The sequence below is a fragment of the Eubalaena glacialis genome, chromosome 9 (genome assembly GCF_028564815.1).
Source record: "Eubalaena glacialis isolate mEubGla1 chromosome 9, mEubGla1.1.hap2.+ XY, whole genome shotgun sequence".
In the NCBI taxonomy this organism is placed as follows: Eukaryota; Metazoa; Chordata; class Mammalia; order Artiodactyla; family Balaenidae; genus Eubalaena; species Eubalaena glacialis.
In genome coordinates, this window is record NC_083724.1 from 118,814,496 (window position 1) to 118,958,674 (window position 144,179).

Here is a 144,179-nt window from a genome sequence, read left to right on the forward strand (position 1 = left end):
AACCCAAAGGTGTGCTTTGCTTTCATTCTAGACTCCGAGTATGTGCTTGCAGGCTGACAGGAAAAGTCTCTGATAATTGGCTTACATGGCATCTCCTTTCGGTTTTAAGGGGGGAAGCACTGAAGTCTGTCAGACAAAGACAAATATCGTATGATATTACTTATATGCGAAATCTGAAAAATAGTACAAATGAACTTATTTACAAAACAGAGACAGATTCACAGACATAGAAAACAAACTTACGGTTACCAAAGTGGGGGGGGGGGCATAAATTAAGAGTACGGGATTGACAGATACACACTACCATATATAAAATGGATAGGGCTTCCCTGGTGGCACAGTGGTTAAGAGTCTGCCTGCCAATGCAGGAAACAGGGGTTCGAGCCCTGATCCGGGAGGATCCCAGATGCCACGGAGCAACTAAGCCCGTGCGCCACAACTACTGAGCCTGCGCTCTCAACTGGAGGGAGCCCGCGCACAGCACCGAAGACCCAATGCAGCCAAAGATAAATAATTAATTTTAAAATATAAATAAATAAATAAATAAATGGATAGACAACAAGGATTTGTTGTATAGCACAGGGAACTATGTTCTATATCTTATAATAATCTATAATGGAAAAGAATAAAAACATAATATATATGTATATATATATATCTCCAAATCACTTTGCTGTACACCTGAAACTAGCACGATATTGTGGATCAGCTACACTTCAATAAATAAATAAATAAATAAATTTTTAAAAATAAAATAAAGTGGTGGAGCACCAGAAATACATACCTACCCTTGCACGCTTAGAATCATTTCTGATATTGACTACCAAACCCTCCCACCCGTAGTATATAATTGAAGTCCTTATTAAATCCCTCCCTCTCCCCCCAGCCGCTAGACCTATCCTATTGGGTCCCAGACAGGGGAAATCCAACTCCCTTTTCCACCCCTGGAATTTGGGGGGTTTCTATCACCATGGGGCCCATTCGTACTTCAACTGAAAGGCAGGACTGTGAGATTATTCCGTGCCTGCATCTAATTTTACTGAACTCCTAAAATACCTCCTCCCCAAGGGAAGAAGCTGATTTATTTCATCAGAATAATTCAGTAAGTAAGAGGTAACCAAAAGTACTTTGCATTCTGCCTATTGGACATAGGAGGTAAATATCAGTGTTCATATTCCCCCAGAGTCCGGCTCTCTGCCTGCTCCTCAAATCTCCCCCATGATTTACTACAACCTGTATGCTGGGGACCCCCGCATCATCTCCCATCCACATGTCTCTGCCCTGGAATTATCTGGAGCTCCCCAGGTTGCCAAACCCTTGAGGCTGGGCAGATTCTACCCCCATGCTCCCCAATACCACGTGTGGGCCTTTCTTTCCTCAACAGCCCCTATATTAGACAGCAATGAGATGGAAAAGACGGGTATTATTACACCTTTATTTTACCAAGAAGGGAACTAAAATCCAGCACGTTGAAGTGGCTCATTCAAGGCCACATATCTAGCTAACAGAAAAGCCAAGCAATGCCTACCCAATCTTGAAGCTTTGGTCACGAGGTACTATTATACTTTTTTAGGAAAAAGATAATGAAGTACACTCATCAAATGCCACCCAGTAGGTGACAACCAGCCTAACCCACTGCTGCTGCATTGACTGATGGTTGAAACAACCTGCATCCAAAGAGCAAAATATTTTAACCAGGTGTTCTTCCTTCAATTTTAAAAAAATGTTTCTCAGGTCAGATTGTAAGCTTGGGAAATAGAACAATTGACAATTCACTTGCATTTAGGGCTTTGTAATGTACAAAATGCCTTTATATATCTTCATTCATTTATTCGTTTCACCAGTGTGTGCCAGAGTTTTTATTTGATTCTCATAATTCAGGGAGTCAGGGCACAAGTCAGCATTCCTACCTCACATACGAGGAAACTAAGGCTCAGGAAGGTGACTATTTGCTCAGAGTCACATGGTTACTGGCAGCATTGGGACTTGAATCGAATGCTCCTGGCTTCCAGTACCAGGAGTGCTGAGAGTTTTAGCATTCATTACTATGCTTTCCATGCCAGGAAAATTGTCCTGATTTGGTCAATGACAAAGCACAAGCAGCTTTTTTGCCGGGTTATATATTGTTAACTCAGAAGATGAAAAGGTACAGGTGTAAGTTTTCTGCATCAGAGTCACTACACTTTTTACCTTAAAGCTTTATTTCCTATTATGGAAAAGATTATACTGAACTACATTTTTTTCCCCCTCGAGTGAAGCAAAATAAATTTTTTAAATGCCTATAACACTCACCTTTAGCTCTATGCATTCTGTGCATTTCATATGTTCATTTCAGAATAGCTTATGTTAACCTCTAGGTTACATATTTTTTAAGTTACTTGCTATATTTTGTTTAACTTTTGACTCTAATTTTATCCTGAGTGTACGACGTTTAGATCAGAACATTTAAGTGTTTATATTAATAGTATGTCTTTATCTTGCTGACGCTGCCCTCGAATGATCTATGTGTTTTTACAGAAGATGTCTCACAAAAAATTCTCAGCTATTGCAATATAAGTTCTCTCTCTTACTCAGAGTATGCTTTTGCTTAAATTTTTAGCTAGTTATGTTTTGACACTAAGTCTTTTTTAAGTGTAATCAAAGCAATACAAAATTTACCAAAGTCCTAAAATTACATTACTAAATATTTCCATAAATAACCTTAAAGACTTTTGACAAGGCATTTGAAAAAGTTTCCGACTTTAATATCTGGTTGTTGACTTAGAATCCTTAAAAATACATGAAGTTATTTGGTTTGAAAAATTATGCTAAACAAAATCAGAATCTAAATGGGATTTTAAGTCCAGCTCTTAATATCCTTATTTGATTAAAGTACTAACCTCATTCATAAATGTCAGCGAAAATCACTTGATGCTGGTTTATATAATATTCTCATGTTGAACACCACATTAAAACAATCCTTAAAATAATAATAAACACTAAGTTAATGCTGGATTTTTGTATCGCATTTTAAGAGGATAACTCTAAGAGAAAAATAATAAGGCAAATGGACATGGAAATAACTACTTACCAGTCGTTCCCCTAAATAATAAAGATCAAATTAATGATTTCATTCCTACACTATTACTCCTTTGGATAACAAAGCTGTAAGTCTAATAGCATAAGGATGTTGGAAACCTCCACTGCACTTATTTTGGAAGGCATTTGATGGGCCAAGGGTGAGGGGATTCAGGGTAAAACCAGTGAAGAGTAGAGGCATACGCCCATTGTTATAATTCATTTGCCAAAAAAAAAAAAAGGAGTTCTTTACTCATAAAGAATGTCGTACAGGATACTTGATGGCTATTAAGACAAAGTCTGTGGATGGTAGGGCTTGCAGAAGAGGTATGGGCAAGGAAGCCAAGTCAACACACAGAGTAAGAGTCGATTCTAGTGATAATAAATCACAGCTCCTTCATGATGGAGGGGTGCCAAAATTACCTACTTCCCTGGGGTAGCTGGCTAGTCTCTGTGGGGAAAGGGACTTTGCTGGGGGCTCAGCGGACGCCTGCTTGCCTCCCCAGCGTTCCACCACTCGCTGTCTCTCTCTCAGGATCTTCACTAGATCTGAAGAGGACGACTAGGTTGACCACCTAAATTGGCAGTAATCAGATCAGCTTGGGCGAGGGGGAGCCCGTGTTACTGGAATCATTTCATCGCTGTCCCTTTGTTCACGAGCCCAGGGAGCAGCTCTGAGCTGGTGAGGAGAGGCTGGCTGAGACTGAAGCGGTCCCGTCTGCGGATCACGGAGCCCACGGACACATCCTGTCCCAGGTCCTCATTTCACCCGTCTCTCATATTCCTCCTGAACTTCCAGCCAACCTGTTAGCCACTACTCACGAATTCCTCCAAGTTTAGATCTCTGGCCCTTTCTCCTTCCAAGCAAAGCAAATAATCAGACGCGCTGTTTGCGATTTTTTTCCTACTGGGGAGATTTTCCCTCCCCGAGGTCCTGGGCCACCTCGGAGGAAGGCTGCAACGCGGCACTAGTCCAATTCTAGCTGGAACCAGCATGTCATGCAAAACCACCTATGGGCCACACCTGAATTTTTGCCTTTTCAGACAACTGATCAAAGGAAACTCCTCAAGGAACCCGGGGTGGATTGAGGGTAAGAGATTAGAGCAGCCGAAGCAGATGCCAAGATAAGCCAAGGCACAAAGTAGGCGCAATGTGTGTACATGCGCCTTCGGTAACCTCCTGAATCCCATCTCTTAGGTACCACTGTCGCTTGATGATGGACTGCTTCTGAGCAAACCCAGCTTTACGAAGTTTTGGATTAAAAAGGCAGTTCAGGTCAAATGTTCATTTGGTGCATCTTAGCCAGGTTCTGTGTCTACCAGGGGCCAGTAGCAAGTTGGGAGCAGTAGCTATTTCTCAAAGAGGGAAAGGATTTGTTTCCCAAACCCTAAGAGTCTTCTCTTGGGGGTGGCCAGGGGCTGCATACAACATCTCTATTTTTCCACAGACGTTCTGTGTGCCATTGGATCTTCCCAGTCATGAAGCCCAAGTAGCAGAATTTCTTCTGCTTCAGCTTGGACCATCTGCAGAGCCTTTTCTTGCTCTGGGACCCACTCAAACCTGACAGCTTCATGGTAAATGGGCAACTTAGCACATTCAGATGTAGCTTATGTTGCTACCAGAAGCCTCTTTTTTTTAATGAAAAAAAAAACCTGTGCTTCAGACGAGTTAATCAGTTTCACTGGTAAATAATGCATGTGTACATACACATATGTAAATGCTGTTTCCTAATCAAATAAGTATAAAGCAATTTGTATATGGTATTTAATAGCTTCTTCTGACTCAACAAAATGTATTTTAGTCTAGTTAAAGGCAAAATCCCACAATATGCTAAGTTCTATTTTTAAATTTTACTACATCAACATGTTATTGAATACTTTGACCATTTTCATTTATCTTTTCTCTCGTTTTTATCATTAGGCATTTTTTGAAGAATGTAGCATTTCATGGAACTAGCAAATGATTAATAAGACTTCAGTTTGGGGAAATTAAAGAAATTAGTCAACATGCAAACTCTCGCTGCCTCATCTGGTCTCTGTCATGCATGCCTAAATTATCTATGCATCATTTTATCTGGATTTATATCCCTCACTACAGAAAAAATTAAAAGGTGAAAAAATAAAAAAATATTCAGAAAGACTGTGTATGTTAACAAATATCCTGAAAAAGAATTCTCCATTGATTATTGATATCACAGATTGATGCATTTATTCTTTAGGGCTGAAGAATTAGTCTTCTGTTAACGAAAAGGAAATAGGCAGCTGGCTTGTACTCAAACCTGGAAGAGCTGAAAATATACTGATTAAAGATGACTTTGAAAGAGGAAAAGGCCAGAATCCTGTTACAACTAATCATTTTATGTATTGCTCTCTCGATCTTTGCCCATGTGCATGCACATTTTCTACATTATTCATTAATACACTCGACAATCATTTACTGAGTCTCCTATATGCTGGCATTGTTATAAAGAAAGCATATGCACAGTTTTGTATTTACTTTTTCAACTGAACATGATAACATACATTTTTGTCATATTCTTACTGGTCAACGTCAACTTCTCAAGCATCATTTTACTAAAACACGAATGTTATGGAGCTGTAGGTTTTTCAGTTTTCACCTTCATAGACAACTCCTCATTACAAGGCAGTATAACATAGTGACTAAGGTTTGGGTTCTGGGGCTAGATGGATCCAAGTCCAAATTCTGGATCCCCACGTACCATGAGACCCACTAACCACTCTAAGCTTCCTCATTTGGGAATAGTGATCACAGGAGCACCATTCCTGTGGTTGTTTAAGGATTAAATAACACAGTAACATATGAAACGCTTAAGACAGTGCCTAGCACAAAATCAACACTGCTTGTGTTTTTCTACATATCTCTCTTATCAACCAGTGGAAGTTCTTTTTATTCTTCATGGTTCATCTCACATATTCTCTCCTTCATTAAGCTTTTTCTCATCTTTCCAACTGGAGATGCTCTTTCCTTCCACCAACCTTCCACACATTGTGTTTGTATCGTTCTTACAGCATTTGACACTTTACCCTTTGCTCTCAAAATGTGTACACCTTTCTCTTACTCACATTGCCAGATTACAAATTCCTTAACAGTATCTTTCTACCTTTCGCCCCTACTGGGATGCCTAACGATCTTGCACATTAAATAGATGCTCAATAAATATTTACTAAGTTGGAAAAATTGTGGGTTGTGACTATATTCTACAGGTAGAAAAACAATGATACAGACACGTGATGAGTTTTCGATTAAAATTATTTTAACGTTCAATTGATTTTAGTTTCCAATTAAAAATGATCCATTCCTTTGCAAATCAGTAACACCTGAATTAGAGACTGTTGTCCTATACCAAGGCCTACCTTGTTCTTGGATGATTTCAGTACTTTTTTAATTCTATTGACCACTTGCAACTTTTTATTCCACATAAGTTTATGTTTCTCTTAGAAACTAAATACGTCATCTGGCCCAGTTACAACTATTTTGGTTCTCCAAACAAATAAATGTTTCCCAAAATCTTTTCCTAATGTTCTGACTTACCAATTATCACGTACTTCTTTGCTATATTTTGTTATGCTATTTTTTGCATAAAGCATCAGAATTATTTTCTTCTTTTTGCAGATTATTCTCAGTTTACAAGTATTTGCAGTATCTATAATGGTGTTAATTAAACTCACGAAATAATTTTAATGTACCTTTTCTGTATCTATATGAGAGAACAAAAATGAAAAATGACTTACAGCTTTTCAAGTGTTGCTCAAATCCCAAAAGCTTTGCTTCAAATCCACATGTTACCATAAGTAACATCATCATAAAATAATTTAAGAGCATGAAGCAATCTGATTGGCCTCCAGCCATTAGTTTATAAACTTATCAACATAATTCCATTCTTATCTCTTAACTGATGACCATGAATAATGAGTTTAAAATGAAGCTATAATTGCATTAGTCATGGTTATCCTTGATGAATGAACAAATGCAAAAATTGTTGCACTACAGAGATACACATTAATATGATCATCCATGTAATTATAGTACAGTAATTCAGTGCCCTTATGTAGTCAGTGTATAACATATAGACACATCACTAGAAAAAAATTTGATTCAGATTTTTGTAAGGATCCACAAAACTCTGTGTAAGTTATTACAGAAAAGCTAATTACAATGTGTGTCCTTTGGAAAGCTTGCAACTCACCTAACTTCCAAAGTAAAATAAAATCAGCTCAATTAGAGACAAGTAATAACAAATGATTATTTCTGTTTCTAAAGCTGCTAGACATCTTTCACAATTTATCTTGTGATTACCTTGGACTTTATACACTTTGTTTTATTAACACCCATTACAGTTAAGAATGAAATTATCACACCAACAATAACACACTAATCTTGTGTATTTGCTGGGCACTTTCTAATTCTCAACCATTTCACCTGCAATATCTTATTTGAAATCAATTTTTGCCTAATGTGTCAGCCCCTGTTGGTATGCAAACGACCTTGTACTACAGGGTTATTTGGGCCCTCGTAAATTCTTCCCATGCTAAGGAAACTCTTGGTCCCAATTTTCCCAGCAATATCAACTACTAAGGTATTGTCCTCACCCCCAAAACCTCCCTCTGCTTTGTGATGCTGAGTCTAGGACCCTGCAGATTAAATTTCTGCTTTGCCACAGGCTTCTTAAGGCTCTGTCAATAGGGAGAGAGACAAGGACAGAGAGGGAGAGAGAGAACAGAGGAGAGAGATGTTTCTGTTTACATCCTGTCTCCCCAGGACTTCCTTGGTGGCCCAGTGCTTAAGAATCCCCCTTCCAAGGCAGGGGACTCGGATTCAATCCCTGATCAGGGAACTAAGATCCCACATGCTGCGGGGCAACTAACCCCGTGCGCCACAACTACTGAGCCCGTGTGCTCTGGAGCCCGCACGCCACAACTAGAGAGAAGCCCACGAGCCACAACAGAAGATCCCGCATGCCACAACAAAGATCTCGCGTGCCACAACTGAAGACCTGAAGCAGCCAAATAAATAAATAAACACATAAATAAATAAATAAATATTTAAAGAAAAAAGCAAACATCCTGTCTGCCCTCTGTGGCCTCAGGACACCCACCTCCACGCTGGCACCTGGTTCCAGCCTTTCCCCAGCACTCCCAGAACCAGCCTCGTTGCACCCTCAGAGGTACAGCCCAGCCAGGACTGCACGCTCCTCAGAACAGTCTCCACTCTACAGCACCCTTTCTTCAAGACAACAGGTTCTTTTTCCTTCATGAGTTCATTTTGATTTTTCAATTATGTAAAATATTTACATAGCTCCAAAGTTGACTCCACCCTATTCCCTTCCCTCACTCTATGGGTAACCACTTTTATTGGCTTTGAGTTTATTCTTGTATTACTTCTTTTGAAAATATGAGAAAATGGTATGTAGTCTTTTTTAAGTTTGGGTTTTCCTTTATTTCCGAAAATTAGAGGCACAATTATTCCATGTTGTGGCCAAATGCTCAATGACTGAATGTTGAATTTTAGAATCTTATCAAAAATCCTCAGCCATGAAAATTTCCAGATAGGGCATTTTCTTGAAAGATTCCTGGCGTAAGTAGAATTAAAAAAGTAATGAAATATAGCTCTTGAAGATGGTTTTATGTGATGCTAAACTAGTACATCAAATAATACTCCAGATTACAATTATAGTATTACCTAATCTCTTATTCTGCGTTGAATTAAAAACCTTTAAAAAATATTTGTTGGCTTAAAGAATGCAATGTTCATAACACTAATTTGAAAAGATACATGTATATAGTCTTATCACCCCTTCAGCCTTTCTTAAACAAAGGATAGTCACTCTACATGCTGTTCTGCACCTTACTTATTTCCAATTTGGAATCAAATAGCAATAGAGATGGCTTAACCTCTTCGTTTCCAACTCTATGCCTCCAGTTTCTCATATCTCATGACACTGGCTGATATTCCCAAAGTTAAATAGTAGTAGAGATACTCAGTGTCTTTTCTTCGTCTTGACTTTAGTAAGAATTCCTCCAATTATGTTCTTCATTAGGTAAGATGGTCACTTCATTAGTTAAGATGAGTATTATATACATTATCATATTAGAGCAGCTGTCAATTTCTAATTTATTACTTTTTAACCTGAATGGGTGTTGAATTTTTCAAATGTCATTTAAGCATCGCTGTAGATGATCATATGATTTTGATCCTTAGTTCTAATAATATGATGAATTCTATTACTGGATTCCCAAATAGGGAGGCACCCCTAGGGCAGGTCCCTTGTGATCACTAAAGATCTCGTGTGGTTGAAACGTCTCATCATTCAACAGTAGGATAAAAAACTGGAAACTTAGTCATGGGTCCTGTTTTTTAAATGTCATCATATTATTTGTGTAAAAATTTGGACTTCATCCTAAAAGCAATGAGAAACCATTCATTGAGTCCTGAGTTTTAGAACCATCTCTCTGCAAGCAGAGAAAATCCAATTTGAAGCAGAAGAGTTATTGTAATGAACCAGGTGAGAAATGATAAGGCCTGAACTAAATATGGGAGAATTCAGAGATATTGAGGAAATGTCATTGTGATGACTAATTGATTGAAGAGGATGAACAGGAAGGAGGGGCCTAAGATAACTTCCAGGTTCCGGCTGGAGGACGAGACAGATGGTCGGGCGTTAACTGGGACGGAGAATACAGGAAGATGAGGAGATCTGGCAAGAAGGATGATAAGTCTACGGTGAGTTTTAGATATTTGTGGAACTTCCAAATATAGACCTTTTTTTTTCCTAGAGGTTGGGAGAAATGTAAGGGACATAAATAGAAATTTTGAAACCATCAACGTAGAGATGGTAATTGAATCTATAGAGTGGATGAAATTTCGAAAAGAGTGGAGATAGCAGGAGAAGAAGAGGGCAAGGGCTCAAGGCCACCTCACTCACCCCAGGGAGTTGTGGGGAAGATTAAATGATACAGTGAGTATGAAAATACTCTCTCTGTTACCTGTTGTTTTCTTCCTAACATCCTTTTCATGGTTTACACGGTTTAAATCAACATGGCTTACAGCAAACATAGTTTATGACTCGCATTCATATATGTATATATAAATATCAAATAAAGACTACGTAAAATTTCCAATCCTACCTCTGTCTCTTCTGGGAAGAATGCTGCAAAATTCCATAGCAGCCCATTTGCTGCTTCCTGAGTTTGTTTTGACCTGTAAATGCAAATAATAATATTTGTTTTTTACAAGTGCTTTTAAACCCCTTTGGGAAAAAAAGGTCACTTATATTTGATAAATAATATACGATAGTAGTAACTTTCCAAACATACAGATACAAATTGGACCTGATTTACCAAACCTTATTCTACTATCCATAAATATTTTTATAAGCATATAGCCTCTCCATTCAGTTTCTTTTCACCAATTAAAATGAAAGTCTGAAGTACTACAAAATGTATTTTATGTACAGAACCGATTTATAACTTTAGAAACGTCACCACAACCCTTATGCTCCACCCTTACAACCTGCAAAATGTGTAGTATGTTGGATGCCAAACAGAAATACTAGAGGAATAAACAAAGTAGATGCTTGGGAAGTTTCGTACAAGGGCTACAACAGAACAATAGGTGGTGCTGCTGGGATGGATACTGAACGTGTACATTTCATTCAACACAATGTCATGGAAATTCTTCCTGAATGAAAGGACTATGCTTATTGAATTAAAGGTTGGTTTGGGAACAGAATGAAAATCTGATCAGGAGGAGCATTTGAGAGAGACAAAAGCTTCCAGCAACTTCGCGTACTGAAGAGAAAGATACTTCCACCAGCGGGAGCTAGATTTTGTAAGCAGATTTTCATGTAAAGCCATCAGATCCTGTGTTAATTTCTCAAACCCAGAGGCAGCCTGAGTCTTCTGTGCTCCTATCTGTCAAACGAAACCAAGTTATAACTGCCAGGTTCTAAATTTAGATAGGTGCAAAATATACTCATAAATGCTCTTTTTTTCATATTAGTAAAATGACTTTTCAAAAATTTATTTATTTTTTTATTGAAGTATAGTTGCTTCACAATGTCATGTTAGTTTCAGGTGTACAGCAAAGTGATTCAGTTATACATATATGTGTATCTATTCTTTTTCAAATTCTTTTCCCGTATAGGTTATTACAAGATATTGAGTAGAGTTCCCTGTGCTATATAGTAGGTCCTGGTTGGTTATCTATTTTATATATAGTAGTGTGTATATGTTATTCCCAAATTCCTAATGTATCCCTCCCCCCTCATAAATGCCCTTTAACATAACTATGCTATTATGATTTCTCTCTTTCTTATACTGTAATTAAAGTGGAAGAAGGTTTAAAATCTGAATTTCCCCCCCCCTGCCTCAGCAGGTGTGGTAGCTCAAGAGCCTTGACCTTGAGCAATGTCGTCAGATAAGATACAGGCCTTTGGCATTTGGGCTGTAGGATTTGGAGAGGTTCTACACACCTGCTCTCTGTTGTGGCCAGATGATTTGAAGTATCATGATAGATTGGAGTTCGATGAAGAAAACTTTTAAAGGAAGAGAACAGACCTGCATGTCCCATTTTTCTAAAGCCATTTCTAACCTTGCAATCAAAATGATGTTTTTCCTCTTCTTATATGTCTTTTTAAAGTATGTGACGTTTGTGGCAGAAATGTAACCTCCACGCCTCTCCTTGTGGTAGAGTCCCAGCTGCAGGGTAGGTGTCCCCACCGTGTACTCCCTGGCACACTATACTTCCTTTGCTTGGCACTCCGTCTCCAGAGTGACAGATGTAAATAACTACTTAATTCTCTAGCTTCAGGCTTGTCCCCAGTCCCGATCACAGTGTCTACCACGTAGCAGGTACTCAGTAAATATTTGTTAACTGAAAGCATGAACTCCCAGTACTTATGTGTGGGTATTCTCCAAAGAACCTACACATTAACCCTTGATTCCAACCACTATTTCTTTTTGAGAGCTGGTCGATTCAATGTAATAGCAAGTTTGCATTCCCTCTTTTTTGTTCAAAATTGAGTTAGATGTTCTCCCAGTGGATTATTAGAGACAGCAAACTCTGAACTCATGACTAGTGCTTTTGTACTCTTCGTGGGAAAAAAAGAGAAGCTGAAAAGAAGAAATCCAGAACCTGCCAGCTTTGGGAACTACAGGCGTAATGGGAATTATCTGTCCAGCCTACTATGGAATTACACCCATCTTAATTATAGCACAGAGATACTCCCTCAGATGGATTATTTTAAGGTAGTAAGTAATTAACCAATAAATTTTATTCCATGCTTATTTCATATAAATGTAGCATCTTGAGATGGGAATAAGGTAAAGGCACATCTGGTTTTCTCTATTCACCCCATAGTGTAACGTTTGGACACTTTTCTCTATGAGTTTCATGAGACGGCATACGTGGCATAGATGTATTTTATGGCTATGAGTTAGGTTATGAAGTCTCTGGTAAAGGCAATCTCTCTCTCTATGGGTCTCTTTTTTAGCAAATCCGTTTATGTGAAATAATTGGGGTAGATTAGTCAAAAATGCTTTCATCTTTGTTTCTTGACTACATTGCATTTTAAAATAATTAAACTCCAGATTGTTTCTGTTTTTCACCTAAGTTTACTGGCACCCAGCAAAGAAGCCTCCACTTTGATTTTAATCATGGCCAGACGATGGAAGCCCTCTGTCTCAGAAGCAGCAAGAGCAGCCAGTAGAAACCCTGCTGGGTAATTTCAAAGCAATGCACTTCCTGCTGGTAGCCCTACGGTATGATTTCTGTTCTGCCAAAAGCACCAATAGATGGCAACTGCCAATTTGCACCTCACACATAAATTCACATTATGCCAAGAGGCTTCGAAGGAAACCACAAGCTACCCCGCTCAGCCGTCAGAGGTCTGTTAACAGACCTTTAACTATGATCTATTGTGCAGCAGGGCCTGAAAGACGCAAGCGGAGTCCACTTTATAGAGACTGCATTGGCCTGACACCGTTTTTCTTGAGATAATTATAAGTGTTTATTTTGGCTTTTAACAACTTTAACCACATTATTTATCATGTTGCTGTTTTGCCTTCAAGTTAAAGAAATACAGAGTTCTCCCAGGAATGTTCCAAAAGCTCACACGTAGGGTGGTTTCAGTAAGGACAGAAGCCAGCGTATGCGATGGAGGTGGTTAATTACACCGGAGCTTCAGGCTTCTTCAGGATTGGAAGATGTTTCCCTCCACAAACTAGTAGGCAAGCAAGTTATACCAAGAGACAGAGAATTCCTAAAAGAATAAGGTGTGATCTTCCTAATGAAAATACCATGGATCTCCCTTTGCTTTGAGGTTCTGTTCTCAGTGGTTTTTAAATGGGGAAAGGGGTTTACAAGGAATCCTGCATAATGGCCTGCAACGTCTTCGAAGACAAATTTTGCTGCCATTGCCATGTGGAATACAGAATGGCACTTCTCTGAGTTATCTAGAATTAGGTCTAAAAATAACCTTAGCTGATCACAAAGGAGTCACTGTTAACTTTGAACAACTATCGAAACATCATATTGTGCCTAATTGCACTTGATCACCCAGTAATAGCAGAACTATAATATACTTCAGTGAATTCTGAAAATATCTGCCTCCATTGGAAAAAGGTTTTTCCCAAACTAAAAATGATGATTCACCTTATTCCTAAATCACCTCATTCAGTGTGTATGTGAGTCAACCGGTGTATAGCTCTAGATTACTCGATAAATAGATTTAGTGCATAACAAAACTTATATGCCATTTTTCTGGGTTAATATTTTTATCTGATGCTGTACACCCTGTTATTCATTACACTAAAGTTTCAAGGTCAGATCTTTTCTTCTATATTATGTATTTCAATCCTTTAAAGTAGTCACTTTAACTTCCTTACAGAACTAATGATGAGCACTCTCTATTTTACTTGGAATTGTTTTTTTCTTCCCAAGACTCTCACATGGACATGCAAGAGTATTTAACATGATAACAGCTGAAACAGGATGGCCAATGAGAGATATGGTTTCAAAATGACCAATTTCATCAAACAGGTATTATCTCTTTAAACTGTCATGTTTCTTTTTCATGAAAACCTGCAGGGCAACTTGTAATAAGACCATCAGATTCATGTTCTGTTTCACAAATCCAGGAGCCAATTATTCATAAATAAAAATTCTGTGGGCGTAATCTGTATCTCAAGTTTAGTAGATTCATGTCCAACAGATAACTCCCAGATTGATAAAATGAATACAGGCAACAAATACGGGAAAACTGAGTTTCTAGTGTAAATCAGTACTTTAAATATCCCCAGGAAATAATAGAGATTCCAGAGTCTTATGTATACAAATACTGTTTAAACATATGTAGACAATGATTAAAAAGGGGGTAAATATTTTTAAAGGTTGAAAGTTCCAAATCTAACCAAGCCATAGTCAGAACCAGCAAAGGTCAAAGTACCTGTGCATTTCAGGTTGGCTTTTCCTCTAGTGATTAGCGGTTGCCAGGGCCCTTTTATCATTTGAGTAAAAGTTCCAATTTTTCTTTGCTCCAGCAAACTTCCTAACAGGAATCTCATACATCTCATAATTAAGAGACCTGGATTCTGGCCTCACTTCTGCATTGACAAAGTGGTACAATCTTTAATCTGCTTCCTATTCACTAGTAAGAATTTCTTATTCTTTCCGAGTTTAGTGCTCTTTCATTAGTTTATGCTAACTGAATGAAACGATGAAACATTAATGTTCTCACTTCATCCTACCTAGCAGGGATGTATTACAGTGAAAACTATATAGGGTATAAAAGTAAGGCACAACAAAATAGTTCATATAAAATCTAAAAGCTTCCACACTAATCCATTTTTGCTGTGATTCACATCAAATTGTGAGTTTTTTCTAATCTGAGAGGATTAGACTGGCCTCTAATTCCTTTTCTACAATACTGAATACCAGAATATACTGGACCAATGTCTTCAAAGTTATTTTGAGCCTAGAATTCTATATCAAACTAAATTATTATTCACATCTATGGTAATTTTAATGAATTTTATGAACACTGTCTTAGCATTTCCAACTACTTCTAAAACCCCAGTTTTTCCCCTTTGAGTATATTACACTAATTTTCTAAGAAGTTCATGAACGTTTTGCTTACTAACAAGAAATGAAGTATTAGTTGATTAAATTAAGGCAACTAGTAAACTTAAAAGAACTTTACTGATAATAAATAAATAAATAAATATTCACATCTATTAATCTAGGCAAATTAATCTTCAGTCCTACAATGACTTGGAAAGTTTATCCATACACACATTTTCTGAAAAATTCATGAGTAAAATATTAATAATTCAAATCTACCAGTAAATTACAAGAAGAATGTTCAATAAACACACAGGCTTATTCTTAGAATTTAAAGATGGTTTAAATTTATAAACCTATTCATTCAATTCACCATATTAACATATAAAATGACAAAACCCATAGGTTTATTTTGAAAATTTCTGGTAAAGCATGTCCTGTAATTACTTTTGTTGATAAAGGGAGAGAATAAGATGCCTACAAAAGTTATAACTTAAACATTATATAAAAACCTGTGATAAATATAATAATTAAGGATTGTCAAATGAAATCAGGAGCTAGACAAGGACACTCACTATCATCACTATTATTCAAGCTTATTTTGAAACATTTCAGCCAATGTAATAAAACAAGAAAAGTGAACTGTACACATTGGAAATCAAGAATCAAAACAAAGCTGCCGTTATTTGCATAGTATACGTTTGTCTGCCTTAAGACACAAGGACAATTGAAAAATTACTAAAACTAATAAAAGAGTCCAGAAAGGTAGCCAGGTAAAATATAAATATATAACAATTAATAATCAATTAGAAATATAATGGAAGAAATATCCAATTTTCTAGAGTAACAGAAACCAGTAAAATGAATAGGGACAAGACTAACAAAAAAGTTCATGTAGTCTTGAAGAAAACATGTATATCTAACTGAAGAATCTTTAAAAGGACTGAATAAATTAAAAGTCATAACACCACACTAGATGAGAAGACAATAAATTATGACATGATTATGTGAGTGAACAAAGTACTGCAGACTGGGCAGCTAAACAACAGAAATTTATTTTCTCACAGTTATGAGGCTAGAAATCCAAAATCAAGGTGTCAGCAAGGTTAGTTTCTTCTGAGGCCTCTCTCCTTGGTCTTCATGTGTTCTTCCCTCTGAATCTGCTTGTTTCAAATTTCCTCACCAGTTATGTTAGATCAGTGCCCCCATAATGATCTCATTTAACTTAATCACCTCTTTAAAGGCTCTGTCTCCAAATACAGTCACATTCTGAGGTACTAAGGGTTGGACTTCAGGATATGATTTGGTGGGGAGTGGGGGGCACAACTCAGCCCATAACAATGACATTTCTTTCTCAAGGTAATCTAAACTTTCAAAAAAATTATTATTGAAAACTCAAAAGAACTTTTTATGGAAACTGACAAGATGATTATAAAATTTACCCATTAGAGTAAACTCATAAGAAAATTGTAAAATACAACAGCATTGAGGGACAACTTGCTATACCAATTGTCAATGCATTCTATTTACCTACGGAAGTGCTCATGGTATAGTGTTTAAAAACACTGACCGGGACTTCCCTGGTGGCGCAGTGGTTAAGAATCCACCTGCCAATGCAGGGGACACGGGTTCGAGCCCTGGTCCAGGAAGATCCCACATGCCGCGGAGCAACTAAGCCCATGCTCCACAACTAGTGAGCCTGCGCTCTAGAGCCCGCGAGCCACAACTACTGAAGCCCGCATGCCCAGAGCCCATGCTCTGCAACAAGAGAAACCACCGCAATGAGAAACCCGTACACTGCAATGAAGAGTAGCCCCTGTTCACTGCAACTAGAGAAAGCCCGCACACAGCAATGAAGACCCAACGCAGACAAAAAAAAAAATTGACCATGGATAGGCAATACTCAGCTGTTTACTAGTTCGTAACCCTGGGCAAGTTACTTAACCTACTTGGACCTCAGCTTCGTCTGGGGGATGTGAGCTATAGACTAGAATAGTGTCTCTGCTTATATGTGAATCGCTGGGGAAGAGTAATGCCATTAACAGAGAAAGGACATGCGGAAAGACAGCCTTAGTAGCATTAGGAGAAGGTAAATAAGGGAAGCTTACTTTCCCCTGATTTCATGTTCCCATGTAGAAGGACATTCATTCAAGCAACACTTTGGGCTGCTCTGCCCCTTCACTAATTCTTTCCCAAGGGAGAGAGGTTGACTTAACTGATTGATGGCTTTGGAACAAAAAGTAGGCAGGTCTGCATCAGCTCTCCGCCTCTTCCTCTTTGAGATCTGACCATATGCATGTGTTCTGTTCTACTGTTGGTCATGCTCTAAAGTTGGTGGTCAATACAAAGGTGGTCAGTGGTTGTCCAGAGCTGCCTTGACTGAGAAAGTATTGTGTCTAATCTTGAGTTCTACTAGGAAAACCAGTATTACCACATACCTAAACCATGGAACCCAGCCTTTGTCAGCAACAAAGCCATCACTTTGATCTTCAAGTGCCTGATTCTCGGCTCCATTTTTCAATCCATCTCTCAACTGATTCCAACCCTTAGAAGAGTGGAGTGGTTTAATTTATTATGAGTCCCTAACTTCAGATGCTTCCAGAGTGACACTGCATAATCCATACCAAGGTTTCATCCTTTTATTTATTTGTTCAATCAGCAACACTGAGCTAGGCTCTAGAGACACAAAGGTATACAGAATAGGGAATCTATACTTCAGGAGCCCACAGTATTTGGGAGACAGACGTAAGACAAATATGGCCTTCTTTCAGGCAGTAGGAAGGTCAGGAATAGATACAAGGAGGAAGTGATATAAGCTGAGCTTTGAAAGGTGAAAAGAAGTTCATGTGGTTGGTGATGGACGGAGGGGAGGGTATGGCAGAGGGAACAACATATATGAAGACAGGAAAGCTTGGGAGAGCTTGGTGCTTTCAGGGAGCTCTATGAAGTTTGGTATAAGTGAAGTACAGGGTACATCATGGGATGATGGTAACCAAAGCTGAAAAAGGATAATCAAAACTGCATCATGTAATACTATGTTTGTCTTTAATATGATGGAGAAATCATAAAGATTTCTCCATCATATTAAGGTTCAAGATTCAAGAATTTTTAACGCCGACGTAAAATGATAAACTTTGCATTTTAGACAGAACACTCTGATGGCATGTGAAGGATGTTTCTTCATCCTTTTGAAGTTTATTCTTCTAACCCATTTCAATATAAATTCCTACCAAGATGTGACAAGTCCAGGAGTATCACTGAAAATTAGCTACTGCTTTCTGAAGAATTTGGGCTGCAACTAGATACAATGTTGGTATCACATTGTTCTGTCAGCCTCTCAAAACAAATATTAACCAAGATTGATTTTTCTACTTTTTATTTTATTACTTTTCACAAAAGCTCCAAAAGACAAGTTGAAATTATTGCTTTTTCCATTTTATACATGAAGATAGTCATAAAAGAATTAAAGAGTTTGAACCAAGTACAAGTCAAGAACAGAGTCTAAATTTGGGTATCTCTGTTAAATCAAAATAAGACTATTACAATACCATGTGATTTTCTTCCATATCAGAAATTCTTCCCATTACAATAATTCTCCTGTAGCCATAAAAAGTGATTATGCTTTAAAGTATAAAATCTGACTATTTGTCCCCAAGTCTGAATTCAAATTCAAAGTTAGATGAAATAATTAGGGTAAAAAACAGCTTTTTGCAGAGAAATTAATGTTTACTGCATATTTTAATCCTTTTCTAAAATTTTCCTAAGCTTCTCTCTCTTGATGTAAATAGTTCCTTTTGGGTATCCTCTAAGGGATTCATACTGTTTTGTAAATGCCCTGGAAGACTGGATACCAGGCTAAATAAAACAGTATAAACGTTTTGGTAAACTTCCTGGGTCATGTCATGACTTCTGCATATTGAAAGAGTCACTCCAGGCCAAACTGTTTGAAAGTCTAGAGATTCATGGAGAACAGCTTTGAAAGAATGGTAGTCTCATTATTTAACCCTATCTAGCACTTGACCCCTCTGCATTAATCGTGTGCATGTAAAAGCTGGACCAAAAGGAAACAATGCTAGGACACATTTCTGATCTTTTTCCTCTGACCTCATGTTTGTACAACTTTACTGGTTGCCGTTGGCTGTCATGCTTCATACTTGGAAATATGTAATAGCATTATATATACATTTTAGTGGTAAAAAAACTTCATTTGCTAATTCCATTCTCATATAATGAAGGGGAGGGCGAGGATTCCCTTTTATCCCTACTTGTAAAATATTTCAAGGACATGTTCATATCTCCTTCCAGAAGTCAGACCTGTTGGTGCATTGTGGATAGTTCTGCAACCATCATCGTATCTATAATAGCCTATTAATTTGAATTGTAGTATAATTTTGGAACCTGACCACACATTTCAGTTCATAAATTCAACCAAAATTTTTATGATACATGCAATAAATATCTAACTGTGTAAGTAGTAACCTTACCGAAAATAGCTGATAAAATTAAATATAAACAGACTGTTGCAGATTTCTCCAGAGGAAATATTCATCATAGTGTTCATGTAACTATAAATGTGCACCTCACATGTCTATGCAAGGCTATGGAATATTTAATTTCCCTAGACAGAGGTTAAGCAGTTATCTTTCAGTAAAATGTAAGCAAAATTCACACAGTATCCTGATAGTTTTGCTTTCCCTTTTATCCACTCCTGATGCCAAGGAACTGTAAAAGGACAGGGGCTTAACCGCGCACCATCTGTGCTCCCTGCGTGTGGGAAGTGACGACTGGGTGGCAAAAGCTTTGATTCTACAAACGTCAGAGCTGCAGGAACCATCCAGGGAGGAGACGATCTGTGAGATAAAACAAAAACTGGTATGAGCTACTTCCCCCAGATTCCTAATAACCCTTTATGAGATTCTACTGTGTTCAGTTAACTTGACTTTTCCTTTGTGTTGTTTTGCCATCTTTAAGCCACTCCACACTTACTAACTTTGGCTAGATCACTGGTAGTGAAATACAGTCATAAAGCCAGTTCTAGAAGCCATGCCAACCCAAAGTCTAGACCTAGAAGTTCCAGATAAGGGTAATACAAGCCCTCATTCAAAAGTTTACTAGACTGTAAGCTGCTTGAAAATTAACACCATATTTTTGCTATAAAATTATACGTAAAAAGTGTTAAGTACCTCCTACAAATGCCATGGACTTCACTTCAAACAGATGGCAACTAATAATTTGACTATCATTAAATGAGTAAAGGGAACATACCTTTTTATTAATGTTACTGTCACTTTCTTGGCAATCGTCTCCTCATTTATCATCAAAGTACTACCTGGTATGGCAAATTCAAAACTTGTTACAAGCAGTTTTCTTTGCTAAATTAATTGTTGGATTCATATATGACCATATGGCTGCCAGCCATGTTCTATTGAAGTGGTTTGCCTGTAAAATGGAAGAAAACATATTTCTATTCCCAGAAGGAAAAGCAAAAAACCTTTAAGTCACAAAACAAAACAAAATTTTAAAAGCCCAGAGAAATCTAACTATCCTGTTGGCATGTGGGTCGGACCAAATTAGAGGCAATGTCCCAATATGAGCCCTTGTCGATTGTGGGGAGAGGCTCTGAATCTTCAGCCCTATTTTATGTTTTTTCCTCTCCTCATTTTTTACAGATGGTAGCAATCATAATGACAGTATTGCTTGCCATTGCATAGCAACAAATGTAATGCATCAGTGAAGCTTCTTTCTAAAATAAGTAAAAGATCAGTAGAAACCTAAGGGTAATTAGAATATTTATTTGAGGAAAAATGATAACCCAGAGCCAGACATGAAATCCTCTGAATACTTTAAAGGGAAAGCATCCAAATCAGAGAAGCCAGAGTTGCCTTGGGCATTCCCCTACCATGTCCGCAGGGCTCCAGAGAGAGACACCAGGTCAAAGGGACTCCTCAGATGGAGGCCAGGGAGCATCTCAGAGAGAAGGGAACCCCGCAGACACACACAGATGCAAAGAGCACCCACACCTCAACCTATAGCTCTACCCCCTTGACTTCATACATTGTGTGTTATTCATCTCTGGAGCCTCAACTGCACTTTCCCTGACGTATATTAAATAAATAAAAGTTCAAGGATTAAATGAATGAGTGAATAACATCAATGACCTGATCATTGACCAAAATGAGCAAAAAAACTACCAAAAAAAAAAAAAAGCCACATCAGACTAAAATGTTCAGATCTATTAAAAAATAAAAGCTTTAATCTGTTGGTAATAGTCTCTTATTAGAATACTATATGTATGGGAAATTAAATACCTGTAAAACATCATTGTGCTTGGATGCCACGTGTCTTCCATATGACTGACACCTCTTTTCCTCCTTAGAGCTGGAGGGTTATGGACGAACAGAATACTTCTAAGTGTCTTATATTTGTGGTTAAGGCTGATACAATAATACAGCTCATCAACGCTGACCACCTTGATTTTACTGTTGATTTCCTTCCTACCATATTATAAAGAAAACTAAAATTATGAACACATGACTATTGGTTATTTTAGATCATCCCATAATTCTTTGCCACTTTAATCAGTGTAACTTGGCAAACAAATCCAGCCAACCAAGACTAGTTAAATGAGCCAAATGTTTATAACATGGTTTAATGACTAATTGTGTATAACTTTATTTTAATGATTTTGTTTTTCCACTACATAGAGTACAGTGTACAAGAGCCACGCCAGAAGGGCACACTGACCCCTTCTAATCTCTAACGGATCTGTTATTAGCCTAATAAGGATCTGGTACTGGACATTTGGTGATGGCATGGTGTAATTTTAGTACTGACCATTTGAATGTTCATGGTAAAGAGGCCGGAGAGAATGGGCAATTACAATTTAATAATACAAAAAAATGAAAGGCGGGCAAAATGACTTAGCACAGATGAAACCCATCAATTTTCCATTTAGTTGGGATGCTGAGGTCTTTGCATCATAGATTCTCAAGCAAATATCCATAACTCTATGCTTGGAATCCTCTCAGTGAAAGAAAAATATAATAAAATATACAGAAAATTGAGAGAAAACTCAATGGACATTTAATTGTTCTTCTTAATCTACCCAACACAGCACCAACACTTATTAACAAAAAAGTTATATTTTCCTTGTTAATAAAATAGAGAAAAAAATCTGTAAGAGCATAGGTTTTGATAGTGGCATATGACAATATGTAATCACAGATAAAGGATATTAATTATACAAGTATTCATTGAATGTCTACCAGTCTTACTTTATACTACACTATTTTTGTCATATATTTTCCCAGGTACTTAAGAATTCCAGAATCCTTCCTGCCTGACCATAGATTGTCAAAAAGAAGGCACCGCAATCGTATCTACAAGGACAAACATTATATCACAGTCTAGTAGGGAAGATACACAAGTAAGAAATTACAGTTCAGATGATAAAATGTAATGAGAGTCTCAGCAGGGACACTGATCCATTGGAGGCGAAGACAGAAAGGCAGCAAAAGGAAGATCAGGGAAGTCCTGACAGAGAAATAACCATGAGACTACAGGTCTAAAGAATGAATAGGGATGATCTAATAAAATGTGGAGAGCATTGGACATAAGGGTGCCAAGGGAAAAAGTTAGGAAAAATATCCCAGACAGAAGGAACAGCATCTTTGAAGGCCTGGAAGAAAGAGCAAGCATGAAACTGAGGGGACAGGGAGAAGTCCATCATGGGTAGAACAGGAAGTTAACAGCAGAACAGGAGGAGAGAGAAAGGTCCTTGGGATAAGTAGGGTCCCAATCATGAAGGATCTTATAATCCATGTGGAAGACACTGGAATTAAACCCAAGAACAGAGCGGAGCTAGTGAAAGGTTATAAACAGGGTGTGACATTAGCCTTTTGGAAATATCCCCCTGACTGCCTAGTGAAAGTGGATGTGTAGGACAGACTTCGGGGGAGCCAGCAGAGGTAAGTTAGGAAGAAGCTATTATATAATCTACCCAGGAAATGTTGGTGACCCGCTCTGGGACAGTAGCAGCAGAAAGGGAGAAAAATGTGTGCATTTGAGGGAGTTTCAGGTGGATTTAGTATTAGGTGATTGATAATAATAAGCAATAAGCAGGATTTCATGATTGATTAGATGTGTGAGTGAGGGAGAGGGAAGATACCCAAGATTTTGGTATATGGGCAGCTGAGTGGGTAGGGGCACCATTCATTGGTTTAGGTTCAGAAGAGGAAAAAGGAAGAGTGGGCGGGGGGGGAGGAAGAAAGGGGGAGGGAGAAGGAGTTAATTTGCTACCTTTCATAACTTTTGATTTTTAGGGGTCTGTGAAATACTGAACTGTAGATGTCCTGGAAGCACTTAAACATGAAATTCTGGGGCTCAAGAAAGAGGTCTAGGATGGGATACAAATCTAAGATATATCATTAAGGATCAGGGAATTTTAATCCAAAGTTCATGATGGGACTCAAAAAAACCACCTGAAATTGTATGCAAAATTTGTGGGTTTAATTTTCTCTTCTCTGGCCTAGTTTCTCAAAGTAAAACTTATATTATTGATTTACAGCTGTATCCTTTTCTAGCACAAGCATTTAATGCTATAAATTTCCCTCTAAACACCATTTTAGCTGCATCCCACTAATTTGATATAGGATGTTTTCATTGTCATTCAATTCAAAAATTTTTCGGATTCCCTTTGAGATCACCTCTTTGACCCATGGATTATTTAAAGTATGTTGTTGAATTTCCATGTATTTTTGTATTTTCCAGATATCTTTCTGTAACTTATTTCTAGTTTAGTTCTATTATGATCATAAACTCTATGAAATTTCAGTCTTTCAAAGTTTATTGAGATTTGTTTTTTGACCCAGTATATGCCTAACTTCATGAATATTCTATACTTATCTGAAAGGAATGTGTGTTCTGTCATTGTTAGGTGTAATCTTTTATAAATGTGAACTAGGTCAAGTGGGTTAATTGGTTGTGTTTCTCTGGAGAATCTTGACTAATACACTGAGTGTCTGAATTCTGTTGTTTTCCTTTAAAAAGTATTGGGAATTCCCTGGCAGTCCAGTGATTAGGACTCCACGATTCCACTGCAGGGGGCATGGGTTCGATCCCTGGTTGGGGAACTAAGATCCCGCAAGCCATGAGGAGTGGCCAAAAAATTTTTTATTTAAAAAATTTAAAAAGTATTGTATGCTTCCTTTGTGGTCCAGTGGTTAAGACTCCACGCTTCCAATGCAGGGGGCACGGGTTCAATCCCTGGTGGGAAACTTCCACATGCCTTACAGCCAAAAAAAAAGTATTGTACTTTGTTTGGGCAGGTAGTTAAATTCCTTGAGGATCAATTTGATCTTGTTAAACGTTCTTTTTAAGATTTGTTAGGATGGGTCTAGAGTAGCTTTTTTGCTTTAGATTTAATACAGCCTTTCTTAGGTCCCAAGTGAATGCCTCGGGGAGCAAGCATCTCTCTATTAATTCTAAATTAATTATTAAGCATGCATTTCTCAGCTAATTCTTGTAGCTTCTTGCCCCTCAATTATATTCCAAATACAAAAGATAATGTGTTTTTAAAGTTAAGGGGGGAAAAAGAAGATAATCAGTATACAAGTTGTCTTTTTATTTCTTTTTTTTTTGTATTATAGTCTTCACTTAAATTCAGCAGCCGTTAATACCCTCCCAGACATCTCGCATACAACTACCTTTGCTCAGATACATAAGCCAGCAAGCTGGGAATAGAAGTGTCAACACAACGAGTATTTTGCCAACCATAGGAAAAAATACACCAGAATTAATTGTTACTGCAGTTATGTCTTGAGTGCAAGGGTGCCACTGATTCTCTTGAAATAATGACTAATGAAAAGTTCAGACAGCAGTAAGTTTTTGACATGAATCTGCAGATGTTAATTAACCATATTACCCAACATAACACACGTAACTCATACGAAAGGTAACATATGTATCAACTAGGTGAAAGGCTCTTTCAAGTATTAGCTTCATTTTGAAATGTCTATCAAAAGTCTTGGCATTAATCCAAATACTAAAAGAAGTGTTTTGATGATGGTATACAGACAAATGTATCTCCCCTCCAAATTGTTATAATAAAGATGATAAAGTCAGAAAGTGAGACATGATCTGCTGGTAGACAAAGCCAAAAGAAAATAAGCTTCCAAGTAAAACAAAGCATGCAATGGCTATGAAGCAACATAAATAAAAAACACTGGCTACAGAGCCATTTTCTGGAAAAGACAGAAACCAACCACTGTGGCCAGACAAATTAAGGCACTAAGGCATCAGCCAAAGCAACTTTCATTAAGCACTAGAATAGTTCCAGCCAAACAAAAGATGTATGGGGCTCAACTCAGTTTGATTTATTGCAAGTTTTAGTGCAGAATTATAATTTGTGATTAAAAAAAGTGCCAAATGTGCAGTTTTGTGATGGAAATGATACATTAGGGAAATGAGGAGATACATGGCGGAAATAAGGAATACTTGAAGCTGTTGGAATTTAAGCATTTAAAGGTTGAATCAAGGCAGGTAAGCTTTCATGAACCTCACAAATTGTACTTTTCTCTAAGTTGGAGCCACCTGAAAAATTCCAATTAACCAGTGCGATTAAGAAGTAAAGTTCTATCTGTAGTTTGCTTTGTCTCTTTGTTTCTGGAGATGGGGTGGCGTCGCAAATCACTGCTCCCCAGTGTATCCTCAAGGAAGCCGCAAATAAATAAGGGTCACTGGTGATTACGAGAAGTTTATTTTTAGCAGTGGTTATACTTTTCTTTAGCTGAATTATCATAGAGTTCATTCTTTAGTCTAGATTGTTCTATAATTTAAACAAAGTGTAATATCTACATTTAAGAGGCCTCTGTGTCAGTTGCACTTTAGGCTCCGAAGCCCAAGGGCTCCCAAGACTTTGAAGGGAGATTTATGTGTCTTAAGTACAACTGGAGTGTGCTGCACCCTCAAGAGAAGATTGTAAACAATCAGAGACCAGATAGGGGTAATTCAAGTATTCAGTTGTGACGACAGCCAAAAAAGGCCCATGTGTTTCCTGGAAGACCCGACATGAGTAATAACCCTTGTTAGGTACACAGCACCAAGCCCACCTCCAAGGTCTGAAGCTGCAGCGTCCACGTTCTCTTTAAAGAGTTTATAACTCTTCCTTAGCCTCAGTCACTAAAACATTCTGAAATCACACCAATGGTGTGATTCAAATTCTTTTTTTACACTTGAGAAGTAATTTCTGAAATATCAAAGTGACCTGGCAATGCAACTTCTAAAAACAGGTAAGTGTTAAAACTAATTTATAATCTTGTAAAGATATTTTGCTTTTTGTTTAATTAACAATAATGCTTCCCTCAGATGACTCTCACCAAATGGATGGAAATAGTGTGGCAGTAAATAGAGAAAAAGTAAAACCTGCCTTCAATGTAGTTAAGTCTTCTTTCAGAGGCCCGACAGAAATTGAGGTCTTTGCTTTACGCTACAACTTTTGGATGAGTTACTTCCTTTGCAATTTCATTGGGAAATTCCATAAAGGGAGGTGCATATGCTTTTTTCCCCCCTCTGTGTTCTACATAGAAGACAAAATGTAAAAATCAGGTCTCCGTAGTCCAAATGAAATGTAATATGATGGCAATTATCTGGGTCATTCAAGGGAAACCAGTACATTAGTGGTGATTTGGGAAAAGTTGCTTTCTTTTTGCTTGAATTATACATAGAGTAGCTTCTATTACTTTACCACTTTGACATTTTTTTTCTGAGTCTCTGTACAGTTATTCTAAGGCCAGAAATATCCTGTCTTAAAAAGGATACTTAATGTCCTTTTACATACATGCCATTTATAAACCTAAAATAAAATCGTCTTAGCCAGTTAACTACTTTAAACAAACACGCACACACAGATACGTATTTTTGTCATAGAAGTTTGAGCTTTTCTATATAGATCATCACCCTCATCACTATCCATAATGAATTTTACAATATTTTTCACATTACTTCCTCAAATGGTTTCTATTCATTAATTCAAGGAAAGGAACTTTACTCCATCGAAATTCCTAGCTTAGGAATTAGTGTCCTCCCTACCACAACAATTTCCAGATTGAAGTTGAGAGTTTGCAGAATTGAAATTTCGGGCCTAAGAAATCCTCTGGCATTATAATGCACTGTCAGATTAGAACCTACATAGAAAGAAGAAAATAAATGATTCAAGATAGTTATTCAGTCCCATACTGTTTAGCGTGTATACAATGGCAAGAATCTAGAATCACCTAATTCAGCTCTGCTAACTGAACTTATTTCCATTTTTCACTTTCTTCTTATGGTCTAAAGTGTGACTACGATGTAATGTAGTAATGATAGATTGCTATCATCAAGTAGCGGGCAGGGTCAATGTCACGACATCCAGTTGAAAGAAGAAAAGAGAACCCTGTGTAAATGACTCACAGAAGTCTCTCACTTATGAAAATTATTTGGTTGAAACTACAAATGCCCAATAACAGTAAATAGGAGAACTAATTTTATGGTAATATGTTACTAAAAGGAAAACAAAAGTGTCTGAGCATCTTTCCCTCCTAAATATTCATAAATTTTAAAGTTCTAAATATAAGAGTAATATATGAATATTGTAGAAATTTTATAAAATGTAAAAGTTATTTGGAGAATTTAAAAATCACCTCTATTTCATCACTCAGAGAAAATCACTATAAATGCCTTGGTAGAAGTTTTTTCAGGTTTTTCCTGTGTATATGCATGTGCATACACATATAATTAATATCATAATGTGTGCAATATTCCATAACCTGCTATTTTCTTGTAGCAGACGATTTACATTTATCCATGTCATGAAGTAGTCTTCCAAAACATGTAGAGAAATCACATCATATGAACATACTATAATTTATTTAACCATTCCCTTACCACTGTAATCTTAGGCTATTTCTAATTTTTCATCTTTACAAATATTGCTGCAATAAATATTTTTAGTACCTAGCTCAAAATACTTTCTTAAGATAAATTCCTGGAAGCGGAATTACTCTCAAAAAGAATACAAGTATTTTAAGGCTTTTAATAGACTGCTGAATTTCAATCTAGAAAAGTTGTTCTAAGTTACATTCCCACCAATAATGTATGTGAGTGCACATACACTTATCTTTTTAAACCATTGTCACTCCAAAATATTAAAATTGGTTTCTCATTTTAATTGGTCTTTACTTGATTACTACTGAAGTTTATTACTCCTTTTGTGCTCCCTTGTGATTGGTCTGGATATATCCTTTGCTATGTTTCTACTGGGGTAAAGAATATTTTTCTAAGTAAATTTCTTTTTAATGTCTCCTAAAATATGGGAACAAAACACAATTCAAGAGGGACTTCCCTGGTGGTGTAGTGGTTAAGAATCTGCCTGCCAATGCAGGGGACACGGGTTCGATCCCTGGCCCAGGAGGATCCCACATGCCGCGGAGCAACTAAGCCCGTGTGCCACAACTACTGAGCCTGCGCTCTAGAGCCCGCGAGCCACAACTACTGAGGCCCGTGCGCCACAACTACTGAGCCTGTGCTCTAGAGTCTGTGAGTCACAACTACTGAGCCCACATGCCGCAACTACTGAAGCCTGCAAGCCTACAGCCCGTGCTCCACAACAAGAGAAGCCACTGCAATGAGAAGTCCGTGCACCGCAACGAAGAGTAGCCCCCGCTCACCACAACTAGAGAAAGCCCACGCACAGCAACAAAGACCCAACGCAGCCAAAAATAAATTAATTAATTAATTTTAAAAATACATGCTTAAAAATAAAAATAATTTTAAAAAACACAATTCAAGAGATCTTAACTCACCTGGCTAAGGAGGGAAATTGTGGATCCCAACTTTATTACTTGCATGTATACATTAATCTTTTAATATTCACATAAAAAGTGCTTTTAGTGTCATCTTGATGTTATCCTGCAACTCTGCAGACTACTGCTAAGTTCTTTCCAACTCTGAGATAGCTCTATGTCATATCATGCTAGGTCAGTGGACCACTTGGGATTTGTTTTTAATGAGGTTATCATTTGATTGATATATTTGAAAAGGAATCCCTGTAAAGGGCTTCTGAGGTTTTGAATTCACTACCGCTAATGAAATCCTCACGATTAAATCCCAGCTATTTCCCCTGGATTATACAGACCTACTACCTGAAAGCAGGCCATTCACCTGCGTCTTCTCTGCACACATTTGTCTCTCTGCCTCCAGATGTGGGTGCCCCTGGGGACCCAGTCTTGGACTCTCCACTGTTTTCTTTCTGCCTTACTCCCAACAAATCATCTAATCCTGTGGCTTGAAGTATGATCTCCACATTAGTGATGCCCTAATTTTTTTTTTTTTTTTAAACATCTTTATTGAAGTATAATTGCTTTACAATGGTGTGCTAGCTTCTGCTTTACAACAAAGTGAATCAGTTACACATATACATATGTTGCCATATCTCTTCCCTTGTGATGCCCTAATTTTTATCTCCAGCTTCAGCCTTTCCCCCAAATACCAGACTCAGATTTCCAGCTGCCTATTCAACACCTTCCCTTGGATGCCTAAGGGGCCTCTCAAACGTCAGATGTTAACAGCAGAACTCCTGATTCCCCGATCCTGCCCTGCCCTGCTCCTCTTCCAGCCTCTCACGGATCAGTAAATGGTTCCGCTCCCCCAGCCCAGCAGGGTTTCTCAGGGGTTTTGTACTTTTCAGTTCTCCAGCCTGGAACATCCTTCTCCTAGAACTTGACGGTCTCCCCCTCCCCTTCATCTAAGTCTCTGCTCAAATGTCACCTCCTGAGAGAGACCCACACACACACACTGTATCTGAAATATCACTCCTGCCATCACTCTCCATTCCTTTATTTCGATTTATTTATCTCTGGAGCATTTAATGCGTGTGTGCGTGTGTGCATGTGTGTGTGTGATGTACACTCCGTAAAAGCGAGGTTTCTGTGTTTTGTTCACCGTATCTCCAACCCCTAGAACACAAGAAAAAATGTGTTCTCCCCTCCACCTGCACTGACCCTGCAACCTACATTAGCTTCATACCCTTAAGTATTAAGAAGAATGTACTACTTTCTAGGACCTTTCTTGTTTAAGTTTCTTCCCAAAGAGTTAATCACAGCATTTGAAAAAAATAGATGCCGACCTTTGGTACCAAAAGGGGTCATGGGTGATTGTACAGTCCGGTCACCTGGCTTCAGTTAGATAATATGTTATTAAATCCCTTTTACAAAGTAATCGTTAGGATCCCCAAAGCTTGTGGCTAATGTTCAACTGAGGTTGAGCTCACAGGTTACCATGATTCAGTGATAAAGACAAGAGTTGGGAAAACCTATCTGTTGTCGCTTTTAACTAGTGTGTCGTGTCACACTATTTCACTGCAAAACAATATCATGATGAGGAAAGATGCAGGCGATCCCAAGCTGTGGGGGGAAAACACTGACTTGTCTGCTCTATTAGCTACGGTTAATTCAAAGGGATAATATGCCAGCTCCTCAGAGTTGGGTTTTTTTTTTTTCCTTTTACTCCTTTCTTCACTCTTTTCCCCATTTATGATTGATATCTACCTAGAACTCTTGGTGGAGCCCTGAACCCTGAGAGTTGTTTGAATTCGGCACAGTTTCGTTTAGAAAAGATTTGACTGGTAAAGGCAGCCCTCCATCTCCCACACTCTGTAGAAGCATCTGCCAACAGCACACCCAGAGAGAGTCAGGACGGAGACGTAAACCTAAGTCCATTCACTGCTGGCAAACAAGCAAACAAAATCCCCTGAGCACCAGTATCGCTGGAGCTGGTCCTTAACCAAAATACAGTTTAAGAAGCCGTTAGGAGAACTTCGGGCTGGCTGTGACATGAACGTCTGTCTCAACTCAGAGAAGAAAACTTTAGCCTTTTTGGAGACTCAACATTTTATTTTGAAACAGAGAGGCTTAACTCCATGCTTTGGTTCTTTCATATTCGTCTTCTTCATGGAAATGTGGCTGAGAAGGTTTTGTCCCACGGAGCTGTCAGTGAACCTGGGTCTTCGCCCATCACAGTCTTCTCAATGCTTGACTGGCTCCAGGCCTCCACCTTCCCTCTACAAGTACTCACCCTGGGAAGGCATTTTCCTCTTCTATCTTAGCACGAAAAGACTTATGAAATAGACTTGGTTGGTTTTTTTTCAGAAAGCCATCTACTTGCTCCAGAACGATGGGACACAAGTAATCAATATTTCTGGTGGTTCGGAGCCTTCTGAAGGCAATGGGTCTCATTGTTTTCTCTGTGCCTTTGAAACCAGACGTTCCAGGCTTACTAATGAGCTGCTTCTCTCTCTCATCCACACGTAAGTGCTGGCTGGTTTCTATTTATTACATAAACCCCGCTTTCTTAGGTTTACCTCTGCCTACAAGTCTCAGAAGCCATAGAACTTCCTCACTGTCTTAGGCAAACTCTCTGGAATGTGGACTCTCCACATTATTTTTAGCAGCAAGTCTGATTATCCTTTGCTAGAAAATAACGTGGTTTTAAGATAAAGGCAATCAAGTCAGAGTAAGGCCTTAATTATTTTTAAAGTGTCCCGTTCTCCTCGTTTATATTTCCCTTTCACTGTGATTTTCAAGGCAAGTGAATATTATATCTGGGTGTTCTGAAATCAGGAATACTTTGAATTTCTTCATTGATATCATCTCATTTCAATTCTGTACGAAAAATCAGGAGGTATAATTTTCTTCTAAAAGCTTGCTTTTTTATATTACTGCAAGAGTAAATAAAGTAACTTTCATTATAATAGAAGGTTCGCCGACAGCTTGCAGCAAAGATGTTTCATGGAGAGGAGAGAAAATAAAAGGTTACATGAAAAGAGTACCTCTCTTTTATCTTTGGAAGCTAAGAATGATCTTGGTTTTGATATCGTTCCTAAAATTAGTCTCATGGTTGATTAATTCTCTTCCTGGCGAACATGGCCTTTCTTTCATGTGTTTGGTGTCATATTTCACCACTTTCCTCCCAACACTATTGCCACATGTAACCTGGATTAGACTGGGGTTTTCTTGGGATTACTCCCATATCTCTGTCTGAAATGCGGGAGGGCACCAGGGGATGCATAACGCAACACGTAGCATCTTTCTAGATGCATCCTTTTTGCATCAAGATTGTAGGCATGTGTCATTTTTTATTGAAAGTATCTTGAAGCATTTTTACATTGAGTATGTATGTTTTATGAATGTTTTATGACTATAGAATTCATTTGAATATTTAAGGTAAAACCCTGGCCTCTAAGACCATCACAATGTTTGCGAGCTGTTTAGCTCAAGGCTTGCGGTCCAATTAGTTTTTTTCTCTGGGTGGATGTTTCTTGTTCTCTATCCCCACCCACACCTCATCCATCCTTTACTCAGGAATCCAGGACATTGTGTGCTGGTCACTAGGGTGGGAGGCCTCACAGGGCTGAAAGCAGAAGCAGAGGAGTCTTCATGGCTTTGGTGTGTGAGCTGAAGTGCTGGTGGGACAGAAAGACAAGTACTGGGGGAGTTTCCACGGCAAAAATTTCAGTTTAAAGGAACAGTGCTTCTCCCTTAAACAAGATTTTAATGATTTTTTGTTTGTTCTTTTGGTTTCTTTTTCTTTTTTTTTTTTTTTTGCCATACCACGCAGCTTTGGGGATCTTAGTTCCCGGACCAGGGATCAAACCCGCGGCCCCTGCAGCGGAACCACGAGTCTTAACCACTGGACCGCCAGGAAGTCCACCTAAAACCTGAATTTAAAAGCCTGGCCTGAGGGGAGAAGAGACATGATCTCTGGGGGGTAGGGGGAGGGTACAGAGGTGAATACGACCAGAGAAAGAGGAGCCCATGTGACAGGATCACGTGGGTGGGAACTGGGGTTGTCTCTGCAACAACCTGAAACCTGTACAGGGGCTACAGCGCTCACACTTCCCCACGGTCAGCACTAAGTAAACTCGAGGAACTCAGATGCAACCCTGGGTGGGGAGGAACCCCAGAATGACTAAGGCTAAATTTCTCTCACCGTGGCAGAAGCGGGGACTCTAAGTAGAAATGTATACGCATTAGAGGAAAATAAAATTGTCTCTTGCCTACCTGGATGTGTAGGCTAATAATAATACCAATCTGTTCATTGATTAAACTATAAAAATAGATCTTAATGCAGCAACGAGTATGTTTCTATTGTGTGCTTTAGGACCTTTGGGGTCGTGTAAACGGAATTCCTGCTCTCAAAGAACTAAGTGTATTTAAGACACGAGGCATGTTTACCAAACGTTCAAAATGAATAGAGATTGGCTGGTCAACCAAAGGGGAGGCGAGCATTCCTGGAGGGGATGTGGCATTAAAACAGGGCCCGGGAAGATGGGAGCCCGGCAGTTCCGTGAGGAGTGAAGAGGACTTCTTGAATTGTTCTAACATGGTTATTGACAATTGTGGTTTTCAAACTGTATGCAGCATAAACTTTAATTCAGATAGAAGCAGAGTTCCTCCCGCTGAAGCGGCAGAGGTGATGCCCCCCCTTCCCCGGCTCCTCCGAGGCAGCTGGTAGAAACCCTGCGGCTCCCCAGAGCACAGTGGGAAAATCACTGATTTTGCCCATCCAACCCATTCATTTTCTAGGCCCAGAGATGCGAGGTGATTTATCAAGGAGGCCACTGGCTGGCTCTTCCATGCACTGACCCTTGACTTAGCTTTCACTGATGGCTGGTGTTTATCCTTTTCCTATAAAAGATTGACATTTTTTCCTCTCAAGGCAAAACACCAAAAATCCTGGGTGTTTTGGAAAGAGAAGAAACGCAAATCCTAGTTAGCCCCAGCTACTTCAGTGAAAGCAGGATTGGCAGGAAAATGTACAAATGAAAAATGCCAAAACCCTAACTTCCAATTAAGGCTTCGATTCCAAGAGCCTCTCAACCTAACTCTTAAAAGAATTGCTAGTAAAACCACATCCTACCGTTCCATCGGCCGGGCTTACGACTGGCAGGGACACGAACAATAAAACAGTCAAAGGGTAAGCAAAGGAGAGGAGAATTAATATGAAAACCCAGCAGCCTGGTCCTAGATAACTGGGAGTGGATCATAAACACCTTAGCTGTCATACGGTAACTTTGGTCCTCGGATAAAAACATTTGAATGGCAAATTGTTTCACTTTAGGAAAATTATCTCTGCTTTCAACAACCGGAGGTTTGTTTCCCAAAACGATTTTCAGGCTAGTAAAAGAATGTGAATAATGATAAGGCACAGCACAGAGAATACAGTCTCTGTTTGGCACCAGAACACATACTCGTGGCATGGAATTCATCCTTTCTCAAGTCCGTTTGAGTTTTCCTGTGAGAAGCGTCCTGTCCCAAGAATGAAAGTCCGTAGTACCTTTCTTTTCCTTCATTACAATAAAATTGCTGTAAAGGGCAGACACAGATTTAAACTAAACTCTTTTAAAATGTTGAACTGTGAGCCCTTGACATTCATAAAAGCTAGGTTTCCAAACTCTTCAGTGTTGCTCAAATGGTGGGGTATTTTTGGATGGTAAAAGTAAATTTAGAATTGGCTTACAAATGTGTTTTACTGGGCCTTCTAGAGGTTGACATGAAAAGGCAGGGAAAGATTTCATGTAAAGATCCAGATTTCAAAGCAGCCCCAACTTCCTACCTGGCATCCGTCAGCTAGAGCTCTGGAAGGTTCTGTCCTTGGATGGACACGAGCCCATCAGGTCACCACATTGCCCACCCGGCTCTCTCCACTTATGTGCAACTGCTTCCCTGAATCCTTCAGGCATTTGAGTTTGCGACCCCAGCATGAGAATATGTAATTATTCACTTAAAGGGTACAATAGCCTTGAGTAGCACACAAGGATGGTTTGAGTTTTGACACTGACCTTTGAGGAATCGCTCACCAGCTCCTGACTGCCAGCTCATACACACAGTGGTTATTTAACATGAAACATAATTTTGTGTTTTGGCAAAATTAAGAATTCTTTTATTTGGGCTGCTCTCAGATTTTCAAAACCGCACATCTTAAAGTCTGTGAATGGCCAGAAACTTTTGGACACTATAAATATTCTTAAAGACAGAGGGATAGATGTTTTAAAAGATGGATTCTAGAAATGTATTGAAGAAAAGTGGGGAATTACATAAAATCCTGTTAGAAATCCCATACTCTAGAGCAGTAGTTCACAAAGTATGGTTCCCCACCAGCAGTGTCAACATCACCTGGACGCATCTTAGAAATGCAGATTCTTGGGACTTCCCTGGCAGTCCAATGGTTAGGACTTTGCGCTTTCACTGCGGAGGGCGCAAGTTCAATCCCCGGTCAGGGAACGAAGATCCCGCAAGCCGCATGGTGTGGCCAAAAAAAAAAAAAAAGAGAAAAGAAATGTAGATTCTCAAGCTACACCCCAAACCTACTGGACCAGACACTGGGGATGGGACCCAGCAGGTGTGCTCCCACAAGACTTTCAGGTGACTCTGACGCACACCAAAGTTTGAAAAAATCCCAGTCCAGAGCTTTCCTGCTAGTGTGACCTGAATGGAGACACTGGTCCCCTCAGCCCTGGGGGAGCAGAACCCCCTGGAGTGTTTAAAGTCCCCAAGCCACAGTTTCCAGCATCAAGGGCCTCATCCAGGGTTGGCAGCTTACGTGGTCCCAACTTGTCCCCAGAGGCAGCCAGAGAATGACTATCATCTCAGCACCTCCTGTCCCTCCTCGGGTGTTCTGCCACCTGCATGTCCACTTCAGCCATCTGAACAAGGGCCATGCAGCTGCCGGAGAAACTCATATCCCTTTGCCCAAGTGGAAGGGCTCAGGGCAACAGCACGGGGCTCAGGAGCCAGTCGGCATGGGCACTGGAGATGTCAGACCAGGAAGGCAGGACAGGGCTCCTGCAGGCTCCAGGACAGGTGGGGGTCCTGATGCTGAGCTTCACACAGATTGAATTCCTGTGCCCGTTGCTGGCTGATGCACATTTAGGGCTGTGCAATCTGGCTGCACGATGACGACTCTGACGATGCACACACTTTTCCAAAGTTAGAGCTTCATTAGTTTGAAATACTTGGTATGAAAATGTTCCATTGGGGGAATTCCCTGGCGGTCCAGTGGTTAGAGCTCCGTGCTTCCACTGCAGTGGGCTCGGGTTCGATCCCTGGTCAGGGAACTAAGATCGCACATGCTGCCTGGCGCGGCCAAAATAAAATAAAATAAAATAAAAGCAAAACAAGGGCTTCCCTGGTGGCGCAGTGGTTGAGAATCTGCCTGCCAAGGCAGGGCACACGGGTTCGAGCCCTGGTCTGGGAAGATCCCACATGCCGTGGAGCAACTGGGCCCGTGAGCCACAATTACTGAGCCTGCGCGTCTGGAGCCTGTGCTCTGCAACAAGAGAGGCCGCGATAGTGAGAGGCCCGCGCACCCAGATGAAGAGTGGCCCCCACTCGCCGCAACTAGAGAAAGCCCTCGCACAGAAACGAAGACTCAACACAGCCATAAATAAAATAAATTAATTAATTAAAAAAAAAATTCAACAAGATAAAAATCATCATATTAAAAAAAAATAAATAAGCAAAACAAAAACGTCCCATTAGATTTAGAATCCATGCACATTAGCCTTAGATATTTTCAATGGGAAAAAAAAGAGCAAAATCTATTAGACACTTTAAAATATAATTTCAACTCGTAAATTTTTGATTGGTTGATAAATCATTTCAAAAGTTATTTTGAAATAAGCTTCTCATCCATGAGAAATACTAAAAATTGAAGAGATCGTCATCTACAAGTCTTGATCAATTTCACATAGTCATTTCAAGCATTAAGCCTAATGAATAAAAGCAAGTTTAATTTTCTCATTAAAATTTTTTGAAAATATTTTATTTGGAAGTGTTTTAAAATTTAATATTTAATATCTGCTCTTTTAATTCTTTATATTTTGTTTCCCCTATCATAATTATGCAAAGAAAATGGAATTAATTTTTCACCAAGATCCATGTAGACACACCCAAATTCCATGCAAATATTACTGTTGTGACACTTTATGCCATGACATGCAATTAATGCATTATCTGAAATTGCAAGTCAAATCTAAAGTGAATCAGTTAACTTAAGGTATGCAGCCCTGATGGATGAGATTCTGGTGAAGGATGAGTGTTCTAAACAGAGCTACATCCCATTGGTACTTAGTCTGTGCTCCATCAACTCTAATTGATGAAATTTCCGTAAAGAAACTGTTTCTTCTACTCTCAGATCATTTGGAAACGTATACAGAAAATACCTTCTCCCAGACTGTGGTTCTTAACACTTTGGGGTGGGGGAGGATTGAAAATCTGGATAAGCATTTGGATCCACTGCACGGAAAAAGGCAGGTCCCCATTGCAATGAAGTGACTTTCCAACACAGCCCACACTTTGTGCACTTAATCACGCTGTCTTCTGACACGTGAACATTGGTGATGAGGACATGAAACCTCTGTCTCCCCACCCGCCTTTTCTGAGCAAACTTGCCATGATGACATCTCACCCGTGATAGCTTAGAAGGCCCGGCACACACAACCTCCTTTGATTCTCGCAATAACCCCGACACGTGTACAAAAGGTACCATTAGCCTACATTTTTCACAGAAGAGGAAACTCAAGGTCTCGGCTATCAGTCCCGTGATTTCTCACCACCTCTTGAAAAACCCAAAAGGCCAATACAAAAATACAGACTTTTTTGCATTATTCATAAATACTCAGGGCCTTATATTTTTACGATACATTATTTTTATCCAGGCCATGATTCTCTTATAATTATTTTCTTTGCACATCTTAATCAATTATCCCAGAATATGAGCTCCTAACGCGTTGGGTGTGATTTGTTTATACTTATTTGTGCTGTCGGATCTTAACTGTGATTTTTTTTCTTAATTGTAACTTGACAATCAGAGTAATAGAAAATAATGAATTCGGTGATCCATCAGATGTTGCTGAAAATGCAGCACCGATCAGACGTCAACAGTCTTCACGGTGGACCTACAAACACAACCGTCACATCTAAAGGGATGTTTGATTGTTTCAAAGACAGACGCTTTATTTTATGGTGTTTTACTGTGTCCTCCATGGTAATCTAATGTGCTGTCTGATAAGTGTTAAAATAAGCTCTCTTTTCACCATTATCTGGGACACAGGACAGTTTCAGAAAAGTATGAAGATACTAGCAATTGTGAACAATGTTTTTAAATAATTAACTTTTCTTGAAATAGCCAGTCACCATCCTAAACAATGAATCATTTGGAATAAAAGAACCCACCCAGTAAAACTTACTTACATTACTGATCACAATTCTATGAGAATGTGTCATCAGGCTACCGCATATAAATTCAGGGACTTGAAGAAGCAATTTTTCACTGACACCCTCTTAGGGAAACACTTTTCTGTATTTCTCTTCCCTTTCCTGCTTTCCTTAACCTTCCACACTGTGGAAACACTCTTCAGGATATAGTGACATGTATTTGCCATCCCTTCAAGGGATTTAAATGTATCCTTCAAAAGGGACGTGTATACTTTAAGAGAGCATCCTGTAAAATAAAAACTCTTCAACATTCAAAGGAATGAGTATCTAATATTGGAATTTCAGGCACTGTCAGGTAGGGGTAGAAACCTCTGGAGGCAAGAGAACCTTCACATCAGACCTTGCACATGATTCCCACTGACAAAGTCAGCCCTAAATCCAAAACTACTTGGAATGCATTCTGAGATCCACACAGCCCAAATTACATGATAAAAGGAAAACCATGGGCTTTCACAGAGAAAGCCCCTTCTCCATTCCGTTGTTTCCTTGAAACAATAAAATTCTTAGCCTTATGCCATAGATGTATTCCCAATGGCCAGACATGACTGTCCAATCAAAATGTGATCTTCAGTCATTTCTCTTACGCTCAGCCCTTTAGCCAACCATACAAAGGATGATGTCCCCAGAGTGACTTTTTGCATAAAGCCACTGAGCGCTTAGGTGTTCAAATCCCAGCTCTGCTGTATATTTTCTTTGCGACTTTGAATGAGTTTAACATCTTTTTGCCTCAGTTTCCATATCTGGGATATGATGATAATAACAGTACTATTATTCTGAGGCTTGGTGCAAGGATTGAGTTAATGCCTGTTGAAGCCGGCTTGCGAAAGCTCTCAGCAGACTTTGTCTGTTTGCTGTTTTTGTTACCAATCCCCTCCTCTGTCCTGCCAGCAGAAGCTCCTGGCAAGCTCCTTGAGAGAAAGGCCTGGAGGTCACGACGGGCGAGATAACACAGCCTCTCCTTGCTGGGCTACAGTCACCAGCAGCTGTCCCCAAGGAGCCTTGCCAGCCTTTTCTGTCACAGTGTCTCCAATGGCACTGCCCTAAGTGATACGCCCACTGTGGACACCAGAGCACTGCCATCGCGGCTACCACCTCCGGGGCTTTTGACCAGAGTGGCAATGACCTCTCTCCTTTTCTGCTCTTAAAAGAAAGAGGAGACAGCTCGCCCAAGTTCATGTTCCCTTCCCAGGGGGTCTGCATCTGATGCCAGGATGTGAGGGTCCAGCATCATGGGACAACCTCAGTGGGGTGTTACAGCTCCAGGGTTCCCCGTGGGGTCGGCTGAGGCCTTTTATTTGAACTTCACTGCAGCCCAGCTTTGTCCTCTCTCATCTCTGCTTCCTTCCCCTCCTCCTACAGGCGCTGCTCTGAAGGACACACTTTAATAAATACCCTGCAGGAGTACTCTCTGCTTTAGAGTCAGCTTCCCTGGAAATCCATCCTGCAAGGAACCCCAAACTGCAGTTTATCAAGTTGCTGATGTCGTATCCATTTTGAGTCATTTAACTTAAAAGGAAAAATATAAGCTGTAAAATTTCATTTCTGATTCCTGCCATCCTACTGTTCATTTTTAAATTTTTTTTCCAGTTTCATTGAGATATAATTGACATATAACATTATCTTAGTTTCAGGTGTACAACATAATGATTTGCTATATGTCTATCTTGCAAAATGATGGCCACAATGTCTAGTTAACAACCATCACCTGACATAGTTACAAATGTTTTTTCTTGTGATGAGAGATTTTAAGACCTACACTTCAGCAACTTCCCAATCTACAATACAGTATTATTAACCATAGTCGCCAAGCTGTACGTGACATCCCTGGGACTAATTTATCTTATAACTGGAAGCTTGTACTTTTTGACCCCCTTCACCCATTTCCCCCGCTCCCTGGCCCCCAACCCCGCCTCTGGCAACCACCAATCTACTCTCTGTCTGCCGGATGCACGCCCCACAAGTGAGGGAATAAGTCCTTCAGTCCTGAAGGGGACATCTGGGCCCATCACAGTACCCACCACAGAACTACCTGGGCATAGAAAGGAACAAGTTCTAGAAGTATATACACAAAAAAATTGTTAATGGTGGTACCTATAGGAAGAAAGACGGGGAACATTTAGAAGAACATGGTTTTTTGTTTTCTGTTTATAGTTTTTGGAAAGCATTTGCTTTTATCACTGTTATTTTTTATTGAAGTATAATTGACATACAACATTATATTAGTTTCAGGTGTACAACAAAACGATTCAATATTTGTACACATTGTGAAATGGTCACCACAATAAGTCCAGTTAACAACCATCACAATTCAGAGTTACAAATATTTTTTTCTTGTGATGAGAACCTTAAAAAGAAATTAATGTCAACAGGGGACATCTGGTAAAAATGATCACAGGTCATTTTTTAAATTTAATTTCTATTTTATATTGGGGTATAGTTGATTTACAATGTTGTGTTAGTTTCAGGTGTACAACAAAGTGATTCAGTTATACGTATACATATATCAATTCTTTTTCAGATTCTTTCCCATATAGGTTATTACAGAATACTGAATAGAGTTCCCTGTGCTATACAGTAGGTCCTTGTTGATTACCTGTTTTATATATAGTCGTGTGTATCTATTAATCCCTACCTCTTAATTTATCCCTTCTCCCCTCCTTTCCCCTTTGGTAACCATAAGTTTGTTTTCGAACTCTGTGAGTCTGTTTCTGCTTTGTAAATAAGTTCATTTGTATCATCTTTTTAGATCACAGGTCATTTTTGAAAGAAAAAAGCTTCATAATAAAAATAGCTAACTTTGAAAAAAATAATGAATAATTACAAAAAGGGGAAAAAATAAAACCTGCACACAGGGACGCACATGGATTCTGTTCTCTGTCTCACTGCTTCCTGGGGATGAAGGAAGCCCCGAATCTCTGGGTGGCCCCCTTCCCCTCCTCACTAAGGAAGCCGCGGGTAGGAGCCCTCTCACCTGGCAGGAGGGACTGAGGCCGGCAGGGAGCACAGGGCAGCGCTTGCACACCCAGCCTGGAGGCGAACACAAGCATTCTGCAGCAGGCTTGGAGCTATTATCCTGAAGGCGCATTTTCCGCTTCCAAATGTGTGTCCAGGCCAGCATAGCCCCAAGAAGACTCAATAGTACAACCTTTAGCAGGAGTAAACTCCTATTGGCACCCAGATTATCAATTAGAAACAGTGGAAAAATCTCTTCTTGCCCTGAGCAAGTCTAAATTTCAGGCCTGGCAAGGTTGCCTACGCAATCATTTGTATGTGCGAGATGCAGTTAAATTCGAAATCTATAATTGGCTTATCAGATGTACCTTTTTACGGTGGTTTACTTTAGCTCCCCGTAAAGGTCGTTTGCTCTGCCTGAAACATGCTGAGAAGAGACAGACAACCTGGCATCGTGTTTGCCCCTTTCCCCCTCACACCTGGCCTCAAACGGTTGGTTCCTTGAAAATTCTCTCTGGCCTCTGAGCCTTTGCAAGTGCCGTTCCCTCTGTCTGAGAATCTTCCCAACCTTCAATCCGCCCCGTTCCTTAGCTTGTCCCTACCATCCTTCAGGTGTCAGATTCAACGCCACCCACCATACCCATCCGCCCATAAAGGAGGTCAGATCACCCTGCTATCTGTCCCCACAGCAACCTGTCCTTCTGCTGATGTCAACCCTCTTCAGGTTCTGTTGCAAGCCCCTGTTAACTGTCCAAATACTCAGGCAAATGAGATCCGTGTCACTCTTCTGCCTTGGGTCTAGCATAGCACATAGTAGGCACTCAAAACATGTTTTCAAATAAATGAGTACTTTGGGGTTAACATCAGCTTAAAACAAACCACAAAATACTAGAGCAGTAGAGGACAAGTTACCTCTGCACAAATTTCGCTGTATATATGTACATATACTATAGTGTATGTATATAATGTTACTAGAAACTTCAAAGGGCTCTCATGATGTAGAAAAACATTTTCGTCATCTAATGGACTCATTTGCTAGGCTGAAAAATAACAGATATTGATAAATCATACCATAGCAACCCAAATCAGTTATCATTCTGTAAATGGAGGCTTTGCCCGTATAATGCAATATGGAAACACACGTAGGGGTAAAGTTGCTCTCCAGAAGGGAGGGGGGCCACTTTTTTTTTACGAACAAGATTTTCTGGTGATCAGGTCATTTCCAAACATGCCATGAGTTGCAGAGAACAGCATAGGCAACACATTTCCCTGGAAAAAAATGGAAGATGCGACAAGCTTTATCAGAAGCAAAGAATGTGCTCAAGAACCTCCAACCAAGGAATGTCAACTTTCTCCTGCTGCTTCCTATTAATAGAATTAAAGGCAAACCGTGGGGCTTTCTTCCCCATTATATATTGACTGAATCTGTGAAGAGCTATAAAATGCTAACCAAAAGGACAACCCAAAATAAATTTAACAACAAGCACAGACTCTACAGGAAAAGCCCTTTGTAATGTTTTCCAGGGCATGGCCCTTTTTGAACATTACATACAGGAAAATATTATATAGAGGAAACGTCACTTTACGAGGCTTTAGATGAGGCCTTTTCTATTTTAATGAATGTCATATAGAAGGAAATGTTCAATATATAACACAGTTTCACCAAACTGTATTGTTGGAATAAACTGCAGTTACTCTGGATTTTCAGCTTGAATCTTGAGAGAAATACACTTCTAAATATCTTTGGCAAGGCAGTCAAGGTTTATTCCCTTCCCAATGCGGATTTCAACTCCCACGGTCCAGCCAAGCTCACATTTGTGGTATTCTTCAGGCTAATTAAAGGCAAACAAATGGACAAAATATCAAATGAGCCATAAGGACGTTTCCATTCAATAATTCTTAAGCCCTGAGAAACAGGGGTGTGTGACTTTGCTCAGTTTTAAATTACCCTCAGCATTTAAAAACCACCTGGATGGGGCTTCCCTGGTGGCGCAGTGGTTGAGAATCCGCCTGCCAATGCAGGGGACACGGGTTCGAGCCCTGGTCTGGGAAGATCCCACATGCCGCGGAGCAACTAGGCCCGTGAGCCACAACTACTGAGCCTGCGCGTCTGGAGCCTGTGCTCCGCAACAAGAGAGGCCGCGATAGTGAGAGGCCCGCGCACCGCGATGAAGAGTGGCCCCCGCTTGCTGCAACTAGAGAAATCCCTCGCACAGAAACGAAGACCCAACACAGCCAAAAATAAATTAATTAATTAATTAATTAAAAAAAAAAAACCACCTGGATGGGTTCAAGAAGTAATGTGAGGCTGAGAAAAATATGAATTAATGAAGAACACATTTTGGTGATAGGCCTATAAATAAATCATTGCTATAGTGGCACCACAGATTGAATAATGCTAATGCAAGCAGACACAGATTGCTAAAGTCTTTTTATGTAAAATGTGGTTAGTTTCTGCTTCCTTTGCTATGCTAATGAATGCCCGGGAGAGTGTAAGCTGTATTTTAACTTTTTGTTTACGTCGTTGGACACATGCGGAGAAAGTTCCCATGGAATACTGCTTACCACATGGACTTAAAAGGTCCAAGCTCATGGAATTAATCACATTTTAAGACATGATTTGGCTTGTCACATTCAAGATAATAGTCCTTTGTTATTTTTAACAACTTTGGCATATAAGATATGGAATAGCTGCTTAAATATAACAGCATAGCCTTCTTTTCAATAAATTGTTAAATTTAATAGGTCTGGATGGTGACAGGGGGCTGATTCTCCTAGATGGTCAGGCATTTATCCTCCCTGGAAGCATGTAGGAAAAATCCACATGCAAATTTCTTTCTATTTTCTACAGAGGTGGGTTCATTCAAGACCAAAACCCTTACCTTATTGGGGGTAAGCGGGGGAGGGATACATTGGGAGATTGGGATTGACACATACACACTACTATATGTAAAATAGGTAACTACTAAGGACCTACTGTATAGCACAGGGAACTCTACTCAGTACTCTGTAATGGCCTATATGAGAATCTAAAAAAGAGTGGATAGACGTGTATGTATAACTGAATCACTTTGCTGTACAGCAGAAACTAACGCAACATTGTAATCAACTATACTCCAATAAAAATCAGAAAAAAGAAACACGCTTTTTCAGTCAAGAAGGCAGACGGCATTAAAGTAGAAAGGAAATAGTGAGACGCTCGAGTGTGGAAAAGTAACCCCACTTCCTAGGGACAGCAGGAGAAGGCACATCACTTCCTCCGTCATCAACAAGCTGCCACGTTTCCTCTCATCCAAGTTCCTCATAATAAGCCTTGAAGATGAGGCCGGCATGCCAACCCAACCCTGAGAGCTGAGGGGACCCTTGGGGGTCCACACATCACATATCTAAATATTTAAGTTTGACAGCAAGCTAACAAGCTGTTAAATAAAATATTTAATATGTTCTATTCTCCTACTTTAACAAGTATATCTTCTCTTTTTTTAAATTTTTATTGGAGTATAGTTGCTTTACAATGTTGTGTTAGTTTCATGGGTACAGTATATGTGGAATCTAAAAAATGGTACAAATGAACTTACTTACAAAACAGAAATGAGTCACAAACGTAGAAAAGTATATCTTCTTAACAACAACATTGAAAAATACATGTAAAACCGTGGTTTGTAATAAGACTGGGCAAAATCTCAAAGAAAACTGAATTTAAATTTTATTGTGCAATATGTTTACCTATAGCTGATTCACTTCCCTGTACAGCAGAAACTAACACAACATTGTAAAGCAACTATACTCCAATAAAGATATATATACTAATTTAAAAAAATAAATAAAAATAAATCAATAAATTTTATAGTGCATATCTGGGTGTTCGGTGGGTGGGCCAGCAATGTTTAGGTGGGTCATAAAACACAAAAATATCAGCATTTATTATTTTATTTATTTATTATTTTTTTTAAAGAGGGCTTTTTTTTAAAAAATTTATTTTCTTAATTTATTTTTGGCTGCATTGGGTTTTCATTGCTGTGCGCAGGCTTTCTCTAGTTGTGGTGAGTGGGGGGCTACTCTTCGTTGCGGTGCACAGGCTTCTTATTGCGGTGGCTTCTCTTGTTGTGGAGCATGGGCTCTAGGCGCGCAGGCTTCAGTAGTTGTGGCACATGGGCTCAGTAGTTGTGGCTCGCAGGCTCTAGAGCGCAGGCTCAGTAGTTGTGGCGCACAGGCTTAGTTGCTCCGCGGCATGTGGGATCTTCCCGGACCAGGGCTCGAACCCGTGTCCTCTGCCTTGTCAGGCGGATTCTTAACCACTGTGCCAACAGGGAAGCCCCAGCATTTATTTTTTAAATTACATATTTATCTCATAAATTTTCTACAGATTCACTCATTATGTTGTTCTAGTCATGGTTTCCACATGGTTGGCCTCTATTGACAGCCAAACCACATGACCTTTCTTGAGTCCCTGTAGTTGTTAAATCATTTTTTATTCATTAGCATTTGCTCTGAGACAGTAGCAAATGGAATTTTTCATCAAAATTTAAAGCAATACTTAGATTCAGAAGTGAGTATGGAAATTAATAAATCATGTTCAAACATTAGAATGCTGGTTGATAAACTATTATCACAAAAACATGACAAAAGAGTTTAGTTACAAGATATACATGTCCATCACTCTTACTGGATTTTCAAAGTATTTTAAAGTAGTATCAAGAGTCATAGAATATCTCTTAGACTCTTCTCTTTAAAATCATCAATGCTGGGATATGATCCAGAAAACTGAAAATAGCAGCGTGTGACTCCGTTTGTTCCAATCTCTCTTCAACTGAGACCGTAACTTGCTTTCTAATGGCCAGAAAATATTTTTTATAAAAATTAGTTTTGGAAGTATTTGTACATGAATCTTTTTCTGCATGTCATGAAATATTTTCATTTCTTGTTGTAATTTCCTTCTATTTTAATGAAATGTCACATTTGTTGCATCCTTAACATTAGTTGCTTGCAATTTGGAAAAATCATTTTCTCCAAGGTTTTTTTTTTTTTTAGTTTTTCAATTCTTTTTAAAGTGAAGCAGCCAAGCACATCTTGTTTGTGTTGTTGGTCATTATCTTTTACTAACATTATTAACATACAAAATTTTTAACATGAAAATTAAATTCATAATTTATTTTCCACTAAAATCACAATTTGATTTTTACTTGAGGAGCTTCTCAACATAATTTTTGAAATCCTGCTAAACTGAGTAATATTTGCTTTTTTAATGGGCTTTCTTCTTACTTTTTTATCCAATAAGTTTGTGATCTAATTTTATTCTCCATCCAAAAGAGAAATCATATTTTTCATTTTTTATTCACATGACATGCTTAGTCATTCTAGTAACAAATTTGGAAATCATTTCTGCTAAGTTCAAAAATTTTCCATGTTTTCATGTTTTGTAGAAATATTTAGGGAGAAGTTGATAAAAACGGTACAAACTTTCAGCTATAAAATGAAAAAAGTCCAAGGATCCAATGTATAACCTGTGACAATAGTTGATAACACTGTATTGTATAATTAAAATTTGTTAACAGAGTAGAATTGAGATGTTTAAAAATATGTATAGGGACTTCCCTGGTGGCACAGTGGTTAAGAATCCGCCTGCCAATGCAGGGGACACGGGTTCGAGCCCTGGTCTGGGAAGATCCCACATGCCACAGAGCAACTAAGCCTGTGCGCCACAACTACTGAGCCTGCGCTCTAGAGCCCGCGTGCAGCAACTATTGAGCCCGTGGGCCACAACTACTGAAGCCCGCGAGCCTAGAGTCCGTGCTCCGCAACAAAGAGAAGCCACCGCAATGAGAAGCACGTACACCACAAGGAAGAAGCACATACGCCGCAACTAGAGAAAGCCCGCGCGCAGCAACGAAGACCAAGGCAGCCAAAAATAAATAAAATCTTTAAAAATAATAAAAAAGTAAAAATAATTTAGAGCTGCAATAAGCGTCATTGTGCTTATATTGGACACATGATATCATCTTTTAATATTCTTTTAAGACGATTATAACAGTGTTGTGTATTCTGTTCTATATTTACTTCTTTGTTGAAAAATATGAACTATTTGTCATTTATTCTGTCTTTTTTGTTGTTCTCATATTTGCTAATTTTATGTGCACATGACATTTCAAGTTCTTTTAATTAAGAATGCGTGTCCAGTCACAAGTGTCTTCATTGGCCAAAACCAATTATGAGCATTGGTTGACAAGTACGTAACAGTAGTAACAAGATACTTTGAATTTAGAATATAACAGCTTCTTTCCCAGTTTGAAAGAATTTGGGTTCAAAGTGAAATATATGGAGCACAGAGGATTTTTAGAGCAGTGAAGCTACTCTGTACAATAAAATGATAACGGATACATGTCGTTATACATTAGTCCAAACCCACAGAATGTACAGCACCAAGCGTGAACCCTGACGTAAACTCTGGACTCGGGGCCATAATGATGTGTCAGTGTAGGTTCATCTTTTATAACAAAGGTAGCGCTCAGGTGAGGGACGTGAATGATGGGGGAAGCTGTGTATGTGTGAGGGCAAGGGGCTCTATGGGAAATCTCTGTACTTCAATTTTGCTGTGAACCTAGAGCTGCTCTAAAAAAATAAAGTCTATAAAAAAAATGAAATATAAATTTTCTGCCATGTTTATCCAATGGAAAACTGTAATCATTGATTTGAATCAGATTGTGCTTTGCTAGAAACATTCTCATTCGTGTCAGGATATGACAGCCATTTTCCAGAATCGTCATCCAATAAACAGAGTCAAGTTCCAGAGGTTTTGACTCTCTTACCCAATTTGCAGATTTTATGAATGTAGTTTTCTTCAACTTCTAACAAGCATGCCAGAGTTATATTTGCTGTCTCTGAATTATGAATTTGATAGGAATAATTTTTTCTTTCATTTTCATTGTTTTGATCAGTGGTTACAGCTTTGTTTGATGAGAATCTGACACAGCAGCCGTTGTATCTGAACAGTTCCAGTTGTGGATTTGATGAGAAAAATTTCCTTGCTCATTTTCATTAAATCTTCTTTAAGCAAAGAATTTCCTGCTTGCAAATTTTATGTGGGCCATGCTCTACAGAAGTCTGCTCACTTTCCTGGCTTCCAGTTATTCAAATTTGAAGCACTAATTTGAAAATTTTCTCTCTCTTATTGCTTTTTAGTTTTTATCCTATTTTAAGATCTACTTTTGTATTTTACATTTTTATCATGATGCAAATTGTACACACTCTCAGTGATCTAAAGCAGGCATCAGCAAACTTTATTTTTAAAGAGCCAGATAGTAATTCTTTTTTTTGCTTTGTGGCCATCCAGTATCTGTAGCAATTACTCAAGTCTGATGTTGTAGCATGAAAATAGCCATAGACAACACATAAAAATATGGGCATGGATGTAGCCCAGCAAAACTTTATATTAAACAAAGACAGATCAGATTCGACCCATAGGTCATAGTTTGCTGACCCCGGATCTAAAGGATTCAAAAATAAAACACTGTTTTCAAAGTGTAAAAAACTTCCAAATGTAAATAATGTAAAACTATTTTTCATGTTTCTTATTTTTCCTCTAAAATACTTAAAATAATATATTAAAACTAAATAGCAAGATGAAAATTATAATCAATAGCAAAATTTAAATCAGAAGATAGAGATAAAACTGAAATTTTAATTAAATTTTTGAAAATGTAATTAGATCTCATTAAATGTTTTTATAAAAATAAAACCATTCACAATCAAAATGTTCAATGTCCATCAGTTGCCAAGGTAAAGAATTAATGTCATGAGAAAGACAAACACTGTATGTTATCACTTCTGTGTGGAATCAGAAAACAAGAAGTCGAATTCATAGAAATAGAGAATAGAATAGTGGTTGCCAGGGGCTGGGGGTTCAGGGAGATTGGCGGACACAGGTCAAAGGGGACAAAATTTCAGTTATAAGATAAATAAGTTCTGAGGATCTAATGTACGGCATGGTGATTATAGTTAATCGTACCGTATTATATTTTTGAAATTTGCTAAGAGATTAAATGTCAAGCATGCTCCTCAAATAAGTAAATAAATAAGGAAACTACGTGAGGTGATGGATGTGTGAGTTACCTTGGCTGTAGTCATCATTTCCCAATGTAAACATATATCAAATCATCACATTGTACACTATTATTTTTTTAACATCTTTATTGGAGTATAATTGCTTTACAATGGTGTGCTAGTTTCTACTGTATAACAAAGTGAAACAGCTATACATATAAATATATCCCCATATCTCCTCCCTCTTGAGTCTCCCTCCCACCCTCCCTATCCCACCCCTCTAGGTGGTCACAAAGCACCGAGCTGATCTCCCTGTGCTATGTGGCTGCTTCCCACTAGCTAGCTATTTTACACTTGGTAGTGTACACTTTAAACATATACAATTTTATTTATCCATTACACCTCAATAAAATAGGAGGAAAAAAGAAGCGGTGTCCTGCTTCACGTTTCATCTGGACTTATGTAAATGTACATATTTTTAAGCACTATGAATTAGTTAACATTGCAAAATGCTACTCAGCCACTGTGTACAATTGTCGTGCACACCTCACTGATCTATGACCATCTCCAGATCCAGGGATTAGAACACACGTGTTACCAGTCTGCTCAGGTTGCCATAACAAAACACAGGCTGGGAGGCTTAAACCATAGAAATCTACTTCTCACAGTTCTGGATGCTGGAAGTTCCAGATCAATGTGCAGCAGGGTTTGGTTTCTGGAGAGGACTCTTCCCTGCTGCCGACAGATGTCTTATTTTTTTTTTTCACTTTTTTTCCTAGCTTTATTGAGGTATGACTGACAAATATAAATTGTATGTATTGAGGATGTACAATGTGATTTTTTTTTAAAGCATACAACATTATGATTTGCTATACATATATATTGTCAAATGATTACTACCATCAAAATACAATCAAGGTAATTAATACATCCACCGCCTCACATAGTTATTTTTTAATTTTTTGTGGTGAGAACACAAGATCTACTTTCTTAGAAACTTTCAAGTATATGATACTGTATTATTAACTATAATTACCAGGCTCTACAGTAGATCCCCAGAATTTATTTACCTTATAACTGAAAGTTTGTAACCTTTGACCAACATCTTGCAGTTTTCTCAACCCCTGCCAACCCCCAGCCCCTGGCAATCCATCCGGTTCTATGAGTTTGACATTTTTAGATTCCAAATGCAAGTGAGATCATACAAGTATTTGTCTTCTTGCTGCAGTTCTCACATGGTCTTTCTGCTGAGCCCACGCAAGAGGGGTTGGGGGAGAGCTAAAGAGAGGGACCACTGTGGTTATCTCTTCGTATAAGGATGCTAGTCCTATCGGATCAGAGCCCACCCATATGACCTCTTTTAACCTTAGTTACCTCCTTAAATGCCCCATCTCCAAGTACAGTCACATTGCTGGGTAGGGCTTCAACATATGAATTTGGAGGGACACAGTTGAGTCCTTAGAAACAAAGGAAAGGAAGATAGACACTCAGCACTCCTGGGAAACAAATACTTTATAACTCAAGAAAATGTTGTATTAATGTTATCTGATAGAAAGGATTTGCAAATTCGTTTATTTTGCTCCACATAAGTATTCTTTTCCCACGCTTCCAAAGCAGTGTCTGTCTCTGACATTGGCAGTGATAAAATCCACAAGCCTTCATGGCATTAGGACAATGGAGCCTTTTGTTTCATGGATACAGGGCAAGAAAAGTGGAAAAGCATTTCATTGGAACTGAGTGGTGTTTATGATGTACAGGATTCTCTAAAGGGTGAACCCAGGTCAGGGGCCCCTCTGGCTTTGTCTAAGGTAACCTTTTCTACAAGCATTTCCAAGATACAGGGAAAGAGATCAAGCAACTTGCTTTAACCTTGAAAAATGCCTGAGTCAGGACTAGGACTGGGGGACATTTTTAAAACCATATTTACCATTCATGGCTGGAGACCAATTCTTTATATAGATCAATATTAAATACTTTTGGGCAAGGATGGAGGTTTGAATCTCATTGAGTGGTAGTACCTAGCACAGATTAAGAATCAATGAATAAAAGTTAAAAAACGGCTGAATGAATGCTTATATAGCCTTACAACTTTAAAATATGAAAACATTGCAGAGTTGAAAGCCATTTTAGAGTCAAAGAACAGAAAGGTCAATGACGGCCTGATGGGACTTCATAGTTACTGATTCAATACAAATGTCACATAACTACAGTTTTAATATAGTGGTCCTAGGTTATTTTGTCATAAATGTCAAAAATATTAATGCGAGAAATATTCGTCTCTTTACATGAGGGACTGAAAACCTCCTGAGAAAGACTTCATCTTGTCCGTTATTCCCTATCAGATCTACTGAAAAACTTGGCTTTCCAGGGAAAGGGAATATTCTGAACAAAGCGTGAGTGCTGGAACACAGCAAAGCTTTGGTCATTGAGAATTCCATGTATCCAGTGCTACCACTGCCCTGGGGCCCAACGGTGGCAGCCACAGGGACATTGGGAGGAACAGATGTGGACAGCAGTGGTGCCATGGGGAGGCATCTTGACCTGGGAACACCAGAAGCAGTTTTAGATGCCATATATTGAGCCCATATTGTCACTTACCTAGCTTCCTACCACTAACAAGAAAGTTGATGATGCACTGGCCATGAAATTGTCCTAAATCCCTGATGAGCTCCTCATTTCTTTTTTGGAACTAAATGAAATAAAAATTCACTTGAGGATAACTTCTTCTATTCACTTAAAAATTTTAAAGTAAGGCCTCTCAAGATACACCTTTAACAAAAGATACAGCTTTAACAAGATTTTAATGGTTATAAAGGGAATAGTCGGTTAAAAAATCATGATAGAAGGGAGTTGCTTTGTGGTCCTAGTGTGGACAGCAATTTTATGGGAAATTATAACCCTTTGGAGGCTGAGTCATAAACAAACAGCCCTCCAAATCACCAAGCAGTAATCATCATTATCATTTGCAAAAGAAAAATAAAAGAAAGAATCAAAGATGTTGGCAATAATGAGTTGCTGTGAATTTTGGTTTCTCCATAGGAGCTCAGACTGAGACAGGTAACCACAGCAAATAAAATTATCAATGGCTTGAACTGTGATTGCAAGAACAGGGGACTTAATGATATTTGCTATATAATGGTTTGTTGTTTCAGGTTCTGAAAATTTAGGTCAAACTCAAATGGATCCCCTACTTAATATCAATTTAATTGAATTTGCCTTATAAATGAAGGGACTCATGTCACTAATTGAAAGAGTTCGTTTTGCTACATCTGCCCAGCCATAGAAAACACACATGCACACATGCACACACTCAGACAAAATAGGAAAACGTATGTCTGCTTCACTGATTTGATTTTACTGGACTTTTATCTAGACAGACTTAACATATGTGTTAATATTATTTTGACTTGTTCTTTCAATGTTTTTGAATTTTAAGAGCATAATGTATAGCACTTAGATTACCATATCCTGGTGAGAAATCTCGAAAAAGAGTTTTATCTTAAGCAAAAGTTTTATTAGATGATGTCCATTTTTAAGTTAATAGCCACACAACGTGTTAACTTTTAAAGTACCCTCAAATTCTCCATTGGAAATAGGTTTTGAATTGAGTTTGTTAAAACTTATCAATTGTAGAACCTAAATTGAAATATTGTTTCTGCTACTTGAACTATGCCCAGAAGAAAACTTTTAAAGAGGATGATGACTTTTCTGTTTTATTTTGAGGTTACAGTGTAATGTAGTGCAAAACATCTAGACTGGTGTAGAAATACTGAGGTTTTAGCTACTGTTCTCTCACTAAAGGGGTGTGTTTTACACTTTACCATGTACCCATTTCCTCTTCTAGAAAATGAGGCAGTTAAATTGTCAGTGAATTCTCATGCCCTGTGGTGCCTTAAGGACTCAGAGAAGAGGGGTCAAGGATTCTTACACCCTTTAACCAGAGCAGCTTCAATTTTATCTGTTTTACATATTGGGTGCTCATCCGCTTGTAAAATTTCACTTGAAAACATACTTCTATGCAAAACAGATTGCAAACCCCTTGACGGATGAACACTGAGGTCTACCCAAAGAGTATTCTAGCTTATCAACTGCTAACTTGCTTTTTAAAACTGTAGACTTCTGGATGTGTTATCCAGATTCAAACCGGCTGTGAATCAGTTAGGATTCTCAGTTGCAGACAACAGAACTCAAACTCGAGTTTAAACAGAAAAAAAGAATTTGTTTTTAAAAGTAACTGTAAGCTCACAAACTCTGTTACAGGGGAAAGAGTAAAACCTGGAGGCTATGCAGTGAGGTACAACCTCCAAACACAAACAGACTATTCCGTAGAAAAATCCACTGCCCAACACCCCTAAGCAGAGAAGCTGTGTCTCACAGCACTGACATTGGGTTTTGGCTGCTAGAACCTCCACCACTGTTGCTTTTGTCCAACACACACACATGCACACACACACACACACACACAGCACACACACACACGTGTTTCTCCTGGTACATACTCCAAAAGTTGCTGTCTTCTGATTCAGAGCATCGTGTGGGTACATCTGATCGGTGCCCCAGCTCCAAGGGAAGACTGGAAATCCAGTACTGTATCTGACTAGCCTTTTTGAGGAGATAAGATTCCCAAGACAGGAAGTTCCCCCAAATGTAGGAAGCATGTTCAAAAGATGACGACCAGCACAAGCATTTCTTCATTTCTCTATTTATTCAAGAAATTTCTGTTACTGCCTACAATGCACCTGGCACTCCTCTGTGTGCTGGGATAAAACAATGAACAAAACAGACAAAGTCCCTCTTTCATAAAATGTTATGTTCTAAAGGAGCAGACAAGAAGCAAGTGAACAAATAAATGTTCAATATGCCAGAAGTTAAGTGCTAAAAACTGAAATAGGCAGGATAAAGGGACAGAGAATGATGAGTGGGAACCACCCTGACCAGGAGTCAGGGAGGCATCACTAAGGAGTTTGCACTTAAGCAAAACGTAAGACGGTGCTGAGAAGGACACAGGTCCCGCAGACAGATCTGGTAGGAGTGTTCCAAGCAGAGACACTGGCACATGCAAAAAGCCCCCAGGCGAGGCAAATATGTTCCACACACTGGTAATACTCTCACGGACCCTTTAGGAGGAAGTGCAGAGCCCAGAGTCAAATAATACATTCTCTAGTCTTCCTAAGAGCTTGAATGTTTTCCACACTTAAGGTTCCCAAGTGACAACTGTGGGACCGCACAAGGAACTTGTATGTATCCAGGGCAACAGGAGAAGGTTAGCAAGAGCAAAAACCAGAGTTGAGTTGCTGGTTCCAACTCTGTTGTAGCTGCTGCAGGAGCGTCTTATAAAGAGAGAGCTGTTTTTACTGCCAGAGACCTGCTTCAGAGCATGGAAGGAATCATCTGACCATGGGTAGACAACTCTCCCCAAACACTGACACCTGTTCGTTCTGAAGAGTAACAAGATGGGCATTTGTCGAAGGCAAAGAAAGGACCTTCTAAGCAGCACGTAGTAAGTGAATATAAATCCCACCTGTAGCTCACTGTCATTTAATTATAAATGTTCACCTGCTCACTCCACCCATAGATGCTCAGTTAGTGGTTTGAGAAACTCTTCTAGAGTTGGATGAAGTCAGAAGAAGGAAAGGGTATTTGGTAAAGATAATGTGACATGTCACAGAAAGCAAGGACAGGAAAGAGTTGGAAAAGGGACTCCAATCTCTAAGGGATCACTCTCTCCCCCATTCCTCTCTTCTCCTCTCTGTGCATCTTCTTCATTTCTCCTTTTTTCTCTACACGTTGGCTTCTGTTTTTCTAGTGGGAAACATGGTGGTCAACAATCTTTACGTATCAAGGTACTGAAATCTAAAAAAAATGAGTTCTCTTACTCAGTGCTAGAAAAAGAATTTCCAAAGATGGACTCTGTGATAGAATAAAGAATATATCTGGTCTTTGTCTCTGGTTCCTGGCTCAGAGATTCAAAAACCATTGGAATTTTCTGAGTGGTAAGTCCCTTTGTGATGTTAATGAAGTGACTCGTGGCTGGTACCCAGGTAGCTTCAGGATGGAAGCTGGTCATCAGAAAGACCAGGCATGTGGCTAAAGGGTTGGAACCTCCAGGGAGAGGGTAGGGGCTGCCGACTGAGTACAATCACATGGCCAACCAATCGTGTCTACTCAACGATATGCCAACAAAAACTCTGCATACCAAGGCTCTTCCTGGTTGGTGAACACATCACTGTGCCAGGAGAGTGAGGTACCCTGAAGCTCCTCAGGGATAGAGCTCTGTGTCTGAGACCATCCCAGACCCTGCCCTGTGCAACATTTCATTCGGCTGTTCCTGAGTTGTGTCCTTTATAATAGAACTGTAATCGTGAGTATAGCACTTCCTTGAGTTCTGAGAGATTTTCTGTCAAATTATGGAAACTGAGGGGGTCATAGGAACCCCCAAGTTTATAGCAGGTCAGTCAGAAGTGTGGGTGACCTGGGTAGCCCACCTGCAGCTGGTGTCTGAGGTGAGAGCCCTTAACCTGGGGAGTCTGATGTTAACTCCAGGTGGTTAATGCCAGAACCGACTTGCAATCCACCCATCTGGGGTGGAAACAGGACAGACTCTGACTAACCAAACCTAATCCATGAGACCGAATAGTAGGATAATATGATTAGCCCAGCTGGACTCTTCTTCCCACCCTAAACCAATCAATGGTCACATTTATAAACATGGTGGCACCCGTAGCAACCAGGTGACTTGGGGGAAGGGGAAGTTCCTAGAAAAGAGATGCTGGGCAGACAATAGCCTGGTTTTTACTCCCACTGCTAGAGCTTCAATGAATGACCGAGAATGTCATGCATTTCATTCATAAATCTGGTCAGATCTACAGATGGCTCTGCTGATGCTATAAATTCATGTGATCATTCCATGCGACGGGAAAGTACATGTAATGCTGACCTTCTAAATGTTGAAACACTTCTAAATGACAAAACACTTTCCAGCAGCTAAAATGTCTTATATTAAAGCTGAGAGTGTATAAATGGTAATCTGATCTTATAAACAACTGGCTATGGCAAAACTATTCAGTGCTTTTCTCAAGTATATATTTTCTTTGGCACGATAGATAAGTACCCTCCTAAACACAGCCCTGAAAGTAAATGTAAGGTGGATTCTGGCAGTACATTTGCAGAGAGAGCAGTAGTTTCCCAGGTCGTATCACCTCTGTTACTTTCTGCCTACAGAAGTCTCCCTGGCCCCCTAGGAATGTGTTCTGTATCTCACGGGGCACCATTGCAGCACTGCATGCATTAGCTCTTAGCTCTCTACACTGTAGTTGCCTGGGAGTTCTTCTGTTTCCCCCAGGAGACTAGACAGGAATTGAGAACACAGGCTGCCTTTTCTTCTGTTCTGTCCTCAAGACCAGTGCCTAGAACGTAGCAGGAACACAATAAATATCAGTGATATTTGCCTTGCTTGATGGTCTTTGGCAAGTGACCTAAACTCTCTGAGGTTGGCTTGCTTGTGGGTAAAATGAAGGTAATTATAATCCTTACTTCACTGGGTTGTTATGAGGATTAAAGCCCCATAAATGCTACTGTTGTTGCTGTTGCTAACTGTGGCCTGGTCGGCAATCATTATTCACCGATTAGACGCCATCAGACCCAAAGCAAGCTATTTATAGCTGGAGGAATCACAAGAGAATATTTCACAAGAGCTCCAAGTCCCTGCTCTCAAAATAAGCAGCAGATGAGACCTCACTACTCAGCCTCCCCTCTCCTGGCATCTCCGTGGTCACTACACCCTGGACATTATTAGAATTTTTTGACTACGGGTCAACGTATTTATACATTCATATTTACTCCTTACTATTCATTTGTTTGTAACAAGTCATCGACATAGTTTATTAGGAGTCAAATAATGTAGTTTTAGTTTACTCTATGCTACACATTTAGAGACTTTATTACACTTTGCAATATGCACTGAGGAAAAAAGATTCTGGTCCTTTTTCTATTTATTGTATTAAACCACTCTGCTCCAGAGTATAGGCATTTTTCATTTCTCTTTTTAATATGCCAGCTCTACTCCTTACTAATTCGTGTCCTCTATCCTGAGATGTTAGTCAATAAAGTAAACATATTATTAGAAGTAATTTATAATGTATATGTAGATTAAATTGTATCATTAAAAAATCATTCTTATGCTTAGACTCTATGGAAATCAAGAATCGTAACATCCCATTCATACCATAGTTGTAAAGACATAATTTCAAAACACACACACACACTTGGGAAAGAGCAAGTATACATAAAGTTCCAGCAGGCAAATAAAACCTCTTTTTAACCAAAAAGAAAAAAAAATTCTTTGGAAAGAACCCCTGAGGTGCCAGAAGAATTCTGGAAAAATAATACTATTAAGAGGATAGTAGCTATAAGCTGAGAATTATAACTGTAGTTATACATAATACCAAAGCAATTCCTGAAGAAAGAAAATGCTTTTTTTTCTGAAAGTCACACTCTTCAGAGAGATATTATTTAATTAATAAAGGAAATGCCATTCTTTTGATTTTTTTTTTTTGGTAGAGAAGAGAAGAATTCCAGCATCAGCTGGAATTTAAATGTATTGCATTGAATAAAGGTATCTGACACTTGCCAACTACCAAATTAATTTGACATCAAAATTGAAGTTATTTGAACTATTAATTACATAATTAGAACTTACATTGGTTTGAAGCCATTTTTAGAAGCTTATTAATTCAAGGTGATTTTTTAAAAAATCTTCAATCAAAAACATTATTCCAAAATGCCCAGGGTGGATTTAAGTGTGGAGTAAATTCTCTGCTGCCAGGAAGACACTGAAATATGTTGATAATGCCTGTACCCTCTCAAATATACAAAGGTGAGCTTGTTACCTAAGTCGCACATTCCATCCCTAGTTGAGATTATAATCCTAAATCTTTGTTTTCAACAAGTTCTTAGGAAATTATAAACAAGGGTCTACTTAATTTAACACAAAGTAAAATGTCACAATTTACCGTGAGTGATCATAACGTGGGCATCTCAACAGTGGTATGTTAAATGTGTCGCTTCTTGAATTGTTGCCAGCTAACATTCATTTTGTGACATATGAAGATTGCCGGGGGAATTCAGAATCCTTCAGCCACTTACATCTCACATTAATAACTCCCAAGTTTTATTAAAGGCACCAGCGTTGCTCCCCATTAAGAGTTGTCATGCGATGTTTTATTTTGATATTTTACTTCACTGATTTTCATCACAGTTTCCTACCTCGGTTCCAGACACTATGACTGCATTCATAAACTTGCATATAATATGCATGTGAAATCATATTTCCTTCTTGGACACATTAGCAAAATTCCATCTGTCTGCTCCTTTTTAAACTGTTAAGTTTTCCACATTGAAAAGAGAATTGGGTTACAATTACCTACTGAGACTTTTCATCAGAATAACATTCTAAGTTGTATATAGTGCTGTTCCATATCCTCCCTTGCCTGAGGAGTTTAAAATAGTTCACACACCCAGATATGTCTGCAGTAAACCTAAAGGCATATTAAAGCGTTTTAAGGTTGAAAGGAATTCTCAGAGATGTTTCTAGCCTAATCCCTTCATTTTTCAGATAAGAAAGCTCAGCTAAAAACGATGAGAGAAGCAGAATGGGTGAGAACTCTAGGACCAAACTGCCAGCGTTCAAGTCTGCTTCCATCACTGCCGGGGCTGTGAGACGTTTGGCAATTTACTTCACCTCTCTGTGCCTTTGTTTCTGTGTAGTAAAATTATGATAATACCCACTCTGTAGGGTTTCTGTGAGAATTAAACGAGCTAATACATTCATTACCAGGAAGAACAGTTCTTGTCTATTTCTGTAATTTCACTGAAGAGAGGATTTCCTCAAATACCCCTGAGTATCCCTTTGGAAGAGGAGGTAGAACAGATCGTTTCTCTCCCTTTATCCTGGGATCAGCTGCCCACGGAACACTCAACTTCTGCTCTGTTCTAAATACTCATCTTAGGTTACCCTTCCGTGGAAAATCTGGATGCAGAAATCCATCTAATTCCAGGGTTTGCTGCTTGAAGCCTGTTGTTGCCACGTTGTCTGGTAACAGCATCATTTGTCGTAAAGGTGATGTTTGGCTCTCCCTGTGACCAGTTTTGTTTTCTCTCTCATTTGGTTCAGAACTCTGGCAAGAAAACACCCACACAAAGCACGTAGCTCACACAGTTCCCGGACAAAGAGAGCACTCAATAAGCATTGGCTCTTTCCTCTGTTATTCCTTCTTGCTCCAAGTAGCCTATCACATCAGCGTCAAAATTAATATCACAGCCCAGATCCCTTAATTACAGTGCTAAGATCTCATCTGTGGACAGAAAAAAAAAAATAGTTTTGATTGTTTAATACCTTAAGATCATATAATTGTTTCTATTTCACAGCCCCTCAGATCCACTTAACTAATCACTATGCCCTTATTTGAGGCAAACGAGTGCTGCAAATATTTATTAATATTCCTTGGGTCCCACAACTCAAATAATAGAAATTTATATTATTACATAGAGTATTTAAATCATACCTTGATATTTTGAGATGTACAAATATAGAAGTAAAAAAAAATCACCACACCTTTCATTTCTCAAATGAATACATTGCATTTCTTGGACTGGAGTTTTCAGTTTGTAAATGCTACATTCCTCACCTTTATAACTTTGGAGGCTATAATTTTCAACTTAAATTTACTATTTGCTACTTCCCACAATTACCCACTTATATATACACCCTACTTAATACCATATATATAGCTAGAATTTTTTAATTTTTAGTAAATTTCCTTTTTTTATTTCATAGTTTAATAAAAATGGCTATGGATGTTTGCATAGTAGAACTCTGAATAATAGATTTTCAGTTTCTTTAGAACAGTTCCGGGATCTTTCTCATTTGTCTCATTCATCATAAATCAGACTATGTCAGTGGTCTCAAAACCTCCCACCATCTTCCCTTCCTGTGTGGAATTAAATCCTTTAAAGCCCACCGTAAGCTGGCCCTGCCGGCCCCCTGACCTCACCTCCTGGGAGTCCCCCACCCCCCATCCCCCATCACTCAGGGTCTCTTAGCTACAGTGACCTTCTCACTGTGCCAAGACATGCCACGGTCACCCCTATCGCGGGCACTTGAACCTGCCCTCCCCTCTGCCAGGAGCTCTCGCCAGGCAGATGTTTGCCTGTCCCAGCCCCTCACTTCACTTAGTCCTCTGCTCAAATGCCATCTGTTGAGAGAGACCCTTCCTCACCATCTTCCCCCAGACACCCCGACACTCACCCTCCATCCCTCCCTATCAACCCATCGTGTTTCATTTTCTTCACAGCCCTTATCAGTACCTGAGAATATGTACGTATTGGTTATTCTTTATGCTCTGCCCCCACTTCTAAGATGTAAGGTCCACAAAACTAGAAATTTAATTTTCTTTATTCCTGTATCTCAATTACCTGGCAGATGTTAGACACTCAAAAATGTGTTGAATTAATAAATAACAGATAAAGCTTGGTGTATGCCAATACTCAGCACAGCTCCTGGCTTTTAGTGAGCTTGAATAAACGAATAAATTATTTCGTTCAACAAAAAAATACATTGCACCCAGAACAAAACGGCACGACCTATCTACTGTCAGACACCTTAGAAACTTACTGGAGAGCGAAGAATTACATGCACGGAAAAATTTTAAATGCTATGTAACACTGTGCTAAGCTGCATGTGATCAGTTCCACAATAATTGTGTCTAAATCAATGATACAGCTATTAAGTGCATGGCTGCCCAGGAAGTAGACTTTGATGAGAGTGGAAGTTCTCAGGCTGGCTTCACTAAGTAGCAATTTGAGGTGGATCTTAAAAGACTTGTTTTAGATAGGGAAGTTAGGGAGAAGACCATCACAAATAGGAAGAAAAAAGCCAGTCCATAATGGAGTTGTATTTCCTGTTTTTTTTCTTTTTTTTTTTAATTGAAGTATAGTTGTTGTACAATATTATATAAGTTACAAGTTTACAATATAGTGATTCACAGTTTTTTTAAGTTATATTCCATTTATAGTTATTATAAAATATGGGCTATATTCCCCATGTTGTATAATATATCCTTGTAGCTTACTTATTTTATACATAGTAGTTTGTACTTCTTAACCCCCTCCCCCTATATTGCCCCTCCCCCCAGCCAAAAATAAATACATTTTTAAAAAATAGTAAGAGTACTTGTTTCTGATTTCTTTTTTCCCCTCTTGCAGGTGACTATTTTGAAGCTAGAAAACTGAAATAAACTATATTAAATAGAAATTCGATGTGTCTTGCCTTAATTTGACATTATAAAAGAACAAATGGAGAAAATGAAGAAAGAAAAAAAAGAAGGAAGGAAGGAAGGAAGGGAGGGAGAGAGGAAGAAAACCAACTAATACAAATGTGTAACAGGCGTGTCGAGTTCCACATTTCCAGAACTGAACTCTTGACCATCCGTCCACATTGGCTTCTCCTCCCACCTCCCCATCTTCGCTGGAGGCCCCGCCTTCCCTTGAGACCCTCAGGCCAAAACACTTGTCTTGATTCTTGACGCCTGTCTTTTCTCACAATCCACATCTAAACCGTCAGGAAGTCCTGCTGGCTGTGCTTTCAAAATACGAAAATATACTTCTTACCACCCCCTCTGCTACCCTTCGGTCCAAACACCATCCTCTCTCACTGAGATGAGGGCACCAGCCTTCCAGGTGGCCTCTCCTGCCTCCATCTCATCCAACGTCTCTTCTCCATCTAGCAGCCAAAGGAGCCTTTTTAAAACTGTTCAAAACACTGGAATGAGTTCCACTGTACTGAGAGTAAACACTTGTGACAGCAAGAGGGAAAACGGCCTGAGACTGTCCTCAAACAGCTTCCAGGCCAGTTGCTGGTATTCTCAAGAGGGAAACAACCAGGAAGGAGCTATTTGAACAGCCGTTCAAACAGAGTAGAATTTTCCTTCCAACCACAGTTCTCTTTTCATTGGACACATTTATAAACAAAAGAAAAGCTCCTGACTATCCCAACACTCTCGAATTTTCCAAGAACAGTAAGAGTCCTAGATGTTCTCTGCTTTGAAATCTTCCACTGGAAACTGCTGTGATTTTTTTTTTTTAATTGGAATTAGTTTCCAGCACCTCTGCCGCTTCTCAGCTGCATGACGCTGACGGGTCAGCCGGCCTCTGAGACGCAATTTCTCATCCGAGACGGGACTTAGCAGGACCCACCCAGCCTGACCCGCAGGACCACGGCAAGAATTAACTGAGATTCTCATGTTTGGGGAAAATTTTATAACGAAAGTGTATCCTGTACACACGTATATCATTATTTAACACAACTGCTTAGCATCCTTCCTGGTGAAGGAGTAAACTGTCAACGTCCCATCACTCCACCTGCCGCCAGTGGTGACCCTCCCTATAAAATTACAAAGATTTCCAGACCCACCGGTGACCCCGTAGGCTTGGGTGCTCTCTGCTTCCCGTGTGACCATGTAATGATGAGCAAGTGATGGCTTGTCAATTTTCAGAGCTGTCTTTTTCCTGCAGTGTTTGAAACCAAAGTGGCAAAGGGAATTGGGGCTGCTTGGAAAATGCAGCCTTTCCTTCCTCTTCCAGGAATCTCCGTGTACAAAGTCAGCTGCTATTATCAGCACGTTTCAGTTCCTGCCTCCTTGCTCTGCCGCATCCCTAGTCTTGCTGAGAAAAAAAAAAACTGCAAAACCTCCCCAAGAAAGAGCAGAAAAGGTGACCTTGTAAAAATGCGCTGTAGGACTTCCCTGGTGGTCCAGTAGTTAAGACTCCGAGCTTCCAATGCAGGGTTCGATTCCTGGTCGGGGAACTAAGATCCCACATGGCGCGGCCAAAACAGAAAAATAAATAATAATAATTAAAAAAAAGAAAGAATGTGCTATAAGTGCCTGCGTGACCCCGGTTACAAGGGGACTGGGTTGTGAGACTCCCCGGGACATTGTGTCACATGCAGCATAACTTTCCAACGTGGTTCGGATAATATTATGATAGACACTATGGAGGAAACGCAGCCCTTAGGAGAGAAGTCTGAATTTCCACACAGGAGAAATCGTACAAGAAAGGTCTACTGTAATGGTATCTAGACAGCAGTGTTTTTGATTCTGATAAATCACACCACACCCCCCCCACAAATGAATTCACAACAGAGCAAATCTTCATAAATCTTTTCACGGGGCTTCTATTTCTTCTGCATCCCCACCTCTGAGCTTTGCCCACAGGAGGTTCTTTGTGTAGACTTGCCGTGTGAGCTATCTTCTGTCTGACCCCCCACCACCACCACCACCATACCAGATCCGGGCTCCACCTTCTGGACCTCGATCTCTATACTGGGAGGCCGACCTGTGCGGAAGTCATGGTCCTCTGACTTCTAGTTGAGGCCAGCGGAAGGGGACCTACCAGCAGAGCAGAAGGAAAAGGATTGGGCACTGGGGGTGGGGGGGTCACCTCAGGCTGCTGTGTCCCTCGACCGAGGTCACTGCCCCTCTCCCTACTGCTTTCTCCCTGAAGATCTTAGTAACCATGCCACCCACCTGTCCCTTTGGGTCTAGGGATTGTGATGGCTCTGCTATGAATGGTCCTGGGAGTACTGCATTATCCCTCCCCACAGCTTTGTACAATGTATCAAACCCTCTTGAAGTTCTCCGTGTTACACATAGCATCTGTTTCTTGCTGGGCCCCTGACTGATACACTTGTTGAATTAAATGAGCATGCCTTAAATATGTCTTTATTTCATCTATCACACACATGATTATATAAGAACAATTCAGTAGAGAATTCTATCTAATTCTAGCAAATCTCATGGAAGAAGTGTGTCTTTATATCTTAATAAATAGATCCTCCAAATCTCAGCCTAAGTGCCTCTTCTTCAGACCTTCATTCGCCAACCCACAATCTTTCTCACAGCATCTTGCTTTTCTTAACTATTGTTCACCACGGTTTGCTGTTAGATGCATTTGTTTGTTTCCACATGTCTGCCTGCGGCCGCCGGACCCTAAACTTTCTGGAGGTAACAACCACACCTGCTGTCCTCAGCTCTATGCTCCCTTCCAAGGCACTGGCCCACTGTCCAGGCCCAACACACATTTTGAATGAGCAACTGAGTTAAACAAATAGATAAGAGGGAGAAGGCCTTCCGGTTCCTCATGCCAGATACATCTCAACCTCAACATTTAGTCAGCTTGCCCCACCATCCCATGTAGGCCTGGATTATCACCCTCCCTGTTCATTGCTATCCAAGTGCAGTCACTCTGTAGCACCTCAACCCTCACTGGTCTTCTCCCTCTTTCTACTCTTACGAGTGAGTGCTGCTTTCCCAAAATAGTCTGTAAGTTTCCAGAATATAATCTACAATTTAGATTTCTTGTGTATCCCTCATAATGCATTTTACTTTTTCTAAAGATTTTTTTTGATGTGGACCATTTCTTTTATTATTATTTTTTTAAGTTATTTATTTATTTATTTATTTATTTATTTATTTATTTATTTTGGCTGTGTTGGGTGTTCGCTGCTGTGAGCAGGCTTTCTCTAGTGGCGAGCGGGGTCTACTCTTCGTTGCGGTGCACAGGCTTCTCATTGCGGTGGCTTCTCTTGTTGCAGAGCATGGTCTCTAGGCACACGGACTTCAGTAGTTGCGGCGTGTGGGCTCAGTCGTTGTGGCTCATGGGCTCTAGAGCACAGGCTCAGTAGTTATGGCGCACGGGCTTATTTGCTCCACGGCATGTGGGATCTTTCTGGACCAGGGATCGAACCTGTGTCCCCTGCATTGGCAGGCAGATTCTTAACCACTGCGCCACCAGGGAAGCCCCTGATGTGGACCATTTTTATAGTCTTTATTGAATTCCTTACTATATTGCTTCTGCTTTATATTTTGGTTTTTTGGCCGCGAGGCACGTGGGATCTTAGCTCCCGACCAGGGATCAAATCCGCACCCCCTGCATTGGAAGGCAAAGTCTTAACCACTGGACCACCAGGGAAGTCCCTCATAATGCATTTTAAATAAGGTAATCTAAGACTGAGTCTGCCCTCAGCCAAGGGCTCTCTAAAATAGCATGAGAGGTATAGGGCTGACAAAAGGGTTCAAAATAACTTAGAAATAATTCACATAACTTTTGAATACATAGTGTCTGTGACTCATACCTCATTTCAATTATTAGCCCTCAATCGTGCATAACCAAATATCTTTCAGGTCCTAAATCGCACTCCCAGTAATTCAGCCTCATAATTCTTTGCTGAAACAGAAATTCCCCTCACCCAAAAAAATATTCCAACACAGCAAAAAGATAAAACGCTTTAGTAGTATTCTAGATCTACTTCAGTATTCGAGAATGTTTGCTGTAGATGCAACTGCCACTTGGGACTTCTACTGCCCAGGTGACCATTTCTCCTTCTTTAATTCACGTCTGATATTCTCCTTCTGTCCTCCAGTTAGGAAAATATAGATGCGGTTTTCAGGTGAACCCAGTCTTCAGTAAAACAGGAAAAACAGCACAAAAGTCTGACAGCATTGTATTCCTAGCCAAAACTTTGGATTCAGCATAATTTAAATTATGTGTTTAATTATCTAATTCTTCCAATGTAACTGTATTTTGTGTTGACTTTTTGGAAACCCTTCGTTATTTGCATATCTTCCGACCCCCACTGAATAAAATATGAGCAATTCATAATATTTTAGCAGTCAAGCTAAGTTTGGAGTTGATGACAATGCGTGAACTAAAATACCTACCTAAATACAAAGAAACTCTTCTAAAATAGAAATTTGGAGCTTTGAGAATTTATTGAGAACTTTATTACATTCCTCTGTGGTTTATCGCCTTTCAGTTTCCCACAAATGTATACACCTTTGGAGGTAGAGATGATACTGCTTAATCTTCCCTGACTCACGTGGCTTCTTTGAGAAGCTTTTAGAAAGGAATGAAGAGGCTTAAGCACACTTCGGGTTGATGCGGCTTGATCTGTGACATCCACAAAAAGCATTTAACTTCTGGCATCCTTATCTAAGTTAGATGCTGTTGAAATACTCAAAGACCAAAAAGTAAAGTTGCTCAACCTAAGAAGAAATAAGCTCTAGAAGTCTTTTTGTTTTCCAAAAAGGTTAAAATCTCAAGTTCAACATGTGATCATACATGGAAGAATGGAATACAAGTGTGTGTAAACATGGCGACAAAGAATCCCCAAGGTTGTTCCGTCGTGAGACTGATTAAAATTTGACATGTTTGAACTCTCCACACGCTTGCTGAACTTCCAGAAAGCTCTACCCTTCATAATTAACCACTAATGAAATTTTACTAGGAAAAAAAATTACAAGCTCTAGTCAGAATCTGTTTAAGTCTGAGGGAGCAAATTCCATGAGAATGATCGCCTTCCTATATGAGAGCCTGCCACAGAAAGGCTCTGAAACAAATCTGTCCCCAACAGCTAATAATTCACCTATTATCAAACCCTCTAGAATCATAATACCTCAGTCCCAACTGTATGCCTGCAAATTTGTGACAAAACAATTGATGAATTGCAGTGACCGGCCAAATTGGTGATGTGCCTTGGGGTTTGGGAACTCCACCCACCCTACGTGTGAGAAGAATTTATGAAGATAACATGACACGCTAATATATTTTTACAGCTTAAACAAGATATTCCATGCCATTTTTGAGCACCACACGTAGTTTATCAATATAAATCCTAAGACCTTTATCCCCTTTTGTTTCTTTGCTGCTACACATAATATAATTATCAAAAAGGTTAAGACTGACGAGTGGAAGAATTTCAATCCTGGACAGAAGCTCTCTTTTCCCTTTCTTTTTCTATTTTCGTTCATTGGTTCATTTCGATTTTTGTTGTTTTTGTTACAGTTGTCTTAATACAATCTTCAGCCATAGCAAAAACACGTAAAACACTTTGAATGGCTTCAATGTGACCTTTGAAAAACCTTATTCCTCTATCTGCACTTAGATGGGTCAGGTGGTGTGTCAGATCCTAAAGCAGCATTGGCTGGCATTCAGGTATCTTTCAGAGAGAAATCAGGGTCACCACCTCTGTCGGATAAAACTCTTAGTTCGTAGGTAGAAGGACATCAGCACTGTCCTCTGGCCCAGCTGTTGGTGAATGTCAGGTCTGCGTCAGAGGGCTGTTCTCATTCTCTAAGATGGTTTGAGCAGTTAATTATGGAAAAGTACTCCAGGCGTCTCTGCTTAATCAAATTTTGTATATAAATATATAATGTATATGAGTAGTGGAGAAAATTCCCGTAAATTGAAAGAGTTAACATGTACCAGGCCTGTCACTGCTTATGATAAAAAAAAGAACAAGCAGCTAACATTTGGTGAGTCATTAGCCCATGCCTGGCACGGTGTACTTTCCCTGCATTAGCTCACTCAGCCCTAATACAACCCTACAAGATAGGAGCTATTACAATGCCCATTTTCTAAAAGAGGAAACAGGCTTCTGGGGTTTAAATAAGGTTTAAAAAATAAAAAAATTCTAAGTGGAAGAGCAGGAACTTGAACTTGAGTCCAGCCTACTTCAAAATCTGTGCCCTTGAGAGCTAGACTTAATGGTTTCTGTAAAATTCATATACATGTCACGTTACTTTGAAATTTCTCAAATAGAAAACACGCACTGGAATAAGATTTAAACATCTCACGAATCTTTTAAAATCAAATATGGATGAGCGACATCACCAGTTGTGAACAAAGTGATCTTGGAAAATTTACTTAAAACCTCCAAGCTTCAGCTGACTCATTTGTATAAAGCTCCCAAGATTATGAAGGGATATATGAGATCGTGTATGAGAGAACAGAGGAAAAAACCACAAATGTAAGCATTTTCCCCTTTAATCCATTTACAGAGTTTCAATATTTAAGATAACTCAATTTGAAAACTAACGAGTTTTCTCTCTTACACATATTTTCTCTCTTAATACCTCGCTTGTAGTGGGCAATTTCATAAATATTTATTGAAGAGAATGGAATGTTTCCAGTAACCCCGCCTAGGAAAACGTAGCCTGATTGGAACTTTGGTGATGGTTTCCTCCTATTGCATTTTGTCCGTAGGAACCTGTACACCGAACTCCAAGTGTACGCTCTCGTGTAAGAGCACATCGCATTCTGAAATTGAAACTGAAAAAAACCCAACATACAACAGGTAACCTCAGCATCTGCAGAAGCACTGCCTTAAAAAGATGTGCAAATATCATACACTGCTTTCGGAGAAAGGTGTCCCTGAAATTCTCAACAGTAGGTCTAGAGCTGCCCCATCCACTAGCCACACTGACTACTGAGCATTTGAAATGTGGTCCAAAATGAGATCTGCTCTTGACCCTGAGCCCAAGTTCACTCTGCTCATCAAATGCAGGCCAATAAATCGGGAGAGGAGGCGTTGGGTCAAGGAAGAACGACTTTAATCGGAAAGCCCGCAGCCTGAGAAGATGGCAGACTAGTGTGTCAAAGAACCATCTTCCCTCACTCTGAATTCGGGCTCCTTTTATACAGAGGAAGGGGAGGGGGAGGGGCCCAGTGCGATGCCAGGCCAATGGCTGAGCAAGACCACTAAAGGGTGCTTGCTGACAGCCTACCCTATTACACTCTAAGAGTAAAATCTGAAGAGTTTTTTTTTTTTTCTTTTTTTGTCCGTGTGTGGGAATTCTGGGTGAGGGAGGAGGTGAGGGAGCTCCCTGAGTGTGAAGACTTAGGATGGAAAAAAAACGTATGTAAAAGGTCTCATTAATAATTTTATTAATGGTGGTGGTGGTGTGATGAATTGGGAGATTGGGATTGACATATATACACTAATATGTATAAAATGGACAACTAATAATAAAATAAAATAAGCACACATTTCTAAAGTTTAAAAAAAAAAAAAATTGACCTTAGATGTAACAGGCAGAAAACAGAAATATTGTGTAGAGATTTGGTGAACATATTTTTGTGATGCTTTGAAAAAGTTCTGAATAAATTTGAATATTGTATTACTGTTTAAAAAAATAATAATAATTTTATGCTGACTGCATGTTGAATGGATTCTATTTGGACTATATCATATATAATATTAATATATATATGACATAACATATATGACTATACAGTCATATAAAAATTAACTTCACCTGCCTCTTTTTACTTTTTAATGTGGCTACTAGAAACTTTAATACTGTGAGCGTTAATGGTTCACATTATATTTTAACTGTTCAGTGCTGGCCTAGAGTGTTTACCAAATCTAATCACTATAATTAAGCAATAATATAATTTATTACCGGCGAAAATGTAAAAGACAAGCAATTACAGAATCTAGGAAGTAGATTAAAAGTCATTCAGGGGACTTCCCTGGTGGTGCAGTGGATACGAATCCACCTGCCTGTGAAGGGGACATGGGTTCGAGCCCTGGTCCGGGAAGATCCCACATGCCACTGAGCAATTAAGCCCGTGCGCCACAACTACTGAGCCTGTGCTCTAGAGCCCGCAAGCCACAACTACTGAGCCCACGTGCCGTAACTACTGAAGCCTGTGATCTGCAACGAGAAGCCACTGCAACGAGAAGCCCGCGCACCGCAACAAAGAGCGGCCCCCACTAGCCACAACTAGAGAAAGCCTGTGCGCAGCAACGAAGACCCAATGCAGCCAAAAATAAATAAATTAATAAATTAAAATCTTAAAAGAAAAAGTAATCCTTATTCCTCGCTCCCATCCCTGGTATCATTGCTGTCATTCATCTCACTTGTATATATAAGCTAGCTATACCTATGATATACACACAAGCATAAATAATTGAATAAATTAAGCTTTAAAAAAAAAAGTCATTTTGGACATCCTCAGGGCTGTTGAGAGACGGTAAACTCTAACTTTGCAACATTGTTTAGTAAAATGGAAATCATTCTACAATAAAAAATTTAATCATATTAGCTGTCATAACAAAACACCACAGACTGAGTGGCTTAAACAACAGAAATTTATTTCTCAAAAATCTGGAGGCTGGAAGTGCCAGATCAAGTTATGTGCAATTTGACTCTCTCTCCTTGGCTTAACACGTGGCCACCTTCTCCCTGTGTCCTCACATCATCTTTTCCACGTGTGTCTGTGTCCTAATCTCTTCTTCTTATAAGGAGGCCAGTCCTATTGGATTAGTGCCTACCATATGACCTCATTCACCTTCATTACCTTTTTAAAGGGCCTATCTCCAAATACAGTCACATTCTGAGGTACTGGGGGATTAGGCTTCTACACAGGAATCTGGGGGCGGGGGGACACAAGTCAGCCCATAACAGTCATTCAGCTACAGTATTTAAAGAAAAATCCATTATGAACATTGTTTCTTTTTTCTGATTATAGAAGCTTTGTAATATATAAATGGATTTCCTGAGTGAATCCTTGCTAAAGAAAAAACTCTCTCCAAATGATGAATATTTGTAATCCTATAGACATATATTTCTCTTTACAGAAGTAACTTGAACTTCCACTTTATAAATCAATGTCTTGCAAGTCTTTTTATTGGTTTCCCAGAGTTTAACTCCAGGGAGGTCATACTTTTCTCTCCGGACACAATGGAGGCGTTCGGGGCATCGTTGAACAGTATTATATAAGGCAGGAGGATTCACCCAACATGCACATAAGCTGAGCTTTGACTTTTCCCATTACACAAGTTCTTTTTATGATCTGTTGAAAATGTTTCTCAATGCTGGTTGGGTTGATGCACGTGGTAGTTAAGAGTACAGACAGTCCTCAAAATGGCAACGACCGAAGGTCAAACCCCCGATCTGCTAGTTCCTCACTGTGTGATCCGAGGAACATCGCTTAACCTCTTACACCTCAGTTTCCTCATCTACAATGTAAGAAAAATAAGGGTGCCCTTAATCACAGGGCTGTGAGGAGGATGAAATAATTAAATTCCTGCTCCAACAGATGAACAGCTAGTTTCTTTCATTGTTCTCTATGTCACCACGTAACACCTAGGGAGACAACAGGTGATGGGTCTCTTAACACAGCAGCTCACTTTAGGAACTTTGTCTCCAGACACTGTGTTTGGTTTGTGACTCAGCCACCTATAGCCATTAAGAAATATTATTTTGAGCTATGATTGGGAGAACAGTAGCAAAAAAGATTATTTTTTGGAAAGACGTCTTTGAAAATGGCACAAAAATACATTATAATAGAAGTCGAGGGGACAGAAAAAAATGTTTGGGAATATCATCAACAGGTGTAGGAAAAAGGGAAGACTTGTTGAAGAGGTAGATTATTAGAAATTTGCAGTCAGCAACACCAAAAGTGAAGTCAAAGCTTGGTTTTGATTCAAATAAGAATCCAGGAGCAGACATGAGAAAAATTGACCCTAAAAATCACTCACTTAAGGGTGAAACCAGAGCCATGAGGTGAGTCCAGCTTTCCTGACACATCAGGAAAATGTATACGAACTAAATCTGAAAAAGCAAAAGCAAATTGTCTAACTTAATAGCAGGAAGTAACAGATTTTATGCCCCCCTCAATCCCTTTTTTGTTTCTTAGGATCCAAGAAGAATTCGGAAAAGTCTTGTCAACAAGACAAGCAATCAGGAATGAAAAAAATTGTTACTGACTATTCTTTCAGAGGGATTACAGTAACATCTGGTTGGGATTGCATACTTATTTAAATCTTTCTTGAAAAGTCTTTAACTTGGAAAAAGGAAACATTCAGTTGTTTCAGAAATCGAGACTATTAATTGACACATAATTATTTTACTTTGTGACATTTTATAAAAAACATATCCCACTATGTAAATGTTGATTTTTTAAATTTTTATTGGAGTAGAGTTGATTTACAATGTTGTGTTAGTTTCAGGTGTACAGCAAAGTGAATCTGTTATACATATGCATAGATCCACTCTTTTTTAGATTCTTTTCCCATATAGGTCATTACAGAGTACTGAGAAGAGTTCCCTGTGCTATACAGTAGGCCCTTATTAGTTATCTATTTTATACATAGCAGTGTGTATATGTCAATCCCAATCTTCCAGTTTATCCCTCCCACCGCCCTTTCCCCCATGGTAACCATATGTTTGTTTTCTACATCTGTGATTTTATTTCTGTTTTGTAAATAAGTTCATTTGTACCTGTACATGTTGATTCTTAAGCCAATGGTGAAAACAGCTAATTAAATTGCTACAGGCTTATATTTCTTTTCCATGAGACTATTCCTTCTGGGTACTGTTTATAAGTTTAAAGTGATCTAAACTGCATTTGATGAAATTTTCAAATAACCAACACTGATGTTTTGAGCCAGATTTCAAAGAAACAATTTATCTTGGTTTGTCACACAGGGCATTGTCTCATCACTAAGTCTGTGCCAGAAATCTTGAAATTGCTGTAGAACAGTAATACATCAGGCCTCTTACCTTACTAGGGTTTTAAAATCTGTGGGCAAAAAGAGATCGAAGATGCTATTATTAGCATGTGGCTATTTGTGATGGCCATTGAATATAGAAATACTTTCAGTTGGGATCACAATTAAATCAGCTGATGCTCTTCCACATCCTCATGGTCCCTTTCTGTGTTAAGTGGAGTTTTATAAATATTTATGAGACATCTAGGGACCGGATGCCTCAAACTTCTCTAGATGATAGATAAATAGATGACAGATAATGAGCTCTCAGCAAACAGTAAAAATAAAGAAGGTCACTTTGGTCCAAGACAAGACGAGCAGCACCCCCTAAAATTTAGAACAGAGCAGAGAATCTCAAAGACTATGGCACAGGATCCAGCCAAACTTTCTAACAAGTTCTGACATTTGCTTGTGCCCCTGAAAGGAACTAACCATTCCAGTTGCCAGTACACAAGTATTCCTGTAATTAAAATGGCTTTTCCACCTTTTTTTAAATTGCAAAAATTTTTCCATCCTATGTCAGTCAAATGATCTCCCAGGCATGTTGATTTACCCAAACCACACTTGAGCTTTCTGAGTAATTATTCAATGATTTTGACTGGTATGGAGCTTGTCAAGGAAAAAAAAAAAAAGATAAAAATAAACCGGGGGTTCAACCTTCCACTTTTGTGAGGTAGACAAGCTTCGCATCGATGGGTATAACATTTTCAGAAGAGTTCTCAGTAAACTTCTAAATGTCTGCAAGCATCCTAGATCTCTCATAGGATCCATACACTGTACAGAGATATTCCACTCCTACTGAAATCATTCCATCAGAGTCAGAATCGTGTGATAAATACTTTCAACAAGGTGCAGAAGCCATATTTCAAAGGCATATTTTCAGGAAATAAAACATATTTTTTGGTCAGAACTAAGAAAACTAAATGGAATCTGTGTAAACATATAATAGTTCCACAGATGCAGGTTTACAGAAATAACAACAAAGCAATGTCCAAAATTCTACAATCAAGGCAGGATGCTCTTTTATAATCAACTGATTGCAAATATTTACTATGCACCTACTGTGTGCTATATTGATCCTTTGGGAGAAAGTCAAATATGGAAAACAGTGATAAAAAAGAACAGCCAGTTGCCCAAAACCTACTCAGTTCATGAAGTCTTCCTGATTATCTCTGTCTACGTGAGAAAATAAACATTACTGAGTCCTTATGATGTGTCGGACACTGATAAGCACTGGGAGTTCAGAAATAAATAAGATGCAGTCACTGCCACGGATGAAATCATAGTCTAATGGGACAGACGCTACAGTGCTCACTGTATATGTGCTGAGCTCTGTCACAGCATGGTCATGAGTGACAAGAGGCCAAAGCAACCATTTCACATAATCGCGTTAGTTTGGTGGGGTTTTTTTAATTAATTTTTTTTATTGAAGTATAGTTGGTTTACAATGTTGTGATAGTTTCAGGTGTACAGCAAAGTGATTCAGTTATACACATATATATCTATTCTCTTCAAGATTCTTTTCCCTTATAGATTATTACAAGATACTGAGTAGCGTTCCCTGTGCTATACAGTAAGTCCTTGTTGGTTATCTATTTTATATACAGTAGTGTGTATATTTTAACCCCAAACTCCTAATTTATCCCTCTCCCACCCTTTCCCCTTTGGTACCATAAGTTTGTTTTCTATATCTGTGAGTCTATTTCTGTTTCGTAAATAAGTTCATTGGCGTCATTTTTTCAGATTCCACGTATAAGCCATGTCTTATGATATTTGTCTTTCTTTGCCTGGCTTACTTCACTTAGTATGATAATCGGTAAAGTTGCAGGATGCAAAAAACTAATTCACTCTAGTTTGAAAGTAAAGACAAGTTGATTTTCAGATTAGCTGCAGTAGATTTGGAATGACAGGGTTTCATTCCATCTCCGTCACCCCAAATGGAGCTCCAGCTCTCTAACTCCAGAAGGACTGTTCTCTGTAGACTTGATAGCTGGGGAGAAAGAGGTTGTCTTCACTATACAGACATGTGGTTCTACCACAGCTGCTGTGTTTGCAATTTCGAGCCCACAACAATGGAATTCCCAGTTACCCTGTTCCCCTCATGAAAAAATATGCAAATTGCTTCCGGCTGTTTTAAATTTCTCATTTCCACTGGAAGTATTCCATCTCTTACATCTAGCGCACCACATCCCAGTCACAACTTTTTCTCTTTACAGATTCCCCGCTCTCCTACTTTTATCAATACCTGTCATCAATCTCAGAGAACCTGCCTTTTCTTCCTCCCCTTCTCTCCGCATGTAGCCCGAGTCTCACAGTCTATTCAAATATTCAAACATTCTTTGGTTAGCATCTACTGGCTCTTGAATTTGTCAATCTCTCTTCCGATGCATAAGGACTGGAAACCCTTGGGTCAATCTAACCATTGATCTACTCCGCTTCTCCATCTAAGTTCCGTGAAGACAATCACACAGCCATGAAATCTGGCATCAGGAAGAAACATGGCTTCCAACTCTGATCAAGCCTTTGGGGACAAGCAACAGTCCCTTCTATATCCCTGGTCTGCTCCCTTTCCCGTTAGCACATACAATTTTTTACCATCTACATTTACTCCTTCTCAAACTTTTTCAAACCCCATCTTTCTCATTTACAGTAGATTATCTTATCCTTCTCTTAACATAGAAAACAGAAGCTATTTAGGAAAAACTTTCTTAAAGTGCTATTTTCCTATATGGTATATCTTCCAGCCTACACCCTTTCTGTCACAGAGAATGAGATGTCCCACCTCCTGCCCAAAGCTAGTGGGGCAATCCACATCTTCCACCATGAATCAGCTCTGCTTTCCCCTATACTTGAACCTCTTCCTCTGTTTTGGATTTTACCCTCCCCATAGGATTCAAGCCTCTCCCATGTGAAAAAACAAGCCCTCTCTCCACACCGTGTATCTCTTGAGCAGTCTCTCTAGCGTCCCCTGTCTTTTGCAACCAACTCTCTTAACAGTGGTCTTTGCGGCCCACTTAGTTCTTCACTCACTGTAATGTGGTTTCTTTCTCCACCACTTTACAGAAACCGTTCTCGATGAGACCAAATTGCCGTTCATGCTGTTCCCAAATTGCTGTTCATGCTGTTCCCAAATTGCTATAGCCCTGGATAATTATCCACTCTATCCTACTCAATTGTTCTGTGACATTTGATGCTATGGACAACTTTTTCAAACTCTTTTCTCAACTGGCTTTTATAATGTCATATCTCTTTGTTTTTCTTCTACATAAAGAATGGATGGAGATGGAGAGTCATCTCCTATATCTCCCACTCCTTAAATATTTGAGTCCCTCAAAGGCTGTATCCTCAACCCTCATCAATTCTACCTGCTAACCCAGTATTACCTCTTCAGGGTTTCAACTTCCCCCTATATGATAACATCCAAGCCCTGATCTCACTGTGGATCCAAGACCACAAATGCATCTGACTGAAGGACAATTCCGTATGGACGTCCCAAAAACACCTCAAATTTAGCACATTAAAAACAACTTGAATCTTTAGGATACTGTTTAGATATATAATGTGTAGTCACCAAACCAGAATCACTCTTGACATGTATCAGAATCTTTTGTCTTAACTTTAGAGGGAGATTTTAGGAACCAATATCCCTTATAGGAAAGAATCATCCATCTAATGTTGAGTAAATCCTGTAATTTGTCTATCTAGTAATGACTATTTCTGAGTTCTAAGATTTGGCATAACATCTAACTTTCATTTTTTTGCCTTCTTGTACTACTCTAATTTTTATAATAAGCTTGTATGATTTTTCAATACAGTTTTTTAAACTAATCTCACCCCCTCTTCTCTTTGTATTTCTTATCCCCAAAATGGCACCAAATGGCACCATCTCCTAACTGGCTTCTCAAGTTAGACCTCTGGATGTCATCCTTGCCTTATCCTTGCACCCACGCCCTCTGGAATATGCCTTGAATCCATCCACTTCTTTTCCATTCTCACTGCCACGTCTTAAGTTAGGACTTCATCCTCTCCCTCTTTAACTTCTGCAATGGCTTTTTACCTCCAGTCTCATCCCCATTCTCCATCTTTGTCAGAAGTTTCTCTCTAAAGCCCAAACCCTGGCATGCCATAGGCTGTTTAAAATCAGCAGTGTTCAGTAGCCTTCAGAATAAAATATAAATTACTTGGAATGTCCTAAATGACTTACATGATCTGACCCATGTATTTTCAAAACGGTGACCTTAGACCTTGGGATCTGAACAAGGTTCCATTCCAAATTCTCTATTCGCTCTCTGTGACTCAGACAAGTTAATTAACCACTTCGGGGCTGTTTCTTTGTTGACAAGTTGGAGCAAGTGATGCTTTGCAGAATCAGAGTGTTACGGATAACTGCGTTTAAGTAGTGAGCATATTTTAGGTGTCCAATAAATGATGGTTATTATTTTGACTACTACTACTATTATTATTTCCATATAGCCCCATTCTAGAGGGGAGTATCTTATTTATCTTTCTATCTCCATCACCTGTGAATGATGGTGATGGGACTCAAGAAATGCTTGCTGAACAAAGAGTAAGTATAGGTGACATTTTGGTCTTCTTGGTAGGCAGTGGGCTATCGTAGACTGGCTATGGACCTTCTAAAAGTCATCAGTCAAGTCATCTTGCCTTTTCCATCTGAATCCAATCATAAAGTTTTATGTCTCCTGGCAGTCAGAGATTACACGAAATTCTTCTAGATGCACCCTCCATTGCTTACTTATAAATATCAGTGCCACAGTGCCTGTCTCAATTTTTACAGTTCACACAGTTCTCATTCTGGGTCACACCTGATAAATCTAAGTATGTTTCTGTGTATACTTGACTAGATAACATCATATCCTCTTATTTTGCAGTTTAATATTTGTTTTCTCAGATTCCTGAAATTAAAGTGAAAATGCCCATTTCTATCATCAGTCAAGATTTATCAATCCATTTGTATATCGACCAGCATCTCTTAAGTTAAAAACCACTAACAAATACCAAAGTGCTTCAAAGGGCAAACCAATTACAACTTCAAGCAGTCATTAAAGTCAATGAAATGCATTGTTTTGACTAAAGAAAAAAGCATTGTTTCTGTAAATTTTTATGGAGTACCCCAAAGGCAGGGTTTTCTCATCATCCTCTGAATAAACAAAGTCTTAAATTCCACACACCACAGAGTAAAATAAAAACAAAATTAAAAATTGACCACACACACCTGCCTGCTTAATTGTAACATATGTGATTAATATCATGCTTTAAGCCTAGGCAATAACGAGATACACAAGGAAGACTTGGTAAAAGTTAGTAGTCCTAAATTTGCAGCAGTTTGATTTTTTTAACTGAAATATTGTTCTAAGTAATAAATTCTCCAAATGATAATTTAAATGCCCCATATAGGCATGTTTTTCCTGCTTTAATAGTATAAATTCAATATTCACTAAGGCTAATTAAATAATGAGCTAGACACACCAATGAGACATACCATATATCTACGAATACAACTTCTAGAATTATTGAAATGAGATGATCAGAGATCATGATCCTTTCACATTAGATCTTGAAATTGCTGGCTGGCCTCCCCAAGGCTCTACCAAACCCCACTGAAACACATTGAATTGCAGTAACCTTGTGGGGAGGGTGAACTTCTAAACGTACAACGTTTGATTCTAGTGGACATGATGTTATAGTCTGAGGGCTTGTGTCCCCCCAAGATTCATATGTTGAAATCCTAACCCCCAAAGATGATGGTATTAGGATGACTTAAGCATGACTCTGCTTAAGTCATGAGGGTGGAGCCCTCATGAATGGGATTAATGCCCTTAAGAAAAAGATTCCAGTGAACGCCCTTGACCCTTCCATCATGTGAGGACACAGCAGGAAGATGGCCAGCTATGAACAAGCAACAGTGCTCCCACTAGGACACAACCATGTTGGCACCTTGATCTTGGAATTCCCAGCCTTCAGAACTGTGAGAAACAAACTTCTGTTGTTTATAAGCCACGCAGTCTGTGGTATTTTGCAGCCTGAACAGATTAAGACACACAGAGTGATGGGAAAATCTATCTGGGTAACTTGAGATCATTATAATAGCAAAGAGTGAGAAATTACATATATAATACATGAGAATCTGCATGGAAAAAGTGAAATGATTGTGAATAAAAATATTACATTTGCTATGACCAATTCCATCATATAATAAAATATATGTTGGCAACTTTGCCTTGAAAATTTGAAGGAAAAATTCACTCAGGAAAATCCACTTAAATCAACAGTAAATCATGTAACAACCGGTCTTTTAATTTTGTATAGAGGTTGTCTTTCAAATGATCCAGATTAGTTCACACTCGGCCTGGACTGGTCATCAGAATGAAGGAAATTATGTAGCTGTTTAAGGTAAAGAAGGTGACCCCCCAAAAATGACACTCACTACTCTGAAATGTGCTCAAAGTAATAACCTGCTCAAGTTAACATCACCAAAAGCAATATGACCAACTCATAACGTGGACACCCCAACAGGGCAGTCAGCAAGTATCTTAACTTCTTTCTGTTTAATGAAACAAAGGCTCTGTAGTGAGTTGCCTGCTCAAGTTCATAGAATCAATATAGAGAGGAATAAAGCCCAGAAACTATGTAGTATCATTTAATACTTCTTGACCACATTTGGTCATAGAAAAGATTCCTTTTTGATAATGTGCAATAGTCCTGGTTTGATACAGTAAAAAGAACTACTTTGGACACCAATAAAGTCTGATTAAATTATAATTGGTTTGGGAATAATGAATTAGGCAACAATGGAAACAGATTCCTTAACAGAGCAGAGAGTTCCCAAAGAATGCAGGACGTGATGAAGTGTGAGATGGGGTGACCAGAGCCGGCTGAAAGGTGGTGATATATGATGAGGAGCAGCTGAGCATCCCAAGGAACAATCGAGTGAGATGGGCAGTGATCTTAAGGTGGTGGACATCCATCCACAATGTAAAACAATTTATCTGCAAGGTTATTCAAATGACCAGTAGGAAACTTGAAAAATCACTGCTGAATTTTGATGCATGGATGTTATAGATTATGAAGAGCAACAGTTGGTGACTAATTCTTTGAACATAATATAGAGGATGTCCTGTCTTCAGATTACCCCCCATCTTCATGTGACTGTAGTGATATGTTGTCAGGAAGCAGTCCTCAAAGACTGTCATCTTCCATAATTTAACTTTCATGTATGGATTATTTCGAGACTCAATAATGCCATAATTCAATTTTAATGACTCCTGGAGTTCAAGGATTACTAATGCATCCTTACATCTCAGTGTTGGTTTGTTCTAAAGACAAGAGGGTAACTCCCCACGGACATCTGAAACATGTCTAGCTTATAGTACATGATCTAAAAATATTGAGTGAGTGAGTGAATGGATGGATGGAGTCAATGTGAATCTATGACCAAGCAAAGCGACGACCACACCATAGGTTTTCCACATTGCAGTGGAATCAATCAAAGAGCACAAGGCACTTCTTGGGCTTTCCTGCATCATTTTTGGTGCTGCTCATAAAGTCACCAGAGGCTGCTTAAGCCAGAGACCACATCTTAGTAACCACAGTACTTTAACACCCAGCACTGGGCCTATACGTAGCACGAATGAAGAAAATCCATTGATCGATCCATCCAAGTTCTTATTTGTAACAATGTTAAATGAGAAGACTTCATCTAATACACAGCTCGTCATAGACATGGGACTATTCTTAACTGTATTTTTCTTTCCTGAATCATCTTGATCACCTGCTGAACTAAACTGGCCATATTCAGTGTAGACTCAAAGCCAAGTTCTAAACTGTATGAATGCATCTATTTCACTTTGAATTGTGTAAGTACGGCCTATAAAAGTATAATTCCTGGTCCATCCCTGGTCTTCCTTTTTCTCACCTTAGCCTTTCACATCATTCTCTATGCCAAAGTACCTAAGAGATTTTTGGTCCAAGTAAACATTGATTTAATGTTCATAGGGATTAGAAGTTAATAAGGTGAAAATGATTCAAACATACATTCTTTAAAATCCGACATTCACCTTGAAATATTGGTAGGGCCTTCTATTAAAAATAAAAACTTTTGATTAAAATATAAATTTGCTTCTCTTTGTGTCTCTGGCTTTAGGTAAGCATAACCCTTCTATCTTATCAACTCTGTATTTAATGATTTCAGATCCTTCACCACCCCCTTTTGCTGCTATAAATGTAATCGTAATGTCTCTCCTTTGCACTTATTCACTTTATTTCTCTTTCCTCAAGAAAATTTTACCTTAAAAAGGCTTCTGATCACCCCTATTCCTTTTCCACTTACACCATAAGTAGTAAATATGTTGTACTTTTCAAAAACAGGATCCAGTAGAGGGGATGTTAGTAAAGCATATCCATGCTTCCGGCTAATGAAAGAATGATCCAGAGTGAGGGCGTTATCGGGGGAAAACTTTTAACTACTTCTTAAAGAGTTTTAATAAAGATTTAAAAACTGTTTTTTGGAATAGCTTATTCTAGCACCATAAAGCAGAGGTGCTTTGGAAGAAAAGTCAGCAGATGGGCCAGAGTTGCAGAGGGCAGTAAGAAAATCTGTAATGGGCTAGACGCGGAGTAAAAGTTATCAAGGATTTGGAGTTCAAAGAGACCGTATCCTTTTTCTTCATCGCAGTCCTACACTTCACAACAGAAAAGAGAAAGTGAGCTGTCATAGAGATAGTCTTTGACATGTCACAGGCTGGTACGGGGGAGGAGGTGGAGGACACACAGTGTCCCCTCTGGCCTATTTTCTTGTGTCATGTGTCACAGCACACGGGGCACAACAACGTGTGTGACCTGGGTGGAAATGTCACACCACTTCTCAGAACGCTCTTTGGTTAGCAAGCATTCAGAGGGCCAAGTAGCTCTGATTTCTGCCCTTTGGCCGGAAACAAAAGAGGAGAAAAAGTCCCCGCCATAATCGAAGGACAGGTGGCCGGCTCTGCCTAGAGAAAGCAAGGATTTAAGATTTACAACCTAGGCCGGTGGCCTTCATTATTTACAAAAGGCTGTTTTTGAATTTAAGAATGTGCCATCTTTTGAGACTCTAGCAAGCAGGTTGTTTATTCGGGAGGGAGTCCTGAGAAGCGCCAGGAGAGAAGTTGGGATGAAACAGAAAAGGATGGAGGCCAATCAAGGTTATGTTTTTGAGCAGGTTGCAGCTGTTAGCAACGGGGGCTCCCATCGCCCTGAGGAACCAGAGAGGCAATGCAGACCATCCCTCGGGGACAACTCACACCGGGGATACTTACCCTCCGACTCTCTCAGTCATTGGACAAGGGCTACTCCCAAGGGACCTTAATGCCTCAGCACAGCCTCCCCACGGGTCAAAGGCACCTCACAGAAGCCAAAGAAAACCTCACACAGAGGCCCGGGCCTGCTGCACCAAGCAGCAGAGAGGATGGGAGTGGGGATGGCGAGGAGGGAGCAGATACGGGCCGGGCATCACCCGCCCTTTGCTACACCTCATTCTCACAGGATTAGACTCCAAACGCCACCATATTTACCATCTGACCCGAAAATGAGGGAAGGGAGGGAAACGATTCTTGTATGTAAGAGATGACTAGAGCAACTCTATTTTAAAAGGGAAACCTCCCTACTCTAAATGTCTTGGGCCTTTTAGAAATTAATATTATATTAGCTTAGAGCAGGGGTGGCATGCTAGGGCCCTCAAGCCAAATCCAGCCTGCCATCTGTTTTTGTATGGCCCCCAAGCTAAGGATGGTATTGATGTTTTTAAACGGTTAGAAAAAAGTCAGAAGAAGACTGTTTCATGACACATGAAATTTATATGATATTCAGATTTCATTGTCCATAAATATTTATTGGAACACAGCTACGCTTATCCGTTTACACAATGCCGAAAGGTTGTGCTGTGGATGGCGGAGCTGAGTAGCTGTGACAGAGACCATCTGGGCTTTGAGGCTGAAAACTTTCCCTCTCTGGCCCTTTACAGAAAATCTGCCAGCCTGTCATTTAGAACCAGACTCATTCTCATCGAATCTTCACGGTAGTAGTGATACCCGGGGGTGGTCTCTTCCTTTCTTTAAGGAGAATCGAAAGCCCTGATTAGGCCCCATCAGGCAGTGTCTGAGCTTCTTGGATAAGGACGACTGTTAGGCTTCCCACCCCATGTGGATCTGGGCGGAACAAATACTGACAGCCTCCCATTAGTGCCAACATAAAACGTGTGGTTTCTTGCTGGTAAAGCATGTCACACGGAATGAGATTTTTACAAGCAGTGGTGAAAGTGGCATAAACTTTATGATTTAGAATCCCTGTCTTCCCCAGTACGAAACGTAACACTTTGCAAACACCTGCCCCATGGAGAGTTTTTCCAGACGTAAATTCACACTGGAAACTCATGTTGGAACCCTTGAAAAGGAGCTAATTTTGAGAAAGGGGATGAAAAGACCCCAGACCAAGAGGTAACTCTGGAAAAAATAGGACAGGTGGGTGGTAGCAGGTGAGACAGAGCTTCATGAATATTATGTAATCATCGGGCATCAAGCTAATAAATTTTAATGGAGGACTAAAGATTCATATAAACCACTGGACGCAGAGCAAAAGAACTGGTAACTTTAATCAGATCCTAAGGGAATCCAGGGTGCCACGTTTAAGCCGGCCCCTAGCCACACGGTTGCTGGTTCAATCGTGGAAGCACGGACTAGATATGTAAACGAGGTCTTTTCCAGGCAGTGCTACATTGATCTATGGTGTGCTATAAATCAGCATTTTGTTCCTGAGAATGCCGCAGTCCGTTCTCGAGGCCTTGTTTACAGGAGAACATCAGTATTCTCTGGGCAGGCACGTCACTGTGAAGAGAACTTTAAATAGCACAAGAGAAAAGTGTTCTTGGTAGTCACACCGCCTGTGATAAACTTTGAAGTACAAATGAGAAGTGGAAGTGAACGTGAAACGTATGCCTCGTCCTCAAACTTGGTGAAAAATGAAATGTACAAGAAAAGTTGGATCCCTGCCATGACACCCATTACAGTGTAGACGAAGGCTCTGACCTTTCGTGTTATACTTACTGTGTTTTTGACACATTTAGTCAATTAAAACGGGTGAAGTGTAATTTGTTTTTCTTAGGTTTAATACAGCATGTCAATAGAAGTTAACCAAAATTTATAGTTGGAACACTAAAGCTGCCACATGCACTTAAACAAATGAACACAATTCATCATGGTTGAAATAAAGAGAACATCACGGGCATTTGACTTTATACTTCATGTAAGCGCGTAGCCAAATATAGGAAAGCAAGCTCCTTCTCACACTTCCAATGGAAAAGACGTTTTAGTTCACATTAAATATTGGTGTGAAAAACCTGGCAGGTATCCAGTCCTAAGGAGTGTTAGGGTTGGCACTTCCACTGTGTACTCTTAGTATAAATTGTTGTAGCGTTTATTTGACATGGAATACCCAAAGGATTGATGAGCAAAGAGAGGAAGATTTTTTTTATTGTGCTGTATTACCTTTTTCAGACATCTATACTAAGCCTTTACATCTTCAAAGTCCAAACAAGCAGCCACCTGTATTCAATCGGTGCAAGATATTTTTCATGAAACGATAGCTTGCCTTTTTATAAACCTGTAAAAGCACACATTTTCCATTTTTATTAGTCAGCAAAGCAGTGGTGGATTTAATAATAAAACTTACAAATGCAGTTTCTTTATAGACAGTTTAACTTTTTTGCTTGTTTAAAATGTCACAAGAACAACCAAACTGATTTCACAGTTTCTGTCTCGATCACATAGTGACAAGTAGCTACAATTTTGTACAGCTTTATATTTAAAAAATTGACCTAGCACTCAGACCATTTAGATTGCAACCCACAGACTCCTAAAGATTTAAGAGAAACGTGATACCACGAGGGGGAAATTATCTACTACAACCTAATACATGTATTAGATTTTGGCATCCATAACATGTATGTCATTTACATACAGCTACAGTAATCATGCACTCTGAATTTCTAAGAGCAATCACAGTGCTTATGTAAAAATATGAGTGGGACGTTTGAATAGGCTTTTTTTTTTTTTTGGCCACACGGCACGGCTTCAGAGATCTTAGTTCCCTGACCAGGGGTCGAACCTGGGCCCTGGCAATGAAAGTGCCGAGTCCTAACCACTGGACCGCCAGGAATTCCCTTGAATAGGTTTTAAAAGTTGGGACTGGCATAAGTAAATCAAGCTGTAATATTTGGGGACTAGCATAATGGCATAAAGAAACAGTTTTGTAAGATTTCAGATTTTAAATAGATAGAACACATATGTAATAAATCCACAAATAATCATATTTGAAAAATACTTAGGCTGACCCCACTGTTCTCTTTAAACACCTAACCCAAGACTTTTACACTGGAGAAGACTGGTTTTAATGTTTAGCAAAATCAATTATGTTAAACATAATCAATGGTTTCAATACTTAAAGTTTATGTCTTTATACTAAGAGACTACCATTAGTCTGAATTATGACAAAATTATTTCTCTTAGTCTTTAGGTAAGTTCACCTATGTCAAACTTACAGAACTAGAATCTTAGCCTCCTGAGATGGGCAATTACATTTACCCTGAAAAGACCCAGCCAGACAGGTCTGGAAGAGCTTGCAGTCGACCCTTTTCTAAATTGACTGCCAAAAAGTTTAAGATTAAAGTAACCCAAGTATTTTTAAACATTGTAAAAATAGACAAATGTTTACTTTTGGAGTAATGGGATGCATAGCAAATTTTTACCTGGCAGTAGAAGCTTACTAGTTATTTAGTCATCTCCTGGGTTTAAATAATAATAAAACAACCAGTTAATTAGGCAATTTAAATTTTGAAACTGCTTCTGAAAAGAAAAAGAGCAGTGAAATGGTTATTTCATATCACAAAAAAAGTTGTATGCAGAATTTTTTATCTTTTGAACAGCTGAAATGGCCTTCTGTAGACAAATTTATAGTCTACTATGTGTCACTGAAGTACTAAAATTCATGGGTTTTGTTTTACAATATTTTTCAAATAGCCTAAAAAATACCACACACACATACACACACACACACACAGAACACAGACACAGTCTCAATGATTGTAAAATGAAAAGTTAAAGTAGCAATGAGATATCACTTCACATATGATATTGGTAAGATTTAAAAGAGTGATAACACCTATTGCTGATGGAGATGTGGGAAAGGATATAGTCATACGTTGCCAAAGGAAGTATGAATTGTTACAGCCTTTTGGAAAAGCAAAATTTAAAGTACACACACTCTTTGCATCAGCATCCCTGTTACTGGCAATCTATTCTGTAGAAATAAAGTACTGGTATATAAGAATGGTTAATGCCGTTTTTCAGGGCCGGGACAAAAAATGTGGGAAAAAAATGCATGTCCATTAATGGGTAAAAATTTGAATAAGTTGTGATAAAACCATATATATACCATGAGATCACATGCAGCAATTACAGAGAATAATTTCATTCTAAAATCAATGATTGAAAAGATTTCTACAACATGCTGTTAAGTAAGAAAGTTAAGAGGCAGAGAAATACATGTAATAATATATTGCATTATAATTCAATATGTAATAATATATAACATTATCCCACTTTTCTAAACCAAACAATAGCCAAGTATTTGCATATACATACAATTATACATGTGTATGAATATATGTAAATATATGTATGAATATAATTATATGACCATCAATTAAAGTAAGCCAAGAAACATACCAAAGTGGTAACATTGATTCCTAGGGTTATTTACTTAGATGGAAGAGAAAAGACAATGAACTAAAAGAAAACTGCATTTTTTAAAAGTTTATACAGTAAAGGCAGCATTATTATATGATCACCTTTTGATAAAATCTTTAGAAAATGGAGTGTATGTTTCTAAAAAGGTGTAGGAAAGAATAGTCATCAAAATGTTAATGACATTTTTTCTCAATGTGCAGAAATCTGGGATATTTCCCTTCTCTCTCACTGGTGGATTTTTTTAAAACCATGATCATTATTAGCTATAAAATACATGATGAAAGGGCTATTTTCATTGGAGGGAAAAAAACGTAACAACTATAGAAAGAATAAACTAAATTTCTCTCAATATAAATACTACTTAGTGTACGGGAAATTTTTAAGCATTTAAGTGCAAAGAAACATCCTTAGTTTTAATGGGAAAAAAATAAGAAAACAATCATGAGATAAAGGACATGGCATATGCCAACAGTTGGCCACATTATACATTCTCCTCTTCTGCCATTACTATATATAAAATAGATAACTACTAAGGACCTACTGTATAGCACAGGAAACTCTACTCAATATTCTGTAATGGCCTATATGGGAAAAGAATCTAAAAGAGTGGAATACGTATATGTATAACTGCTTCACTTTGTTGTACACCTGAAAATAACACAACATTGTAAATCAACTATATTCCAATAAAAAAATTTAAAATTGTTTAAAAAAGAGAATTATAAGAGGCAGATTTACCAGGAGGTAAGATTGGCCCTGTCTTCTCAAAACCATCACGGAGCTAATTGGGCCAGTCTAGTGGCAAAGATCAGGTAAGATACGGCCTTTAGCCTTCTCATCCAAGACTGCTGATTCAGATTACCTGAAAGTAGCCATAAACAAAAATTAGCTATAACTTCATTGAAGAAAAAGAGAGTAAATACAAATACACAAAATAATAAATGACCAAGGGGAAATAAATAGATAAAACTTTGAAAATCATGATTCCATGTTGTATAATTCTATGAAAATAAATTTGAAAACCTAGCTAAAATAGTCCTTTTCCTATAAAATACATTTATCAAATTTGACCCTGTTTTCTATTGCTGCCATAAAAAGTCACCACAAACTTAGTGTCTTAACACAATTTTTTTAAAGCAATAATCTATTTATTTATTTATTCCTTTGGCAAACTTCGTGGCTTGACACAAAGTTATTATTTTATATTTCTGAAGGTCAGAAATCCAATGTCGGTCTCCCTGAACAAAAATCAAGATGTCAGCGGTCTGCTTCGTTTTCTGGAAGTTCTAGAGAATTTGTTTCCTACTCATTCGTGTGTTGCCAGGATTTGTTTCCTTGTGGCTATTTTCTTACCAGCTGTCAGTTGAGGGTCGTTCTCTGCTCCTAGAAGCCACCAGAAGCCTTGGCTGATGGTCCCTCACTCAATCTTCAAAGCCAGCAAGAGTGGGTGCAGGTCAAGTCCCTCTCACAATGTATCTCTTTGACCCAGCATAAAAAATAAAAAAAAAGTTATGCATTTTTAAGTTCTCAAAAGATTAAATAGTCTAGGATAATCTTCCCATCTCAAGTCCTTACCCTTAATCAGACTGGCACCCTCCCTTTTCCCACGCAACATAACATAGTCACCGGTCCCGGGGAATTGGGGCATGGAGACATTTAGGGGCCATTATTCTTTTATTGTAGACCCATATAAAGATTTCTTAAAAAAAAACAAACAAAACTTGGATCAATTTTCATAGAAGAAACGGGGAACTAGCCCTTAAAAATTACCATGTACAGATGGTTTCACAGAGGAATTCAGACAAACCTTCAAAGGCTAGATAATCCAATGCTACTTTAATTTTTCCAAGCATAGACAAGACACTTTAAAAAATTTTATTACAAAGGAAATATGCTATAGATACATAAGCCTGATAAATAGCATAGTAAAGAAAAAACACAGACCAATCTCACTTTGAAATATTGGGACAAAAAAAAATCTTAAATGAGATATTAGGAAACAGACTCCAATAGCATATTAAAAAAATAATATATCGGGCTTCCCTGGTGGCGCAGTGGTTGAGAGTCTGCCTGCCAATGCAAGGGACACGGGTTCGAGCCCTGGTCTGGGAGGATCCCACATGCCGCGGAGCGGCTGGGCCTGTGAGCCACAACTACTGAGCCTGCGCGTCTGGAGCCTGTGCTCCGCAACAAGAGAGGCCGCGATAGTGAGAGGCCCGCGCACCGCGATGAAGAGTGGCCCCCGCTTGCCACAACTAGAGAAAGCCCTCGCACAGAAACGAAGACCCAACACAGCCATAAATAAATAAATAATTTAAAAAAAAAAAAAATATATATATATATATATCTTGACCGAGTAAGGCTTACTACACGAAAGCAAGAGTGATTCAATATTAAGAAATCCATTAGTATGACCACCATTTTTAAAAAATCTTTAGAAAATTTGACTATTCACATAGATACTGAAAAAAATTCAACAAAATTCAAAACTCATTTCTGATAAAACATGTTATAAAATAGAAAACCATGGATTTTTCTTCAAACTGATAAAAATAAATGTACCTCATTTCTAAAACCAGTCAGTGACTTACTAGGTAAACACCAGAAGCATTTCCACCAAGATCCAGAACAAGGCAAGAATTCCTGCTATTCTATTGAACTATTCAGAACAGAATTGGATTTATTAGCTAATGCAATGAAACAAGAGAAAATAATTGAAGAGAGTATTTTCACATGGTATAATACTTTTCTTGGAATATTGGTATCAGTGATAAAACTATCATAAATAAAATAATTCAGTAAGTTAGAAAGATACAAAATTATACAAAAATCTATAGCCATAATGTATATAAATAATAACCAGTCAGAAGATGTAAGGACAGGAAAAACATCAACAAAAACTAAAAAACATTTTGTACATTAACAGTAATGTACAAAACCTACATGAGGAACATTACAAACACTCCTGAAAGACAAAAGTGACATCGAACAAATAGACAGCCCTTGCTTTTCATCAGGATGACTCAACAAAAAGATACCAAGTATCCTTCTAAGTAATAGAAATGTAATGTGATTTTTCCAAAAAAACACATATATAAATGAGATTTTCTTTTTCCTGGAATTAAGCAAGTTGGCTCTAAAACCCATGTATAAATGTCAAATAGATGCAAAATTACTGATAAGCCCCTTAGAAAGAATAACCAAGAGAGAAGTGATTAGCAGTTCTCTGTATCAAAACATGGCAGACGAATGAACAGCCAGACCGATACAACAGAAAGGAAAGTGTCAACATAAATCCAACTGCCTATGGAAACATCAATTCTAGTTGAGGTAGCATATCACGTATGTGAGGACAAGATGGACTTTTTAATAAATAGTGTCGTGCCACCTGGATAATCATTTAGATAAAGAGCTGATCCCCCAAATATTAGAAGAACTCTCACAGCAAGAAAGAGCATTTTTTAAAAATTTACTTTGTTCCAGTTTTATTAAGGTATAACTGACAAATAAAATCGTGAGATATTTAAAGTGTACAAGTTCTCCTCCTGGATTTGGGATTTGGGACGACGTGATGCATGCACATCTCCATTCAACCTAAGAAGATCCCCTCTGAGGCCTTTCCCCCTCAGTAGCAACCCCTTCAGCGGCCCAGGCAACTGCAATCCTAATTTCCTGCACGTGTTTTTCATTTTACTATTTGCCTTCTTGAAGATCCTGGAATGCAAAATAAGCCCATGAAAAGACCATAAAAATCCTTTGATATTTTAAGATAAGAAAACTATCCCTATACATCATAATATCTATTTGAAAACTTTTCAAGTGCAGTTACATAAGATATTTTTATGAGAATATAAGGTCCTAATTTTAAAAGTAAATTTCAGTACCGTCTTTCGTTTGCAACCATTAAAGCAGTCAATTATGTGTCTAATTTAACCCTGATTTTAACTTGAAATATCTAATATGACAGTAATTGCGTTATTCTCAATTCAATATTTGGCTCTACTTAGCTGTAACTATAGCTGTCGAAGAATTCTGAGCGTGGAGTTTTCCATTATTTCTCACTCAAACATACAGAGTTCAAGTTTACTTAATATTATGTTTAATAATTTTGTTTAAACAGGACTATTTATTTGCATTGGTAGCAAAATTGTTGCATTTTTCCCCTAATATGTTATTCTTATTGTCATAAAGGGAATCCAGGAGAGAATAAGGGTGTATGTTTCCCATCTGACCAGAGAACTATACCCACTTTTGTATTATTTACACAATAATGATCAAGGCCTGGGGCATTTCCTGAGGATGGAGGGCTGACTGGGAGATTGCCTCAAGGCCATTAACCTGGGGCAGTCATTCATTTTCTTAGAAAACCTGGGTTGAAGTCATTATTTCTATTACAAGATCAATAACACACATTCCTCAGCATCACCACCACAACCAAAAAACTCTTTGGAAATGAGTTTTCTTCTGGAATTTTTCTTAAGTACATTCAATCTGTAGGTTATATTTTAAAAGAAATATCACTGAAATCCTGAACAACTTAGTAACATGACAGGCCTCATCACCTAGACATAAATGTCATGAACGTTGGTGACTATTTCCTCTCTGCCCTGACTTAGAAGTCAAGCTAAAAATAGTCTCAGTCTCTCTCCCTCCTTCGCTCCCCCTCCCCCGCCTCTCTCTCTCTCTCTCTCTCTCTCTCTCTCTCTCAAGTTTTCAATGTTTCAATGGAGGTGTAAATCTACAAAAGCACCAGAGCGGGCTTCTCTGGTGGCGCAGTGGTTAAGAGTCCGCCTGCCAATGCAGGGGACACAGGTTCGAGCCCTGGTCCAGGAAGATGCCACAGAGCAAGTAAGCCCGTGTGCCATAACTACCGAGCCCGCGCGCCTAGAGCCCGTGCTCCGCAACAAGAGAAGCCACCGCAATGAGAAGCCCACGCACCGTGACGAAGAGTAGCCCCGGCTCAGCGTAACTAGAGAAAGCCCGCGCACAGCAATGAAGACCCAATGCAGCCAAAAATAAATAAATTAAAATAAATAAATTAAAAAAAAAAAAAAAGCACCACAGGGTGGGTCACACGAATTATTGGAGAGTCAGTGGAAGTATGACTCTATAGTGTTTTCATTAGTGGCATTTTCGCAGAAATAAATGTGTGAGAGAACTGTTCCTTCTTAGCAACATAACTGAGATGGATCTTAGAAAACTAGAGTTCACACGATTAAACAAGGCATCTTTTGTCTGTCATGGCTTTTTTGCTCTAAACATTGAGATCTGACCCAAACAGTAGCCTAGGAAGCCAGTGGCATTTGGAGCCCCTGAAAGAAGCAAGAGGACATCTTACATAAGAAGTGTTAAAGAATCTTAGGAAATGATGTTAGTGTCTAATAGTGTGTGGTTAAGGCAGCACCACACTAAACAGGGTGGTTCCCTCTGCTGATTCTCCAGTTCAGACATAGTATTTAAAAATATGGGCTAACCTGATGGCGCAGTGGTTAAGAATCCACCTGCCAATGCAGGGGACACGGGTTCGAGCCCTGGTCCGGGAAGATCCCACATGCCGCGGAGCAACTAAGCCCGTGCACCACAGCTACTGAGCCTGCGCTCTAGAGCCCGCGAGCCACAACTACTGAGCCCGCAAGCTACAACTACTGAAGCCCACGCGCCTAGAGACCGTGCTCCACAACAAGAGAAGCCACGGCAGTGAGAAGCCCGCGCACCACGACGAAGAGTAACCCTGGCTTGCCGCAACTAGAGAAAGCCCACGCACAGCAATGAAGACCCAACGCAGCCAAAAATAAATAAATAAATAGATAGAAATAAAAACACGAAAAATAAGTAAATAAATAAAAATTTAAAAAAATAAAAATATCGACTCTGTTCTGTCTCCCAGAAGTTCCTACATTCTTTTAGGCTAAGAGTGATGTACTACGAACTTCCTAAACAGTAGATAAAGGAATTAAAGAAATGTCATCAATCTATTTTCATAATCTTCAAAATAGGGATACTGTGAATTATAATATGCTCTTCATGGGCAAGGTGTGATTATGCAACGTAGTAAGGATGACTAATCAATCACCTAGGACACACCAGAGGAAGCAGAGGAGGCGGGAGTGAAACCGAAGCCCCCGCCCACCTCCTTTTCCTTGATCTAACATCCATTCCAGTCACTCCTTACCCTTGAAATAAGGAGCAGTGATACTGTCATAGTCTCGCCTGTCAATATGCTTACATCACTTCCCTGGAGACAATTGACATAGCCCCAGTCACTGGGTACTGCCTTTCCTCCCTCCCTCTTCTCCTCTGCTCCTACCCCACTAAACCGTCCCCACCACCCACGTAGTCAATGCACAGATAGGAGAAAGCCATGAGTCATGGAAAACAAGAGAAGAACAACTTTGAGAAGGAAGGGCACAAGGAATTGGTTGGTGCTGGAGAACACCTGAGGTTAATGGACACCCATCCTTTCCTCATACAAGGGCAAAGAACAGGAAACGACTATGCCGATGAGATATACAAAAATTAAATTTAAAATATTCTTATCTCTAAGAAGCTTACAATCTATTAAGGGAAATAAAACAAGAAGATAAATTATTGTAACATGAGTTGGTAGGTGATAAGAACCATGGGATATACACTAATATATGAGTGATTTGTGGAGTACAGAGTTCCTTCTGGTTGGGAGAATCAAGGAAAACCTCATGAAAGAGATGACCGAATGGTCAGAGATTGGAGGAGAACACTTACAAGCAGAGAATGGCTTGCAGTGCTAAGGATAAGAACATGGGGGACAGTCTGAGAAGCATGAACACTTTGGTTTCTCTAGACTGTGAGATATAACTAGAGTGCAGGATGAGGTAACATCGTAGAGGTCTCCAAAGGCCAGCGTAGAATTACAGGGGGGAAAGGGAAAGATTCTGCACAAGATAATGATGTGAAGAGAGTTGTATTTTAATAAGATCAATCTGGAGACTTCCCTGATGGTCCAGTGGTTAAGACTCCACACTCCCAATGCAGGGGGCCCCAGGTTCAATCCCTGATCAGGGAACTAGATCCCACATGCCACAACTAAGAGCCCGCATGCCACAACTAAGAGCCCGCATGCCACAACTAAAAGATCCCACGTGCCAAAACTAAGACCTGGTGCAGCCAAATAAATAAATAAATAAAATAATATCAGTCTGTAAGAGATGTTCAGAGAGTGAACTGGAGAAAAGAACATTGGATAGAAGCCAATTATGAGGAATTTAAAGAACCCCAAAGTGAGATATTTAGACTTTTAAGTAGCAGAGTAGCAGAGGGAATTGAAAGAAGATTGATATGAGAGCTATTGAATAGGTGTAAGTTATTCTCAAGGTCCTCTCTCTCAGGTTGGGTAGGAGTTCACATTATTATTATTATTAATTATTATTACATCAAAACAGAAACACCAAACAGAAAGAAGATGGCCATGAATGAAGCAGCAATGAAAGTGTCTTGAACCAAGGATTATGATTAATCTAAATCTGCGTCCCTGATTCTTAAACATAATCATAACATTTAGGAGGTAAACTCCATAGATAGTACCAGTATTCCTTGAGAGGGAGAGTTTCCATCACTGGAAAAAATAGGTTTGGGAGACAAATAAACCAGGCCCTGAAATCTGGCTCTTTTGCTTATAAACTCAGTGACACAGAGTCCCTCGTTTAACTTGCTTGAGCTTCTGTTTTCTCATTGGGAAAATGGGAATAATAATGATTACTTGACAGGATATTGTGAGACTTAGATCATATAAGGTTTTTGGCAGATATTAGATGCTCAATAAGAGGCAGCTAGATTGGGTGATTGGTTAAAAATATTAGAGGGAAAAGAATAACAGATTATTCCAAGACTTTGGGCGTAGGGAGGTGGCGACAAAAATAATCATGCTTTTAATGGAAATGTAAAAGTCAGACAGTATGAGACAGATTTAAGGAATGAGATTTTTCTGTTTCAGCAGTTCTCATTCTATATTGCCTGTTTGTAAATCCCACACCATCAGTAAAGCAAATCTATAAGATACTCTCTCCTCGATGTCCGTAAATAAATTTCAAGCTACATTTTGCTTTGTGATGACTTTTTCTTCTTGTCATTGTTTCTGTTGTTTATTTTTACCTGTTTTTGCTGTTTATTTCACAACAATATGCTATGGGTAAAATGAAATATAGAAACAGATTTAGCCTCAATAGGTCCTGAAGACCCAGAATAAGGGTGTCTCAGGTACTCATCACCATCCACAATCCTAGCCGAAAAGTATGACTGCTTGTCACCTACATGTACACTAAGGTATACAAGAATTTCTTAAAGATGGTCATTTCTGAAGCTCATATATAGTTCACCTGCTTTACCCAGTTAGCAACCTATCAGCCAATTGAACTGGATATTTTTAGAAATCCTCTAAGAAAATGCATGATGCCTTGCTGAGTCAAACTTGTTATTAGGTTGATTTTCAGCATCAAGTTACAATTATTATTGTATCCTTTTGAAAGAAATTGAAGTCAAGATTCAATGAATAAAGTTTTTAAATGCATGGCCCTGCAGTCTTTTTTAAGGGTGCAAAACGTCAAGTTAAAATTTAAATATGAAATCAAATTGATACCTATTTTCTTTCCCATTTAAAATATACTAAATGTGACAAGGAAATGGGCACTCCCATACATTGCTGAAAGTAGTCTAAATTGACACTAAACAATACGTTAAAACACAAAATATCATAGTCTATTCTGTAATATCATTACGGTTACGGTACTAAGAAACCTCAGCTTAACAAAAATAGAGATATTAAAATCAAGGCTATAATGGGGAAAGAGGGGAATGGACTGGAGAGTTTCAGAACTGCAATACCAAAATTATTTTCACTGCATGAAACTTCAAAAGATATTTTTATTCACCCAAGTACAATTTGTTATTTCAAGCTACAAATAAATTTATTCAATAAATGTCAAAAAATAAAATAAAAACTAAAAAAAAAAATTAAAAAAATTAAAAAAATAAAATAAAATATACTAAATGTGATTTGGTTATGTGACCTTGTGTGACCCATGAAATATGTATAAGTTTGTGTAGGGAAAAATAAGATTACTCATCAACTGTATTATATCCAGCACCATGTAGAACAATGTATATATATTAAAAATGTGTGTGTAAATTATTTCTGAAGAATATACAAGAAACAGGTAACAATTTCATCCAGAGAGGAGAGGTGGCAGGCTCTGAGACACAGAGAAAAAGGAGACTTCATTTATGCTGCACACACTTCTGTGTCCTTTAAACTGCACTCCTTATACACGTATTACCCGGATTTAAAATCATGTAAGAAATTAAAAATCAGACTTGCCCTCAATATTAGACCTGAGTACAGAGCCAGACTAACAAGATGAAGCCAAGTTTGTATAAGGTTTTGCTTTTGACACTGGAAAAAGTAAGCAACTAAAAAATAGGAAATATATGATTTATCAGCAACCCTCAAAAAAAGACAGGAAGATTTGGGCCATCAGTTTAATATTTGTAAACAGAGTCATGTGGCTGTCACAAAAAAGACCCATGTTTGGGTGAGTTCAACATTTAATAAGAATCTACTGTGCGACGGGAACATAAAAATGAAAGATAAAGACCCTGTTCTGAAGGAGGTACATACCAGAAGAAAGAGGCATATTAGTACATAATTAAATAGAATGTAGCAGGAGCAAAGGGAGGTGTATGCAGAGTCCAAGAGAAGCAGGGCAGACTACATCCAGGAAGGACATCCCAAGGCCTTTAGAGCTTTACTAGCAGTACAGCATGCCAGGCAAGGAGTTGGGTACCGCACCTCCCCATGTGCTCCCCAGAGCATCTCTGGGTCTCAGCAATTAAATTTCTTGGCCTTTCTCAAGGGCCATCACAGAGAAGAAAAGAAGCATTTCTACGGGACTTCCCCGGTGGTGCAGTGGTTAAGGCTCTGTGCTTCCACCGCAGGGGGCACGGGTTCGATCCCCGGTTGGGGAACTAAGATCCCCACGAGCCGCCAGGCGCGGCCAAAAAAAAAAAAAAAAAAATTTTCTTTCTTCAAGGAGCCAGTAGCAGTCGGAGGGTGCTTCAGGAAAAGGTTTAAACCAGCTCGATTAAAACCTCGACATCCTTTACCCGTTGGAGGCTAGAGAAGGCGTTGCATGCTCAGCGGAAAAACCAGGAGGTGATTCCTCATTTGATTCCCGATGCTGTGCCTTACCAGCGGGTTCCAGCACCTCGTTATCATCTTCTATAAATTTGCGATAAAACAACCTCACTTTCATTGTGCTTTACGGCCCAAAAAACGCTTTTGCATACATTATTCCATGTGAGTTTCACAATAACCTTGAGAGAAAGGCCAGGCCAGGGTTCCCATCCCCTCTTCCCAGAGGAGCCTCAGAGAAACCCAATAGCTGACCCGGAGTTGGTATCTCGCCCCAACCCAGGTCCCCGGATGCCAAGACAAAGGCATTTCCAAATCTGTCAATGATTCTCAACACTCTCTTGCTAGATGTCAATCCATGGCAAAGTTGTCACCCAAATGAGAAAAATAAGAAACAACTTCTGCGTAAGTTAAATTTACTCAATTTACAGTGCTGTTCTTCATTCATGCATTATATCTTTCTCAATTTGGGGTGTTAAAATGTACTCTCATTTTTTTAGATGATAAGAGTATTTTTCACGCCCATAATGGGCAAAATCAAAAGTTGACTATCAACATAGGTCTCCTCCCAAAAAATTCTGGAGATTTTTCTGGTCCATGCAAACCACCAAAGGAGGAGATATGGATAAGGCAGAGTTTACGGGACTGGCTACAGCAATCGGGAGAAGTGCTAGTAGTGTTCAGTGAAGAAAACACAGTAGATGGCTGTTCCAACCCCAGAAAAGTGCAGACTGTTCCAGAAGCCATCAGACAAAACTCTAATTACAATCCCACAAAACACATCCCCACCCTCAGCTGATGGAGTCAATTACCTGAAGCCATGAGGTATCTGAAATCTGCTTCAACTGAAACTTCCTGGGTGAATTTCCAAAGTGGCCTGAAATAACCTTGATTCAGGAACTATCTAGAAGTCAAAAAGCAGAGTCATTGTGGTGAACAAGCCACATGGCACATACTAACATCAAAAACTAATTGCTATTTATACACAAAACATTAATTTCTGACTGGCTATCCACATACCCTAAAGACATTCAAAGCACTTAAAAAGTAATGAAGCCAAAGTGAGCCATCATGTGCTATCATAGCCATGTGTGATTTTTATAAAGTAGAAATCATTCATAATTCTGCTTTTACCCAGTTTTCATGAGCTCGAGGGATAATCTGGCAATGTGCAAAATCAACTGATTCCCCTGCTTTCTTTCTAATTTTAGGCCACAAATCCCTGGAGAAATGCTGCATTTACTTCTCCCCCAGTTTACCTACAAAACAAATGACCAGAGCACAACTTATCTGAACAACGTGGATTAGGGAATGGTTGTGTCAGTCCCCACAATGAGAGGGGATCCTCGGGTTTGCTGGATGGAATCCACGCTGAGCGCCCTCACCTGTGGGTACAGGGACACTTAAACAGCAGCACAGTTAAGCTGCAAGGCGCCGAACGCCGCTGAAACCAGAGCCCTACCTCTGCACTCCATTCACAAAAGCGAACTGATGGTAATTAATTCATGATTAGTTCATTTCAGCTAATATACGAGCCTAAGCTTTTGCTGAATGATGTAATATTTCAGAAGTAGGACTGTGCCATGAAATTTATTGGACTTCCTGAAATCACCAATGTAATTGTTTTTGCTGTTCACATATTAGGCGCAGTCTCCAGGGCAAAAGCTGATTCTTCTCATATAAGACTCTTTCCCCCGAGTTTGAAAGTCTGTCATCTTTCTCAATGTACTCACTTCGTTAAATAGTTTACAGCTTGCAAGAGGGTCACAAAGTCTGGGTAACAAAATGACTGTCCTGACAGATTTAGACAATAAAACCACCAGATTGTTATATAAATGTTTTTCTCAGAGGCCGTTTCTGAAACACATACTAAATGCAAATATTGAAACACCTGCATGCCAAGCACAATTCTTTTAACAGATGTTAATCCTTGTGCATTTAACCAATGGATTTCGATCACATAAATATAACTCACCCCCTTCAGACCGTCTTGGAAAACTACCAATTACCTTATTTCACTTTGACAAAGAAACTATTACTCTCTACATCATAATTTTGATTTTATGGTTTAAAATGGGACTATCTAAAAAAGCAAGTAAAAAATACAAAAAGTCAACTTGAAACTCAGGCAAAGCCTCTCTATGTAAGTTGTCCACTTTTAGCATGGAAAATTTACAAAGATTGATAGGGTTACAAAATTTAATGCTTTTTCTTCGTGGCCCTGAAAATTGAGATTCTTCATTTAATCCATCAGTAATCGGGACAATCCACTGAAGGGTAGTCATCTTTTTTCCTCCATTTCTGAGTCCTGGTGGGTAACCTGGCTCATAGTTAAAATCGTCCCATATCCCTTGGGTCACTCCCTACTTGGGGGACGCTTCTAAGGGCTGTTTTTTTTAAACAAATTTTATTTTTTAGAGCACTTTTAGGTTCACAGCAAAATTGAGTGGAAGGCACAGAGATTTTCCATCTAACCCCCTCCCCCCTGCCACACACAGCCTCCTCCATCATCATCCCCCACCCGAGTGCTACATTTGTTACCACTGATGAACCTACAACACACATCATAACCACCCAGAGTCCATCGTTTACATTAGGGCCCGCTCTTGGCCTTGTATTATACATTCTACGGGTTTGGATAAACGTACAATGACATGTATCCACCATTATAGTACATACAGAATTGTTTCATTGCCCTAAACATCTGCTCTTCTCTGCCGATTCATCCCTCGGCCAACTCTGCTCTTTTTAATTCTTCTTCAATCACCTCCCCACTTTTCCAGCCTCGAATCTTCCTTATGACTCAATTGTTTAATAATCATGAAAATTACCCTTTTGGGGCCCAACTGTATGTACCAGATGTACATCCACTGGGTGCTTGACATCCATTACGTCATTTAATTCTCAAATATTCCAAGAAGTGGGCTTTATTTTCCACATTTACTGATAACTCTGCAAACTCATGTAATTTAACCTGACTCAGTGCTTAAGTGGTGCAGTCCGGATTTTAACCAAGCCCCAAAGCCTATGATGTCCACTAGGCTAAAGTGCCTCTCACGCATCTATAAAATCATGTTCTATTGATGAGCCTTCCAATTCCATTTTAAAACATATTTTGCTTTTTTATAGATACGCAGAAAAAAAGGAAAAATATTTACTTAGGTTCCTGACTTATTTCAAGTACACATGCTGGTCTCATTCTCTGCTTCTGTACCAGAAGCCAGGTTGACAAGACTGGCCCAGTGCAGATACCTAGCTAATTTTCAGCAAACATGGACTTGTTGCTTGATTAATTAGTATCGACATGGATTGTGCTCACCCACAATTTTGCCTTCCACCATGCTTGTCTTCTTCACACTGCTGGCCCTATTTAGGCAAAAAAGCTTCTGGATAAAAGTAGAGCCACCCTTGTCTCATGAGAGTCCCTTCCACCCCTTATGTTTAATCAGAGATAAATCAACACGAGTCACCAACACACCACGATTAAACTCCAGTAAAGCCAAGCCAAGATTTGGCTGTAGAATCTTGGCATGCTACAGCTATGAAATCATAAAAACTTTCAGATTCTTAGTTAGGAATTCTGTTTCTTTGCTCATTGTAGCATGACAAATTGGAAAGAATGGGCAATTATTTTTCATTTTGTTACCATGGACAATCTTTCCAACTGTGGCCCTTTCATATATATGAAAGGGCCACATATTTCATATATATATATATATACCATCTACAATATTGAGCGTTATAGTAGTACAAAATAAGCTCCAAAAGTGGTTTCTGCCCTCAAATACCCTAGACCCTCCTTGAGAAAAAAATGTTGACTCCTATGAAACCATTAGAAACAGGGAAGTATATATTAGAAGACTAACAACAAAATCTTGGTAGAGGTTACAATGAAAATCCAGAGAGAGATAAGATTTCTCTAAAATGCAAGGGTACAAATGAACTTATCTACAAAACAGAAATAGAGTCACAGATGTAGAAAACAAACTTAACGGTTACCAGGGGATAAGGGGGGGGAGGGATAAATTGGGAGATTGGGATTGACATACACACACTGCTACATATAAAATAGATCACTAATATAAGGACCTACTGTATAGCACAGGGAACTCTAGTCAATACTCTGTACTGGCCTATATGGGAAAAGAATCTAAAAAAGAGTGGATAGATGTGTATGTATAACTGATTCACTCTGCTGTACAGCAGAAAGTAACACGATATTGTAAATCAACTCTACTCCAATAAAAATTAAAAAAAATAAAACATAGGCACCAAGAAGGCTGAAAAAGAAAAGTAGCTCTGAAAATTTTCATTTTCAGGGATGGATAGTATTTGAGTAGATATAAAGGAGTGACAGCACTGTTGCGAGACAGCAGGTCTGTCACATTTCTGCGTTTGTTAGAAGCAGAGGCACTAATTGCCACTGTTCCAAACTGAGGGTGTTTGCAAAGCTAACTACCCTGGAAGACAAAGATAAATGTCTTTCTCTGGGGCGAAGAAGCAGCATGCTTACCGCCCATGATAAAATACTGAAATAGCCGGGCTCCTCTCCTGTAATGCAGCCCGTGAACTGCGCGGGCATCCGTAGCCCTCTTTATGTGGCCGGGTGGGAAATGGAGCTTGGGATACTTCGGCTGCTGCTGTTGCTGTGAGTCATGAACTAAGTCAGGCTCACTTGTCTGCTTGCCGGTAGGGTAAAATCTCAGACCCTTCACCATTCCTAACAGGGAGGTCTGAGACAGCGGCCACAGTCCTCGGAACAGGAATACTCAGGAGGAAAGAGAAAACGATGTGAGTCTGGCTCCCTGGAGTTCTAAACAGCATCACTGGAGTTGGCCCTTATAACTGAACTAAGAGTGAACCAGCCAGATTCTAGAAGTGCATTCATTCCAGCCCAGATCTTAACTGACTACATTGTGAGAGGAATTTTTTTCCAGGTTCCATTTAATGGAATGGAATAATCCATTTAGTTATGTTATCTGTGGCAGGAAAGAATCAATTCACTTCCCTAAAAATGACTACGAGGACAAGATGGGACTTACAAAAGCTTTGACCCTCTGTGACTTTTACTGCTCAAAATAATGGGGAAAAGGGCACCGAAATGTTTGTCTAGTTTCTTCTCGGTGAATTAAATTTAGACTTTACTAGTCATGATGCCCTTTCCAAGTCAGTCACAGGAAGTTCAGAGCCAAGCACAACTCAGCTTTATTCACTTTGGCCTGAGTTGTTCTGCGCTGATTCTCCCCAGCCTTGATCTCCATGTTATATTTCCTCTGTCTGGACTTCGTATCCATGCATACTTTTAACCTTACTTTACACATTCATGTGCATCACCTCAAATCTTTTCTGGAATGGGGTAGACTATGAACTAGTCAATAATCGTTTATTAATGATTGAAATAATTATGCAAGCTTTGCTGAAATCTATTAACTGCTTGTGAAAAATTTCACCTCCTTTTCTCCATATTCTTCCAAAGGAAGAAGTGGAAATTCAGTCAGATGTGCCCTGAGAGGGCAACGTGACTGCACACTTTGACTTCTAGATGCTGCAAAATAATTTTCTACTCATTCCGCAAACAGTCCAGGAGCCAGGAGAGGGGAAAAGGAGGTCAGCGTGAAACAACCTCGGTTCTTCCCCAAAGTTTCCCATGATTGTGGAGGGACAGCGTGCCCTCCAGACCACGTCTAGATGCCGTAGACATCTAGACATCAACGACTGTTTGTACATAAAAGTGTACAGAGAAGGGGCTCCTCAGTTACTCGTCATTATCCGGGCTGATGGCATCACATCAGTAACATGTCCCGCTAAATTGTGCTTTTCACCTTCAAGTCGCTTTACAGGCATTATCTAAAATTTGTTGACACAAAGTACCACCTGGTTTAGTTAAACGGAAGTAATTCAGGGCAAGGAACGGTGCCTGGACGATTGGAAGATGCTTTCCAAATGTTGTTCTTCCAATGGAAGTATGTGGAGTCCGTAAAATAACAATAATTATTTCAGCACCATAAATCAAGCTAAAATATTTGTTTCCAGAAATGTCCAGTAAGACGAACACCTTCCAGACCTAAGTCATCTCAACAAAGTCCCGCTGTCTGCCATAACACTGGAATTTCTGTGTTTCTCTTTTTTTTCTTTTTTTTAAATGAGAAAGCACCTTTGGAGGCAGGAATGATAGGTGAGATTTCCATCATATTTAAGAACCTAGGAAAAGGATAAAGAAGAGAAGGATGACTGTAATGCTTTGAAAAAATCATTTTTAAATTTTACGTAGAATGATCTCTAAAATGTAATGGAGTATGCACATATAAGGGATGCAGGGTTGAGGGTGCGGGATGTGATAGAAGGTAGGAAAGAACTCTGTTTTGAACCACTTTGTACAAGACATAAAAACAGATGTGAAGAGAGAATCCATTTAAGTTTTTTCCCATAATCAATAAGCTAAGATTACATCTACTGAGGGTAGTAGTACACTGCAGAGGATCCAATCCCATAGACTGGGTCAGCCCAAACTGGGTGCCATTACTTCCTCTCTGTGTTCCTGACATGTTACTTGAGCTCTCTAAGCCTCAGTTTCCTCATCAGCAAAATAGAGCTGGAAGGATCTTGTAAAGCACACATGACATGATACCCAGGAAGCACACAGAACCGGCCTGGCACACGTGAGACTCCACAAGTGGTAAATTTTGTTATTAATACTTGATGATTTAAGAATAAAATGTACTGCAACAATGCAGTGCCAGATACAGTCTCTATTTGTGATTTAATGGCTATACAGTTAAGCCTATGTTATAGGCAGAAGTCTCCTCTGTTTTCCAAGGTGCCTACATAAATCTGACTGTGATACGCTTACAGAGACCTAACTTTTTCAGACCACTAAAGTTGCATTGAATACTAAAAATGTGACGTGGCCTTGTATTTCCCAATAAATATTGGAAGGCTGGGTTTGTCACTTTGTCTCTATTATACCAACTTCACTAATTTAAACAGATGACAAATCTTCTAAGTAGAGTCTTCCTAGAGATTCCCAAATGCAGATAACATATTCTGCAAGTTTCTCGAACGTTCAACACAGTACTTAATTTTGATTATTTATCACACATCTCAATAGACATTTCAATATAGTCTATCTTGATATTCTACAAATAAGATACATTAAAGCTATAGGTGCTGTGTTTTAAGAAAATCCAAGAAGCAAGTTGTTTTCATAAAACCTGACTGGATGACCAAATTAACTACAGCATTAGTGCTACCTATTTTTCCACTGTGAAGTAGTTATGTTTAAAGAGATATGATTTTGCCAAAACTAATCACTGCAACAAATTTCAATCATATATTAAAAGATACATATAAAAAACAGGTAAATTATAGTGTAATGTGTGTTATAAAAATGCAGTGGTGCTTATTATACAATAGCACTTGATCTAAAAAGCTGCAAAGGAACTGCAAATTAGTGGCAGAAGTCACCGTTACTTGAAAACCAATCCATAATTAAAACGAAATAGTTCTGAATTTCAATATGTCAATGAGAATAAATGGTTCTGTTTAGAAATTTTATATTTACAAATAATGTAACAGGACCAAGCAATTGTACAAACTGAGGAAATATGTAATTGCCTGTTAATTAATTAAAGACTGTGGCCACTCTGTGGATTATCAAACCTTTGTTTTCTCCTCTTCCACGTGGCTAACTGCCTTTGGCTGGCCTCCCCAATGTGAATTGGTTGTAGCCTGATGTCAGGGATCCACACATTTTCTATCCAGGGCCAGAAGTAAATAAGTTAAGCTTCACAAGCCATACAGCCACTGTTACAAGTACTCAGTTCTGCTATCGTAGCATGAATGCAGGTGAAGACAATATTCATAGACAACACATAACCAAAAGGACGTGAATGTGTTCCAATAAAATGTTATAAAAACAGGTATCTGACAGATCAGTTGACTCCCCATCTTCTTTCTGCAGAGAAGATGCCGTTCTTACTCTCTGATTAAGTCAAGGAAAGAAAAGGAAATACATATGCAGCCTAGACCTGACCCAGATGTTCTCTCAGATATCTGAAGATCAAGATGAAGAACTGGCTTAGACCAATTGAGGTCTCATTGAGGTGACCACCCACCTCAAATGTAAAAGTAGCCCTAATCTCATGATAAGTCTTGCTGCTGAAAGATTTCTTTGCTCTTTGGATGTGTAGATCCCACAAAGATATATTTAAAAGCTATTGCTGAGGCCTTTCCTCAAAGAGAATATTTCTGGAAAGCATGAAGGTTTTTCACTTTCTAACTCAAGGGGCTCCTTTCTACAAGTGACAGTCAGAAATCATTAAACTTGCACTCAATCTGTTATTCTTTTAAGCTTGGAAAAGACAAAATTCAAACAGTGGCACATAGAAAGGAAACACCACGGGCAAATGTTTTTATTTAATGAGAACTAAGTGTCGCTCTAACTAAAATTGGGATTGGAACTTGAGTATTCTCATAAAAGCAATATAAGGTAGGAGTATGCCCGTGTTTTCACACACCCGTTCATTTATTTTCTCCACAAATATGTACATCAAGTGCTTACTCTGTGCCAGCACCATTCGGGCACTGGGAACACAGTCACGTGAAAACAGACCTTACATTCCAGTTGGAGGAGACAGAAGACAAAGTGAAAATGTGAAATGTATGATGTATGAGATGATGATAAGTACCTAGAAAAAAACAAAGGGAAGGAGAGTAGGAAATACAGCGTCTGGGAGCTACAATTTCACAGAAAACAGCCAGGGAAATCCTCATAGAGAATGTAATATTGGAGTCCAGACCTGAAGACAGTGAGGGAATAAGCCAGATACAGGAAGAAGAGTGGTCCAGGCAGAGGGAACAGCAAGTACAAACGCCCTGAGGTGAGAGCGTCCCCGATCTGTTGGAGAAACAGCAAGGAGGCCAGTGCAGGGAATGTATAGTGAGAAAAGAGGGTGGAGGGAGACTCAGTGAGAGAGATGATGGGGCAGGGCGGGGAAGGAGAGTAGGCAGACCGCCTTACAGGGTTTTAGCAGAGGAACGACCTTTTCATGGATCATTCTGGCCACTGTGTTGAGAACAGACTGAAAGAGAGTCAAGGACAGAAGTGGGAAAACCAGTTAGGAGAATATTGCAGCAACCAGGTGAACTACGTGGTGGCTTGGACGAAGACGCTAGCAGTAGAGATATTCCTATATATTTCCCAGAATAAATACATCCTAGAGGGGACCTGGAAAGAAACAGGGAGATGGTCTAAGACACAATCTTGGTGCAATTCAGCATCCTTCGTTTAGTGAGGGATCCGAGAGGGGCTTTAGGGATGGCGAAGGGAGCGGGTCTGAGAGCCACATGCAGTATCTCGTAGGGTTTTTCTCTGCACCATCAGAAATTCTATGCGCTAACATTCAGCCTGAAACGGAGGAAAAGGCCCCTTACATTCACTATCAGTTTCTGGAGTGAAGTGCAGATCCCAGCATTTGTAATTCAATCTGCCTGGGTCCATCACCACTTCACTTCTTCACCACCTGCTCTGGATTCATTACAGGGCTGATGAGCTTTACGTGGATTTCCTCTACAGCAGAGTCAAATGATAGAAAGCTTGCTTTTGGAAGTTGGCAGTAAGGAAAGGGGTGGGAAGTTCTCCATTCTCTGACTCTTCAGTAGACTTGATAGAGTCGTGCTACCCTAGAGCTGCCAAGGGCAGAGGCATTGCTTCGTGGAACGATCATGATCACCACCATTGTGACAGTGTCCTCCACGATGCCTAGAAGAGGGGCCAGTAATTATTTGCTAAATCAAATTTGAGTTGCACAGCATGTTCCATTCATTTCTACATAACCGATCTATTTGCTTCTTACAGTTTCAATGCTTTCTTATTTATGGTTGATGGTTCCCAAATTTAACATTTTTTTAAACTATGATACATATGTTTGCTTTGGTAAGATATGATTCTTGTACCATATTTATACTTTATCCAAACAGAAGAAAAAGCAGCAAAGGACAATAAAACCATACCTTGTATATGGCCCTTGAATAGTTGGTTTCTAAACACTTACGATAGAATTATAAAATTTAAGATAAATATAAACAAATATGTATATTATAGGTGCACTATACAAGCAAGATCAAATTATTTTCCAGTAGATTAATAACATGGCATAATGGTCATACGGTATCCTGATCACAATAACTATTCAAACATTTGACAAGTGACTGATTGGTGCTCTGTTCTCATAGACTTCTACATTCGGACTTTCAGGGGTAGTCCATCCACATTCATAGGAACCTGGATGTTTCTGGAACTGTATAATTCAACTGCAATAGTAAAGAGAAATCTGTTTCGGAGATGAAATACTCATTCCCCAGTTAGCAGGTGCTGGTGGTCGTTGTCAGGCTCTCTGTAGAAAAAGGCAGAAAATTGAGTTAAGGGGGCCTGATGCAGCTCGCTATTTCTATACATGAGAAAAGTATGAGGCAGAGGGTCATTTAAGGAAAACAAAGTGAAAAGCATGGTAGGGGGGAGTGGGCTGAGGCCAAGAGCAAAGATGCTACGTGCCAGTCTGGAGAGGCGTGGGCCGATTTCAAATAGGTGGGTGACATGGTCGGATTTTAGAGCCATCGCTAGGTGATGTAGGACGGATCCCACACGCAGGCCACGAGTATCAGCTGTTCCCTGGAGTCTGCGCTCTCATGTCCCGGTGCCTCGGTAAACGTCCTTCCCGCGGATGGAACGGCCTCCCTTCCTTGTCCCGCAGACCCATCCTTCTTTCAAGTCTCCGCATAGGCACGGCCTCTTCACGGAAGCCCCTCGGCGGTCAGTCCTTGTCCCTTTGCTCTCTCAGTATCCTTCTAGAACACGGTACAAAGATTGTTAGAGTATCCGATTCCTCTGTTAGACTGAGGGTCCTCTAAAAGCAGGGGCTGAGTCTTAGTTATGTTTGGAATTGAGGATGCCTCGCTCAGAAACTAGTCGTCAGAAAGTGCTTGTCACGACAATGGGCAAATGTATAAAGGGGGCAAAATTTTACCTACCTCCTCTCTCTGTGTCGCCACACCTGGTGTTGCCTCCTCACCCTGTCCTCTGTCTTTGGGAGCCCCAGAGCTCTTCATTTAAATGTCCCACTGAAGCCCATCCCCAAACATCTCAAGGTCTAGAACTGTCCCTTTCCTCCGCCTCCCAAGACCTGCTCACTGCTTTCCACGTATCAATACTAAAGCTGATCACTGGCTAAACTAATTCATGTTGGATTGTAAATGACACAGTTTTCCTTTGGGGAGCTAGTGCCTAAAATCCCAAGGAAAGAATAGCTAATGGTTGAATCTCAGACACAGTGGCTGCCCAGCAAGGGCAAGAAAGGCAGGTATTTTTCTGCTTTGGTGTACAGCCAGGGATCCCCCAAATCACATTCTGTAGGCAGCTATCAACAGCGTCAACATGTGGACATATAAGAACTGGAAAAAAAATGTTTTTATTTCACAAACTCATGGTTATTTCAGGACTTCCCTGGTGGTCCAGTAGTTAGGACTCCAAGCTTCCACTGCAGGGGGCACAGGTTCTGTCCCTGGTCAGGAAACTAAGATCCCACATGCTGTAAGGAGCAGCCAAAAAAAAAAAAAGACAGAAAAGAAAAAAAAAAGTATGTATCTGCTGATATCCTGGGATCAAATCTCCCAGGCAAAAAAAAAAGACAGTTATTTCCGCATTCCTCCAGCACATATATTTCTTAAAAATAAATATGAGGTTTTCCTATTCAAAATAACTATAACTTCCTTGATGTTTTGGTGAGGAAATGATATTTTCCACTCACAAAGGAATAATTAACTGCACACATCAACATGAATGAATCTCAAAAACGTAGAGCTAAAAAAAAGGAAAGTCCCAGAAGAATATACCCAGTATGATTTCATTTATTTGAAGTTCAAAACAATCAAAAATAAAACCAATTTTTGGCTTCAGGAGGCATTCATAGGTGGCTAAACCATACAGAAAAACAAAGAAATGATTAGCACAAGATTCAGGCAAGCAATGACCTCCATGAAAGAGGCAGGGACAGAAGGAAGGCTTGGCTTCTAAGATGAAGCAGTATTCTGTTTTCTCAGCCAGGCAGTGGCTATCCATTACACTATTATTCTTTAAACTGGACATATGTCCTCCCTCAAATGTATGGCACGTTTCATAATAACAAAAGAAAATGGAGCACTCTAAAAACTGTACAAAGAAAACAATAATCACCCAACACCCACCACCCAGGGTTCAGTATTAACAACCTTCAAGTCATCTTTCTTTTTATACACAAGCACCCACGTGCACATGCATAAAATTTTATGTGTATGTAAAATCATATACCATAAATACAGTTTGCAGCTGGCTCTTTATCCCACAACACCCATATGCATTGTTGCAGAATGAACTCCATGATGCATAATTGAGTGAGAAGAAACATTGGGAGCTTACTAAGAACTCACATAAAAAGGGACGTTCTCACCCAACGTGATTAAACACATTTCCCTCAGATCTCCAGCATTCCCATGACAAGAGAATTTTCTAAGTTCCAAACAAATTTCCAGAGATGCCACACAAAACCGATCTTCCCTAAGACAGTGAATTTAGCTCTACAACATCTCTTTAATCCACAGTCAAAGCCAGACTTTTTTAGCTTCTAAACTAAATAGTTTTTTTTACTATGGAACAAACGTGCCAAAAACGATATTTATCATTTTCAACACAGAAAAAAATAACCGTATTACATCAGAGCCCATAAAATATGGAAAATGGAGGAGTGATTTTCTCACTTCTGACATACACATCATGTGTAAGACACAGACATTCGGCATTTCAATTCTGTTCCGTTAATGACAGAACTGTTTCCATCTAAGACCCCAAATTATGTCTCAATCATGGCAACGTTTATGAAAGTTAATTGCCTGCTACTAGCATGTTAGTAAACGATTGTTTTAAACTGACATGGCTTCTGGACCAAATTATTCCCATGATCGAACTTTTTGCTGGCCAGAGCCTCAGTAAATATTTCCTAGGAGCTTGAATTTTTCAATACGGCAATCCACAACTGGTAACCATACACTTCACACTCATGGCTTTCTATAAATGTTTTAGTTTGAAATAATAAATGCTTTTAAAAATACCTCCACTTTGATAGGAAAACCCTATTCACCTCACAGCTCATTCCCACTTTTTAGTAATTTTTCTCTCATCAAGTTGACTCAAATAGAAAACATATCACCAAGAACCAAGCCACAGAACAGCCTGACACAGGTTCCAGAATTGGGAGTGAGGGGCTGACAAGTGGGCCCCGAGAACTTTCGGAGAAAGAGATTTTTCTTATCAAAACATGATCGTGTGTTTGGAAATGTGCTCACAAAAATAATTTTGGCTGCAGCAATTCCATGCTCTTCCAACCATCCCCCAAAGCATGCTTTTACCAGTCAGAACAATTGTAAGACTCCACACCTACAATGCAAGTTTTCTCATTTCCTCCTAAATAAACTAAATTGAATTTCTATAGCTGGAGCTGTTTGAAAAGATTTTCCCTTTTTAAGTGAATGCAATGTGCACAGATAGTCCCAATGCACTAAACCTCGTAGTTCACAAAGCAGGAGACTTTCAGAGCAGCAAGAACACGCTGGGCTTTATGAGATTTGAGGCAAACGCTGTGATCAGGGTAAGAAAAATACCTCCGTGCAATTAAGAAAACCCGGTTGAGGCATTAGAAATGGAACAGATTCACTTCTGGATTCAGGTGAGGACTGTAAAGTTTAGAAGCCCTTCCCGGCTCTGTGCTGTTCACCAAGAGTCTCTGCATCTGCCCTCAATAAACCCATCAATCCAAGGACACATCACCTGGGAAAATGCAAGACAGCTCATTGAATCCATTTTTTTAAATTGTCATACTTATAGATGGCCTACAGGCACATGAAAAGGTGCTCAACATCACTAATTTTTAGAAAAGTGTAAATCAAAACTACAATGAGGTATCACCTCACACCAGTCAGAATGGCCATCATTAAAAAGTCTACAAATAACAAATGATGGAGAGGGTGTGGAGAAAAGGGAACCCTCCTACACTGTTGGTGGGGATGTAAATTGGTGCAGCCACTATGGAGAACAGCATGGAGGTTCCTTAAAAAACTAAAAGTGGAGCTACCATATGATCCAGCAATGCCACTCCTCGGCATATATCCAGACAAAACTATAATTCGAAAAGACACATGCACCCCTATGTTCATAGCAGCACTATTTACAGTAGCCAAGATATGGAAACAACCTAAACACCCATCGACAGATGAATGGGTAAAGAAGATGTAAGATAGATAGATAGATATAGATATAGATACACAATGGAATATTACTCAGCCATAAAAAAGAATGAAATAATGCCATTTTCAGCAACATGGATGCACCTAGAGATTATCATACTAAGTGAAGTAAGTCAGAAAGAGAAAGACAAATATCATATGATATCACTTATATGTGGAATCTAAAAAATAGTACAAGTGAACTTATTTACAAAACAGAAACAAACTCACAGACATAGAAAACAAACTTATGGTTACCAAAGGGGAAAGTGGCGGGGGGACAAATTAGGAGTTTGGGATTAACATATACACACTACTATATATCACACAAGTAAACAACAAGAACCTACTGTATAGCACAGGGAACTATATTCAATATCTTGTAATAAACTATAATGGAAAAGAATTTGAAAAAGAATGTAAGTATATGTATAAATGAAGCACTTTGCTGTACACTTGAAACTAACACAACATTGTAAATTAACTATACTTCAATTTTTAAAAAATTGTCCTGCTTAGAAATGAAAGATACTCATGGGTGGACCCAAAGCAGGTGAATTACAGAGCAAACTCAAGAGCAGGTAAACATCATATTTCTGTTGAGTAACAGATAGCCACCCTTACTGTCAACCTGCACCTCAGTTCCTGTGTGTGGTTAAGGTCCTTCATGCTGAAGTTGTATAGATTTACACATAACGATGGCAGATTACAAGAAGTCTATGAGTTTTCTGTGTCTTAGCTACTTCTCCTCTACTCCCTGACTTCGCAGGATACACACCACAGTGAGCTGAACGACAGTTATGGATCTGCAGACAAAGGAACAGGCTGCATGTAAGTCAGAATATATGTACAAAGAGAAGGGACAAAGAAGGACATCCACAAGTCATGGCAGGTGGCTCTGTTTCCCTGGCCAAGGAAAACATTTGTGCTATCCTTGTCACATCAATTGCTTTTACCTTAAAGTTGTTTCGCCCGTTTGATTTTTCTCTTTGCACTCTCGTACGTGGAGATATCAACTCCACCCTCTTCCAAAGAAATGATTGTTTTTTCTTTGAAACATTTTTAAAGCACATGGTTGAGAACATGCTGCTTCTAACTGGTTTCTTTCCCACTTTCCATTTCATCCTGACACTGCTGTTGGACAAATATTCCTAAAATTCTCCCTTTCTTCCTGTGCCCCTGAACTCCAAATCTTCAGGGCTTTTCCACAGCCTGTAGAAGAAGGTCAATGTTCTTAATCTGCTATTCAAGGCTTCCATAGTATGGCCCACCTCTTTTTTTAAATTTTGCTCCTACACAAATCCGTGGACTAGACCAAATGAGATTTTTTCACGGCCCCTCACACATGGAGCTTTCTTTCCCCACATGGTTGCTCCAGTTGAATTCCTTCCCTATACTGGTCAGCTGTGCTGCAGTAACAAACAGTCCCCAAACTCCCAATGGATTACAACAACAAATATTTATTTCTCATTCACATGACATGTAGGTTTTGAGTGAGCTTCAGCCCCTGCTCCAGGATCCAACTATGTGTCACTTCGTTCTGGAGCCCACACCCAAGAAGCTACCACTCTCTGGGACACACTGTGCTCCCAGAAGAGGACAGAGGGAAATATGCAGTCCCATCTAAAGCTGCGGCTCTGATGGGGCATATGTCAGGATTCACTCCTATTTCATTGGCCAAAGCAAGTCACTAAGGCAAGCCCAGCCTAAAGGGGCCAAGAAACTATACTTCCCCTGCAAGTAGACATTACAAATCACACTGCAACTAGCAGAACTGTAAAATTCTATTTCAGGGAAGAAATGAGGTTAATAATTGCAAACAGAAATAAAATCTACCCCACTCCCTAAATCCTCCACCCCACCTCTCTGACACGTCCACCATCCATTCCAGCCTTGGTTCAAGTCCCATTGTTTATCCACCTGTCTACCCTCAATCCCACCTGGTCTTCCTGGAGCACTACTGATCAGTATCGCACATCTGGCCCTTAGCTTCTGCTACCGTATCTAACGTCATCATATGATCTACCTGTCTTGTACTCCTGACTAGACCATAACCTTCCTGAGGATAAGATTCAATCTTACACCTCTTGGTAACTCCACTGATTGTATAAGGTCCATTCCTGTATAATGGTTTGTTGTTGAAGGCGGTATTGGTGATAACATTTTTCTGTTATGGGAAACAAGTGACATCTTCAAAGAACAGACTTAGTCCAAAGGACTATTATTGCCAAATTTTAATGTTTTCTCTCCATTATTTACATTACCAAAATAAATCAGTGGAGAGAGGGCCTGTTTGCACACATATCTGGGGCCTGATCATTTACCAAATAAAGTATGCGGTGTGAAATAGGGCCATGCCGTGGGTACACAGTGGTTTCACCCTCGTTCTAGCCCCCTATACAAAAGCAGTAACCTAGACAAACTGCAATGTAATGACCTATGTTAATGAGTTAATAGTGCGCTAAAAAATGATAATTTTTAAAGATATCTTGGTATTTTAAAATAGTTCTCTTTCGATTCTTATTACATTTACAGACCTAGAACCAGATTCACAAGTCACGTAATTCAATGGGATTTTCCCCAAAGAAAATTCCTTGCAACAAGCCAGCAGGAGGCATAGTCCCACTTACTCAGGGCGCTATTCCTACAAATTTTACTTTTAATGTTTTATTGCCTTTCTCCCAGCTCATCAGTACTCAGTCATTCATCCTGAACATTCCACAGTCACTTCGCCATATTGCAAAGCAATGTCTTTCATATTTCTTCGTCAGCTATATTATTTTTCAAATCCCCACTCAAACACAACTCTCCTGTCAGGAGGTGACCTCTGTCACGTGAGATACAGTATCTCCATTCAACAGGTGATCAGAATCTCCCCGCACCTCCTCAACTACACCTTCCCTGGGATCTCAGCTCTTCTCACATTCCTGCTGGGTTCTTTTCCCTTATTTGAAGTTACACTCGAGACCCTGAGCAACGCAATCATTGCCTGTCCTACCCACAAATAGAATCCATTAAGTGAAAATTCATTCCAAACTCATCTTAGGGTAGTAAGGAAGACTCAGTAAACCCCAAAAGGTCTAGAGGTTGAATTTCATTTGGAAAACTACCCAGAAGTTCAACTGCTTATCCAGTGCTTATCCTAACTCTGAGAGTGGCCTAGAGATGTGCTGACAGGAAGGAATTAGGGTTCCACCAGGCGCCAGGGAAACCAGTTCTGCAGCCCTTCGCTGCACCCTGCTTCTGAGGAGGAGAAGGGAGAGTGGGCGAAGATGCTGAGGGAGGGGTAGTTCAGGAAACCCCACCCTAGCTTTTCCAGAACCTCGGCGAAGGATTCTTCGTGCCGTGTTTCCAACGGGGAAGACCTACTCTACCTACTGCGAAAACATTGCTCCTGACAAATAAAGAGCTCATCTATGAGCAAAGTGGTGTTGGGACCCCTCTCCTAAAATTAATCTACTTTCCAACTTGAAGACCAAAAAGCTTTGGAAGGTAGCGAGGCACCATGATTGCCTTGGGTTTAAAAGGTGATGTTTGGAAATGAAAGAAAAGTACATTTGGAAAAAGAAATAGGCAAAGGGGGCTTAATTTCAAAGCCCCGAGGATGCCTATCAGATACTTAGGCTCTGAGAGTATGGAGCTGAAAATTCATCCATTTAGTTACTCGGTTGAAAACAAAGATTTATTTGATTGTTTTAAATCAGTGTGGCTGGAAATCTGAGCTTTAGTGAACATAAAATTACTCAGATCACTACTTGAGTGAACAGTGACGATAAGATAGGGAACTGAGGAATTAAGCCTTAGAATAGAGCATAGAAATTGAAAAGTCCACTAAGACGTTTTCCAAACCACCTTTTCCTCCCCAGAGATTCATTTTAATCATCCAAGAAAAAAGATAACTGTTGTATTTTTAAACACATCCATAGCTGGCAGGGGGTGGAGGGGGCACTATATCCTATCTCATTGTTAATCACACTCATCAATGCCAGTAAATTGTTTCTTCCATGTGACCCAAAGGGACAACTTAGATGATGCCCTAGCTCACCCCTCATGATGACTGACAAGCTATCTCTAGGGCCGAATCCCGTTCCCTGGCCTCCCCGTGGAGTCCAGACTGGGCGTACGAGCCACTACACAAAAGCTAAGGCGTTGCACATGTCCTTCCTCCCAGAAGGGAAAAAAAGCTCTAATTCAACAGGCACATATCTTCCCAAACCTCCCAAAATCTGGATAAGAAGATGCTTTTAAAACCAACATTGAGGGGGCTTCCCTGGTGGCGCAGTAGTTAGGAATCCGCCTGCCAATGCAGGGGACACGGGTTCGATCCCTGGTCTGGGAAGATCCCACATGCCATGGAGCAACTAAGCCCGTGCGCCACAACTACTGAGCCTGCACTCTAGAGCCCGTGAGCCACAACTACTGAGCCCATGCGCTGCAACTACTGAGCCCGCATGCCTAGAGCCCGTGCTCCGCAACAAAGAGAAGCCACCACAATGAGAAGCCCGCGCACCGCAAGGAAGAGTAGCGCCTGCTCGCTTGCAACTAGAGAAAGCCTTCATGCAGCAACGAAGACCCAACGTAGCCAAAAATAAATAAATTAAATAAATTTATTTTTTAAAAAACCCAACGTTGGCCATTTTGCTGATTAACAGCACTAAGAAAGAACAAAAAAGAGAGGAAGTCTGATGATAAGAAAAAGAAACTTACGTTTTTATATGTGGTTTTCTTGGATTTAAACACATCCATGAATACCCAGATCTCTCAGGAGAAAAGGAAAACATTCCAAACTTCCTTTGAATGTAAAGTAGCAAATAATATAATGCCTACTTAGATTGTATAATTGTCCACGGGAAGTGAGCTAACTAAAAAAGAAAGCTATTACATCTCCAGCGTTTTTGTGGTGTGTTGAATATATGGGGTCTACCTTGCTAAGATAATACTTCCAAGGCATTGGATCTAATTCTGATAGAAAAACAGGTGTCTCGGGCGACGCAATTTCTCCCAGAGCTCCTAGGAAGCAACTTTATGTAGGTGATGCAAAATTAGTTTTCTTCTGAAACTCACATCAAGATTCTTGTCATCCTTTCTCCCCTAGAATTACAGAATCACAGGAACCCAGGAAGTTATCTGGAAGGGGAGGAGAGAAGAGCAAGCAGGAACATTACAGAATGACATTTAACACGGAGGGAAATAAGATAACAATACATGTTTCAGGAATAGGAGCAGCTTCAGTGCAAGTTGTGTCATGGTAACCAATCCAAGGAAGGACCAGGATCCTCTCCCATCAGCGGCAGCAACTAAGCAACCACTAAGCTAAGACTCCCTGGTGCATTGCCTCAATCTGACTGATGGTTCAAGAGCATGGGCTATAGTCACAGAGCCTGTGTTCACATACTGGCTCTATCATTTTCCTTTCATGACCCTGAGCAAATTTCTTGACTTCTATGCCTCAGTTTCCCCATCTATAAAGTGAAAATGAACATAATAGCAACTTCATAAAATTGTTGGGAAGATTAAATTGCATAAAGCATATAAAATGTTTCTCATAGTGCGTGGAGGTTAGTAAGCACCCAATCAACGTAAGCCAGTATTGCATTTTGTTTCCTCTCTACAACGGCCCTATTGAGGTCATCAGCATCATCTTCATTTATCAGGAAGGATACAGAGTTAAGGAGGAGATGTTACCTGTCCCGTTTCATACTGTTACTTAGCGTTCCAGAGAGTACCTGTGTCCCCAGAAGCATCTGGCTCCAAATTAACACCCTTTTCTCTGAGCCAAACTCTTTCTCCACTCTCCCAGGACTCCCTGGGAAAATGTTGACTTCATTTAATGCAAACAGTCAATCAATGGCATTTGACTGAATAGCTAGCATTCTAGAGTTCTGGAAGAATGAATAATCTTCCCAGGCTACACAACTTTTAATACTAGAAACAAACATTCTTGGGCTATCTATAGTCAATCCCAGGCATTCAAAGACTCCTTAAAAGACACATGTCTTTACAGTGTGTGTGTGATCCCACTAAACTAGTAGTTCTTAAGTTTTATTGAGTCTTGGAACTCCTTGGAGGATCAGATCAAAGAAAAGGACACTTTCCCCAGGAAAAAAAATGCACATACACATACTCACAAAATATGCCTACAATTTCAGTGGGTTCAGAGACTTAGGGAAGTCTGTGAAATCCAGGCTAGGAATCCCAGTTCTAAAGTGCCTGGAGGTCTGGAAGGAGAATCCATTTACAAAGATTTTTTTTTTCTATCTAGATATCCTCTCCCTGCTTGCTTTGCTTTGTTTCTGCTGGATTCCTTCCCCTTCTCTCCCTGCTTTCCTTCCTATCTTTACCTCTCTTATTCTTCCTTTCTCAATACTCCACCCCCTTCCTACCTTGGCGATCAGACAAAGCCACTATCAAAATTCCCTCACCGCCCCCCACCCCTGCTGTCCCCCGTATCCTTCCTGACAAACTGATTCCGGAGAGGAATCCGATAACTTATCAATAGGCATAGGTTGCTCCATAGGAATATTGGCCAGCCTAGGAAACAGCCTTTCTTTGAAGGATAGCAGATCAGAACTTCTGACTCCATCGGGGAGTGTTTTCTCCTAATTCTCCAGTAAATGTGGCCACTTTCCATTAAATATACACAGATTCACTGTATCCTGTTTTCAAGGAAACAGATTCACTAACAAGTTAACAATGCTGGCATAGGTATCTGGGTACTCGTTTGTCCTCCCACGTTTGTGACTTTTTTTTACCGTGCCCATCAACTTATCAGTTAACCAATCAGAAAAAGATATACTGGAAACAGAAATAGTCCTCATTTAAGCAACCCTTGCATTAAAATGTGTCCGTCTGCACTGGGTCTCTTGTTTCCCTTCAATGTGTGAGTGAATTCCATTTATACCAGTTTTTTTTTTAATTAATCTTTTAAAATTCACAATGCAATCCTTTGGAATCCTTGGTCAACTTTTATAATTTTATATTTAAGTTTTTATATACATTCTGTCCATAGAGTTGCCTAATATGAAAATCTGCTTAAGTAATTATAAGAAGGGAAAACCTCAAATTGAAAGAAAATGTAAAATACTGGACTAAAATACTTAAATGAAATATTGTTCAAAGGATTTGTCTTACAGCTTGCCTTTTGATGCATTTTATACCTCTATAATATTCCATCATCAAAAAAAGCTAAAAAGTCGGTATTTCCACTCCTAAGCAAATAAAAATGCTTTGTGTACACCCAAGAATTTTCCTGAAGGATGCTTTTCAAGAGAATAGTCCTTTGTATTTTCCATGTGGAAGTTTCCACAAAAACCAAGTAAGATATGATGACCTTTTTTAAAATAAGTCAGATTTACCACCGTAAATGTGCCTCAAATTATAAACGGGACATTTTGTGAACTGCTGGGTACGCAAAATTCAAGGGGAGGGACAAATGCTTTATACGAATATTACACATTTAGTTCAGAGTTTTCTGAATATTTCATAGCAACTTCACTGGGCTTTCTGCTTACGATAATGATCGTTTAAGGTACCATTACTGTGAAGTCATTCACTGGACGGAAACACTTTTTTTTTTATTTGGAAAGGGAAAAAAAAAAACATATAAAATAAATAGCATTGGCAAATGTTTCTAATCATTTCCTTAAAATACCAAACCACCAAACAATCTTTTTATTTACTACGTTTTGCTTTGGTACATAAATCAAAGGACAATAACAAGCCTAATGTCAAAGAAACTTTTTGACACTTCATACATTTGAGCAAGCTTAGCCGATAAACAGTTTAGATGAAGTTATGGTTTGAAATATGTTTCCCAAGGGGACTGTGGTTCATAAATTGCTATCAGGCTACCTCTGTCATTATTGATTTGAGACGTACTCAAGGTACCCACAGCTATTACTAAGTCTAACATTACTTGACCTGCTTTTTCAGAAAATGATATTTAGTTATACAAGGACAACTAACCATCCATCCTAGAAGAAACACGGAGTTTGCTTGTCATCATGTATAAAAAAATATTGCATTCTCTCTGAAATTTTGATGAACAATTAAAAGAGGAGGAAATGTAATCCTTTTCCACAGATTAAATAATTTTCATAATCCTGAGCTGGTGTTAAATGAGTTGTTTTATAACAACTGTACCTCAAGAGCTTAGAAAAATGAGTTTTTTTAAAATATGTCAAACAAAAGAAATTTACATCTCAGCATTTTGTGATTATATAATTTATTACATCTGTGTCTTCTTGGCAGTTGAGTGTTTTTGATAAGCTTATTAAAATTAAACCCACAGTCACATCAAATATTAGTCGCATAATATGTGCTGATTCCTTTCCCTGCCCACAGAAACCAACTTGCCTGTGAGCATGCAGCGAGGGCCATGAGTATGGAACAGTTTATGTGCTCCAACCTGTATCGTGTCCTCAGCCTTGGGGATTTGGGAAATGTCAGAAAAAGACCAGAGCAAGGATCCTGCTACTTTTTATTCAGATCCTCTGGTCTTAACCTTCAGGAAAACACTTAAAGGTTAGTTATGACTTGATCGCTCTGCATTACATTTATCATCGGTGACCCGGCTTCACGAAAGCACAGAACCAAAGCGTTTTAGAAACGGACCTGACGAGTGTCATCCACCTCAAGAGATGTGACAAATTTATGAATTTTATCAGCCTTGCTTTTAGATGTGCTGGTAAGTTAAACAGTCAGAGGTGGAAGTTCCCTGTGAGCCCTCTTAATCACCTGAGAAGCTGCCTGACTGCACATCAGAGGAGAGGGGGACAAATAAAAAGCTGGACCACGTCACTTCCACATGAAGAAACCTGCCAAATGTAGAGGAAAATGTTTGGCTTTCTTGTTTAAAAAAAAAAAAAATACATCTATATCTCCCTGGAACTGAGTGATCTGAAGCACTTCGGCTAACTCATTCAAGGAAACACCACTTGCCCTGGTCTCCTACACTTGTAGGAAACTTTCCAGAGGATTCCATAGTAAACTTTGCTAATTTTACACAATCACCTATTCAGCTATCTGAAGGAGAAAGTAGGTTTTGCCAAAGCAAACTTGAATTCACCTTGGTTTTGACCTTTGGCTGGCATCGTTTAGGAACCAGAATGCCTACGGAGAGCAAAGATGCCTCTTCTCATTCATAATTTACCCGTTACGTGGCACTGAACTTGCAGAAAGGGTGAAGATACTGGGGAGCAATTAAAAGGCTCCGGAAATCACTGTCAGTGGCTTCACTCACCCACCCTTTTCACCCAAAATAAAAATCAAACCAGTTTGTTTTGGATCCTTTTAAATAGGAAACACCAGGCCTTTCCTACTGCATTGTTATTTCCAGTTAAAACAGAGCCTCTAGTTGCAGAATATCTTTCTTTTAGGTTTTAAACGTAGAGCTCTTCTTTCACAAAGACCTTGGGAAACTTCACCAGAACTGGTTTACTTCTCTAAAAAGTATCTAAAAACGCACAGGGCATTTCACTCTGATAAAGCACTCCTGACACATAACTATTAACCTTTGAACAAAGGGTCTCCATCTCCTTCTCTCTCGACCTCTGGTCCCACAGTCCTGTACTGTGCTTCTGGCCTCACTTCAAAGACCCGCAGCCCGAGAGGGGCTGCACTTATTCTATGTATTTCCTTTTTCCTCCCCCACTCCTTTCCCGGGGCTCGCTCCCTCTCTCTCTCCCTCTCTCTCTCTCTCTCTTTCACTTTCTTCTTACAACTTTCTTGCCTTTGATAGAAAAACGTCTAATCTCTCCATCTTCCCACAACTTTACAGCTCTCCTGACGGTGTGCCCTGCTCTTTTATTTCCTTGGTTCCAGGAAAAGTCCAAAATCTTCCTGTTGTAATTAAACGGCCAAGTTAGTCTCGATTTGGGAGCTATCTCTACCTTGCAGCTTGGAATGATACTATTTTAGGCAAAATAAGGAAAACTTGACCTCAAATTAGTAGACAGATCGGATCATTACTTGATACCCAAGACAATGCTTTCTTTGAATCAAAGGATATAAGAGCTGGAAAGAATGCTGAAGGCCTGTCCTAGCTCCTCTTTTGAAGATAAGAGGCCCACAGAGGCTACATAATTTGTCCAAAGCCACGGGGCCCTTTGTGACAGAGGCAGAAACCGCCCCTGCAGTCCAGCACTGTCTGTGGTGACACCAGCATCTCCCTGTGGTGTACAGAGACGTGGCCTTTGCCCTGGGCGCTGGTCGCTAGTGGAACAGTGCCGGGCCCACCTCTCATTTTTGGCTGGGAGGACATGAACTAGGGGGGCCTGCACCCCGAATCCACTCAGAGGCTCAGCGTTTAGGATTAGAACGGTCTGCTTTGACACTGCATTTCTATTTCTTTTCCCCCTCGTTCTGAGAGAAGAGAAACGTAATCAAACAACGAAAGAAATAATAATAACAAGATTAAACGTATGCTTTTAGGACAGTGGTATTTCAGAGCTGATAGGAAGCTTGTGGTCTCAGCGTCCACGCCCTTTACCTCACATTCGAGGTAACTTGGCCTCAGGTTAGTTAGCTGGTTAGCTGGGAGCAGAGGGCCAGGTTTACGACTTGACAACCACATCTCTGCTCACGTGTCATCGGGAATATGCGTGTTACTGGACATTACTAGTAATGCCTTTAATTCACTGTGTGCATCACCTAATTACTTTTGTATTTCAAGGATCTATGATACGTCTCATAAATTCACTCTCAATCAGTTAATTACTCAAAATCTTTTATAAATACAACTCCTTATGCCATTCCTACAACGGTCTCACATATCAAATATCACATTTATCACTCTTCTGGGCAATGGCCTAGATGTATAAAATTTCTTTTGTGCTGGATTTTTTTTTTTTTAATTTTATTTATTTATTTATGGCTGTGTTGGGCCTCGTTTCTGCACGAGGGCTTTCTCTAGTTGCGGCAAGCGGGGGCCACTCTTCATCGCGGTGCGCGGGCCTCTCACTATCGTGACCTCTCTTGTTGCGGAGCACAGGCTCCAGACGCGCAGGCTCAGTAATTGTGGCTCACGGGTCCAGTTGCTCCGCGGCATGTGGGATCTTCCCGGACTGGGGCTCGAACCCGTGTCCCCTGCATTGGCAGGCAGATTCTCAACCACTGCGCCACCAGGGAAGCCCTGTGCTGGATTTTTAAGGAAAATGTCCACTTTGGCTTTTTCACTTGTTTTTTTGTTTTTTTTTTTTTCCTGTGATAACCATAAGGCAATACTGATTTTATTTTAAGAAACGTTCTGATAAATGGTTTCAACCAAAGGTTTAAGGATTTTTAAGGAAAACAACTTGTCTCCTATTCATGTTTGTTTTCACCTTTAAGAACAAAGTCCCATGATTCAAAGTTTATAGTCAATCAAAAAAAGGCACATTACTCTCCCATTTTAATTGTAGAACAGGGACCTTTAACTTTCCTGGAGGCTTTGCTTTGGGGGTTATGTAGAGCAGAACTTCCTTAATGCTGGTAATCAGACCTGCAGGATGCATGTTAATCGTTCCCGACATGTAAAACTATCTACAGTATCTCAGCTAATAACACCACGGCCGACCCTTCACTTCTGGAAAGCACAGTATTGAAACCAATTATGTGTCTGTTGATTGACCCTCCCCTGCCTCCCCAAAGACATTAGTGTAGCTCATTCCAATAATGTCAAAATTTTATCTCCAAAATAGCAGCAAAGAGGCTGAACTACAGAACCAAGTTAAAAGGTATACTCTCACTGGCTGGTTAGAGATAATACATTTGGGCAAAATCTCATTGTGCAATCCTACAAAAGCATATAACTGCTACAGTTTCACAACAGCTTATTGCTTCAAAGGAAACATTACTGAAAGGTAAGTTACCATCAGCTGCATTGATAATTCAGTGTAAAACGTTGACATTTATTTCTATGCAGGCTTTGAATATTGTTGCACCAATGAAAGTTCTTGTTTGCAAGAAATAGAAACCTACTCTGATTATCTTAAGGGAAGACAAAAAAAGGTGAGGAAGGGGATTGAACCGAAGTACACAGAGGCTTGCAGAATTGGTGGAAAGCTGGAGGGCCAGGCTGGGAAAACGGTCAGGAACCCAGAAGCCCGATAGAGCTGGGCATCCAGAACCAGAGCAGGGGTCTGGCCGAGCCGGCTGTTCCAATTCCACTGCCAGAATGCCCTACATCTGCCCCCTGTCTGCACACTGCTTGCTCAAGAACCAAAATCCCAGAAGACAATGTGTGATTCCCGATTCTAAATCACCTGGCTACTCCAGTGTTCATCACACTATTTACAATAGCCAAAACATGGAAGCAACCTAAGAGTCCATCAACAGAGGAATGGATAAAGAAGATGTGTGTGTGTGTGTATGTGTGTGTGTGTGTGTATAATACACAATGTAATATTACTCAGCCATAAAAAGGAATGAATATTGCCATTTGCAGCAACATGGATGGACCTAGAGAATATCATACTAAGTGAAGTAAGTCAGACAGAGAAAGACAAATATATATCACTTATATGTGAAATCTAAAAAATATTACAAATGAATATACAAAACAGAAACAGACTCACAGACATAGAAAACAAGTTTATGGTTACCAAAGGTGGGGGAGGGATAAATTAGGAGTATAGGATTAACAAACTCCTATACATAAAATAGATAAGCAACAAGAATTTACTGTATAGCACAGGAAACTATATTCAATATCTTGTAGTAACCTATAATGGAAAATAATCTGAAAAATATATATATAACTGAATCAGTTTGCTGTACACCTGAAACTAACACAATATTGTAAATCAGCTATACTTCAATACAAAGAATACAGGCTTCATTTTATGACTAGCAAAAAAAACTATTACTAGGACAATTGGAAGAATCTGAATAAAGTCTATGGATTAGAAAAAATTTTAAAATAAAATAAAATAAATCACATGGCTACATCCGGGAGAAGAGAGAGTCTGGCCCCCTTAGCCAGCTGTGCGGCTACCTGGGACTCCACACAGAGAAGCTTCATGGAAAGTGGACAGGGGACTAATAAAAGGGAAGTTGGATGACAGACTCACACATACACACACACACACACACACACACACACACACGACAAAGCTTTACTATAAATGTGCTAGTTTCATTTGTTTTTTTTTTTTAAAGCCTTTGAACTGGGGGAATAATTTTCTATTTCTGGCAAAGTCCACTTTGAGCTTTGGAACTTAAATGCCTCGAACGGGAAACAAAATAGATGTGTCCTCACACCGATGTCTGTGCTGCAGGCAGTACGGTTATCAAATGGTTCCTGGGTTCTGCCTGACTCCGATCATAAAAACATGGCTGTAACAGGGAGCAAAATAATCTGTCCTAAGTTCTTTGACCCTTACACTAGAACACAAGATTCAGTCATTTCTCAACTAAAAAGGGTATTTTCAAATTGGGTTCCCATGTTTGGTGAGTCGAAGTCTTTCTCGGTTTTTTACTTTAGATGATTCTCTCAGCTTATATGATTCTCTCAGTCTAATTTTCTTGGTACAAAATATGAAATGTAAAAGCATTGTTTGCACATACATATTTCACTAAATGATGGCCAAAATGCAATTCAAGATGGAACTTTACTCTTCAGGATATTTTTACCATTTGAATAAAATAAAGATCAACTTTTTAAAAGGTCAAAATAATATTTTATTGCATATTTGCTTACTAAAGTCCAGATGCTGCCCTTTAAATTTTGTTTTAAAAAGTGTTCGTACTAAGAATTTTGCCAGATATGAGCACATTTTCATCAGATTTTAACTCTTCAAAACCTGACCTTCTCTTCAGGGAATGAAGCAGTGAGAATTTGAAATCAGGTTTATTCCCTTAAAGGATTGTTTCCCTGAGAGGCCGGGGAAATAGGGAGGTGTTGGTCCAAGGGTACAAACTTTCAGCTGTAAGAGGACTAAGTTCTAGGGACCTAATGTACAGCATGGTGATTACAGTTAACAGTACTGTATTGTATACTTAAAAGTTGCTAAGAGATTAGCAGATCTTAAATTTTCTTACCACACACACACAAAAGTGTGTGAGATCCTAGATATGCTAATTAACTTGATTGTACTCATCATTTTACAACGTATATGCATATTAAATCATCACATTGTACATCTTTTTAGAAATCACATTGTACAACCTAAATATATATAATTTTTTTCAATCATACCACAATCAAGCTGGGAAAAAAATAATAAAATAAATCAGTAAAAAAAGTTTCCCAGGACTTCCCCAGTGGTCCAGTGGTTAAGACTCCATGCTACTTAACACACAATTGTAAAGCAATTATACTCCAATAAAGATGTTAAAAAAAAAAAAAAAAGACTCCACGCTACCAATGCAGGGGGCGCAGGTTCGATCCCTGGTCAGGGAACTAAGATCCTGCATGCCCCACAGTGTGGGAAAATTTTTAAAAAAAAAGTTTCCCATAAAAGATAATAATAATATAGAAAGTTAATGCAGATGAATAAATGCTAAATATTAAAAGCTCTTAATGCATATTTACTAATGAACTGAATAATAACTACATTTATATAGCACTAACTGTGCCAGGCACTATTCTATTTACTTGTCATATGTTACCTCGTTTAATCCTTACAATGGCCCAATGAACTAAGTATTATTTTTATACCTGTTTTACAGATGAGAACACAGAACAGTTAAGTAACTTGCTGGGGGTTCCTAGCTAATCCAATAAGCCCGGCTCTAGAGTCTGTGCTCTTAATAATTGTTATAACACCTCTTTGGATCAGTTTTTCAACAAAGGTAATGGAAGTTCTCCAATTAATGTAATTTAAAGATAAATATGCAATCGGTTGGGATCATTGAAATAATCCTCCACCTCTACTAAATTTTAGATCAAGGTGTTACAATTTCATCCTCACATATTAAAGCCTATAAACCTGGAATAGAGGACCCCTCTTCCAAAAAGTAGATATATTTAGACAACTCTTCCCAAGGTAATTGTGCATTCCCTATCCCGTAACCAAGTGTGTATGCTTCCTCCCATATTACTCTTGTCAAGATATGACCTGGGAAGGTTTTGCTTGGGGTGCAAAGGTAGTGTCTGTTGATGGACACTTCGCTTGCTTCCAGGTCTTGGCAATTGTAAATAGTGCTGCTAGGAACAATGGGGTGCATGTATCTTTTTGAATTAGTGTTTTGGGGATTTTTTTGGAAAAAAAAAATGAATGAGTGTGTGTTGAAAGATGGACTGAACAGCCTTGAAGAATACAGTGACTACTGAAAAGATCTGCAGACACACTAGACCTAGTGGACCCTGTCACAAACTCTAACTTCCGCCCTCAGTTCCTGCGTTCATTGCTTCCACTGAAGCCTCTGTTCAGAGCAACTGGCGCAAAATGATGTTTACATTTTACCAGTGTTTTATTTTCAATTAAACATCTCAGCTGCTATTTACATAGTTAAATGGCATGGCATTTATTCCATGCAATTTGATGTTATTTCTTTGTAAATATTTCTCCGACGAGGGACCTAAGTTCAAATTAGTTGTGAAAATGTCACCAAAAGTAAAACAAACTCTAATTTAACCTTGATCACAAATTACTGTTAAACCAAAGCTGAAAACCTGTAAAAATTAAAAATGGAAGGCCAAAGGAATTAACTGAGATGCACATGGCTCAGAAAGCAACTTGTTTTTGCACTGCCTGGGCCTTCGAGGACTTAGGTTGAGTTACTTCAACTAAGGGCACGTTCCAGTGGAGAAGGAAGGTTCAGAGGGCTCATGGCAGTGATGCAGTGGAGTCGGCTCCTGCCTGCAGGTCCATCCTGGAATAAGTCACCACCGGACTGCTTCACGTTTCTCACTAACACTTGCTGTTACCCAACCAGCGCCTCTGTCCAAGATCATTCATCATGGCTGGAAATCTCCACTCTATCTGCGTCTGAAACTCCCAGCGCCAGGCAGGTCAGCATCAAATTCAGAGTGGGAACAGAAATGTAAGAGGGTCTGCCTAGCTCTCTTTGCACTGCTACCCCAGAACCTTCTCTTCCTGTCCTCTCTTTAATGCAGAGAGAAGCCTAAGGAAACAGGCAATGTTTCAGACTTGCTTTTTAACATTTACTGGTTGATTTCTTCCAGTTTTCTAGATTCTGACAAAGAAATCTGAATATAGAAATATAGGCTTCGGGGTAGGACTTGCCTTATATGCTATGCACACAGTGTAAAAGCTAATCATCACAACTATATAATGTGACTTGAGAGATTCCAATCATGCCATCAGCCAACCCCCGCCCCGCAAGAAAAAAAAATTCCATTGGCTTGGCAGATACCAGAGACGAGGGTGGGGTTAGCGTTTTCTTTTAAACTCCCAGCATCCGTAGAGGGAGAAACCATCATACTGGGGCCAGTCATTCCCAATTCCGTGTGGATTCCTTTATTAGATTACTTTCCTCTGAGAATGCTAAATGAAATAAGTGCATAAGAATTTGACAGGGAAAGGGGAGAGATCATTTTTGGGCAGGAGTGACATGACGTCAAAGAAATTCAACAATTTACCAATTTTGCCAATTTACCAAAGTTGCCTTGGTTTGGAGAAATAATCCTTCCCTCTCTATTTCGTCAGCAATCTCAAAAGCCTTCAGCAGTTAGGCAGGTAACGTAAATTACACAAAATCAACTGTGTCAAGCAGTGGAGGGTGCCTCTGATGAACGAAGAAGTACCAAGCTCATCACAAGAACTGCAAATCCAAAAAGAAAATTAGGAAACAACGTGGCCGGCCAATTAAGATTAGCTATAGGCAGCTGCTAGTTTTTGATCTGTAATGTAGCCCAACCTGAATGAAGTTCTTATGCAAGAAGGATATCATTCAGGAATTAAATTAAAACGCCATTCAGTACCTCGTGAATGCTCGTTAAATCAAGAGGACCTAGAGAGACTCCAATCAAGGGGCAGTCCCAAATCGTGCTCTCCCTGATTTGTGTACATTTTCCCCATGACGATGATGGCCATTAGTGTGATGACTCGAAGAAGTCTCACGTTATGTGGAATGAATTGGCAGCAACTGCCAGAGATGTCAGGGAAAGGCACCAGCTTGGATATTTGGGAGCCCAGAACCAGAAAGCAAAGTGCTTATCAGCAGCATCAAATAAATACCACCCTCAATTCTTTTCTTTTGTTTCCATATCTGAGAAAAGAAGAGCACTTCCAGTGCCTACCTCAGAGTGGTATTATGAATATTAATCATGTAAATGCCTTGCAGATACTTTGAAGATGAAAAGGACAAGTTAGTATCAAGCCTCAGAGTGGCAGACAAGACATCCATAATTATTAGAGCCAAACAGGAAGGAGGCACCCCTGAGAAACTTGGAAGCAAGACAGCAATGTATTTGTTTCTGTGCAAACCTTTTAATAACAAAAGCCTCTGAACTCCTCTTCACATGAAAAGAGGCTCCACTGTGTCTTTAATTAGATCATTCTATTGGAGCACAATATAGTGATAAAGAAGATTTAATAAAGCATTTTGTCTTTTTATTACTGTGATTTGATGCAACATATCTGCTCATCCAGGCAAGATGTTTAACTTCAAAAGAAGTTCTGTCCACCCTCCCCTCCGGCCAATAAATAACTCCAAGGGGGAAAAAGCACAATATATTTGGAGCATCCCATGATGCTGAGTGATGAAAAGATTCATCATTTTTTTCTACTGTGGGTAGAAAAGACATGGGTCTTTAGTCCTTTAATTTTCTTCCATAACTAGTAGAATGTGTAAGACTTTAAATCTTACTAGTTATTGATTAAAACACATGGTAATTTCGGAAAAAAAATCTAATTTGTCAACAACCATGGTAAAACTTCCCTATCTAAATGATCTTGGATATGTCCATTAGACTGGGTATTTTAGGAATAAACAAAATTAAGTCATAAAACAGTTGGCGTAGAATCCTCTGTACTATGACAAACTTATTCTAAACATCTTTTTTATACATAGATCTATAATTAGGTTCAATTCTTGAATTTAAAATTATGGCCAGGCTAAGACTGAAAACATAAACAGAATGTATAAGGGGTTAAGGAATTGACTTTTGGAATTAGTTTGCCTTTTTTTTAAAGTCATCTTAATTATATTAGTATAGATGATCAGATTAGCCAGACAGCCATCCTGAGTCTATACATAAGAAAACTTTATTAACACAACATTGTAAATCAACTATACTTCAATAAAAAAGAAAGAAAACTTTAGACAAAACCATATAAACTGATAGACATTGATTGAGCAGCCTGGATAAAAATGAGAAGGAAAAGAAGGACAAACAACAGAGGGGAAACTAAAAAAATATCAGCAAAGACAGGAGGGAGAGGAAGCAACCCAGTCAATCAATTGTCTTAACTACACTACGTCTCAAAGCCACTCGGACTTTTTTGCACAAAAATTTGGCTGTATTAATAAATCAACTGAATCTCTTGGAAGTAGGCTTAAATCCTCAGGTGAACAAACAGAGAGGAAAAAGAAACCGAAACGTCTCAGGTGAGTCTGCAGGTCACAATAGTTAAGCAACGTAAAAATTTCTGAGTGGCTTCTTAGAACCTAATTTTTTGCATGACGCAAACAGATAAAAACAGACATTCCCAACAATTCTCTTCTATAAGAAAACTACTGGGGACTTCCCTGACGGTCCAGTGGTTAAGACTCCGTGCTTCCCATGGAGGGGGCACAGGTTTGATCCCCGGTTGGGGAACTAGGATCCCACATGCCATGCGGAGAGGCCAAAAAAATAAATAAATGAATATAAGAAAACCACTGGTTTCCATATCTCCCGACTAGAGTTCCTTACTACTACCCTCATACCTGAATTCAAACTACCTTCACCATTAACAGGGGCTCCGGTTTTCTTATTTGTAAAAATGGAAATAACAAGACCTACTACATGTGGTTGTAACGAGGATTCAATGAGAAAACACACATAAAGATCTTGGAAAGTAGCAGGTTCACACACTTACACCCACCCACACTCACTCACATGCACACATACTCTGATTCACAACCCCACCCGTGTCCTCTGAGCTAGGCTGCTGTACCAGCAGTATCTGAATACTCGTTTATATATTCTCCTGTCAGTTTTTCTGCAGTGATATGTATTCAAGATTACATCTAATAAGCTGTACATGTCCAGGTGAAAATTTGTTTCCTCCTCTGCTCTACAAAAATTTCCCAAATGCAATTATCTATTTATTCGGGGGGAGTTTTGTCTGTATCTCTAGAAGCAGGTAGACACAGTTGTGAACTTCAGATTTCTAGAGAAAAATCACATGACACTGAAGGACAAGGCCTGAATGGTCCTGCTTCTTGCAACTCAAAGGAGACGGGTCCAACACCAAACCTACCCACTGATGCGGGACAGCTCCTAGGAGTCGATCCCACATGCAAGTGATCAGGAAGGGTCCTGCTGATGGGCAAAGTGTGACAGCTAGCAGCAGGCTCCGTCCACGGCACAGCCAGCGAGTGCACTGCTGAGAACAAGGACAGCGTGGACAAAACTAGAATTCAAAAAGACACATGCACCCCAGTGTTCACTGCAGCACTATTCACAATAGCCACGACATGGAAGCAACCTAAGTGTCCATCAACATGGATAAAGAAGGTGTGGTACATATATACAATGGAATATTACTCAGCCGCAAAAAAAGAATGAAATGATGCCAGTTGCAGCAACATGGATGGACCTAGAGATGATCATACTAAGTGAAGTAAGTCAGAAAGAGAAAGACAAACACCATATGATATCACTTATGTGTGGAATCTAAAATATGACTCAAATGAAATTATCTACGAAGCAGAACAGACTCACAGACATAGAGAACAGACTTGTGGTTGCCAAGGGGGAGGGGGTTGGGGAAGGGGTAGACTGGAAGGCTGGGGTTATTAGACGTAAGCTTTTATATAGGATGGATAAACAACAAGGCCCTACTGTATAGCGCAACTATATTCAATATCCCATGATAAACCACAATGGGAAAGAATATGTAAAAAAAAGAATGTATGTATATGTATATGTATAACTGAATCACTTTTCTGTACAGCAGTAATTAACACAACATTGTAAATCAGCTATACTTCAATTTTTAAAAAAATTTTTAAATAAAAAATTATAAAAAGAAGAGCTCCGAGATTGGAGGCAAGGTACCGAAAGAGGGACTTGAAAGATGGGGTCTTATTGTGGTTATGGGTTACGTGTATAACAGAGACTAACTCAATCCAGCTTAAGCGATCAAAAGGATTTCTTGGAAGGAACTGAGGTATCTAATGGGTCCCAGAGACGGTTGCAGGGCTGGAAAGCCATCGAGAACCCAGGCAGGTCTCTGTCTCTCTCTTGCTTTCTCTCCTACCACCTTTCTTCGTGGTCAAAGATGGCTGTCCCATGGCAGCTCTCACATTTACAGCACTGACACTGTACAGAAAGTGATTCCCTGGAAGGGATTCTGAAGGCCTTGCTTGCATCAGATGTACTAAAAACATGACTGCTAGCGGCCCAGGCCTGAGCTGAAGTGAAGCCCTTAGGCAAACAGGTCACCGTGAGGATGGTCACCGCAAATATTTCAACTACAGAAAAGATCACCAATTCTGGAACAAGCTAGCAACCAGAACAGACTGGTGTTGAGCCCACGGCAACCGAGCCACCGCTCACCATCTGCCTCAAGTACAGGGAAGCTCTTAGAACCAGTTCTGAAGGGGGAACCAAGGAAGCGCGGCCACGCAGAGGGAAGGGCACAAAGTCTTAGAAATCCAACTGGCTCGCCCATCCCTAACTTTTGTGGGACCCAGAGCAAGAAAGCAAACAGAGGTCCCCATGTCGTATGTCTAAATATTTAAAGTTATTCATCAAGCTTACAAACAGTCGAATAAAATATATTTTATCACCTGACCTTGACAGATGTCCCTTCGTAACGACTTGGAAGGCCAAGTTGTAATGGAGGGTCCTCAGCCTCCTGTGAGATCCACATTGGAACGTGAGAGAGCTGGCCCGAGAGCCACTGCCTTCTCATCCACCCCAGGCATCTGGGGAGGGGGGGCTCAGAGAAGCATGTGGACACTCCATTCCGCACACCCGAGTTTTTCCCACATCTCTCTCAAATAGCCACTCGCGTGTGACCAGGTGATGAGAAGAACAGACCCTGGAAATGGGCTGTTTGGGAGAGAATGTCAGGGTCCCAGGGACCCAGAGCAGGGTTTCTCAACCTCAGGACCACTGCTCTGGATGGGTCTTTGCTGGGGGGAAGGGAGAGGATTTCCTGTGCATTATAGGATGTCTAGCAGCATGTCTGGGCCTCTCCCAACTAGATGCAAGTAGCATTTCCCCCTAAAATCATAACAACAAAAACAGTCTCCTGACATTAAGTGTGTCTTCTGGACAGAATTGCTCCTGGTTTAGAACCACTGGCCTGGAAGGGAAAGGCTGAGCTGTGACCAGAGGCAGAGCTAGAGCAGGGATGAAGTGGGGTAGGGGCAGTGTAAAGCATGGGGACCTGAACAGGGGCCGCTGTGTGCCAGGTTCTATGTTGTCTATCTTCCCAGAATTATTTTCTCTGATCCTCCCAACAACTCAGCAAGGGAAGTACAATTAGCCCATTTTATGGATGAGGAAACCGAGGCCCATGAAGTGAAGCATCTTGCCGAATTTCGCACGTCTAGAAACTGGCAGGACCAGTCATCCAGGTTGGGTCTCTCAGGTGCCAACCAGGCTGGGACTAGCTTTACACAAAGCCAAACTAGAATCTCAGGCTTCCAAGTGACCCTAGTAGCAAAGTGACCCTGATTTTCCATGAGACGTAGAGCAGATTTGTCACCGCTCAGGAAACGGTGTGTGATGAGAAAGAACAAAGCAGAAAGCGTTTTCTCTTGTTTAGAAAAATATCCAAGAATGAAGAGAAGTTTATTCCTGATTTTTAAGACCAACACTATCTTTTTAAAAATATCATAGCTAAGTGAAAAAGATCCATATCCCCCAGTCTCCAATTCATTAGTTAACGTGATTTTAACTAAATGAGAATCTGCTTTTTGGAAACCAGTCGCGATTTTGTCAGTGCAATCAAGCAAAGACTAAGGTAAGATGCATACAAGTTAAGGTGAAGAACTCCTTGAGCAGGGTCACAAATCACGTAGCTACAGTTCTTTAAAGGCAAGAGGCACATCTTCTTCCTCCTAGATCTAACACTGTATGTGATACATAAAAAGCACTTGTGAAATTTTGTTGAATGAAAGGATGCCGTGGGGTTTCTCTAGTTTTAGTTCCAGAAATACACTTTCTTCCACCCACAGGAAGATTTCTGGATAATTGCCTCAACTTTTATTTAGCTTTAACTCTATAAAAATGATCTAAGAGAGAGCCTTGGAATGTATCACATTTAAAAGTTTGAAAATAAATTTTGCATTTGGTGCAGCCCAGTTCGCAGAAGCAATGTAGCCAGCAAAATGAAATAAGCACGTGTCATCAGAAAGCTGAAATGCATTAATAAATACATTTGCATGCACTGGACCAAGGGTAATAGTACACAAGGGCAAAGGTTAAACAGTTGGAGGCCCTGGTTTAATAGCAGACCTGAACTGTTATTTAAATGTCACAAATGTCAGTGTTCGTCTTCAAATGGTATTACAGTAGGATTAGTGTCCTAAGCCTTGTTCCAATTTATGGAGAATCAGGGAGAATGATTCTCATCAACTTGGTCCAAAGCAGGAGAAGATTGATTTTCCTTTACCACTCGGTCAGCTTTTATGAGATTTCCAGACCCTACCTTTCTCAGCCTGCACCATGGATGGAAACTGCCAGGGCTGCTTGGAAGCCATATGTGAGCAGTGAATCTGAAAGAGTTATGGCTCCTTGAGAAACCAACGGAGAAAATCCTGCCACTCTCCACCACTCCCCCCGGCCAGGCTCCCTGCACTTGTTCGAACCAGCAGCGGTTTAAACCCACGGAGCAAGGGTAGGACCCAGGGAGCCCAAAGCAGAGCCACCGGAACCAGGATGGAGGGGCTCCACCTGCATCTCCACCAGCACCAAGGCACCTGTGTGCCGCCAGGAGAAGGTACATGATTGTGAAGCTCTTCACATCTGAATCAGGACTTATTTTTGTGACTATCTGAAGTAAAACACATGTATTGGAGCGCCTACGATGTGCCAAAGGCAATAGACACAGCATCTTAGTTCACTTAACCGTTAGGTACTATTGTTATGCCTACTTTAAATAACAAAGATAAGACTAAAGGTCACAAAACATGGCGATGGTTACCTGAGTCCAGGCACCTCCCTCTTTTTTAAAAAAATTTTTATTGGAGTCTAGTTGATTTACAATATTGTGTTAGTTTCAGGTGTACAGCAAAGTGAATCAGTTATACATGTACATCTATCCACTCTTTTTAGATTCTTTTCCCATACAGGCCATTACAGAGTATTGAGTAGAGTTCCCTGTGCTATACAGTAGGTCCTTATTAGTTACCTATTTTGTACATATAGTAATGTGTATGTGTCAATCCCAATCTCCCAATTTATCCCTCCCCCCACCCCTGTTTTCCCTCTGGTAACCATAGGTATATTTTCTACATCTGTGACTCTATTTCTGTTTTGTAAATAAGTCCCTCTTAGCAATTATGTAAGTGGCGTGGCTTGCAAAGAGGGCAAAGGCAAAAAGATCTCCAGGCCACAAAGCTTCATCCCTTAAAGTATGGTCCACCATGGACAGAGGGGTGATCCAGCTGCAGGGGCTGTAGCCTGTGAGGCCTCAGCCTCCAATAGGACACCCAGATTGGGGGGCGGGGGAGCAGGCCATTCAAGACTGACCAATCCCCAAGAGAGAACGGTGCCCGCCCCTGACAGCTCTCTCCTCTTCAGAGCTTGGACGTACTGCAGGACCGATTTTCAAATAAAAGCTGGAGCCTTTCCTGCGACAGAGAGGACACGGGATGTCAGAGGAGGTCATGGAGCCCATGCTATGGGCCTCTTCAAGCTCTCTGCGGGGACTGGGAGAAAATGCAGGCCAGCTGAACAAAGGGAGGAGCCATGTCTCTCCCCCCAGCACTTCCCATCTCCCGGCTCTTGGAGGGTTACTGTGATTTTAGCAAAGAAATGAGCTTCTTTCTGACTGTGCTGAGGCGTGTGGCTGTGTAGTGGGGGAGGAAGGCTGCGTGAGGCCCCAGAGGGTACACAGTAAAAATATCTGAGCACATAACCACTGCAAGGCAAGGAATTCGACGCGCATGAAGCTCTCCAGAAGGAAAACCGCTCAGGGCAGCCAGGCGTCTCTCCATCAAGTTTGCAAAGAGGTGCCCTTGTCTCTTACTCCTTTCCTCATTTGAGGATGATCAGATGTCACAAATATACAATAGCATGGATGCCTGTTGTTGGGATACATTGACTATTAATGAGGTAACCCCCAAATACTTTGACTGACGCCACCTTGCAAAAAAATAGCTAAATGTTTAATCAGTAATAAGTAATCCTTCATGTTGTGGGAACATAAAATGTACTGAGCAGGGACTATGGATAAGGGACATTATTAGGTACTTTCACATATCTAATTCTTTTCCTCACAACAGCCCTGTAAGGTAGGTGCTATTGTGGACCCCTTTTATAGAGGAAACAATTGTGTCTCAGGGAAGCTTCATGATTTTTGCAAAGTCCTGCAGCTATCTGATTCGGAAGTGGGGTCTTTTGATCCTAAAACTGGTGCTATTTTCCATTCGCCATACTGACAGCTCAGCGAGGCAAACAGTCCCACGTGGCCAGTTGCAAAGGAGGAACTTATGAAAAGGTCATTATTAAATACAGATTTTTACTCTGACAAAACCTTGCCGAGGCAGGTTCAGGTTGCTAATACTACAGTGCCCCGTGCCCAAACACTTTAAGTTGGATCTACATTGATGAAGTGAAGACTTACCTTCATACTGTAAAAATTATTATTGAAGGAATTGGAATTTGGTACTAAGATCCACCATCATGTCATTTTTTATAGTCCAAATTCACCTGATAATGATTAAATAACCCTCTATTTTGCTTGTATAGACAGTCTTATTCACTATGGTAATTTCTTCCTTTAATTAAAGTCTTGTTTTTAATTGTTCATGCATATACACAAACCATACGTGCACACACACACCCCGACAAATTGGATTTGAGTAAGAACAAAGGACAGCAGAATTTAAAACAACTCTTTTGTGTTTTTAAGGTAGGAATTAGTCCATACTACTTTTGTTTTAAGTCCACCTTTTTGAAAAATTCATCTCCAAGTTTAAACAAACTTTGAACCTACTCTGCTAAAGAATTCTACACAGGAGAAGAAAAAAAATACAACCCCAGACATGATAGGGAAAAAATTTTTTCGTAAGCTTTTGTGCTAAATTAGAAAAAAAACTTACTACATATTTTATCATCTCAAGTGATTTTTCAGAAAAAATAATATAAAAGTCTTTTTGAGCTAGAGTTCAATTTACATTGTAAAGCAATCAGACTTTTACCCTGGTATCTATGCCAGAAAAGTTTATGCTCTCATCATTTTTCCTCCTTTGCTGTCATATTAAACATCTGCATCCCCCCTAGAATGTTTGGGAACCAACTGGTCCTGAAAAGTGAGTATATACTATCTGACAGAGGAGTCACTTTACTGAGGAGAAGTAGAAATTAAGAAATGGGGGAGCCTCATTTGAGGGCAGAAGGGTGCCGAGGGAGTGGTGGTAGGGAGAATCAGAGCCCAGGAAAAAAAATGTTCTTGGGTTACAAAAAGGCTTTTCAGATTGTAACAAAAATCCAATTCAACTTACAAATTAACCTTCTCTTAGTTCACTAATAATCTGAAAATAATGTCTACATTAAGCTAGGAAGGAAAACCATTCAATTAAGGAATCAAAAATATCAATATGAACTAAGAACTTTCTGATGGTAAACGTATAATAGCTCTTTTGTTAGTTTGTAAAATAAGTCCAGGAAATATTTTGATAGATTAGTACTCAAATGAGCAGCAAGTTAAATTTTTCCAGCACAGTAATACAGTCTGCTTTATTGAGCACCAAACAGAAAGTTGCAAATGTACCCAGTGGATAACAATCTCCACACTGTTACATTTTAGCAGGTGGAATTCCAGCTCGCCAAAGACTCAAAATTAGGAAACTGCTCTTCCAGCCCTCTCCAGACTGCCAACTCTTTATTTGGTGAACTGAAAACTGTAGGAAGATTGTCCTTAAGTATGTGATCAGATCTTGAACCAATCTTTTGTTTTCTATTACATTCCAAAGAGGTCTTTATGCCCTGCAAATAACTCCACGGTACATTATAAAATGGATAAAGAAGGATGATGGAACATCAGTAAATACTGATCATGAGAGTTCTGAAGACTGCATCTTGCTTCTGTATATTCATCTACTTTATCCGGAAGGCAATAATGAGAATTACCAGACACATCAAAGAAAGGAGGCCCCTTTATTGGATAGACTAAAATAAAATAACGAAGCTACATATGGAGATTTACCTCACTATAGCATTCTCTTCTTCTAAGATGTCTTAAAATGTTTCCATTTAAATCTCATATGCCATTTTATAAGGAGTTGTTTTATCCCTCCTGGACACAAAGATATTCCTAAGTGTTATACTAACTCAGTGAGCCATGAAGAGATGCGCTGTAAAACATTTAATACAGGACCACGGTTGGTTATTCACAACTAAGTAATGAACTGCATGTCACACGATGCTTGATAGTTATCTGTGTTGCTGAAGTTATAGCTGAGGAATTATTGGGCTCCCTTATCTGAAAGACCAAATGTAGTGCGAGATCAAAGGAGGCAATAATTGTGCAGGAAACAACATCTTTTTAAAAAAATTCCTCTGAGGATGAGAAACCGATTTATAAAGTTCAAGGTTACTAAAGTACCGAGTATCATTTTAGGTTCCCCAAGTTGGACCAAAAACATTTTTAGCAATTTTTCTAATAGATCATTTGCAGCAAGAACAGACACTAAAAAAATTAACAAATTGCCACATCAGGGATCCCTTCCAAGGACTGAAGAAAACAGCATGTGAAGGCATTTACATGGCATAGAAAAAGTCCGCATTATAAACGCAACATGATTACATAAATGTGTTTCACTGGAAAAAGAAGAGGGCTCTCAAAAGTCCACTTTGGAAGCCCCTAGACCAAATCGGATCTCTATATGCCAAGGGGACAATTGGGACTTTCTGGCCCCCACCAACTGATGACGGTGTTTCCTAAATTGGCAGCTCTGGGGACCCAAGCACAGCAAGTATTTGGTACAGATTGATGGATGGTTCATATCAGCAGCTAGTCAATGAATAAGGTACCAAGCCAGATTATTTTACCCCCTTACCAAGGCACGCCAACAAAGAAAACTTTTGGAAGTCATTAACTACTGATTACAAGACATAATTTATTAACATCCTTAAAGACCTGCAGAAGTGGAAAACACTGCGTGGCTTTCCCAACTGGCCTGGGCTCCCCTAACAAAAGTTCTTCGCTCAAAAATATTCCCCAGTCAAAACTTAATTAAGGTTAAGTGAAAAATTATGATACGAAACTCTCTGCAATATTAAGTAACTAAATATTTAAAGCTAGGTTTTGCAAAGAAGGGAAAAAAAGAAATTAACATGGGCTCTCTCTGAGTGAGATTGGGTGAGTTGTAGTTGCTTTTTTTTGTCTTTTGTTTATTTCCCTAGCTGAATACATTAAGCACACATTACCTTTATGAAATCAGAGAAACAACAAGTGTTAAGAAACATCCACAATGTGGATTTCTACTTTAGATAATAGATGATTTTTCATTCCCCATTTTACTTACATTTGTGTCTCCTTTTCCAAAGACAATCATGTTTCTAATACTTTCCATTTCTCTCTGTTGACTCTTTGGAATGTTCTGTGAGCACTTGGGTCTCATTTGTTTTGCCTACCAATGGAAAAAAAAAAATCTCTGGAAATGGTGTCATGCAATACTAGGTTCAGAGTTTAGTAAGCCAAGTGAGGATTTGATTTCCAAGCTATGCCTAAAAGAAAATAGCCAATAATTTTCTCCTGATTTTAATAGACAGCCTTCCATGACTATTTACCCCTCTGTGATCTAACAACATAGCTTTAATACTAATTAATTCTATATCATCACCATTCTACAGGAAAACAATCCTGAAGCACACCACTTTCCTTTCACATGTTAAAACTTCAGAAATAGTACAGCTGGTTGTGGTGATAAATGAGCATGTGTAATTAATACAGGATGCAAGAATGCAAAGTCAACCATGGAGCAGAAGTTTGCTTCATATCAACCACTGTTATGTTTGAATGACATTAATGTCATCTTTTACCTCCTGTGTTAGAGACTTTAATACAGGTCAAGTCCATGGAAATATATATTATACTAGAATATGTTCTAATATATCTATTTCAGAATATGTCCTGTTTCCCCAACTTGATTGTGGGTTCTTTATGCCATTTTGCACCTCTCTCCTCCAACAAATGCCCTCCTGATCTCAGTACCTGGCACCAAGTCCAGCACGCATCTCTTGGCTGGTTGATTTGAAGGACTAAGCTTGACTTCACTTTTTTAATCTTCCAATCAACCATCCTCAACTGGCTGTGGCTACAGCCCTGGGGACGCCACATGGTAGGGTCAAAAGTCCACCAAACTGGGAGTCAGGGCATCAGAAAGCCAGCTTCCAACTCCACTCATCAATACTCATGTTCAAAACCCTTGGATGAGGCATTCCACCTTCTGGGCTTCAGTTTCCCCATTTGTAAAACAAACCCCCTCATTTGTAAAATCAAAATGCCAGACTAGGTAAACTTTAAGGTCTATCCTAGCTCTTAAATGCTATGGTTCTACATGTTCCGAAATCCCAAGAATTGCTTAGAGCTGGGCTGTCCGATACAGTAGCCACTAGTTAATATGTGGCCATTTAAATTCAAATTTAAATTAGCGGAAATGAAACACAATAAAAAATTTCAGTTCCTCATTTGCATAGCCCCATTCAAGTGCTCCAGTAGGCTACATGTTGACTAGCGGCTACTGCATTAGCACAGATATGGAACAATTTATTGCCACCATTTGTCCTGTTTCTTCCACTCAAAATGATTTCCCTTTCCTCCCGTGTCCCATCCTAGGTCCAAATTCCTCAAGATCCTTTCCATAGTTATTCTGTGGCAAAGCTGGGAAAAACTGCTCCAGATGCAGCCAGTGTGGCTTAGCAACTGGGGTAAGGATGGATAAAGAAGTTGCGTAAGGGTAATGCCTAGGAAGCCATGCTGCTTACCTCCACTTGTATCTATCAAATATGCCACAGATACATGGTGAATTTGCTAAGGCTGGGACTTCCTGAGAAGATGGTAGCTAAGCTCACACCAAAATACACGCTAAAAATGACGGGATACAATCAACCATAAAAGAAAGAGCCTTTGGGTCTTTGAGCAACGGATGACACAGTCTGCCCCTCATGTGGGTCTGGAGAAATGCCAAGATCCTCTGCCCAACAGCCCACCCGGACCCAGTGGACCCCATGGAACCAGGTTATGCAAGTGTGTGAAGTGTCAGGAAAGGGGGGCAGCTGGGAAGTAATCCATTCATCAGCTTCCGACAATTTCTCCAGTCAATGCAGACTTTGAATAAGTCACTGTATTGTCAGTAAAACCTACTACATTGTGTTTTTGTTACTCCAATTGTCATGTACTCCAGGGCAAATGCCACCATCTCTTGCCCATTGAAAGTAATGTCTTCCTCTTTGGAACCACCATAGCACTTTATTTTTTATTATTTATTTATTTGTTTGTTTGTTTGTTTTTGGTTGTGTTGGGTCTTCGTTGCTGTGCGTGGGCTTCAGTAGTTGCAGCACGTGGGCTCAATAGTTGTGGCTCGTGGGCTCTAGGAGCGTGGGCTTCAGTAGTTGTGGCTCACGGGCTTAGTTGCTCTGCGGCATGCGGGATCTTCCTGGGCCAGGGCTTGAACCCGTGTCCCCTGCATTGGCAGGCAGGTTCTTAACCACTGCGCCCCCAGGGAAGCCCCACCATAGCACTTTATATCATTGTTTTGTTTTGTTTTGTTTTCTTTTGTTTTTTTCTTTACCACGCCACCGCCACTCGGCACATGGGATCTTAGTTCCCCGACCAGGGATCGAACCTGCGCCCTTGCACTGGAAGCACGGAGTCCCAATCACTGGATTGCTAGGGAAGTCCCTATATCATTCTTGAGGTATTTACCGTGAACCCTTTTATTGTATCCTGTGCATTCCTTAATTCCCTTACAGGACTGTAAGGTATGACCTATACTTTGTACTTCTTATATATTCCAGAGTTTTAGCACAATGATTAGCACACCAGGAGCGAAGTAAATATGGAATCTGACAAGGAATGCATCAATCAATGAATTGAATGAATGGATTTATGAATGAATGAATACTCTATAGTGAATTCCATTGCTATGGTCCCAAAAATAACCCAAGTCTTAATGTGTCCCACCTTAAACCAGTCTTCCATCCATGACTTACTTAAATTCCCTTTCTTTAAAGGGAAGAGTCATATTGATGACAGAGAGCAAGAAATGTCTAACAACAATGTTAACTACAAGGATATGTAAGTTGACAACTATTGAGGAAAGCGTTCTTTGGCCATATTCTCTAAATTCTACCTTCTTTTCTGCTTCTTGTTTCTTGATCTTAAATAATTGTTATAATTCATCATATCACACTTAATTAGGCATCAAATAAAATTACTTAAATGTAGTAAATTTTTAAAATTGTACACGCCAACATTAATCATTACTAGCACTAACTTTGTTCCTCTTAAAATTTCGGACTCAGTGACAGAAATTTCGGACTCCGCACCTTCCTCAGCTAATAGTATCTGAAAAGTATCCATAACAGAAAAATATTATTCACAACCAAATATTTCACTCATGCAGTTATCATGGGCTCGCACTTCTCACGTTAAGTCATTTTCTACACCCTTAAGTAGGCTACACAGACTTCTCTAATTTCAGACATTTTATGGCTCTAACACTGCCTGAAGGACAATAAGTGAAAATATTTAATTGTATAATGTGATGATTCATTTTTCATGACTTTTACTCTATTAAAATTTCCATTTTTACTAAAAATCTGACTTCTAGGCATTAATTCTACGCATTTACTTGCCCATATGTAAGATAATGCATATACAAGGTTCTTTACTACAACATGGTCTATAAAAATAAAAGATTGGAAACTCAATGTCCACCAAAAGAGGACTAGATAAATAAATTATGATATATCCTTTCAATGGAATGATATGCAAATATTTAAAAAAAGGAATGAGAATGCTTTCCAGGTAATGCATCCCCAAGTAATTTATTATATTGCTGTTTGTAATAGAAAATATTAGAAATTCTATCAAGATCCATCAATAGGTGACTGGATAAGTAAATTAGAGCACATCCATTCAGTGGAATAGTACACACCCGTAAAAAAAAATGAGGCTACTCTGCACATATAGAAAGATATCTGAAATACATTATTAAGTGACAAAAACAAGATTAAGAGCAATGTTTATAGTGTGTTAACTTTTGCATTCAAGGAGCGGAGCGTTTCAGATATACCTGCATGAAGAAATTCCAGACAAGACACAAGAAACTAATAAACATGGCTCTATGAGGGAGGTAGCCTTGGGTCCATGCAGGGCAGGAGAAGGGAGCAAAATTTTTCACAATCTATCACTTTATATTTTTCACTCTTAACCTTGTGCCTGTATTATCTATTCAAAAAAATGTAATATGTATCTCCATTATCATTGGTCTAATGTTTGTTTAATAAATGGATTTTAAAAGAATTCCCAATATGTCACTCTCCATCCTCTATTGCCAAATTTCCCTTTTGTAAACTGTGCTCTCCTCTCTTTTACATCAAATGTCTTTTCAGTGCTCACAAAGACCCAACTGAGGGAAAGAGCTAAGGCAGAACACTTTGGAATGGAGTTGATTTGGATCCAGTTTGAAATCTAACAAGACATGATGCTAAATAATGAAGTAATTTGGGGAACATATTTGCATAGAAATGAAAGATGGACTGTGGGGTCTGGGTGATGGCCAAAGAGTTGAATAACACAGAATTAATTGTGCTTCCTTCTTGCTAACATTTTAATGGTCTAATTATGAGAATGTTTAATTAAAATGTTTTCATTTGTAAATGAGGGTAATGATTATCAACAACTCTCTGAAGAACTAATTAATTTTTTATTTCACCAGCTTAAACAGATTTTAAGAAAAAAGGAAGATAACTGAACAGCCAAACTGAAATTTCTCTTTTCATACTAAACCAACTTTTCAAATATTCAAGTCATTCATCTATATTTGGAAATCTGTAATCATCTGAGGTCTTATACAGCTAGGCTTCCATTTATTAGAGAGATGAATTCACACAAAAAAGCAACGATGTTTAAACGTGGTGTTCAAAAGTCCCTCTGAGCGAGAGGTATTAAAATGTCAGCCTCATTTGAATGAGACATTATTGACCCCCATTAGTAGGACACGTGCTCGCCGTGGCTTTCTCTAATGGTGGTGATGGATTTTCTCTTGTCCATCCACACACTCCTGCCATGTCCTCTTATGACCTGGGGCAGACATATGCTAGACAGCTGGCTGGACCAGGTCTGTGGCCACTGAACAAAGCAAACCTTGCTGGCCCACACAAAGGTTGAACCTGTGACCTTGTTCTCATTAGCTGAATGCCCTAACCAACTGAGTTAAACAGCCACAAAAAAACGTGTAGATTGAATGCTGGGTTGATAGATGTCTGTGCAGAGGGGTGTCAAAGCCGGGTATAAAATAATACACACTACTGGACATAATGCTGGTGTTCAGGTATTAAAAGAGGGTGTCTTGTCCTCCTATAAACTGTGTGTCTTGTAACCCACACCCCAGTGGCATTTTCCAAGCTGAGAACAAAAACATGATCATCTTAAAAAGAATTATATTTCAGTTCTATACCACAACTCAATATGGTACCAACCCTGAAATAAAGACAATGGCCATTGAAATAGTAGTGAACTAGGATGGATTAGGAGATCCCAGAAAGTAATAGATTCTACATCTCATTTGATCTGTGTTCTCC